The 129946-nt window shown below is 18.6% G+C and overlaps 10 protein-coding genes and 3 pseudogenes across 13 annotated transcripts; 9 read left to right on the top strand and 4 right to left on the bottom strand.

The window, feature by feature from the left end:
• Positions 1-21055: 21055 nt before the first annotated feature.
• MKS88_001052 (PIR protein) lies at positions 21056-22755 on the bottom strand (the record flags this gene model as incomplete). Its single annotated transcript, XM_067219705.1, has 3 exons — positions 21056-21220; positions 21343-22596; positions 22729-22755. 3 exons carry the CDS (start codon positions 22753-22755, stop codon positions 21056-21058), a joined length of 1446 nt encoding a protein of 481 aa, XP_067074984.1.
• Positions 22756-34229: 11474 nt separating this feature from the next.
• Positions 34230-36731, bottom strand: MKS88_001051 (STP1 protein; the record flags this gene model as incomplete). Its single annotated transcript, XM_067219704.1, has 3 exons — positions 34230-35336; positions 35617-36579; positions 36711-36731. 3 exons carry the CDS (start codon positions 36729-36731, stop codon positions 34230-34232), a joined length of 2091 nt encoding a protein of 696 aa, XP_067074983.1.
• A 2974-nt stretch (positions 36732-39705) lies between these two features.
• Positions 39706-40606, top strand: MKS88_001050 (fam-m protein; the record flags this gene model as incomplete). Its single annotated transcript, XM_067219703.1, has 2 exons — positions 39706-39792; positions 39920-40606. 2 exons carry the CDS (start codon positions 39706-39708, stop codon positions 40604-40606), a joined length of 774 nt encoding a protein of 257 aa, XP_067074982.1.
• A 17266-nt stretch (positions 40607-57872) lies between these two features.
• Positions 57873-59176, bottom strand: MKS88_001049 (annotated as a pseudogene). The gene is made up of 2 exons: positions 59083-59176; positions 57876-58099 (listed from the first exon to the last, which is right to left on the bottom strand). Coding segments are annotated over exons 1-2 (318 nt in total).
• A 1402-nt stretch (positions 59177-60578) lies between these two features.
• MKS88_001048 (fam-l protein) lies at positions 60579-61172 on the top strand (the record flags this gene model as incomplete). The annotated part of the gene is made up of 2 exons (XM_067219702.1): positions 60579-60834; positions 60952-61172. 2 exons carry the CDS (start codon positions 60579-60581, stop codon positions 61170-61172), a joined length of 477 nt encoding a protein of 158 aa, XP_067074981.1.
• A 3993-nt stretch (positions 61173-65165) lies between these two features.
• Positions 65166-66447, top strand: MKS88_001047 (annotated as a pseudogene). The gene is made up of 3 exons: positions 65166-65645; positions 65781-65950; positions 66369-66444. Coding segments are annotated over exons 1-3 (726 nt in total).
• Positions 66448-69318: 2871 nt separating this feature from the next.
• Positions 69319-70277, top strand: MKS88_001046 (fam-l protein; the record flags this gene model as incomplete). The annotated part of the gene is made up of 2 exons (XM_067219700.1): positions 69319-69405; positions 69528-70277. The coding sequence occupies 2 exons, from the start codon at positions 69319-69321 to the stop codon at positions 70275-70277; spliced, it is 837 nt and encodes a 278-aa protein (XP_067074980.1).
• Positions 70278-80365: 10088 nt separating this feature from the next.
• MKS88_001045 (uncharacterized protein) lies at positions 80366-81149 on the top strand (the record flags this gene model as incomplete). The annotated part of the gene is made up of 2 exons (XM_067219699.1): positions 80366-80452; positions 80589-81149. The coding sequence occupies 2 exons, from the start codon at positions 80366-80368 to the stop codon at positions 81147-81149; spliced, it is 648 nt and encodes a 215-aa protein (XP_067074979.1).
• A 6439-nt stretch (positions 81150-87588) lies between these two features.
• MKS88_001044 (fam-l protein) lies at positions 87589-88540 on the top strand (the record flags this gene model as incomplete). The annotated part of the gene is made up of 2 exons (XM_067219698.1): positions 87589-87675; positions 87803-88540. 2 exons carry the CDS (start codon positions 87589-87591, stop codon positions 88538-88540), a joined length of 825 nt encoding a protein of 274 aa, XP_067074978.1.
• A 2564-nt stretch (positions 88541-91104) lies between these two features.
• Positions 91105-91988, top strand: MKS88_001043 (fam-m protein; the record flags this gene model as incomplete). Its single annotated transcript, XM_067219697.1, has 2 exons — positions 91105-91191; positions 91311-91988. 2 exons carry the CDS (start codon positions 91105-91107, stop codon positions 91986-91988), a joined length of 765 nt encoding a protein of 254 aa, XP_067074977.1.
• A 7778-nt stretch (positions 91989-99766) lies between these two features.
• On the bottom strand, positions 99767-102324 carry MKS88_001042 (annotated as a pseudogene). Its single transcript has 5 exons — positions 102304-102324; positions 102164-102195; positions 101169-102007; positions 100405-100876; positions 99770-100295 (listed from the first exon to the last, which is right to left on the bottom strand). Coding segments are annotated over exons 1-5 (1890 nt in total).
• A 17548-nt stretch (positions 102325-119872) lies between these two features.
• MKS88_001041 (uncharacterized protein) lies at positions 119873-120781 on the top strand (the record flags this gene model as incomplete). Its single annotated transcript, XM_067219696.1, has 2 exons — positions 119873-119959; positions 120089-120781. 2 exons carry the CDS (start codon positions 119873-119875, stop codon positions 120779-120781), a joined length of 780 nt encoding a protein of 259 aa, XP_067074976.1.
• A 4367-nt stretch (positions 120782-125148) lies between these two features.
• Positions 125149-126135, top strand: MKS88_001040 (uncharacterized protein; the record flags this gene model as incomplete). Its single annotated transcript, XM_067219695.1, has 2 exons — positions 125149-125235; positions 125362-126135. The coding sequence occupies 2 exons, from the start codon at positions 125149-125151 to the stop codon at positions 126133-126135; spliced, it is 861 nt and encodes a 286-aa protein (XP_067074975.1).
• Positions 126136-129946: the final 3811 nt, after the last annotated feature.

The following is a 129946-nucleotide window of genomic DNA, read 5'->3' as shown; positions in this document are numbered from 1 at the left end:
AATATCAGGATAATATCTATATTAACTTAAATTGATGTATATAAAATGATGTTATCTTTTTTACAACTTTATTTTTTTGAATTTTTTAATATTTTCCTTAGAATAGTAATATTTAAAAAAAAAAAAAATGAATTTCATATTCGATGATTATATTAATTTAGTAATTACGTAATATTTTTGTAATTTATCATTATCTTTCTCTTATGATATATAAGAACATAAATATGTTAGAAGACTGCAATTTTTCTGTTAAAGATATTTTTATCAGAAATTTATGTTATGTTCAATAAGTTGCATTTATAAAACACGTTAATAATATAATAAATTTTTAATTGATGAAACAAGGAATAATATATTTGTTCAAAAATTACTAGCAGTAAAATTACGAAATTATATATTTTCCGATATTATTTTGTTATTCTTTCTTATGTACTACGTACACATGATACAACGTATATAATGTTCATATAATAAATATATTTCATTTGAAATATCTATAAAATGATGCTATTGTATGCAATATTTTTATAACAATTTCACTTTGAATATCCTTTTCTTTTTTTTCTGATTTTTTTTCTAATTTTATTAATATCTTTTCTAAAAGTATATAAGTTATTTAAAAAAATATATAAACAATATGGATTAATTTCAAAATTTGTCATATAGAAGTAATGCTATAAATAAAACTTAATTAAAAATTATAATTTTCAGTTGTTATAACATAAATATAAGAACTCAATGTTCTTTTATTTTTTTTTAAAAATTATATTTTTTAGTACGTTAAATAATATCCTATAATTCTGATTTTTTAAGTATATAATAAATCATAAAGAATAAGAGTTTTATAAATAGTATAAAACAAAATTTGTAAAAATGATTCTTTTTTAGTTTATTAGTACTATTATTAAATTGATAGGATAATTAACATTTTTTAACAATAACAATCATTTGCTCCGAAATATAATTTTTAGAATAATATTATTATTAATTAGAAAACAATAAAATTATCAATTATTTCCTTATTATAAGGAACATTATATTATCTATGTTCTGTATTTTATATAATTTATTAATATAAATTGTTTCAAATATTAGGAGATAATATATTTTTTTCTTTTATTGTGAAATGGATTAATATAATAATTATATAATTAATGTATCATATGAAATTATTTAATAATATATTTTAGATATTTATAAGTGAATTCAAATAATATTATTTTAATTAATGATTGGTTTTTATAAATATCATTAAGGATAAAAATTAATAAAAAATTTAAGAGTTCATTTATATTTTCAATGCTATAAAATACATTGTAGTTATATACATATTATTAATTTTTTATGAAGAAAGAGAAGAAAATATAGTATCCTTAATAAACGAATAATAAATAATTACTAATTCGTTCTCAACAGGTTATATTACACTATTAAAAATCTGTATTATGAAAAAGTAAATTAAGTTATTCTTTTTTATTAAAATTGCGGCGTTTATCCTTTTAGGATTGATATGTTATTTTAATAATGATGAGGTATGATAATAATAATTAAAAATACGAGAATTATTTATTTTTTATTATTTTTTTTTTTTATTAATGCTTATTGATAGCATTTATTTTTTTTTAAACTTAAATATGCGTTTTTTTAGGTTAACTTTTATAATAATTTGGATAAGAAGCACAGTGTTTATAGAATATTAGATACTACAATTTATCGATTTATAGCAGAATTTAGAAGAGTTAAGCGTTCAAATTTTGGAAAATACTAAATATAAGATATATCTAATAATATAATGGGATCAAAGGAAAAATTAAACGAACTTGTAAAAGTTCATTTGAAAATAGAGGACGCCATGCACAATGTAGAGACCCTAAGTCTCCTGCGTACTCCTGGGGAAAAACATATTTTGACAAAGTTATAATAACGAAAATAAATTATGAAAATATAGTTAGAGAAGCTGAAAATAGTGATTTAAAATTTATAAATAAATCTATATATATATAATTTGATTCATTTTTTGCTTCATTTATGTGGAATATATTACTTGGAATATTATATGCTTCGTTATTTGTTATTCTTTTTATTAGAGGGGGAGATTTTCTGCTAAGTATTGGTTTTTAATATTTTCACCATTATTTATATTATGGATCACAGTATTAGTAGAGATTTTTTTTTTTATCTCCAGAAAGACTGAAAAATATGAAAAGTTAATGCAAATAAAAAGCGATTTACATAATAGGGCATATCCTGCTTTACGTAAAGTAGTTTTTTATAAGGATTAAATTCTATAATTTTTTAATTGATATACGCAAATAATAAACATATATGGAGTTTCATAGATATAATATATAGATCTGTAGGTGATGAAGTTTTTTGATCTGCAACAGTAGAAAGTTACACTTTTAATTTTTTTGTAAATTAGAATCCTATAATGTTATTCATATTTTATTTTAAAATATATTTTCAGTTTAACACAATATCGTTATATATTTATATATATATATTTCTGTATAAAACAAGAATTTTTTGAAAAATATATGTAACTTGATACAAATATATTAAAGCACATTTTATATTTTATTTTTGATGTATGTGCCAATTTATATTTGTAATTGAGGGAAAAATAGTCTAGATAATTTTTTATTATATTTTAGTCTTAAATTACTATTCTCTGAAGTAATTAGAAAAAGTATTATTAGTTTTTTTAATTAAGAATAAAGGTGTCTTGTTTTCCGTATGAAGAATCAAAGTGAATTAATGTAATTACATAGTATATATGTATATATATATACGTATTTTTTTTTTTTTTTTTGTTATATAAATAAAAAATAATTTATGCTTTGTCTCAACCTTATCACAATACATTTTTTTTTTACTTAAGAGATATATTTATTCTGTAAGAGATAAGGATTAAATTAAAAATAAGAAAACCAGTGAAACTTAATGAATTACATTATATATGTAATTTCATATAATATATATGATAATTAATTTAATTTGGTTTTTTCATTTTTTTATTATTATAAAATAATTTTTTTAAAGATTAATAAATTTTTTTTGTAAGGTACTAAAAGTTATACATCTTTTATGATTTTTTAAATAGTAGAGGATTAATAATAAGCATCCGTTGTGTTCATTTTAATAATTTTATTCTGATATATTTTTCTGTTTAATTATAAATATTATTATATTTATGCATTATATTACTGTAAAATTTATGATTAATAGTAGGTTCTACTATAAATTGTAAAATATAATATTAGGCTTATTTTTTTTTAATTGTTTTTGAATGAGTCCTCTTACTAATATTTATATATAAGAAAAGTAATAAGAACTTAGTGAATAAAATTGGTTATTTTATTTATGTTTGTTCTTCAATTTTTTTTGTATATTCATTGAATTATGCGTTTTATATAAAACGGATTAATTAATTTAACTTATTTGTTTATTTTATTTTATTTTTATTATTCTTATATAAGTTAAATGTTTGTATGATTATATACTGTATAAATGCGTTAAGTGGTTTTTGAACATAGTTGATTAATAAAACAAAAATTAATATTAATGTAGTACTATCGTAAAATAAGAAAAATATTATTGTAAAAAAACATTAGATGAATAAAGAAATTTCACGCATTTTCGTGTTTAATTAATGCATATATATTTGTGGTGATATATTTTTATGATTCTATTGGTAGTATTAGAATAGTTGAAAAAAAGTAATTGAATTATAGTAAATACCAATGTAAAGCGGTTAATTAATGTAACAATAGGAAAATAAAATTGTGTGTGAAAATATATGTAATACTCTATCATTTATTTTAAAACAATATACTTGGAAAAAGAAATTATATAGGTTATAATTATATAACATTAATAACATTATTTATTGGAAGAAGCATGATAAATCATTATAGAACACATATTCAGGAAAAGTGAGTATAATACATGATATTATATCTAAAAGAAATTAAAAAATGTTAATATGTATATTTAATAATACTATAAATTTATGTTTTATACATTTAATCCAGAACAAATTAAATATTTCAATGTTTACGGTCCAAATTATTTCTATGAAATATTAAGTATTTATCTGTGTTATTTAATTTTTAATAGAAATTGTTAGTTCAGAATTATTGATTTTGGGTATTACTAGGTTATTTTAATGAATAACAGGATATGTATACTTATCATTTAGTTATTGTTCACATAATCTTGATTAAATAATATTTTATAAATATATATTTAAATATATATGATAAATTAAATTGACGACAAAAAGGGATTATTGTTTTTATTCTTGACATAATTAAACAAATAAATCATTAAATATTTTTATAAAAATAATAGAGAAAAAGGAAAAAATTTTAAGAAGATCCATATGACATAGAATTCTTGAGAAGGTAAAAAAATTAATTTATTAATTTCAGTGCATTGAATAGATTTTATATATTTTTGTAATTTATTTTTTAATATACATAATAGAAGTTTTTACTTTCACTAATTTTTATGTAAAAAATTTTGTTTAATTATTTAAAATATATGTGTTTCAAATCATAAAACAATATAAAAAATACTAAAATTATACCCTTAAAAATATTTTAATATCTACGTATTATATAATAGAATGAATTATAATTAAGACAGATTTTCAAATTGATTTAGTGTTTAAAGAAATATATTTATCTGTAAAAACTATTTTTGTTATTTCTTTTAAATATATTAATTTTTTTCTTTTAATTTTTTTTTTTTCAAATAAACTTAAGATAACTTTTTTTTGATCAGTAATAATATTTGTTTGAATAAAATAAGATATTTATTATTATAAATCCTATTGTAAAGATGTATAGAGTAAAATTTATAAGATATGTAATAATATTCTCATTATATAAAATATTTACGAATTTGAAAATATTAATTTTTTATATTTTCTCTTAAAAATATGACTTTAATAGTAAGTATTAAAAAAGAATTACACGAATTTTTTATAAATTATTTCATAATAAAAATTAGTAAATAATCTATATTCCTAAATATTTTTTATCATCCTTTTATATATCTTATATATATATATTCTTTTTGTTACTTTTATTTGTAAAAATATATTGCTATAAATATACTTGATATTGTTTAGCTGCAAAGAATACTTTTATGCTAAATATCTTTTTACTCCATTTTTTTTAATATGTTAATATTTTTCTCTATGCACATTTATATGCATTTTTAAAAAGAACTATTATAAAAATTAAGAATCCTTTAATGTCCTATTAAATAATAACAGTTAGTACTCTGATTTAGAAATAATTTATAACTTTGTAAAAACATTATACATATATATAAATCTCATCATTATAGTGCTTTAAAAAATATACGTAATTTCGCAGATTTCTATGTAACAATAAATTTTATTTTATTAGAACAGAATGGTTTATAAAAGAATATGTATGTTTTTTAGAGAAATACTAATGCTTACTTTATATAATCAAAAACATTTTTCATAATTTCATATACTTTTTCTATTATTTTTACTATCACATTAATTAATGTTATTTATCTGACGAAGGAAACTCTCCATGAAAATAAATAAAATTAGAATCATTTCTGAGGAATAATGTAAAAGTTCATAAGGTAGTTATAAATCGTTGTAACTAAGTAATATCTAAGTATATGTAATATTTTTCTTACTTTTAATATACCTTTAATTAAATTTTATAAAGTTTACATAAATGTATACTATAAAGAAAATTTATAAATACATATTGTATATTTCTATTTTTACTTTTTATTACTGAAACATGTGAGCACACTAATGATCTAAATTTGGCAAGCTACTAACGGTTACAATTACAACTATACTTTTTTTTTGTGATAATAATAATTTTATATTAATGTATTGTATATATGTAAAGGCGTAATTGAAAATAATGGAAACAAAAATAAATAAAAGTTTTTTTATAACTGAAAAAGCATAAATAATTATTTTTGACTGGTTATATAAGTTTCTCCATAAAGGTGCTAAAAATAATATTAATAAAGCATTAAAAGTATTCTGAATACCCAAAATATAAGATAAGAATTATAAATATATTTATAATAATAATAATTCCTTTTTTAGTATAGTAAAAATAAATAAATACGGATTAATGATAAATGTGTAATTTACAAAAATGAATTTTATTTTCGTTAATTGATTCGTTATGATAGGATTGAAAAAATGTATAATCGTATATCTATAAAGTATATAATTAAAAAAGTAATGAATAAAACATTTTTTTTTACAAGAAGTATATATATTAGTGCTTTTGATGATTATACTTAAATAGAAAATTTTCTTGTCTATAAATTTAAGAGCATGAGAAAATTATATTTATTATTTTTTCTAGTTATCGGAGATGTGTACAGTGAAAAATACCATTGCTTAATAATTAAGCTATATATATATATAAGGGCTTGTGAGACCCAAAAAGTGAAAATAATAAATGGAAAATTTGTATCATGTTAAAAAAAATTTATAAATAAAATATATAAATTATTTTTTTTTTAATTTTTAATTAATATTATATATTACATTATGATATTAAAATTGTTAATTTATGTATAAAACATATTTATATATGTACTTATATATGAGGTAATTATACATAAATTTTCTTATATTGCAAAGTGTTACAAATAAAAATTATTTTTGTAATAGAATCAATTATATTTAAATGGTACATTTTTAATCAGGAATTATATGTATGTTTTATTTTCTTATACATATTCTTTTAAGGACAAAATTTAATACCATAATAGATAAATCTTTTTAACATTTTTTTCTCTGTGAGTTTTACTTTATATATTTTGTTCATATACATATTGAAAATTATAAAATCTTATATATATATATATATATATATATATATAAATATATATTTATTTAACTTCATTTAACGAACACATTTTTATAAAATATTTTTAATTATATTTTTAAAAAATTTTTAAAAATTGCTCGTCTCTATTTATATTTGGTAAGAAAGTACATCATATTTTTCATTGAATTATAGATATTTTAGTAACTCATATATATATTAAAAAACAATAATATTTAAAAAGAGAAATTTACAGAGCAATTTAAATTATATTTTGTCACAATTGGCTAATATTATCCATCATATATTTGATGAACATTTTGTAAATAAAAGCCCTTATATATAGTCTACTTTTTCTTTTTTATTTATTTTGTGTATCCGAAACGGGTAGTGTGAGTATACATAATTTGCTAAGTTAATTAGAATATTTTTATATATCTCACTAATTAATTAAATAAGAAAATATTGCATATGATTATATTTGTTATATATATATAACTGCATTGTTCCATGCAATTTAAAACTATTTTTTTATTATATAAGAAAATCAATGAAATTAATATATATAATATCTTTATATTTTTATTGTTTACATTACATTATTATCATCTAAAAGTACTATATATTAATTTTGAAAATTCTTCAATTAAGAATAATATTTTATTCTTAAAAAAGTATAATATTTGAAAAGTTAAAAAAAAATAAATAATAAAATAAGATTATTAAGAATGGAACATATATAAAATGAAAATATTATTAACAAATTATAATTTATCTAGTAAATGAGTATTTAATAAATCTTTTAATAAGAAGGTAATGTCCTATTTTATATAGTATTAAGAACCAGCATTCATATAAATTATTATATTCTGTTCTCATATAAATAGGGAAAGCATAAATAAATTATTGTTTCCTATTTAACAAAAAAATTGGATAACATGAATTATAATAAAATAAGTAATTCTTTTCAAAGATTCTTTTAATATTATTATTATTTAGTTGCATTACAATACATGTATAATATTCGTAGAATTAAATATTATAAGTTAAAAATTTTCTATAGCAAACTATTGTTTCATGTCGTGCACCTTATTACTTCGTGTTAAGTAAAGTTTTTAAAAAATCAGCCTCTTCTATTATTATAATTTTTTACATTCATAATTTCATAGATAGTATTTTACTTAGTTTAATTTATTATATTATATCATATTATTTTATTTACCTATTTATTTTTTTTTCTTTTAGAAAGAACTTTTGTAGAATATTTGTTTAAAATTTAATGATATTAATAATATAAATGATGAACTGTGCTTTTCTGGGAAATTTTATCTTTTTACACAAACAGAGGTTGTGTTAGTATCCATAATTTTTGAAGTAAATTTCGGTCAAATTTTTTTGAAATATTTATAAGAGAAAATAATAATGTGCAAAATGAATATTATTGTATGTATTTAACATTATTTGTCAAAGGTCAAAATATATTTAGACAACTTATAGCATTTGACTTATTAAAGAAAAACTGATTACAATTAATAAGTATATAATGTAAATAATGATATATATATATATATAACGTCAAATTAATTTCATTCTTATTTAATATTCTATATTATGTGGAGTATTAAATAAAGAAGTGCATAGACCATAAGACTTTATAAGATAAATAAAATAAAAAATTACTACTGAAATAGCATGTCATAAGACGTACGAAAAATAACATAATATATTGATTCACGCTGATATGGATACTTAAAAAATGTAAATGAAATCAGTTTAGTGTTTGCGGTATAAAAGAAGTAATTATATTCTATATTCATATGTCCGACGATGAATATAATTCAAATGAAAAAATTAAAATTCCCAAATAAAAAAAATTTCTGTTAAGTAAAAATTATTACGAAATTAATTACTATATATAATTAAAAAAATTTTGTGTCAATTATGCTGATTGTATATACAAAATTATCATAATTAACATAAAAGATGCATGTTTACTGTTTCATTTAATGTATTCACACTAAGGAGAGAAGTATAGGTATTAATAATGTTATATCTTTAAAATTTTAAATATAAATTAAAACATATGTAATAAAATAAACAAATATACAATAAATTATAAACTCATTAAAACAAATAGTCTAAATATAAAACTTCGAAAAAATAAACAAAACAAAGATATATAAGAGATTTTATAATATATATATAAGAAAAAAAATTAATAAAAAAAAAAGAAAAATTTGAATATTTCTATTTTCTTATAATAGTTAAACAAAACTAATAATTTAAAAAAACACCATAGTTATAAATGATACATTAACATTAGTAGAAATTAGAATAAAGTTAAAACATTTTTTTAGGATAAAAATTGAATACAAATAATACATTACACAATAATGGGGTTTTGAGAATATATATATTATTAAATATACACAATTTTATGTATATTAAAATAAATGTATTCTATTTAACGTTTTCCAAGAATTTCTTTTAATTATGATCCTTATATATGTTTAGAAATTTTTTTTATACATATTTAACTAGTTATACTTATGGTTTATTAGTAGTTTTTACTATTTTAAATCCAAACTAAAGTACAGATAGTGGCACAAATGAAAATTCTATAAATAAACCTTTTTGTACAGTATTTTTTAAGATAAATATTAAAAAAATGGAAAATGATATTAATATTGTAGAATCAGTCATTAGAAAATTTTTAAAATATTTACCTAAAGACCTATCTTCGAATTGATCTGACGTTGGATATGCATTACCGAATACTTCATATACTGTATTTTCATATTTATCATCCGATTTCTTTAGCTGTTTACATATCAATGACAATATATATTTATCTTTTGAATTATGTTTTTTCCTTCAAATTAGTTCTTTTAATTCTCCTTTATATTATTCAAGATAATTAACAAATGCTGATGAATCAATAGAATTTTCAAAATTATGTTGAAAATTCTCTTTTAAATGAATGTTTGTTTGTTGAAAATATTTGTATGTTACAGCATCTAATAATGTGCTTACTACTATATATGATGTATGATTTAAGTTGATTTTCTTTTTGCATGATTTTCGAGTAGTTTAGCAAAAATTAGGTGAATCTATATATAATGTTTAAGAGAACATGATAACTTACATATAAATATAATATTAGTTTTAAGGTAAAAATATAATATTACAAAAAATATATAAATATTATGAATTACAGCAATTGTTCTGCCTCATAGGAACAATGGCATATTCATATTGATAGGGTAAAGAAAAAGAGTTTATTTGTTTCTATCACTATGTAGAATTTATTTATGGATTCTAAATCATTTATGGTAGTTTAATTTTTAGCAATATAATTTTTTCGATAATATTCAATGGAGAATTTGTTTTAATTTTTGTTTAATACTTTCTATCACTTCAAAATTTAAAACTTTTTTGCTTTCTTTAATATAAAATTAATTATAAAATATATTCAAAAATAAAAAGAAAAAAAATGCATTAAATAAAAATGGTATAGTAATTTTTTTAAGTAAAATTTGTATTAATTAAAATAATACATTTAAAAATAATTTTTGAATCATTACAATATATATAACATTATTACAACTAGTGAAACTGTGATTAATTTATTTAATAAAATTTATTAATACTTATATTTCTACTCATATCAGTAAACTTTCTTCTTAATTTGGATATAAAAATTGATAAAATATATTAAAATTACAGGAAAAGTGTCGTGAAATCGGGGAGTTAGAAAATATGTCACTCAGAATTTTTTTGTTAATTTCAAAATAAAGAAAAATATTTTAAAGTCATCTAATATATTATACAAAATTTTTAAAAATAATTTTACTTATATATAATAATTAAAATAACAAAAAAAAATATATATATATATATATACATATACATATGAAATAATAATGATAAAATTCAAATTTGATTAATATGAATGTAAAATATGGAACTTATATGTAATTATATATTTTAAGAATGAGTATTCAATAAATCACCTTAGAACAATACATAGTATTTTTTGTTAAGGTTACATTTATTGTTTTAAGATAAATTACTGTTATATTTTTTAAAAATAATTTAGAAGTATATAATTTACTAACGTGGTGTAGCATTGTCTAAATTTAATTTTAATTTAAAATTATCATTATTACAGTATATGGACATTAATCAAAAAGTTCAATGTTAAAAATATACGAAATTATAGTAAAAATGCATATTCAAACAAGCACAAAATATATTTTTTTAAATTCTTATAATTAAAATAGCAAATATACTTGAAAAAACAAATTTATATATAAATAATTAACATTCTTATGGTAATTTAACATGTAATTATTATTTATATATGTGTTATATGAAAAGATAGAAAAATCGATTCATTAAATATATTGGAAGAATTATATCAAGATTGTGAACTAAAAAATATTAATATCTATAAAAAGTAGTAAAGAAAAAATAAGTTAAATTTATTTACATTATTTTTACAATGTAATTTTAACAATGAATTTTTTATTGACGATTATTCCATATATTATTTTTTTACTATATTTCTTAATATAATATTATAAACTTATCTGCTAATTATAAAATACTTTTGATTTATGAACAGAAATAAATAAGTTAAATTCATTTATTTTATATTTATTAAATATATAATAAATTATTTATTAATGTTTATTCATGTATATTTCTACTTAAATGTATAAAAGAACAGTTTGTTAAAAAATTATATATATATATGTATAATTAATTATACATAAATTGATATTTAAAAAAGTAGTTTTCTATGTTAATTTATTATTTTATATTTATAAAATATATAATAAATTTATGTGTATAATAATTTTTTTTTATATATTTATAAATAAATTGGGACTACAGGCATCTACAAATTGAATGGTAATATACTTTACACGTAAAGCTCAATAATAATTTACTTAATAATTTTATTTAAAAAAATATAAATCTTTTCGAGATTCTCTATAAAATTATCCAGTATATACATGTATGAATAAATAATTTTTATTTTATGAAAACAACAATATCTGTTAGTTTGTAAAAATGTTTTTCATAATGTTTTTAAAAGATAGTATTCTTAATTATATTAAGTAAATTTATAGCTTTGTATAAGATGTAATAGAAGTTTAAGGTTCATTCCCAAAACATCAAAAAATGCGCCATAATATTAGTTTTATATTTTTGGTACTTTTAGATTAGGTCTTATATAGTATATTAGTACTATGAAGCCAAACTTAAGAAAATTATTTATTCGTATACTATATATATAGTATGTATTACTAAGTTAATTTACATAAAAAAAAATTATTTATCTTAATGTATATTTTGTCTTTTGTGATACATTTTGAACGCAACACTAAATAACAAATTAGTAAAAATTAAAACAAATGTGTGTATGGTAAAAATTTATATGCAATAGTTTTTTAATGTATATATATAATAGAATAATAATACTTTATATTTTAAATATTATTATTCCAATGTAGTGTTAAAGTGAATGTATGGACAAAGACTGTATTTTAAAATTTTTTTGTACATTCTAATAAGGCATTAAAAAATGACTATAAAAAGAAATATGGAACACTTATTATTTGGAAAGTATTGACCAATATTATTATTTTCATTTATGGTGACCTTTGTTATTATACATATTTAACATAAATAATCTTCAGAATATGAGAACGATATATGCCTATTAGATAAATATTGATAATGAAATGAAATTATATATAATTATAAATACAAGAAAGTTATAAATTGAGCATAGACAAAAAAGGAAGAATAACTGATAAAATAAATACAGCATAGAATTTAATCTAATAGTAACATAGAACTTATTTTTTCTATGTTTTATATGATATAGTATGAACCTATTTTAAAATTAGTTAAAAATTTTGAGATAATTTACTTTTGACTGTTGTCTAATTTTCTAAATAAACATTTTTAATTATAAAGGTTAATTTAACAATATATATATATATTTTTGCAATTATATAATATTATATAACACAAAAAGATATAAATAAAAATATAAGATAAAAAGATAATAGTATAATTTATAATTTTAAAATTAACCTATTTAAAAAATAATAATAAGTAATAGAATAAGAATATATAATGTAACTTCACTTCTTAATTCTTACAACTTTAACCATTATTACTTTATTACAGAATAATAATAAATTATTTGTTATATATTGATGAGTATTATGTTTTTCATACATTTATGAATAAATGAATTATAGAATATATATGTACACTTATAATTATTTAATTATGAATCATAAAGCTATTTTATTCCTTAGAATTATCCCCTATATTTAATTTAGAGACAATACTAATATTTCCTATATACCTTAAATATATTTGTCTTTTATATTAGGTTTCATATGTAATATTTAGGATACAATAAAGCTTAGATTAATAACAAAAAGGAAGTTATAGACCAGGTGACACATTTAAACCTTTTTTTCTTTTATTTTACAAATTCAGAGTTTCCAAATAAAAGAATAAAACATGTTTTTATTAATTGTATTTTATCTCTATAACGTAAAATTGTTTATTGAATATATAGCGTAACAGTGTATCTTATAGTTCAAAAAATAATTTATTTATTTGCATAATTACATATTAGGTTAATACAAAATTTATTATAATTTATATTGTGTTATATTGTATATATCAAAAAGTGCTATTAAACATAACATGTGACTTTATATATTAATATCAAAAAATTATATATTATCAAAAAAGGTGATACGTTTTTTGTCTGCGGTGTATTAAAAATTATATTATTATTATACATGCTATGAATAAATAATTCTTTAGGTAAAACCTAATATTCTATAGTTAGAAAGTATCAATAATAAATCATATAATGGATATTTAAACAAATTAATTATTTAGGGGGAACTGAAAAAAATTTGCTACATATATATGTATATATTTAAAACAATTTTTATGTAGTGTAATAATACTTTTTTTAATTACTATTGTGGGAACTTGATTATAAATATTTTATTTTAATCTGATCTATCTATACATATATATAGGAAAATAATGTACATGTTAAAATGATAAATTAAAAATTAATCATATCTTACAATTTTACTAAAAAAATTGTTTATTATTCAATCGAATAAAAAACACTGATTAAAATTTCGTAAATTCATATTATAATAATTAATTCAAAAAAATAAATTTTTTTTTTTTTATGTATACATTAAAATCAACTTATTTTTATTTAATAAAGGAATAATATAAATTTTTTATATCTATTCTTAAGTAAAAAAAAATTATATGTATTAGGAATATTTTTTTAAACACCTTCATACATTTCATTGAATTTCACGGGTGATTTTTCCTTTATATTGCTCATTACTTTATATCCTTTTTCTTATTTTTGTTCCATTATAATATCAGAATATTTAAGAAATATTTTTCATTGACAACAAATATTTTCCAGAAAATATCGTTAGAATATATTTTGGATGTATACCTACGAATTTATAAAACTTGTTTTTGTGATATTTTAGTTTATTTTTCTACTTCCGAATCATTAACTATGGAATTCACATATGTATGAATTTCTCTTATCCAATTATTTATCCCCTTTCTAAATCCTTTCAATATAAGCCAATATTGTCCTTATTTTCTCTATTTTTCAAAACATATGCGTTTATATCAGTTGTGTCTTGTGTAATTCCTGATGTCCACACTAATATTTGTTTTGTCTTCCATTCATTTATGGAATTATGAAAATGCATTTCCCTATATTCTATAAAATTCTCTTTTTATAATATTTCCAATATCACTATAAATAGGAGAATACATAGTTTAAATAGTAATTGTTTTTTTATATATTTATATAATTTTGCATAACTCTTTATTACAATTCTTTTAATTTTATTAGTGATATATCATTTTTAGCTTTTTCGGTTTCATATATTTCTGATATATTGTGTAATTCTTGTGTTAATTCGTTTATTCATTCCTATTCCAAGTATTTTTATATAATCATACACTTTTTTGATATCCACTGTGTCCGTAGGTCTTATTCCCTTTCTAAAAATGTAAATTTTTGAGTTTCGTTTGACGATTATCTTATTAACTCTTCAGATTTTATTACATACGGTTGTTTTCTTTTCCAATTCCTTTTCAAACTAGTAAACCAATGTACTTTTTTCATATGTTCAAAAAGATTTCAAAAAGATTTCAATGTCTTTCTCCGCATTTATTCAATATAATTTTTTGTTTCAATAATACTTTTACTATTAATGTTATCTATTATCTGTTCATCATTTCTTAAATTAGGAGTGAATGTACGTTCCTCTTTTGTGAACTCGTTTAGTCTTATTTCTACAAATTCTCCTTTGTTATATTGTAGTTCTTCATTTATGTATTTTTCTAGTACTTCTATAATAGTTTTTGTCCTATGCTTTTTTCGCTTTGAAAAATTTACATTGTTTTTCGTGTTATGTTTATGTTTATTTTAATTATTTATGATTTCTTTTTTATTGTATAATGATTGTTCCAGCTATTTATGTATATAAAATGTACTTTTACTGTCAGGAAATGAAGGTACTAGTAATCTAAGTAATTTTAGTTGTCTTCTTTTATTTTTTTTTAAAACTTTCCTAATAAACTGTTCTATAATATAAAAAAGAAACAGATTTATATTATGAATTATTACACTAATAAAATTCCTAACTTACTTCAAATATTTTTTTTTTATTTTACTCTAACAAAAAAGAAAAATGTAGTAGTAATTAGGAAAATTACTACAGTAGATGATATTTTTATGTTATGTGAATTTTCTTCTGGATCTTTAGTAGCTTTTTAATTAGGGATGTTATTTATTGTATTTATTCGACCAATAATAAAACAAGTATTATTAGTTAAACTTGGATTTTTAGAAGGTTAAGGAGGAGAGAGAGCTGATATAGCATTTGATTCTTCAGCAGGTAATAAAGTAGTTTCTAGATTAGAAAGTACTCTTGATTCTTCAGGAATTTGAGGCTGTAATGTGATATTATCTGGTGTATTCCTTTTGCAGATTTAGAACGTGGTGAGTTTCTGATGATTCATCTCGTGAAAATTTTATGTCTTCCCTTTGATTAATTCTAGTATCTTTGTTTTAATCTTATGTTTATAATTACTTTTTATGTTAAGATTCTGATTCTGTTTAAATATTCAATTTGACTACAGGTAGATCTTTAGTGTTAGTTAATACTTATTCTCAAATTGTATTTTTCTTTTTTTTGAGGTACAACCACTTTACATATAGACGAAACGAAAACTTAGCATTAAAGAATTTCATTGTTTCAAGTTTCATTATATTCCAATTTTTGAATGAAAATTGTAATAATGAATTCTTGTTGAAATTTTGAACAATGAAGCTTTTCTTACTCTGAATATATTCATTTTTTTCTATAAAGCAGTCCCTTTATTCCGTACGGTTTTTTACTCAATAAGAGTTACTCTTACAATTATATGTACTACAATTTTTTTTTGAATGCTTTTCGGTTATTCAAAAATTTATTTTTTATTTCACTAAAATCGTGTGCACCATATGATAATAATAATGGTTCTTTGTGACTTTTATTTAAAATAAAACTTCCTTCATATTTATTGAACCTTTTGTAGTATATTCTTATACAGCTTTATAGTGAAGTATAAGAATTAGCTTGATCATAATATACTGGTGCAGAATTATCCTTAATTAGATAATTAACCGTTTGTAGTCATACTTCGCTAATTTTTTTTTGTTTTTAACATTTTCTAAAGTATAATATGTAGTTGTAAAATTTATTTTAATTCCTTTAAATTCATCTCTGAAAACATAACTTTTTTTCGATAAATCTACTTCATTCAGTTACTAGATTTAAAGGAATAATTAGAAATTATTTATAATTAATTGTTACGTAGTTGTATTATCACTTATTTTATAATAAATAAATATTTTATGCATAATAAAAGTAAAAATTACGGAAGTAAAGCAAATTTTCCATCATGATTCTATATCAATACACTAGTTCACTGTAAATAAAGATATAAAAAAAAAATACAAATTTACTTCTTTTATTTGTAAATAGAATAATTTTTAATGAATATATATTAATATAAATAAATTAGAAAAATACTATGTACATAAGAATATATATATGTGTTATATAATAACAGAAAACTTTACTATTCATTTAATTTATATATATTTTATTATTTATTACCTTAAATAAATATATTACAAGTGCGGATATATTTTATTTATATTTCGGAGTTATATGACAATGAAGTATATATTTTTACATAAAATTAATATTCACATTACAATGAACAATCCAAATAACTTACAATAAAAAAATATATTTAGGTTACGTCAGCAAGAAAAATAAAATTTATTGTGTAAAATTATAATTAATGAAAGTATTGAATTTTTTTTCTTTTTAATGCATTCTATCACATATAAATATTATTATCTGTACTAATGCAAATAATATTTTTTAATTTATTTGTCTGAAAACAAATAATGTATAGACCAAATCATTATTAATGCTGATAGTAGGTTTCTTTTTTATTATGCTCTTTTTGTTATTTGTTTCCAATATAGGACATCATGGTATTGAAGATATCTTGTTAATAATTTTTTATATTTAGTATTTTATCTAAAGTTGTGAATTAATAATATATGAATTATAATAAATTATTTGTAGAGTTGTGGCAAGTACAATCCATGAAAATGTACTGAAGATAATATTATATTTATATCAATTGCATAAATGTTAATTATTTATGCGTATATTGTACTTTTGAATGATTTTAAAATAGTCATATTTATCACATATATATATATATTTACATAATTCTGTGTATGCTTATTTCAACATTTTTAAATGGATTTCTTTCTGACTAAATTTTAATTAATAAATGTATAATTATATATATTAATTAATATAATGAAGGATTTGATACTTATTCAAAATATTAAACATTATTAGGATTTACTTGTACAAAAATTAATTATTATATATCCTTAATAAAATATAATATATATTATAACACTACAATAGAAAATAATAACATTAGAATTTCATGTATATAGTATAAATCATATATTGTTTAATACAGAATACATTGAAATATAACAATTATTTTTCTGTAATTATTGATAGATATATTAGAACATATAAATTAAAATGATGTTATATATTATTATTTTTTTTATCAGTTTTTATCAACTATATGAAAAAATAATTTAACACTATATATAAATATTTATTTCCATATAAAATAAAAAATATAATGTATTATATTATAAAACTATTTAATACATTAAATGGTAAATAAAATTACAGAAAAATATAATGGTAATACGAAAACCATAGATTATTATATCATAATGTAAATAAAGTACTTCTAATTTTAATCTTTATTTTGAAGTACATAAGAGACAAAGGATGGTGAGTAAATTAAATGAATAAAAGTAAATATTCATGCATAATTAATATTTGTGAATAATTAGTTCGCATAAAAAATTAATTTGTACTATTTATGTTTAATCAGTCTGTTATATTGAAAAATTAATGGTTAAATTTTATTTTATTTTTTGAATATATTATTATACAAATTTTTTGTTGTATTCTTTCTCTTTATTTTAATCCCTTACATTTTAGTTCATTTCTATTAAATATATATCTTAAATAATAATATTCATGGAAATACATATAAGAATAATTTATAACTTTTTAAAATATGACATAGTGAAATAGTTGTACTTCAATATATTATATTTATGGTAATCATAATGTATAAAAAGTATATAGTCAAGGGGGAATTTATAGAAATATAAAAAAAAAAATGATTTTCTCTAATATATGAAAAAATATTGGAAGAAGTGCATAATTATTTTTTACAAATGTATATATTACGGCATTTATATATTTTTTTATTCTAATACATAGTATATAGATATATTTGTAGGCGATAAAGTTCTATTTATTATAGATAATTATGTAATTTTGATATTTAAAAGTGCACTATATTATTATTCTATGAATCTTTTCTTAGGAGATATATTTTAAATATTTTACAAATGTTGAGTTCATACTATAAAAATATTAATTTATATACATAATACTTATATATAATTTATGTATAAATACAATTCTTTAAAAATAAGCATTTTCAAAATAGCATAAGAATAGTTATCGCAAAAATATTATTATTTATAATTTTGCTATTTAACATTTTTGGTCTACTAATTTGTTAACACAAAATAAATATACGTCCTTCAATTTACTATTTAAAGAATATCATAATAGTATTTCATTTTATGATATATTAAGTCTGTTTTTATATTTTACGTTTTTTATTTTCATCAAAAATATTGAAAATACATAAAAAGAAAAAAGAATTACATGCATTATGTATTTTAGAAAGAAATTTTTTTTAAAAAGTTTAAATTTAATATTATGAAAAGGTAAAAAAAAAGCATATGAATAAATTTATATTTGAAACAATGTAAAAAAATATATATGCTCAATAAAATTAAATTTATCTGATATAAAAATATTAATGATATTATTTTTTTAGTTACAACTAATAAAATAATTAATTAACATTATTATATTTATCAATTAACATATATCTAAGTATATTTTTGTACTGTTATATTTCATAGTATTTACTCTAAATAATATTTACATTAAGTAGATGTATAAAATATGAAAGAAAGTGTGATTATTATATATTTTTAATTTTAAAAATTGTCAATAAAAAATACTAAGTTTTATATTATGTGCAATATTTTGTATACAACACAATGATGATATAATATTTTAAAAATCTAAATAACTTTAAATGCTATTAAATATTTTCAGTAATATATTTTCCAGTGAAATACTTCATAGGTTTTACGTGCATATTAGTATAAGTACAATTATATATTTTTCAATGTATTATAGGTAGTCAACATATGCATATATTATATAAATAATATGGATAATGCGTTTTATGCGTCATTATCTCTCATTCTATATTTTATTATGCTACGCTAGTGTGAGAGAATGACTTAGTGTTGTAAATTAATAATTTCATTTTTTCTATTATTTATAGTTAAAATTCAATTCTTTTTATATTTTGCTATTTTTAATTGTAATTGTACATGTGCTCCCAAAAAAAAAAATGTTACACATAATAGATAACACTTTAATTCAACTATATAAAATAATGAATTGTAATAATATTATTTTATAAATTGTCTTAATATAATACAAAAAATTTTATTATATTTTAGAAGAGTTAATATATCGATGTAAAAACTAACTTATAATTTCTATAGAATATAGACGATTTTAGTTATAACGCATAAATAAATGGAAAAAAAAAAGAAAAAATATAATAATAATAATAATAACATAATATAATATAATATAATAATATGTATTAATGTATTTTATTTATTGCATTGATAAAAGTGTAGGCACGCAAAAAATTTCATTAATATAGGAATAATTCTTAAAATTAGTTATGTATTTCCTGGAAAATATTCTTACGTAATCTTAGTAGCGGGATACTTACTTTCCTTTATATTTAAATATTTATATATATCGTTATCCTTCTTTCAAATTTATTGATTAGATATGTGCATATGCTTTTTTTTTAATTTTATACATTGTTATTTAAGGATTTAATTGTTCAGTTTCATATAGCATAATTACTGTTGTATTTTCTTCTATGTAAGCTAAAACATATTGGAACTTCTTATATAATTAATATTCATTTATTGTTTTATATATGTTGTTTAATATAAGATTTTTTTTGTTTCAATATATGGATACTTAGGATCTACTAAACTTTTGTTAATGATATATGTTTTTATATATTTTTAATATTATATGTAAAATTATAGAAAATTTCTGTGTTTAACTATTTTCTAATACGTAAGCTATACTATATAGTTATACATAACTACTATACATGGTTCATTTTACAATTATTCATAGCTTGCAATATATATTTATTATATGTAATAATTGCATTTCATTAACTTTCTTTTATTTATGCTCTTACTAAATATAAATGCTTTTATGACCTCTTGCCGAGAGATTTTTAATATGATTTTTCAAAATATTTTATAATTTTCTTTAAAATAATCATCTATGGTTTCACATGGAATAATAAGAAAATCTTAATCCCTTAGTTCCAACCTTTCTTTTAACCGATTTTGGAGCACGGATTATAAAATGCCGCATATACGGATCATCATAATAATCGTGAATTCCCTTTTTCTTTGACATCTTTTTACGAAAACATATTCCAAAGGGAGTAAACTAACATAAAAGTGAGTAATAAAAAACATACATAATTTATTTATTTTATAATTTTTAAATTTTTTTTATATTAGAAATAGTAAATTAATATATTTTTGATTTTACTGAGAATTTAAATTTACTTTATAATAAATAAAAATAATGGAAATTATTCCCACTATCAAAGTTAATATGATACCGGCACGGAAAAAATTGTTGAATGTATTAGAAGAAATAGAATTATTCTTGAATGATATATAAGCTCTTTTTTTGTTGGGATGATATTCATTTATCCTTAATTCAATAGTTGTTGTTTCACGCACATTTGGCTCCCTGCAATTTCCTGATGAATCTTTTACATATCCTGGTGTTGTACAAACATCTTTTTCTTTAGTTTCTGGAGACCCATTTAGACTTAATTGATCTGAAAAGGGTAAATGTTCCGGTTGTACTGAATTTTCAGTTGATCCTGGTCTCTCTCTTTGTGACAAGGTATCTACAGAAGTTCTTGGTTGTCCATCGATCGTAACAGTTACATGATAAGGTGGATGTTGAGTAAAGGATGAAGAAGGATTTTTCATAGATGCAGGGTAAGAAGGAAACACATTACATTTCTGTCTTTTATCTGTAATATCTGTACAGCTAATAAAATAAAATGAACTTATAATATCTGTTTGGGAACCCCCAGAATTCATTGGATAAACGGATTTTGAAGTTTTTTCTAATTTTTTTAAGTTATTACATCTACCATTTGTGTTAGAATTTAATACTTGTAAGAGATTATTAGGATCAAATTCATTTGGACATTTAAAATAATCTGGACAGCTATCCCAAAATGGATCATCACAGCATTGCTTATCCTTTTTGTGCTTCATGTATAATTTACTAATATTAGTAAGATATTCCTTGTAGTTTTGAAATGTAGCACGTTCGCACGCAGAGTAGGTTTTAATAATATCATAATTTTGAAAATAATCATGTAAATATTTCTCATCAACCTTTTCATTTAATTCATTCATATTGTTATCCTTAATGTCAGGTCGACACTTATGTAATTGATATTCCTTATAAATATTATTTTTCAATTCCAAATATTTAATTATATGTTTTGTTTTAACATCTTCCGAGCTTTGTTTTAAAATTTTTTTTAGTTCATAATATATCCAGTATGTGTAATGTAAACATTGATTATGATATCCTCTTTTATTTAACATTTTTGATAAATCATCCGCATTTCTTGCAATTTGCTTACATAGATCATAAATTCCGCTTGGAAAAACATTTCCATTTTTGTATTCATTTATTACATTACAAATTGTATCATATTGGCTTCCAGTGACATTTTCATTTAATTTATTATATATATTACTTGATTGTGATCCTTCTAAAAGTTTATTCTAAATATTAAGAAGAAATAATGAATTAGGTAGACATAACTTATACTTTTAATGAGGAAATTTTTATTTGAATTTGAATAATTTAAATTATTTAAATTATTAATAATTTTTTTATAAAATATAAAAGTGTACCAAAAATTCTTCATTTATATTTTCCATTTTATTTTGATATAAGTTAAATAATAAAAAATATTATTATTTTTAATGTTCAATTATCTAAATGTAAAAAATAAAAATAAAAATAAAAAATTTATTCTTATATTATTCAATATTCCATATGTATTTTGGAAATTATATAAGTATTTTTTTACTAATAAAATTTAGTTAACCATTTTCCAGGATTAAAAATTCGTAGTATAATTACTGCAAAAAACAATAAAAGTTTTTAATTTTTAAAAAATTAATAGTAAAATAACTATGATTTATTTCCAATAAATTGAAGAACTTATTCAGAAAATATTATACTTCAAAATAATAATTTATAAAGGTAATATACTATTTTATTAAGATATTACATAATAGAATAATTTGTTTTTATCATTTTTTTTAATGTATATAACGTACAATTTATGTGAACTATGTATTTACATATTTTATTCGTTTAATATATTACTTATATGTATGATTTTGGCATAATTACAATGCTCTTTTGAATAATTATTTGGATTTGATATTTAGAACTATATATATATAATGAACTTACAGAATTTGTTCTTCTAGTTATTGTATTATATATATTATATATATTTTTTTTTATTAAAATTAACTAAATATATACATTACAAATAATTTTATTAATATGTATAAGGCAGTAGTATAAATTAAGGGTATTGTTACTCTTGAAATATAAATTTTTGTAAATATGTTAAAAAATTAGTATGTGATAAATTATACCAATTATAACTGCACTATTTAAAAAATTATTTTCCTCTTTATTACGGAAATATTTTTCTACGAGTTTTTCTACATTTTAAAGGACATCGTTCTAAAATTTCTGATTTTTTTTTTTTTATAATTTTTCATTAAATTATTTATTATATTTTGAATAATATACTTTTTACAACATTTTTTTATTAATTTTTTCAAATTTAAATTGCCATCTCATAAAAGTAATTAAAAGCTATTAATAAAATTAATTCACAATAATAAATAATAATATTAGTAGTAATTAATTTTATTAATTAGAATAATTATAGTTAATAATATAAAGGACATATTGTACATTTTTAAGATCTTGAAAAAAAGTTATATGAAATAATAATATGAGCAATAAGTTTGATAAAACAATTATGAATAAGAGTGTGCACTTATTTATCCTTTTTTTATAAGTGCATTCTCATATATAATTATTATCTCATAATATATATTATGTATACTAACACAAAAATAATTCTCATTATATCAGAATTGATATTGTCCCCAAAATAATAAAATATTATAAAATTATTTTATAGCACAAATGATTCATTCGAAAAAGATTTTATCAGTATATATTAAATTTTTATTTTATTATATCCTGAAAATTGTTAAAAAAATTATTAAATAGATGATTAAATAAAATAATAAGAATAATATATATTAACACCATAATGTTTTTAAAACATTGATACTGGTACACAATGATTGAAGATATTCCACTACAAAACATATATAAAAAAAAATAAATAAATAATTATGTAGAAAAACGTTTTTGTTTTCCTATATATATTATTATATATTAATTGAATTATTGCTAATTAGAGTCTAAACAAATGAAATAATAATGGATATATATAAATTGTTTTATATAAAAGAAGAAATGATAATTATTATCTTTATATATATCTGATGAAAATATATATTTGTACTGAACATATGGCTTACAATTAAATTCATTTTAGTTTATATTAATTTTATAAGATTATTTTTTTGTGTTGAATATCAAGAAAAAAAATTTCTTTATTATTTCATAACATTTATAAAAATAAGAACTTTTGCATTCTTAAAATAATTATATCCCAATGAATATATAACACACTACAAAATTATCTATCTATATATATATATATGAAAATTTTTATTTTTCTAACCCAGTATATCACATTTGTGTTAATGTAACAATTAAAAAAATAAAATTAAAACTTTCTTGAAGAATAATATAAAGCACATATCATTTTTTTTTATAACATTATAAATGAGATTTTTTATTTTGTACATTTATAAAAAAAATTATATTTTATTTATCAAATATAATGTGTAAATAATTTATTATTTTCAATAATATGCAACATTTTTCATTTATTTCTTTTTTTAATTTTAAAATTTCAATACACCTTGACATGAAAATAATAAAATAAATTATGAATTAATAAAATTACTATAGAAAGAAATTATAATAATATTTATAATATATATTAGAAAATGAGACTCAAGTTATTCACAATAAAGTATATTTAATGATATACATATTTTTATATAAAAATTATTTTCAAAATGAAAATGGATGATTTTACAAACATATTAATATAGAATAAGATGTATAAATATGAAAATAATATACATTTTTTTTTTTTTATGTATCGCTAAATGTACTTTGAATTTTTATAAAATTAAAATTTAAAAGATAATAAATTTTAATATTAAATTTCATTTTATTACGGGTGCTAGATAACTAATATTTAATTTATTTTTCTCAACATTATGAATGTTAGTTTTTATGCTTTGGTGAAATAATTATTATAATATAATCCACATTTTATAATTAAAGAATAATTTATAATAACAATTACTTATACCATTTATATAAATATTATGAGCGACAAATAATATATCAAAATATTATGTGCTATTATTCAAAATAAATTCATATCTATATGCTCATAATAATGACATTTAATTTAATTGGTTTGTCTCAAAATAGAACGAACACCACGGGAATTTATGCTTTGATAAATTTTGTATATTTATTAAAATCATATTTAATAGCTTGTTTTAACATCTTTCATCACTTTAAGAATGGGAATTATTTAAAAAAAAAAATATGTGTTTAAATATATCAATTCTTCTTACTAATATTTAGGATAATATATTTTAAGTGCTACATGAATATAAAAATTACGATAAATTTAATAAAAGCTATGTTACAGTTACAGATAAAAATACGTAAAGGATGAATAATTTTAAAATAAACTGAACAGAAGTAGCAGAAATTTGTGAGAGCTTTGTAAATAAATTAAATAATTATTAAAATAAAAACAGTAATGTATGAGAAAATAACGATATTTGTTTTTATTCCTGTTCCTAGTCATATGAAAATATTATTTAAAAAATTTACCACTAATTGGATAATAACTTACAATACATGTGATAAATTTAGATTTAATGATAAAATTATTTGTGAATTTCAAGAATTTGTAGGTAAAAGCTTCATATTTTATTTTAATGGTTCTTTTGATCATTGGAAGAAATAAAAAAATTTGTATTATTTTTATAAATTCTAAAAACGCATTATGAATAAAAACAGTTATTCTATCAATAAATAACCTTAGTACTGTGAATATATTAAATATATTGAAACTATATATGAAATGTATATGATGAAATGCTGTAATTATGTTTTTCGTAAAGCAAATCATTTGAACGTGTGTCAAAAATACTTCTAATGTGAACAAATATATACTCCCCATTCTGTCCTATCTAAATTAAATTATACAGTTAATTTATCCAGTGTACACTGGAAAAAGATAAATGAGTAATTAACTATTGACTATGATATTATAAAGAAAAATAAAAATTCATTTAAACGAACAGTTAAAAGATCAGATGATCTTTTCTGCAAAGTTATAATATTTGGATTTTTAGTTGCAGAAGTGGTTTTCATTTTATTTTTATGTTTTATAGTAATTAAAATTTTCATTTAAAAATATAAATAGGTTGCATACATATATATAATCTATATAAATTTAAAGAATATTATTACGAAATAACAATTTTATGTTTCTTATACTTTTATTTATATACAAGATATCTCGTGTAAAAAATTAAAATAAGATTTTGGATCCAAATGGATACTTATGAAGATTTTATAATGGACAACCTTGAAACATTAATTGGGAATGTACGATAATTCATTTAACTTATTATATTGTGTTAATAAATTTGGTAAAATATTACATATGTAATAGAATGCTTTGGGGAGAATAATTAAAACACATATAAATCTTTCTCTGGAATTAATGGAATTAAGTAAAACAAAAAAACTAATAAACACAAGTTAGAGAAATTGTAATTATTAATTTGAATCTTATACACTTATTTATATTTATATATTATTATTTTTTTTTTTTGTTTAATACATATATTAAATAAATAAAATATTATTTTTTATAATGAGAAAATGCGCATTTATTTATATGAATCAATTCCTATTAAATATATCATTAAACACTAAAATACGATATTATATATATATATATATATTTTTATAAGTCCTACTAATTTAAAGATTTCTAATTAGTATTATGTACCTATAAATATATATGGTTGAAATTGTAGAAATTATAATAAATCATTATATATTTTTGCTATTTGGAACTGTATAAAATCTTTTGTAAATTTAAAAATTATGTATTGCAATATGGGATTATATGAATTACATATTGATCTCATAGAACATAATAATGAAAGGTGCATGAAGATCCATCACATACGAGAAAATTAAAAAAACGATATATTAATTATATATTAATAAAATATAATAAATATATATTTCTTTCTGAATTGGTAAAAATAAATATGTATTAATTGATTAGCTAGGAAAATGATAGAAATTTCTAATTTTCATTATATATCATGAAAGATAAGCTTATATGTTTAGTACATTTTACACAACAATTTAATTGAAGTACATTAAAATCTTTTAATGCACACTCTTCATTTAGAAGGATAAAATAAAAGTGAATGGATATCTAATATTTATTATTTCTGAGTATGTTGAAGATCCAATATTAAATAAACTAAACACTAAAAAATTGAGAAAAAATATTTTTTTAAATATAGAAAGCTAAATGCATTGAGAATTATATAATAACAACTGAAATAAATATTTATAAACTCCAAACGAGAAATAGCATTAATATTTAATTGACATATTTATGGAAAATAATTTGTAATTTAAAATTATTTTTTTTTGTATTTTTATTTATTATATAATGCATCTCTTCTATATATACATAATAAATAAAAGGAATTTATTTTATATAAGTTGAATAAATGATAATATTTTTGCAAAAAAAAAAAAAAAATAGTAGTAATAAACAAAGTAGTATTTCTTAATTAAGCGTGGAAAACGATCAAATTTATGTTTGATTTGCTTTGAACATATATGAAAAATAATACTATATATTAAAGTAATACTCTTTTTTTTTAGAATAGTACCTTAACATTTTTATGATATTCAGTATATTCCTTCTGAATTATTTATAGCTTTAATAATGATGATAATATGTTGAAATTATTTTTAAAAATAATACGTTCAGCTATTCATGGTATGACGCTCAATTTTGAATTTATTGCAATATTAATTGATTTATGTCTATATATTTATTAATGTCTAGTTTAATTTATTGTTTAATCATGGTATATATACATTATGTCAAATATATGTTTTAGACAATAAAGTAAAAGCTGAATTGAAATAACATAATTATATTATAAAACGTTATATATTTATTGTTTTATTATTATCTTACTAATATTATTCGTTAATATATTTTTTGTTCTGCTTACGATTTAAGTTAAAACGCAATTAACTGTTACTTATAAGATCTCGAAATAGGAAAATTACATTTTCAATATTACATATTTATTAATCTACCTGGATTGTTGTTTATATAAGCAGTATGTTGATATTTCATACAATGTTGGTCATATTTTAACTTTAATAATTTTTCTAATATGGTAAGAAGAGACATAATTTCTTCAAACTAATTCATTTTGAAAAATGAGCACGTAAATAATTACAATAAAAAAAAACGATCTGGAAAATATATGCAAAGGTACCTATTAATATTATTCTACAGTAATACTGAATATTTTTATGGAATATATAGAAAAGAAGAAATTTAAACATAAAAGAATAGCACAATAAATAAAATATAAAATTAATTCTCATATAGAATAATATAAAATGCAAAATTAAACAATAATTGTGTTTATATAAATATATATAGTTAGAAAATGAACACACTATAATGTATATGTTTATGCTATAAAAGAAGTAATTCTATTCTTTATAAATTTTTTTCCGAAAAAAAAGTAAATCATTTGAAAAAATAAGAATTTTCAAATGAATAATATTTCTATTATGCATAAATTGTTACGAAATTAATTTTTATGTTTAACTAAAAAACTTTAGCATTTATTATACTGCTTTTATTAGGTAAATTATCCTAATTAACATGTAAAAAATAAGTATACGCACTAAAGAAATAAATTAACATAAAGAACATAATTATAGAACCTAATATAATTATATCGTTAAAAATTTACAAATATATTGAAATAAGTGTGAAAGAAAAAAATATTTATAAAGCAAAAAACTCAACAAAACTGTTAGTTAAAATGAATCTTTAAGAAAATAAATAAAAGAAAGATATATAAGAGATTTTCCTAAATATGTAAATAAAAAAAATAAAATAAAAAATATATATTATCTTATAAAAGTTATGAAATAATAGTTATATAAATTGACATAAAAAATATACATCAACTATTTAAAATAGTTGGATATAGGAACAAGATTCAGCTTATTCTTTTTGATAAAAATTGAAAAGAATATAATTAATGATTACATATATAATAGAGGCTTTATATCCTTCTAAATATATAAAATTTCATGGAAATTATAATAACTGCATATAATTTAAATATTTACGTTAATCATTCTTTAGAATAAACCTAAAGATATATAGTATATATGCTAATGCTAATTTGACTTCTAATTCTCAAACTTATTTAAATAATCATTTTTTTTGGATACAAAAAAGTATAAAGGAAATAACGAAAGGGAAATCATTAAAAGAGGAAGAAATATTACTGGATACAATAATTGTGGGGTTAGTTTAGCTGCGACATATTTTTTTGCTAAAATGTATTAAGAGACTTGCAAATGTTTTTAATTATTCCGTTAAGTATACCGTCTAAATTACGGTTCATTTTAATTACAATGTCTTTTATTTTTCATATTTAATTTTCAAAATTTGTACTTATTTCCTCTGAGATATTACATTTTAATGATGATTAATTTTTTTCTCTTGACATTTTTTTTTTTTTTTTATATGGTTTTCCTAATTTCTCATTTTCTGTTCTATAAAAATTACCATCCTTGAATGAATTACATGTATTTTTAAATGTATTCGATACTTATTAATGAAGATGTTTCTGAATGCTACGGTTATGAGTGCGTTTTTGCATACAATTATTTTCATACTCTTTTATCTGATGTATTATTTAAGTTAATTTTCTTGATATATAATCTTTCTAAGGTATTTTTCTAAAAATTATAGTAGATATTTAAAAACATATAAATGTCTACACATATATAAAATATATATTTTTTTTTAAATAAATGATTATTATTACAATATTTGTATTAAATTTCTTTTATATGTTCATTATACAACCTCATAGGAATACTGGCATATCTACACTTAAAACGTAAATGAAAAAACTCTAATGAAGTAGTAAAATTTACTTTCTCTTGCCATAGTATTGAATTTATTTCGAGATATTAAATATTTTGTAATAATATAAATTTTAGAATTATAGTTTTTTGGTATTATTCAATGTAATATATGAAATAATTTTTTTTTATTGTATCCTATTACTTCAAAATTTATAACTACTTAGATCTCCCATGTTTAAGATAATTTTAATATGCATTAAGAGGTAAAAATAGAAAAAAGGCATTAAATAAAAATATCTCTGAAAATTTTATATATAATTATAATTATATAAAATAATATAAATATAATGGCATTTTAAAAAGCATTTAATTATTGTATTATAATTAGAAGAAAAACGACTGTAAATAATTTACTTTAAACAAATTTATTCATTAAGTACACTTGATAATAAAGAGTCAAAATTTATTTATTAGAAATAATAAAATGTAATAAAATTAAGTGACATAATGGGTATGGGTTAGTCTTTAGAAAAATATTATTTATCATTTCTCTTTAACGATTAAAATAATAAAAAATAAATTGGAATCTTCTAAACTCTGTTATAAATTTTTTTTTTTAATTAATTTGTAAAAAACATAATAATTTGAACAACAATATATACTAATGATAATAATTAATTAAATACATTTAATTAATACATTCGAATCACATAAGGTATTAACTTATGTATGTATTATAAGTAAAAATATATAATGGCGTGTTAATAATAAAATATATTTTTATTCTGGTTACTTTTAATGTTTTGTTATATAAGATAAACTAAAGTTCTATTTTTTTTAATTAAATAAAACATAATTTTACTCATGGTTCCCAGGTATTGTGCTGCTTTAATATTAATTAAAAAATTTTAATAATGAAATATATAAAATAATATTTAAAGTAATATTTTGAAGAATTTTATTTATTGAATTATTGTGATAAAAATAAGAACATATAATAAAAAAAAAAGTAATAAAAAGTAATAAATATATAAATGTTAAAAATATCATAGAATATTTTGTATATAATTAATTTAAACTTTAATGATTCTTTAGGATTAATTATTAGCTATTTTAAATTATTTAGCAATAAAATTAAGATTATTATTAAATAAAAAAAGTATTAACTTTACGTGTAATAAGGTATTGGTCGTTAAAATTATACTTTTTCTTTTACACCTTATTAATAATATGTTACTAATTTTTTTTCGTATTTCATTCATATACTAATATTTAATTAAATTTATTAAGAAAATATAAGCATATTTCTAGTTTATTGAATGTTTCTTCCGTATAATATATCTATAAAGAAAATGTTTATGTATGTTCTTTACATTTATTGTTTATAATAAATATTAAATTACTATTTTTATTTTCCTTCTTTTATGAATATATACATATGCGAATGAGAAAAAAATTTTTATTTTTTAAAAACAATAAAATTGTACAATATGGGGAAATATTTTTTGTAAAGTTCTATAAGGACAAATTGTTAACGAATTTAAGTATATTTATATTCTTTAATATAGCTCTGTCTAATATTTACTATATGATTTTACATGTCAATAATATGAAAAAAATAGAATTTTATTGTAATGTGATTTATGAGTTCTTAATCTAGGTATCATATTATAAATAGCTAATGATGGTAAAATTTAGCTTATGAATGTTACAGTAATCCTAAATTTTATATATATAAAAAATTAACATGTTGAATTATGTGGAAAATAAATTATTTAATTTAATGAACAATTATATCTATAATACATTAAGAACACCATAACTAAAAAATTAGTAAATATTAGAACAAACATGAATGGGATAAAAAATTATATATACTGAGATCCTTTAAAATAATATAAATATATATATACAAATTATTAATTATTTCAAGTTTTAATTTTATTACACATGGGATGTTGAGATGAATGTATACGTAAATATTTCATTTTTAAAAAAATTTAATCAACATAAAAATAAGTTATTAAAAAATTTCTACAATTAGAAATATGCAATGCCCTAATGTTTGTTACATTTTAGACTATATCCATATGTTCATTTATAATCAATTATATTCATCATCATATATAACTAATATAAGTAATCGTCATAATATATAAGAGGGCTAATTTTATCAGAAATATATTTTACACATAATGAAATTAATGATCATGATGAATTCAAGTATTTTGTAAAATATACACTGTGAAAATAACAATCGTGCAATTTACTACGTAGAAAAAACAATTATAACGCACAATTTGAAGGAGCAATAATATTGTGCTATATTTTTCTATTGTTAATGAGATATATAAATTTGTACAAAAAATTTTTTATTAAGAATTTCATAGAAGTTACATCTATGTTTTCTCTAAATTTTTATGTAGTAAAAATATTTAATTATAAAAAGTAATTTAATATTATTTATTCTTTCCTATACAGTTATATTCCATATAATAATTTATAGGAAAAGAAAAAAATTTAGTTACATAATATGAAATTTTTAAAAATTTTTGTCGGAAAAAAAATAAGAAATTTTAATATAACTGTATTTTACTACTTGATTCTTAAACATTTTATCAACCTTAATAGAAAATATATGAGTAAATATTATTTTTTCGTGTTATCATACTTTTCGAATAAAAAAAATATAATACATATATTTATAAATGTTTAATTATATATACTAAAACTATTTCCATTTTTATAATTGTTCCTTACAAATAATTTAAGAACAATAACTATATTTCCCAATACTTAGAAGTATTTTAATCATTCATTTTATGTGTTACATATAAATAATGTAAACAATATATCTTATGTATGCAGCATATAGATATGAATGGAAGATATATATACATATATTTTTACAAAAAAAATTTATATAAAATAAGGAATATAATATAATGTTATTAAGTGTATTATATCTTTAAAAAATAAAATAATTTATTATATATATATATATTATGCTTTACATCTTATTAATAATAGTATAATTATAATTATAATTATAATTAATTTTTAATTGCATATTATTCATTTAAAAATATATTCTTTAAAATTTCCTTTGGATTATACATGTTAAATATTCCCTTCAACATAATGTGACTTTGCAGTTTAATATGAAGAAAAAATAAATTATAGAGGAACGTAATATTTTTTTTTCTATTATACGTTATATATGCTATTATTATTAATCTTTCTAAAATTTTAATCCTATTAAGGTAAAGCATGATGATATATAGTTATTAAATTTCATTGATAAATTACATAAAGGAAGTTTAAACAAATTGATTATATAGGAAAAACAAAAAAAAAGTTAATAAATAATACATATATAATAGAAGTGTTCTTATTTATGGTACCAATGTTTCTTTTATATTACTATTGTGGAAACCTAGTTTTCAATATTATATATTAATCTAATCTATCTATATATATACATATAGTAAATTAATATACATTTTAAAATTATAAGTTATAAAATTAACATACCTTATAATTTTACTGAAGATATTGATTAATATGGATACAAACAAAAAATACTGCTTAGAAATTTTGAAAATTGGTATCATATTAATTAATACAAAAAAATTGATTTTTTTTTATATGGATTAAAATATTTCTATTATTATTAAATAAAGGATTAATAAAAATTTTTTGTAGATATTCCTACAGAAATAAAAAAATTCATATATGTTAAAAACATTTTTTAAAATTCTGAATTTCATTCATCATATATCAGGCAAGTTTTTTTCTTTTATATTAATCATTACATTCTTCTTCTTTATTCTCTTATGATATCAGAGTATTTAAGAAATATTTTTCATTGGTAACATGTTTTCTATTAAATATCATTAGATTATATTTTGGATGTATTGCTATGAACTTATAAAATGTGTTTTTCTGTTATTTAAGATGATTTGTCAACCTACTCATCATTAACTATGAAATTTATATATTTATCTTCTTCACTTATCCAATCAGCTATATCCTTTCTAAAGTTTTCTTCTATATGATCAGTATTTTCCTTATTTTCCGAAATGTACCCTTTATCATTAGTTATGCTTTTTATAATTTCTGATACTTTCGTTAAATTTGTTTCTCTCTTCCATTCTTTTAGGGAACTATCAAAATATGATTCACTACTTTCTATAAAGTGCTCTTTTTTACATTCTTCTAATACCATCATAAATACGAGTATACAAAGTTTTACTAGTACTTTTGTTTTTACGTATTTATAGAATTCTTGATAACATTTCTTGTTCTGCAGTTCTTCCATACTTATTAATGTTACATCATTTATAGCTTCTTCAATTTCAATCTTATATAACATATTCTGCAACTTCTCTTCCGATGATTTAAACCATTCCTTTTCCAAATAATGTTCTATAATAGTACCCTTTTTGAATATCCACTGTTTCCATATATCTTTTTCTCTTTCTAAAAATGAAAAGTTGTGGTTTTCATTAGAAGATTTCTTTTTTAATTCTTCCATTTTTTTTATGTAAGCTTTTTCTTTTTTCCATTCATTTTTCAAATTGCTAAACCAATCTTCTTTTTTCAATTTTTCTAAGAGGTTTCCATATCTTTCTACCCATTTATTCCACAGCAATTTTTGTAATTCAGCGTCATTCATTATTTTATTACTTTCCATTATCAGTTCTTCGTTTGTTAAATGAGGATAAATTTTATATTTTTCATTCGTAAACACTTCTATGCATATTTTTAAAAATTCTCCTTTATTGGATTCCCATTTTTCATTTCTGCATTCTTCAAGCACTTGCATATGTATTTCTATAATAGTTTTTGTTCTGTCCTTTTTTGTCTTTGATGTTTTTATGTTTTTGTTTATGTTATGTTCACGTAATATTACATTTTTTGTAATTTTTTCATCATTATATAAGGGATCTTCTATATGTGTATGCGTTAAACACTTACTTTTTCCATCAGAAAGTGAAGGTGTTACTATTTTCATTAACTTTAAGTGTCTTCTTTTTATCTTTTTCTTTTGTTTAAACATCATCCTTGAAGCGTACTGCAATAGAGTAAAGAGTGTTTTGTAAGTAATATTATTACAATAATCATATGTTAAATATATATTTAATACTTAAGGTTTATATTACTTTAATAAAAAGGAAAAATAGTATAACAATTGGAAAAATTATTAAAAAAAATGATACGTATGTAATAGATATATTTCCATGTAGTCCTGTAAATACATTTTAAATATGTATTTTGTTTAAAATAGTTATTTCATAAATAGGAAAACAAAGAGCATAAGTGACACATGTAACTATAGGGAATGCAAGGATAACCACCAAAATTGTAACAATAGTGGATTCGTTATGTTTTGACAAATCAGATTCATTAACTTTACTTAAAAATATGCCTTCAAGAAAAGGTTTAATTGTTCCTTGGGGAGTTTCCAATTGTTTAAGAACTTGCAATAATAAATTTTGTTTTAAGTACTTATCTTCAGGTTGAATTTTTGACATTTGTTCTTCAGAAGCGTCGGATTGTGGTACTAGATCTTCCTCAGATGTATCAGATGAGTGAGATTTATCTTCGTGAGCAGTTTTATATTCCTGTGTATGTGAATCTATTGTTGAATTTCGTTCTTCTACATTTTCTGTATTTATTTCATGTCCTTGATACGAATCTTGAATGTATACTGTTTTATCCAAGTCTTCACTTACGAGTTCATGAAAAGTTTTGTCCTTGAATACATCGCATATTTCGTCTCTCGGAATATCGATTTTTTGTGGTATTGCTTGGGATATATTAAAGATTCCGTTTCGAAAAAAAACTTCTCTTGTATTTATAATCCACGCATTATATTCTTTAAAGTTATTTATACATTTAGGATCATTGTTACATTTATATGAATTTTCATTTTCTGTTTTATAGGGTATTAGAAATTTTAGCCGATCAATTTTTTCTTTACAGAAATCTTGTGCCTTATATGATAATTTTAAAAGTTCTCTTTCTTGCTCCTTTAATATAAAAGGACATATTCCATGTATAGAAGGATTGTTAAAATATGTACTTAAATATTCTCTAAGTAGTGCTTCCCACCTTTTCTCTGACAAAATATTTGGACGTTCATTCTTTTGTTTAATTAGAAAATTCACTAGATGTAAGCATTCATTACTAAAATCTTCTTTCTTAATACCCCTTCTACTTAAGGAATTAGTTTTACTTATGATATAATTTATTTTAGCTACTATATTATGTGACTTAACCCAACTGCTCAATAATTCACGTTCTCCCCTTAAGAACTAGATTCAGAAAAAATAATTATGAAATATTTAGGCATTAATTTATATGTTAGTTGTATTATCGCTTTTTTTTATTATAAATAAATATATTAATAACAAATTAAGTTATATAAAAAAATAATTAATATTACTATAGATTGTGAACTTCCCATAATATCCCTACATTATTTCTATAGATAGTTGAATATAAACATCTGAATGAAAAATTAAAATTTTTATGTTTTTAATCATCAATAGTATAATTTATAACTAATGTCTATTAATTAACAGAAATTATAAAATTATAAACCACATAGGATTTTTAATGAGGAATATAAACTAATTGAATATATAAATATTTATTTTTTATGATTGTTATCTTTTTTTTATATTACATAAGTATATTATAACTGGATATATATCATAATCATTTTTATATTAAAAAACACTTAAGGATATACTTGTATGTAATATTAATGTGACCTTTATACAAAAAAATCCAAATAGCTATCAATACAAAATTATATATAAGTAACATTAATAGGAAATATATACATTATCATGTAAATATATCATTACATATGTATTGTGTATGTGTGTTTTTTTTTTTCTTTTCCTAACACAAGGACATATGTATATATAAAGATTATTACTTGTAATAATGAGAATAATTCCTTTATTCTTTTGATTATCCGAAATAATATAAACTATAAATCAAATAATTATCAGTAGTGATCGAATTTTTTTTTCTACTTTGTAATTTTCTTTATTTATTTATAATATAAACAGTTATACTATTATAATTATACTGTTAATACTTTTTTATATTTAATACACCGTATGAAGAAATGAACTCTAACATTATATAAATTATTATATATTGTATCTTGGGTTCTTGAAAGTACATACTATTAAATAACCTTATGACACTTAACATTGAATATATATATAAATTGGCTAAATATTAAATATTTATGGTATATATCTGTTAGTATTTTTAAAATAGTATAAATTATTATATGCATATATACTTCTGTATACGGATATTGCCACAATGAATTGGAATGTTTTCAGTTATTCTAAATTTTAATTAACAAAATATATATTTATATATATTAATTAATGAAAATAAGTTTTTTAACTTGTCACAAAATAAGAAAAATTATTTGGATATACTTATATTAAAATTAATTATACTTCTATATGTTTGAAAATGAAATGTAAATGGTAACTTTGTAATAAAATAAAATTATCATTTCATATAGATGGAATCATATACTACATTAAATAGTATAAAAATTAGTGAAATTTTATGGTTATATATCTGTAATTATTAGTATATATATTAGAATAAATAAATTAATAATATATTATATATTTTTTGGTTTTTACTGTACTTCATAACTATGAAAAAATCTATTTAAAGCCACTATTATATATTTACTCTGCATGCAAAATAAGAAAGTTACGTATTAATTTATATTACTTTTAAAAAATGAATACGTAAATAATAATAAAGAACAATTCTAATATATTTACAACAACATAGAGTATTCCGTGATACTGTAAATATTTTTAATCTTTTTCCAATTTCATTTATTTAATTGAAACAAGTGCTTAAGTGATATATTATTTAAAAAAAAAAAAATATATATATATATTAATTGATAATTTTTTAAAATATTTTAATTATGTTCTTCGCAGTATAATAATTTTTTAAGGGAACAAATATATAACGTTATATTTCATATAATTTCAACAATTTTTGAGGATATTGTACTTATATAATTATCACTGTTCCTTTTACAATGCACAAGGAACAGAAAGAATAAGAAATAACTAATTATAACTGTAAAAATGTTTTTAATATAGTATTATTTATTTATATGCTTATGTTTTTTCATTATGTTATGCCTTTAATATACGCTCTTGAACTACGTTTGTGCAAAAAAATAAATATAATATAATATAATATAAACCTTGTAAAAAAGGTCAGAAAAATTACAAAATTGTTTATCTTTTTAAATTACATTGTTGATCTTTTTTATTTGTTACATATATATTAAAATTTATATTTTTTTTTCTTATTTGTAAATTTATTTCATTTGAAATATTTCTGAATTACTTCAATTGCATGTAATATTTTTTACTAATTTTACTGTTAATACTTTATTTTGTATATATTAATATTTGTTCTAATTATATATATTTAAATGAAAAGAAAAAAACGAAATACGTCCATACATATGAAGAATTTTCGTTTATAAATAATGATACAAAATAAAATTAAATAAAAATTATAATTTTCAAGAATTATGATAAGGAACATAATTAAATAAAGATTATAATTTTCATGAATTTAATACAAAATTAAAAAAGTACCATTAGGATCTAATTAAAAATTACATATCTTTAATAACTATTAGTAGTACATTATAAATTCAATTATATATATATTTTATTTATAGTAAAACCTTGCAGGAGAATAAGTACTAATGAAATCACTTGTAATTAATACAAAGAAAAATTTTTGAACGAAATGCCTTTCTTTCTTTTATTATTACCATCATTATTATGAAATAATAATTAATATTTTTTAACGATAATTAACTGTTTTTATAAAATATAACTTTTATAAAATTGGAATTATTTACATGATAGCATACTTAAAGTTTGTAATTATTATCCTAATATGTAGAGGAGAGTATTAAATATATATATTCTGAAAGTTTTATGTTGTATATAAAGCTCATATATTCCAAATATTTAAGACATCGTATATATATTCTTTTATTTTATTTCATAATGAAAAGTACGAATAACAAAATTATTTGATTAGTGTATTATATTAATTGAGTATATTTTGCGTTTTGTATGATTATGAATGAAATAAAATTTTTATTTTAAAGAAATGTTTTTTTTAAAATAAAAATTAGGTTAATACTATGAAATTAAATTTTTAAAGTTATTTTTCTTTACGAACAACGTAAAATATATTATAGCTATATGAATTGTATTAAGTATTTATAAAACTATAATAAAAAAAACTTTTTAAAATAAATACAGTATCTTACATCATTAAAAGTATATTACATTTTTCTTAATAATTTTCTCAGTAGATATACTACTAAATTAAAGATACATATTATGGAAGAAAAAATTATGTCACTATTATTTATGAAAATTTATACTTTTATCCTTTTAAGATGGACATGTCTTTTTTGCAATGATATAGTATAATAAATTTTTTTAAGGATATTTGTATTATACGTATTCTTCTTGTTTTATTTTTTTTAATACAGTTTTTTGTCATTGCATAATATATTATTTTTAATATCAAAAATTTATTTAGTTTTTTCAGAGTACGTTTAACAAACACATTGATGAAAAACACAACTTTGACGGTAAATTAAATACAAGAATTTGTAGATTACTAGCAAAAAGTAAAATAAATAATAATTCGAGTATTATATGGTTAAAAACAATGGAAAACAATTGTGAAAACGAACAAAAAGATATATGTACTGATGCAAAAATGGCCAAAGGAAAAAACAAAAATTCTAGTATAAGTTCATTAAAAAAGGGACAATACTATAAACAAGTTATTGATTATAATAATGGATTTTTTGATGGAAAGCATTTCCAATTTGAAAGAAAATGGGTCAAAAAAATAGATCATGATGATTATATTGAAAAAAATAGGATGATTGCTACCATAGCTTCAAAAAAACTAAAATTTAGAAAATACCGTTATATTGTTTATATATTTCTACCTACTTTATTGGTGGGAATAGGAATGCCTATATTACAAAAATATAAATGTTTACCACAACCAGGAGATGCATTTTATAATGCACTGCAGTTAGAAAAATGGTGGGACAAAGCACTGGGTGCCATAATGGGTCAAGCTCGACATCATTTTTTTTACATGGTATATGGTGTAATTTTGATTGCAATAGTTATATTAATTGTTACAGTGACTTTTAAGATCCTTAAAAATAAAGAAATATATAATAATATTAAATTGAGGGCCCAGTTAAATGAATAATATATTAAGAGCTAATTTGATTAGGGAAGTTTTTAATGAGAAGTAATATCTGTAATATTTTTAGATATATATTTTTTTATACGTTACCGTAATTGCTTAAATTTTACAAATGCACTCACATATACCTAATCTTTCTGATACAAATAAATATAAAAAATATTTTTTTTGTTTTTTCATTTATGGAAAATTTTAATGCTTTAATGTTTTTGTATTTTTATTTTAATATATATTTTTATTTAATTAAATATTATATTTTAATATATATTCGTGTCTTTGAGTAAATTTTTAAGGAAAATAAAAATTTTCATGTTGAACATAACATTTAATGGCACATTTCGCATATTATAATTAAAGCATAGTAATTTGTAAATAAATTAAAAAGAGTATTTTTCTATTTTTTTTCGTGTTCTATTGTAAAGAGATTATTCAATCACATAATAAAAAAATGTGTTATTACTTATAAATTAAAAGTGTATGTGTCTTATTTCTATATAATATAATAAAATGAATATGCTTTTTTCCGTTAACATATATATATATTATAAAAACTTAATATTTATTCTGTAAAATATATTATGACATAGTAATTATAAAGCATATTTAATGTAAAAATCCTTTTAACACACATTTTTTCATATTGCATTGATCAAAAAGGAATATGTGAATGCTTAATAAAATAATATCTTTATTGAATACTTTTTATTTGTAATTATTTAATAACTTTAGATTTATAAAAATTCATGGCTATATGAAGAGTTAGTGGCATTTAATTTTTTTATTATTCCACCTAATTCGGGTGTTTATACAATTTTCCAAAAATATTTAAATATATATTGTATTGAATATTTACAAATAAATATACAATATGTTCTTTCTTATTTTTTACATGAACAAAAGATAAATTGAATGTATTAAATGAAAATAAATATTAATATATAAAATATATAAATTTTTTTTTTTTTCTTTTTCTTAATAATGAAATTTTATATATGCACATGTCTCTAAAAGTTCAAATTATCATTATAGGAATGAAAATAAATAAGTATATATATATATATGTCCTATTTCTTATGTCTACAAATAAATTAAGAGTTAATATCATTTTAAAAGAGTATAAAATATATATAGATTATAATAACAATCGCTAAATTATTTTTATTTATAATGCTCATATTTTAAATATAATATAATTGAAATAAATGTATTATTATTATATAGTTAATTCATAAATAAAAAAAAGCTTTTTTTTGGTTAGATAAGCGTTAATTATGTTAATGTAAAAAACTACTGTATTTTTTTTATAAGGTTTAATTAAATATATGTAATGTATATATTTCTCATTTAACTGTTTTGCTTGTATACTTTCGTGTTTAATTTTTATTTATTAAATATTCTTTTTCATAGATCCAAATTAAAATGATAATATAGTATTAATATATTTTTCCGTTATCTGACTTATATATACTTTAAAAAATAATGTTTGATCAATAAAATAATTCATGAATATTTTATTCTTTGTAAAAGAATGCATATGATATACTGAAGATGAGACTAAATATATAGAGAATATTGCATGAAAAAGGTGAACAAATTACTAACATATATTATAATAATAAGTATTTATATATTTTTTTGATAATATTATATATTACTATAATTAGTTAAAATTTTTATTTTTATGTAAGCATCATATTTATGTGTAGACATATAGAATAATTCTAGTGTGATAATATTTTTTTTTTTTTTTAATGCATTTTCAAATAAAAAAAAAATATATTATTATTTTTATCAGAACAAGTGTTATTTTATTCAGTACTTATTTAAACAGACATGGGGTAAATTTTATGATACCAATACATATTTATTATGGATCTGGACACTAATTCGCAATAATATATATTACAAATTTTTTTACTATAAATCATATTATAACCATGATTATAATATTTTCTTGTTGTCCTTAGAATGACGAAATATATTTTTGTAAATATATATATATATTTAATATTCTTTTAATCTATCCGTTCTTTTCACAATTTTTATAAATTTTTAGGTACTACTGAAAAAAATTTTGTATGAAGTGTATATTTTATGAAATAATAGGTTTAGCATTAAAATTAAGTTCTAGATATTGAAGGAATTTATATAAGTGGAACTAGATATATGATTTTAACAAAGGATAATACTAAGCAATTTTGAATTATTATGTGTTGTTATAAACAAATAAGTTTCATTTAATCTTAGAAAAAACTTATATAAATGAAAAGGTAAGCATGAAATTATTCTTAAGTTAACTAATTTATGCCAGCAACTGGAGATAAAATAAAATTCTGAAAATAGGACAATCACAATATTAAGAATTTTTTTTTCTTAAATGTTTTCAGAAATTTTTGTATTAAAATGTATCAACCATAATTAGTGAAAATTTTATTATTATTTAAACATATATAAGAACTTTATAGTTCTATCATTTTAGGGTAGTTACATTTTTGGCAGTGAATGCAGAAATAATTATTATAGTTTTCCTTATAAAATTATGTATTTATGCAGATACCTCTTCTACTTCGCTATAAGAAGCTCCATCCATATCATTCTTAATGTTGTAAACATTTCTTATATTTTCATGGTTAATTACACAATTATAATAGTTAAATATCTGTATATTACAAATAATGGCTCTTTAATTTAATTTTTGCTTTATAAGTACTATTGATGGACCTTTCAATATAAATATATTTAATAATAAAAATAATTCATTTTAAAATGGGCATCTCAATTAAGCACTCTATAAACTTATTTTGAGCATAAAATTAAACCATTATACTCTTGAATATAATGAGGAATAACTGAATTAAGAGCGATAAACATTTATACTGAAGTACATAATGAAGGAATCTTGATGCTACATTAGTATATCTGAATGCATGCCACATATAACTCTGAACAAAAAGAGATAATGATAATAGTATTTCAAGGGAAACATAATTTTTTCATCATTAAAGTTATTAATAAAGATCATTCGAATTATCATTGTTGCTAAATAAAAAATATATTTTATTTGATTTATTTTGTTATATTTTATATTTTGGTGGTAATTCATAAGAATCATTTATATGAATATTTTGGTACATATACACGTATAAAAAATATAAATAGGACTTAAATTATTGTTATTCTTTTAAAACGCATACTGCACCATCATAAGTGTTATATAATATGTCCAATTTAATTTCTTATTAAAGTATCAACATGTGGCGTATCCAAATGTTTTTAATTAGTAGATATAAAAATTTCTATTACATCATATAATTTATGTGATATATATTAATACAAGTAATATATTATTTTATTCCACGGAAAACAGAAATTTCTAATAAAATCAAATATTATATTTTATGTAGAAATATAACTAAAAAAATAAAGAATGCATTTGAAAATTAAAAACTAAAAACGTGTTAAAATTTTATACAGTTAAGATTCTTCCTTTGTATTTAAATACTCAAAAAATGGTTTAAAATAAACAAACATTGAAAATACTTCTTATATTTTAAATAGCTTAATTTTATATATATTAATATAATATATACATATCTATTAATCTCATTCATTCACTTTGTTGTTCAGTTAATTATGAACAATTTTATATTTATATAGAACTGTTATCCACATGTTAAAAAACAAATTAGGGGGATAGAAGGATATTTTATTGAAAAATATTAAAGTATTAACTGGGGACTTTAAAATAATTTAAATTACATATTTTGATCATTAATGGAAGATGGTTATAAAATGAATTCCTCCTATGTAAAAGGTATTTGTACAATAATACACAAAAGGAAGGCTGTGTACTGTGTAAAAATATGGAATGCAAATTTTATATATTTATTGAATATTTAAATATAAAAATAATAAAAAAGTTTATATAAGAAATTATACATCAGTTTTTATTTTATATCTTATAATATAACGATGTACAGAATGTTATATTTTTTATAAGATAAATTATTAAAAGGAATTCTATATGTATTTGAATCATACATGCTTATTTTAAAATTTTTTCGTTTATATATGAAGGGATCAGTTGTTACTATTATAATGAAAAATTCAACAAAATATTTTTATTAGTTAATTATATTTTAATATACTTAATAAATATTCTCATGCTTATTTCATTTACCAAGAACTTATTACATATAATGTAACTGTTTAGTGAGTATATAAATAATAAAAAATATAATATTATTATTTTTATATAAAAATAAAAAAGGGTACTTCAATAGTACAAGGATAACGTTATTGTGTTTACTTTTATTTTGTCTTCCATATATATCTTTGTATTATGTTCTTTCTTATGATAATAATAATAATATTTTATAACAAATTTTGCTGTTATGCTTATACGAATAAATGAGCACTTAATTGAAATTTTTTCTTTTTAATTTATAGTAATATTTAAGATAATATGAAGAAAAAAAAAAAAAAAGGTACGTGTGTCATATTGTTTATATGAAATATTTTATTTAATTATATTATTTTTCATATATTTCTTTTTTTTTTACATATAGTTTTTTTTTTTTTTATTTATTTACTATTTTATGTACACAAGTGTAAATTTTTTTTTTTTTTGTTTATATATATTTTATTATTTTGTTTTAATATATTATGTAAATCATTGCTTTATGCTGAAGTTTATACAATAAATTTACTTGTAAGTGATACAAAATTAATAATATTTCATACAAATTGTTGAAGTTTTATAGATAGTGTATTATTTATTAAAAAAATAACGTACAATATTAAAATTATTTTGTACAGTATGTAAATTATTAACATAGTATAAACTAATAGAAATGTTACAGGCTTAAATGTATCAAAGGAAAATAAAAGAAATATAATTAAAAATAATTTTATTTAAGAAAAAATAGTGGAGTAACTAATTATATTTTTTCTTTTTTATTTAATATGTATAAATTCCCAAAGTAGTTATTGTGGTGTATATTATTAGAAAAAGGTGCACATAAATTTAAATTTATTGTGCATATTATTTCATAATTGACTTCATAATTATATATTTATTATAGTAGAAAAATCTTCTTTAAAGAATAAAGTATCTTCAAAGTAAATTGGTAGATTTATTTTTGATGATAAAAATGTTTTATATTTGTTCTTTTAGTTACATAGATAAATATAGAGTCTTATAATACTATATAGAGAACTTGTTATATATTTTGTTGCTCGTAATATGAAATAAATTTTATTTATGAATTTTATTGTAATGCAGTGTGCCTGATAATATTTTTATGCTCACTTCATATCGTTTAATCCTATAGAATTACGTTTTTTCTTTTCATATATAATATGTTTAATATAATTCTCTGCAGTTCTAATATTGATTTTTTAAAATTTGATTGCACGTTTTATCGTATATATGTTATATTAATTATTATATTATAAAATTTATTATATTTGCTTTAATTCTACATTAATATATAACATATTTTAATTATTACTAGTTTTTAGAAAATAGGTTAAAATTTTTATTTTTTAATATGCATAGTGATAACGTTATACATATATATTTATTGAATTGTGCTTAAATATATTTATATTTATTATATGGATGATTTCTCATAATAAATATTATATGCCCTATGTTAAACTTGAGTTATAATATTAATATTTGTTATATATTTAATATGAATGCAATTTTATATTTACATTATATCTTATTCATAATGTATAAACTTCAATAAAATGATTATTCTTTAATTTCATATTGTATTTTTTTAGCTACCTAAATACGTTGACTAGTTTCTTTTTTAAAAACGTTTTATAGTACTGTTAGGATTATAGTCTTTTGTATATTATCTCTTTTGTCATTATATTAGTGAACATTTTTATTCTTACATTTATTTTGATTTGTATTTTTCTAAAATATCCTTTAATTTATTTGTTCATAGCTCTATTTCATATGAACAAATATATCTTTTAATAGCAATTTATAAATTATAATTTTGTAAAGTATGATACATTATACAACTTCGTTAGTTACTAGAATATGTCTGATTATTTGCAACACCATCTACAGATATTTCTTTATTTTTTTTATATATTTCAATGTATATACTTTTTTTCTAAATGAATGCAACAAAAAAACTAAAATGAAGTAAATCAACTTTTAGAAAGATTGAATATATTTAAATAAAATACTACTTCAAAATATTAATTTTATGTAGTACTAAGATAGAGAGATTGTAGATGTCCATTCACATTTTTAATTTGAATAATTTACAGTGTTAATAAAAGAAAAAATTAAAAAAATCCGGTAAGAAATGATAATTTAATTAATGGAAATTAATATATTCATAACAAGTAACATGATTATTCCTTGCTCTGTTGATTGATACTGATGAAAGTAGATTTTACAGGAACTTGGATTTATTTATATTGAGTATTCTAGTGCTAATCGTTAACAAATTTTTAAAATGGTACCCTATTGCGTTTGCATAAAAAAATTATTGCCATCTTGTCTTATACAATTATTTTTATGACTATTATATAATCAATTATATTTTTCATAGTGTTTTAGAAGACATGTAAAAATTGTATTACAGAAACTTCTTAGAAAAAGTAAAACATATATATTATATGTTAAATTATAAAAAAGGAAATAAAATCGAACACTTTTTTTTTTAAAGATTCAAGAACTTAGGTTGCTCTATGTATTAAATTGTTCTGATTATATAAGGGAAATATATTAGAACCTATAATAATTCTATATTTATATAAATATCATGTTTTCTTTTAGATTATATAATGGTATATATAGTGTAAATATGATCACAAAACAATATAAATTAAAATATAATATTATTTTATATTTATTTTGTTTTATTATTTTTCGGTGATATTAATGATATTATATATTAAATATAAAAAAGACCTAATTAGAAATGTATGTAAACGATATAAATATATATATATATATATATATATATAATAATAATAATACAATTCCCTAATTGTATATATACTTTTTGTAGAAAAAAATAAAATGTTTACTAAAAAATTAAGCTATTTGTATACTATATCTTAGTTTAGGGTAAAAATAAATAATTCAGTGGAATTTTGATTTATTTTTTAAAAGAAAGGTTTAAAAAAATGTTTAAAAACCATGCATGTTGACAAAACGAAAAATTTGTATTTATTATAAAATTTTTACGAAGATTTTTTTATATAGTAAGCATATTTTTTATAATTTATTTAACAATATATATATGTATATATTATGATAAAATATTAAATATATTGTTCTGTACTTTATAGAAATATTCTATGAGAGTAAAAAATGACATAAACAAAATGTCCAAAATATTAAAAGTAACTAAATAAGCCATATTACAAATGCTGGGTTGTAAATCAAATTAACATAAATAAAAGTAAATAAATAACATTATTTTTTGTACAATTTTTTTTTTTGCATTTAAAAAATAAATTTTTTCTTATATTATACATAATCTTATAAATATTATTTTTTAAATATACTGCAAATCATAAAAAATACAAATTTTATAATTAACAAAAAATTTTCAAGCATTTATTTGTTTTTCGCTTATTATTAGAATTAATATATTGTAATGGTACTTAGCACTGTTTAAAAATAATAATCATTAGTTACAAAATGTATTATTTCAGAAAAAATAATTATTAATGAGAAAACACTAAAAATTGCAATTATTTTATATCTTATACAGAATAATGTATTATTAATATTTTGTTAATTATATATTTTATTCAATCTGAATATTTTAAAATACTAAGAAATCATATATTTTGTTTTTTATTTTATTTAGTAAATGATTCATAAAATAATGAATTAATGTTCAATACAATCAAATAAATTATATATTTAAAATATTTATAAATGAATTCAAATTGTATTACTCTAATTAGAGTTTGTTCTTTTTATAAATTATATTATGATGGTCAAAATTTAATAATCAAATTTTAGAGTTCTTTTACATTTTCTAAGTTGTAAAATGCATTATACATATATTATTAATTTTTTTAGGAAAATGTTATAAAAAAAAAATAAAAAAAAATATAGTATCCTTTGTTATTAGAAGGATGTTATATTATTATTAATTTGTTTATAACAGGACATATTAGAATATAAAAAATCTATAGTATGATAGAGAAAATTAGGTTACTCTTTTTTATTAAATTTTTTGCGTTTTTCCTTTTAAATGAGGATGTCATTTTATGTAGTAAAAGGGTATGTCAATATTAATTAAAGACACTTTTGTTATTAATTTTTTTATTATTGTTTTATTTTTATTGATACGTCTTGTTATTATGATATTACTTGTTTTTGTAAATAATGAATATTTACATGGTTTTTTCAGGGTAACTTTTATAAAAATTCGGATAATAAGCACAGAGATAATAGAAAATCAGGAATTAGAATTTACGGATTAGTAGTAGTTCATAAAAACGAAAGGCGTTCATATATTGAAAGGATGAAAAGAGGAGTACCAAATAGTGTATTGTATAAAAAAAAAAGATATACGTAATAATAATAATGAGACCAAATAAAAAAATAAAAAACAATGTAAAAGTTCAATAAATAATAGAGGAGTATTTAAAGAATCTATGGAAATTAAATATCTTTCATACACTGAAGTAAAAATATATTTTGATAAAGGTATATTAAATAATAAAAATTATGTAAAGAAAGTTGTGGAAGTTGAAAGAGCTGATTTTAAGTTAACGAATTGTATATATAGAAAAGGAGGTATTTTTAATTTTATATATATCATACACTTAGTATTTCCAGTATCAATTATGATAGCATTATTTATTGAACGTTCTAATGAATACACAGCATATGTAAAGAAGATCATTCCATTAATTGCATTATTAATTATTATATTCTGGATTATATTTGTAGTAGGGCTTTTATATATCTGCAGAAAAACAGTAAAACTTGAAAAACTAAATACGTCACACAGCACAGACTTCCTTAACTGAAGTAATCTTTTACAACAATTAAAATATAAAATTTCCTAATTTGTATGCACAAAAAACAAGCAACTATATATTTTCATAGATTTCATAGATATACCTGTAGGAGACAAGTTTTTTTGATCGACAATAGTACAAATGTATTATCTTAATTTTTTGTTAATTTGAATTTTTTAGTGTTTTTCGCAGTTTATTTTAAAGTATTTTTTAAGTATAACACAACATTGTGTTTCATATATATATTTCTGTATATAACTGGAGTTTTTTGAATAATAAATCTAACTTGAAATAAATACATAAAGCACAATTTATATAGTTTTTTTTATATATATAAGAATTTATATTTGTAACTATAAAAAATAGTTTTTTTTATTTTTTGCTTTTATTCTTATTAAATTACTATTTTCCAACTTAATTAAAAAAAGTATAATTAGTTTTTTTTTAATTAGGTATAAAAAATTCCTATTTTTCACACGAAGACACAAAGTGAACGCATGTAAGTGCATTGTTATAAGTACGTACATATATTCATATATTGTATATAAAAAATAAGTGAATTACGAGATCAATCTATCTTATTACTATACATTTACTTTTTCTTACTTAAAAAATAAATTAATTTTATTAGTTAAGAATAAATTTAAAAAAAAAAGGAAAACCAGTGATACTTAATCAATTAGACCATATAAGTAATTTCAAACAATATATGTGACAATTAATTATTATTTATTTTGCTTCGTAGCCTTTTTATTATAATAAAATAATTTTTTTGTTTAATGGTAAAATTTTATTATAAGGCAGAAAAAGGTATAAAACATTTATAACATTTTAAATAGTACAAGACGAAAGATATACAATTGTTTTATTCGTTTTAATAATATTATTCTGATAGATTTTATTATTGAATTATAAATATTATTATATAAACGCATTATTATACATTAGAGCTTCTAGATAATATTAGTTTCCTTTGTACAGTATAACTTAGAATGTTACATTTATTTTTTATTTAATTATTTTTGAAGTAGTGCAATTAATAACATTTGGTTATACTGAAAAGATGTAATATTTAGTGAATAAATTTTTTATTCTATTTATGTTTGTTCTACATTTATCTGTGTATATATATTGAATTATACAGTTTATGATAGAACTGTTATTATTTAAACTTTCCTTCTTTTTTCCTTTTTAAATTTTTATTAGTTAATATATGTAAACGTGAAAGCTATATGACTGTGTTAAATACGTTTTAAATATTTCAGGTTAATTAAAATATATAAATCTCTATAAAGTACTAGACTAAAATGAAAAATAGGACATTTTAAAAAAATTTGTAAATGAAATTGAAGCATCACTCATTTTCGTTATTAACTGAAGTATGTAGATTTGAGTTGATATATATTTTTAGACCTATTAGTAGTAAGAGAATAGTTGAAAAGACGTAGAACATTTATAGTAAATGTCATTGAATTATTGTTAATTAACACAACAATGGGGGAAAAAAGTATTATACGAAAATATATATAGCATAATATCAACTATATTTAAACGAAATATCAAAAATAAATAAAGTATGTACTCCAGTATTATATAACATTAATAATATTACTGGTTAGAAAAAATATTTACTTTTATTATGAAGCTCATGCTAAAAAGAAATAATAATTAAAAAGGATTATGTATATAAGAAACCACATAATATTAGAGAGTTTTAATAAATAAATGTATGAATTCATATGTGTACGTATATACAATAAATATATAGAAATGTATTTATATAATAATACAATTTATATGTGATATATATATATAATGAAGATCAAATTATATATTATACAAAAAAATTAAAATTGTATATAGATTATATTTTGATTTGGCTTAATATGCTTAATTTAGAGCATTATAGATATTTTTGATAAATGTACCATTAAAAATATAATAAAAGGGAAAGTAAATACTAACAAATATGACCAAAAAAATTATTTAAGTTAGAATGTAGGAATATTATTTAAATAAAAGTATATACCTTTATATAATACATATAAATAAGAATTATGTTTAAGATATAGTACTAATTATTAAGGTGTGCTGTTATATGGTCTATATAAATAATAATTTGTAATATAAGAAAATGTAAGAGATATTCAAATAATAGATACAGTAGATGTACATGAACTAGTATATTTCCAAATATATTTATAATTGTACATATAATATTTATACAAGGATGAAATAAATAATATCACTTTTCTGAAAAGTTATAGAATAACATATGATACATGAGACAAAATATATAAATGTTTTTTTATTTACATATAGTTTATTATTTTTTAGAAAAGTAATTGTTTATAAAAATTAATAACATATTATTATATATACAATTAAAATAGTATATTTCATCATATATTTCTTTTATAATTATCAAAGTACTAACTGTAACAAAGAGTAAAAAATACAAATATTTTAACATGCATATTTATGCTTCTAAGTGTATGTATCCAAAAAAAAAACTAATTTATTTCATTTATTGTAGTTTTATAAAGTTCATAATTTAATCAATATATTTGAGTAGTTCTTATTTATAAGTTATTAAAATATAAAAATTCTGTTCTCTCATATATAAAGTGTTCGAGAAAAAAATTAATACTTCAAAATTTTTCCTAAATCTTTTTATATAATATTATATTTATAATACTTCCTCCTTTGGAAGAGATATTTTTTTATCTTTTAAGTTATATTATTTAAAAATCCTTTTTAAATTATTATAATTACTAAAGTTGTTTTTTAATTAAATTTACTTTACATTTATATTTATTTTACATTATTGATATAGTTATCAAAATTAAAAATTTTTATTATTTAAAAATGAAAAAAAAGAAAAGAAAAATTAAATGAATTCTTAAATATAAGCAATTCACATTTATTAATAATTAATAAAATATATTCATTTATATTATATAGTAACTATAAGGTCCTTTTTATAATAATTAGATAAAAAAATGTAAAACAGAAGTTTTGAATAAACTTTTTAGAATATATAAATTTTTTACGCAAATCAATTCTAGATTCTATCTTTTAAAAGATATTGTATAAGTATTCCACATATTGTAGGTATATTTTACATGTTAAGTTATGACTTATTTTATAAAAAATATTGATCATATTTTTATTTTTGCTTAATTTTATCATTTCTATTATATACCATATAACAGTTTTAATTTTTTAACTATAAAATAATATTTAAGAATATAATAAGTACAAAAATCTATGTTTATCGATAGAAAATAAAGAAACAAAAATTAATAGATATATTATTAATATATATTTTAATATGTTTATTCAGCGTACATTTATTTTTTTTTTACCTTAAATATAAAATGAAATCATTAAATAAAAAAAAAAAATAATTTTTTTTTATTTATAAAAGATATATATAAAAACATTATACAATTGTTCTGTCAGGGAATCAATATATATATTTATCATTTATTAATATAATCTTATATATCAAAATTTATTGTAATTAATGTTACTTATTTTATAAGTATTTTTATTGCTTTTATTCATTAAATCATTTTTAATATTATCTTTTCCTTTTTACAGTTTATATTTTTATTTTATTAATGAAATTTTATACTATTTTATGAAGAATAAAAAAAATTTATAAACAAATTGAATATGTCCTATTATTAGTAGCTTAAAGAAATGCAGTTAATTTTTATGGATATAAATATATTTTAATATTAAATAATTCCAACATGAATAAAAAATTAAATTTTTTACTTTAGTTAAACCCCTTAAATTTCTTCTTTTTATTTGGTTAAATTCTAATTTGTACGATGTGCTATGAAAACAGTATACAAGAAAATTTGTTTTATATCCATTGATGCTTCATATTATCTATAAACATATATAATAATAATAATATGTGAGGGCTTAAAAAATTAGATTACATTGTAAATAATTCAAATATTTTATTTTATTTGTAGTGTACGTTTGTTAAATCTTTAGATACTATGAACAATACACTGATATGTTTTGATTTAGGAACTGATAAATTGTTGTTAGTTCATGAGAATGAAACAAAAAATATAGGATGGTCAAATATATTTCCTTCAAAAATAGGTAATGATAAAATATATAAAGGAAAGAATTATGAATGAGAATACAATAGTAAATATGAAACTAACGATGTAGATAATTCAATAGATTCAAACAAAAAATTAATTAAAAAAAGGCGCACCTGTTATATGTAAACCATTTTCAACATTATATTATATGTGTGAAAAATGATTACACGAGGGATTTAGTTGTATATATGAATATAAGTAATGTACTAATCCTAATTAGAAAAAGGTTTTAAACTTTCAGCGTATATTAGTTCAACTTTGTTTTTTGATGTACCTATAATATTTTATTTAACAGTATTTCCATTATTTATTTTATGTTATTATATTAAGCTTATTTCATAAAGCTCTGAAGAATCATCAGAGGATTTATTAGAATTGATAATTAATAATGTATCGGAAGTTTCATTATGGCTAGTTGTTTTATGTTTTTCAATTTTTATTTATATACTGGTAAAAATTTTAAAATATTCAATTGATGTAAGAGGAAAAGAAAATTAAGCCTGTTTATAACAAATATATTTTCTTTAGATAAAATCGTTTCTTGTAATTAACAAAATATCAACTTTACTAATAATATTACGTTCTGAAAATAAATATTTCTTGTATAAATAAATATTTCGTTATACTTCATATATAGTATACATATATTCGTTGATATACAAAAGTAAAATATATGTATATTAAATATATATGACTGATCGAATTATTATATACTTATTTTATCATTACATTCTCCTTATTTGGGGTAATTAATTGTTCTCAGTTGTTATTCTTATATATATATATTATTTCATATAAATATTAAATAGTTACTGATCAGTATTTGCGAAAAAGTATGAATTATATATGAAAAAAATATGGATAAATAAATTTTTATCTAAAATTTTATAATGAAATATAAGTGCTCATTTAATATGATTTATAATACTGCAGTTAATGCAACATCTCTCATATAATGAGATAATGTACATCTTTAACATTCATTTTTTTTCTAGTTTTTTTTATAAATATAAGACATTATTTGAAGAACTATTTAAAAATATTAATTATATATTAGGTTTATTTTGAAAGAACATTTTTTTCTTTTTTTAATCAAGCTAAATCCATGTTTTTATTTTTTGTTAGTATGTTTTACACCAATGTAATCTTAACAAATATTCTTTGCAACATATTTTAATGAAGAGTATATTTTTTACAACATATATAACATAAAAATATTTTTAATATGTTTATATACATTTTTAGTAAAAAATGATGAAATAATCTGTATAAATTAATATTATTTTTCTATTAAGAATGAATTCTTAATTGAACATTATCAATTTTAGAATTAATTAAACTTTATAGCTAAATGAATGGCTCAAGATTCATGTATCGTTGCATAGCCTTTGTAGTAATTAGATATAAATCCGTTTTATGAAAATTAATTGAATATGTATTATAAAAAAAAAATTTCATAATAAAAAGATATTATATTTTTGTGTTTATCATAGTATTAATTAAAAATTTTTTTGAACCAATGTTAGTGTGAAATTAGATAGTAACCTTGAACATTTACTCATTTTATTCTGTCTTAAAAAATAAGTACTCTATAAAAGTGAATAATATACTTAGTATAAATTTTAATTAAGTATTAAACAATAAAAAATTTTAAGTTAAAAATATTTTTTCCATAGTATTATAAATAGGTAATCATTTATATATTTGTGGTACTTCGAATTTTTGCTCTACAGATTTGTTTATAACAGGAAAAGTATTATTTTAAATATATACAATAATATATGATGTTTTAATTAATAACTAGGAATTTTAATGAATTCTTTTAATAATATAATGTTATGCAAAGGAAATCCAAGTTACACATATATGCTACTTAATACGAATATAAGTATGAATACATTAATGTTATAAGCACCAATATATTTTAGTTAAAATATTAAGCTCTATTTTAACTAAAAGGATAAATTACATAAGGAAATACATACGATTTTTGTTTATATTTATATGCAAGCTTTTATCACAACTTCAATTTGTTCAATGGTACTATTATGTAAATTCAAATTCATCCCCTTAATTAAGGCAAATATTTTTTTAGGTAATATACGATATGTATATTTAAAAACGTATTGTTTATTATATGATGTATATTATGTATTTCCTTTTCTTTTGAAAATATATTTGTTTAAAGACCAATTGAGGTTAATTTTTATTTAAATATTAATAAAAATGTTAATCACCTTGCTGAAATTTTTTTTAAAAGATTACTTAATAATTTTTTTTTTTCTTTTGTTAGTATTAAACGTTATAATATTTAAGGTAAATATATTTTTTTATGTTCAAAATATATTTATGCCTTTAAAAGTGTTTTATCTTATAGTTAAATAAATTAGTAAAAAATTTCATATATGTTCATATAATTTTAATTTTTAATAATAATGTACATAGAATATTGTTAGTAGTGTGCAATATAATATAGAGAAATAAATTAAATGATACCTATGTTCCTAGTATTGGTAATGAAGTTATGCAATGTTTGATTCAATTTTATGTATATTATTTAAATATATATTATAAAATAAGTTGATAACGAAAAAGATATGTATTGTTATTCATGATAGTGCTAAACAAAAACATTAATGAATCAAGATTACTGTAATATTTACACATTTTATACATGTATTATACATTTTTTTTTTATGAAATTTATTCCTAATGTTTACGCTTATTAGAAAAAAAAAAAAAATTAACTTGTATGTTTAAGAACATGTGATTTACGAATAACGACATAAATTAAATATAACTAAAAATAATAATTTTCAAAAATAATTATACAAAATAAAAAATAAATTATTATTTTTACTTAAAATATAAATTTTTTCATAAATTCGATAATATATATTATTTTTTATTTTTTAAACTGATTGCAGACCACAAAGTAAAGCATGCGTTATAATTAGTAAAACATGAGAATTTTCACAAAATATATATATTTTAATTTTATTAATACTTTTGTTTCATTGTTGTAAATAATAATGTTTTTTTTTATCCATAATAAATACATTCTCAGAAATATATTATTTATAAAATAAAAATGATTATTAAGAAAAACTTAAAATATTAATTATACAAGATATACATAGAATAATAGCTTATATATATATATTTTATACATTCCATATTGTAAATAAATTCAAAATTTCCTAATAATTAGAAATCATAAAAAAAAAAATTTTTAATTATTCTAATATGTAATTAAGTTTTACGCTGTGTATATATGCAAATGAGTTCAAATTGATGCATTTTACATAAAGTTAATTTTTTAAAAATAAAATAATTTATAAAATTTTAATGAATCCTTTTTTAGGATTTTTTTTTTTTTACTAAGTATTAAAATATTCTACATATGTTGATTTTTTAAGAAAAAATATTATCCAAAATAAAAGAGGTATTTTTTTTTTTTAGTTGGAAGTGTATAACTTGATATTAACATTTACTTTATTTAATGTATTACATTATTAGATATGTATCACATGGAACAAAATATTAGGTTTATCTTTTTTTTCAAAATTTCTATGATTATCCTATTAAACTGGATATGTCATTTTTACAATGACATGTTATGTTAACACTTTTTGAGGTCATATATGTATTCATATGTTTAACATTTATTTCAATTAATTATTTTATTTATAATGGGAATATTTATCCATTTATTTAAGAAATATTTACATATCTTTTTTTTTAGGGCAGGTTTAACAAAATCTTGTATGAGAAGTATGGTTTCAGTAGAAAATTAGATGCACGAATTTATCGATTATTAGGAAAATGTAAAAAGGATGTTTTTGCGAATGTTGGAGATTTAGAATTAAAGATACCATATAATACAAAAAAAAAGAACGAAAAATTACTTACAGTTAATGATGAAAAATGGGACAAAGAAAAAAAAGAAAAATGATATAGAAGCTTATTATATAAGAAAAAATTAATTAAGAAACTTATGAAAAATAAAAATGTACCATGTTGCACAAATCATATAAGCATTATGAAAAAAAAATAATGAATGGACTTGATGGTATAGCTTTTTTTAAAAAAATAATCTTAATTAATAAGGATTATAAAAAATTAAAGTTTAAAAAATACGGATTAAGGCTGTTTTTACTTTCAGTATTGTTTGTAGTGGTATTAATGATACCTATATTAGATTCATCCATTGTTAATTTATTGATTGTATTTTCTACATTATTAGAAAATGGTACAATATCTGATTTGGGTGATGGGGAAGCAGGATTTTCAGGCCCGTCGAGCTCTTCGTGACTCTCATATTTTTTAGAAAATCCTTCTGTGCAATGCAAAGCCCAAGGTATTCTAATGTATTGTGTACCCAAATTAATATTGGCTAATGTGCTTATACTGGGAATTTTTTATTATTATAAAAATGTTATTAAACATAAAAAAATTAAGTCCTTGGAAACGTTCAATGAATATTAGGAAATATGTTTTTATTTCTGTAAAGAATACTTTAATGTTATATACTATCTGTAATATGTTTAATGACATACTGAATATAAGAATAATTGCGTATAATTTATACATGAATATATATATAAGTGGTCATATTTGTACGAAAATGTAAAAAATTATGTTTTTATCTATTTTGTAAATGTGAATGTTTCAATGTTTTTTAATTTGTAATTTAATATAATCTTTATTATGAATTAATTATTATAACTTAATATATATATTTCTGTTCTTATGCATGCTTCAATGAAGAATATATATTTGTACGTTGAAATTAATATATAACATTACAACAAATGCTATTTTATTGAATTCATTTGTTAATTTATATTTTAACTATAAATAATTTTGCTTTACATTTTTTATCATATTCTAGTATAAAATTATTATTTTTTAAGATTATTAAGAAAACAAACTATTATTTTTAACTTAAAAATTTAAGTGCCTTGTGTAGTATATAATAAAAGGAAGTAATTATATATATTGTATTGATAATTTTTTTTTTATTTTTTGAACATCAAATATAGTATTTTAAATTTATTTTTTTTTTCTTTACTCTTAATTTATTCGGTGGAAAAATAATATATTTTCAAAAAAAAGATAAAACAAAATTTGATTTAGGAATTTTACAGTAACTTTCTTCAAATATAGTAATTTTATATTTTTGATTATCTGGATTACACCTTATTTGTAGAGAAAATAATTGAACAGACATTCTTGTTGCTGCAAGTATTATTAAAAAAATGAACATTTATTTGTTTGTATTCATCGTTTAATCTTTGTCTGTAAATTAATTTTTCTAACAATGTATTTTTGTAAAAGACCAAATAAAAACTAACATATTAGCTATAAAATTGTCAGTAGAAAAATTACTAAATAAAATATTTTGGTAATTCATATTGTTACACTTTCTTATTTCTAATTTGCATTTAATAACATGTATATTAATTCCATAATTAAATTTACATTATTTGAAATATTTTAAAATTATGACAATTGTATGAAACACTTATATGTTAATATTACTATGCCCTTTTTTTTTATTTTTCTAATATATTAATATTGCTTCAAATATATGTAGGTAAAAAATGAAACTATTAAGGGGATTAATTTAAAAATCTTCTATTTAGTAATAATGGTGCAAATTAAATTTAATTAAGAATAAAATATTTTAAATATATGATACAGAAATAAATAATTTGTTTTTATTTACTTTTTAAATGTATATATTTTTTCATGGATTGAGCAGTATCTAATAAATTGAAATTTTTAAATATATTGTAATTGGTAATCTAAATTACTCTTTATATGACAACTAAATAATGGATTATATTTCACAAAAAAAAAAAAAATTATACAGGTTATTTACTACTTAATTGACTATTGAAATTATTGTATAGTTATAATAATTAATATTATATAAAATAAATAAAAACCTTATTTGGAAGTGTAATATCTTAGAAAATTCAATTAATATTAGGAAAACATAAATAAAATTAGAAATCATTCTCTCAATATATAATATATTACAATAAATCCATATTCTATACGTTTTATGCTGTAAATTAAATGGGCATTTGAAAATATTAATATATGATATAATTTATTTTACATTGAAGTTTTTCTATAAATAAACTTGTAATTACTCTATTATGTTATATAGTTAACTTATACTTTTTGGATATTTATAAATGAATTAAAATTATAGTATTTTATTTTAAGTTATATTTTTATTCATAACGTAAATATTAAAAATTTATAATATATATTTTAAGGTATTTTATTTTGATTAGAACTATAAGATGCATTTTATGTATATATATATTATTATTTTTCTGTGGAGAAATAATAAACAGAAACTGATAAAATATATATATTACTATTTGTTATTTAATGTATAATAGGATATTATAAATATAACTATTTCTGAATATATTAGAACACTAGAAAACTGTAAGTTGTTAAAGAAGATTATGTTGTTATTAATGAAAATTTCAGCATTTATACTTTTAACTTGGATGTGTGACTTTTACGATGACGTGGTATGATAATACTATTCAGAGGCATTTGTATTATATATATTGTATTCATTTATATTTACTAATTTTTTTTTTTAAGTTGAAAATATTTTTTTATTTAAATAAGAAATATTTACATTTTTCTTTTTTCTTTAGAGCTCGTTATATAAAGATTTGGATGGAAAATGCAATGTTTGTAGAAAACTTTATACAAGAAATGATCGATTATTAGCAAAATATAAACACGATAGGGATTAAAATAATGCAGAATTTAAAGAAGAAATGCCAAATAATGAAGCGAAAGAAAAGAAAAATATATATAATAATGAAAAAAAAACAAATGAGAAACACAAACATTCATGTAGAAGTTCATTATATATCGAGGAATATGGCAAAGATGTTAAGAAAAATAAATGCTATATGAATAAAACAAAAAAATATTTCGATTTTGAAAAAAAAATATTTGAAGAACTTGATTATAAAGATTATCTTAAAAATACCGAGACAATTGATGATAAGGAGTACAAAAATGTAGCACGTAAAAAACGAAAAATACGAATTGCTTTACTTTTGTTATTTATCATGGTATTGGTAGTACCAATATTATAACTTTCTTTGGTGAAACTTACAAATGGTGGATTATTGGATTTATTAGGATTGTTAAAAACCAATGATATATCTGCAGGTATATTGAATAAAGATGAAGTAGAGGGGATTTTTATTATATTGTTTTCCATGGAACATTGGTCTGAATCAAAAGCAATAAATGCATCAAATATTTTGTTTTATTGTGTACCTTTCCTTAACTTTGCTGTAATTTTTATATTAGGAATGGTTTATTACTATAAAAAAGTTATAAAATATGAAAATAGTTAATCCATAAAAAAATTAAATAAGATTTAATGTGTTTTTCTGTAAAGGGAAATTTAACATATATATCATATCTTTAGTGTTATACTTAACTACAATGACAATAACTATTTTTTTATATTATAAATATACCATTATATATTGGTGTTTTTATAGGGTAACAATAAAAAAGTGTGCTCTGAATTTTTTTGTTAATTTGAATTTTTAAATGTTTGAATAATTTTCAATCTGTGTTTTAACGCATGGCTTCAGATTAATTGTATATTTTGCATATATACAACATGTGAGTATTAAAATAGATTTCATAAATAAAATATATATATATTCTTTAAAATTAATATGTAATGGAGTAATTCATATAATTTATTGGAGTGGGGTAATATCTATTTGACTATAATTTTTTTCTTTCTGTTTTTTAATTGGATCTTGTCTAAAATGATTATTTGATTGGATAACTAAGAAAATATATTATTTTTGATAAATTAACAGTAAATACGTCTTTTTTTTGCTTTCAGTTATTGCATATGAATAATTTTCGTAACAGTAGAATGAATGTAAATTTTTATTTCACTAATGCAAAATTTTTATATTTATTCTACAAAGTATTTTTTGTGAGAATTGTTTTATAAAAGGTACTAAATGTAAAAATATTTTTAACAGAGTTAGTTATTTTCATAGTCTAAATGTGAAATTATAAATATATAATGAAATGATGCACTTTTCTATTTATGGATTACATATAGCTGCTTATAAACTTGGGAATTACAAATTATTAGAATTCAGTGAAGTTTTTAAAGCCAAATGTTATATTACTTTTGTATTTAATTAGATTGTTAACTTAGTTTTTTACATATTAAATGAATATATATTATATTGGAAATTTATATTTAAATAATTTATATATTTTATTTATATTTTATATCGTTAAAAGATTAATTTAATGGACAATAATTAATAAAAATTAATAGATAATTTGTTGGATTTCTTTCTAATTATTATTTATTTACTATTAAATAATGGAAAGGTTATATATTACTTCTCAATATTATCTGTGCTATTATTTTTGTACTTCTCTAATATAATATTAGATTTAATTAAATAACTTCATAGTATAGAAAATTCTAGGAGTACATTATGCTAAACTGTATTAAAGGCTACATAAACCAGTTAATATTAAAATCATAAAATATTATGTTTAACTTATACCTTCTACATTTAATATATTAAAATTTTTATTTATATCAAAAATAGAAAGAAAAAACACAAATATATATAACGAATATATGTAAATGACAGAAATATATAAGAATTAATTTTAAGGAGCAACGTTAAAAATTAATAATAATGAATGTTCGATATATATAGGAAAATACTTATATATCACGAATAAACTGTAATAATTGTCTGAATTCTAAATTAAATATGTAATAGTTATAAGAACAATAGTAATGTAATTAAAAAGAATATATACATTAATGTTCAAGTTATAATCAATTTCGTTTTAGAATATAATTAAATTCTCATATTTCATAATAATAGTACAAAATAAATAAAAATAAAACAATATACTGATTATATGTATTGTAATTTGATAATCTTAAAATGCATATATTAATGTAAAAGAACAATTTAATAAAAAAATATTTTAAAATATACACTAATTTATATATGGAGGAAATTTTATATTTAATTAAATTATATAAATTAGTGAACGTGCTTTATATATTAAATATTTTTATATTATACTATTAAATGAATTTTTTTAAATGGTATATTCTAATATTTTTAATATAGACATAATTGTAGAATAAATTTTATTTTTTTTTAAAATTATATATAATGAAAAATGTGTTCAAAAAAAAAAAAACAATTCTTTAAAAAGGAATAAATAATTTTATTTAATAAAGTTTTAATAGAATATTGCATGATTATGATTTAATAAAACTTTCCTTGTATATACATAATTATATTAGAATATAAATTTGCATGATTTGTACATTCATATCATTATTTTTACTTAAGCAGAATTATCATATTAGTAAGTTAAAAGGTAAATAATAATAAAAAACTTTGTATCTTCATCATATATAATTGAAAAAAAATATATATTTTTTTCTAATATTTGTAATTTCAATATAGAAAATATGAATTTTCCAAATTACATATTTTTAAGGTATATTTTATTTTTTTTAATTTAACTGTAAAAATCTAAGTTTTTTTCTTGAAGTTAAATCAATCATATTCATAAAGAAATTATTAAGTAAACACAAAAAAGGAAAAAAATGTACCTGAGTAGTATTCTAAATGAATATGCTTTAAAAATATAATTTGCAAAAATTACATTTTACAAATTAGCTTATTCTTTACTAAAATATATAGTCACCGTAATTTTATTATTTATAACATTTTCTGGTGTTCATTAAAGGTATGGAATTAAGTAAAAATATGAATAACACTATGTTACATATATATAATGCTTTATATAAGAAAATATTTCCAAGCTGAGGAATTTTATTTTTGATGAAAACATTTTATATATACAAGATAAGTGAGAAGTCAATCTGAACGCAAAGAAAACATCTGGAAGTAACACTAAATATATTACTTAACGATATATAGTATTATCTCAAATTTATCTTATATAGAAAAATGAAAGAAAATTACCTCTTATGCTTATGATACTTTTTCTTATACCTATATTTAAAGAAGTATACAATGAAATCGAGTAATGTTCAGAATTTTATTATTTTTAAGTACAAGTTTTAGATTTTCAATATTTATAAATTTTCATATATGCATACATATTATTATATTTAGGTTAATGTATTTTATGCTTAAATTATTATATAAATTGATAATCGTAATAATAATAGGAAGAAATTTTTTATTTCGTTCTGGTTTTTATGGAATAAAATGGATTTTACTCTTTCTCTATTTTTTGCAACATTGGTGTTATTATCATTATAAAATTATATAATTTATTCGAAGCAAAAATTTTTACTTGATACTTCTGAAATTTTTTTTTGGCAAAATCTTTATGTCTTATTAATATATAAATCCATGAGCAAAATTTATATGTACAAAATAATGTAAAAAAGTTTAAGTGGTAAAATGATCGGGTAAAATCTTTACATTTAAATATACGTGTTCTAGAAGAATAGAAAAGTTTGAACTCTTAATGTTTTTGAATTATACATAACGAAAGGTAAAAGAAATTACAGAATTACTTAATCATTATTTTATGTTATATTTATCTTAATATAACTTCGTTTATATAACATATATATAACTTATTTTTTTGCTTCTCATTTATGTCATAAAATATAATAAATTAAAGAACTTGGGTTAACTATTAGCATGTGTTTTTCGTTATCTATGAAATATTATAAATTAAAAAAATATATTACTTTTATAACTTTTAAATATTAATAATATTTAACAAATATCCTTTAAATAAGTTTATTAGAAAAAATAAAAATTTATAGTAGGTAATAATTTACTAAAATTTTTATATCAATAATAATTTATTGTTTAAGCTATATATTATAAGTATTTAATAGAAAAAATATATAAAGATCAGATTTTTTTATCATTTTTACAATAAAAATTGTTTTGACCAGCTTGAATTACTTAATAAAATATTATTAAATGTGTTATGTCCATTTATTTCATTGTTAATAATTAATAAAAATATTATATTTTAATTTCTTAAACATTTGAGCAAAAAATGCAATATTTATATATCTTTTACATTATATATAAACTAGTATATATGGGAATATTACAATTACTTATTATTAATTTAATCACATTTAAATGAATTTTTTAAAGATGCCCGTAAATATATTATAATACATTTAATTTACCTAATAATCTATAAGAATTAATTTGACTATTATAAGGCATATATCATTTCATATTAATTTAAAATTTTTTTTAATATATTAGTATTATCTTCTTTATGTCCTTTTTTTTTATTTTTTTTCCTTTACTCTGAAGATGTTAGATATAGGTAAGAAAGATGAAATATTGGGATATTTTGAACAAGATGTTGAACTTGCAGATTCATCAATGTCGTTTTCATTATTAAATCCTATAAAGGAAACACATAATTACTTATATAAAATTGGTTGTAAGCTTGATACTAATTATAAAAATAAAGACGTAATAAATACAATGATAGGTGGAATTTATATTGTTAGTGCTCCTGAGTACTGTGGTTTATTGAATGAATGGTTAGAAAAAAAAAAAATTACATATATAAATGAAGGCCCTAATTGTGAAAATAGCACAATATTATGGGAAGAAATAATTGAAAAATTGTGGGAACAATTAAAAAATCATGCATTTGATAGTTTTTCGTGTGACAGGAATAAAACTATCTATAATTGTCATGTTTCAACTGAACTGAAGTCTGCTTTATCTGTGGGTTTTACACTTATGGGAATTTTTCTAATTACTCTTTTTATTTTCTATAAGGTATTATAAAAATTATCGTTAAAAATTATGAAAAATCAGAAAAATATATGCACTAAATTTTTAATTAAAATATTATTATATATTTATATATATATATATATAACATTTTTCATCTTTTTTTGTTTTATATAATAGTTTAGTCCTCTTGGACCACGTATTCGGAATCGTATAAATAATAAACGAAGAACAACACAGAACATAGCTCCAGAAGTATCAGGTGAATTGTTAGAAATATCTTCTGAAAATGAGATTTCACATTGCGAAAACGGAAGATTTTGTATAGGTTACCATTCTGTAAAAAATTGGTAATTTACGTATAATACTGCACTGGTGGTTCTTTTTCATACTCATATGAAGAATGAAAAGTTTAATTTTTGGAATATTCTATTATACAGTATAAAAAAGAATAAAAATATAATGAGAATATAAGTAGCACATAGAAATAATGCAAAAATAATATTTTACGCTCATTTATATGAGCTATTAATGTTAATGCTATTTTGAACATAATCTATTAGAAAATTTTATATTATATTTTAGATTAGCAAAAAAGCATATAATGAGTATATCATATTATATTTAGTAAAATGTATATTAATTAACAAAATATTATTAGTTTTGATTCTGTTAATTATGTTATTTTCTATAATATGTAACAACAGTGTTTATGTGCTAATTCTATTCAGTGTAACATCTGGGAAACACTATATTTTGTATTACCAGATACTTTAATTCTTACAATGGTTTTTTTGAGTCGAGTATTACTTTATTAAATATCAAAAGAAAAAATCAAAAGATGTAATAATAAATATAAACAAACAAATTTATAAAAATCTTTCTAAACAATTTTAAATAAATAGATGAAAAACATAATGAAACAACATTTATATTTCCACAATAATAATAATATACATTCAAATGTAATTACAATATATATTTATATAATATGTCGAATATATATTGTTACGGAGATATATAAATATCATGTATTTTATACTATAAAGATAAAATAATTATTATAATAAATTATATTATGATTTTTTTCAATTATATCTTTCTATATTATTTTTATATTTCTTCTCCGTATAATAGCAATTATAATAGATAATCATATTTCTGTTAACTTAAGAAAATGACAACGAACAATTCTAATGTATATTTATAGATATATTGATGCAACATAAATTCTAATATTTATTTTCTCATTATAGCTTATACATACAACATAACAGCATTATTATACTTTAATTATCTTAATATTTTTTAAATATATAAATATATATTTTTATTTAATTTCAAAGTTATCTATTATTTTTATTAATACATGAATGTGGAAAGTAGTTTCGCTACTTTTTTATTTACACAAATAAAATTGATTTATGTATATGTTTTTTTTTTCTGTGTAATTATTAAAGATAATGGTATCTTTGAAATAGAATGTAGAAAATCGACAGGATATATATATATCGTGAAGAATTGTTATGTAGAATATTTTTTAATATAGTATTATTTTATATATATGGGAAGCTATTTTTATTTTATTACGTTATTTTTTGAGACTATAAAGATGTACGAAATTAATTGTTTTATGAATAATATTATTAATATATATATTTCATTTATTATAATTTAGTAGTTTCTAAATTATATCGGTTTATACTTTAATCTCACTATGAACACTTAGGAATGCTCAAAATATATTTTCATTTTGTTAAATAAATATCTATCCTATAATTAAATCATATCTTGCATTGTTATTATTGTATATGTTATATTAGTATAATTTATAAATATTTAGTAAGTAGCAATAAATCTATCCCCCAACTAAATATCTTTTTTGAAATTTAGTATTTATATAATATAAATCATTTAAAATTAGGAAACAGAAAAATAAACTAAAAGTTGGATGAATACTTTAATCTTTTGGAATATATTTTAAAAAATAAAGTACTACGTAAAAACATTTTCGTATACTTGAATAACATAAAGTTGATAGATATAACCGAGAATTTCCAAAGAGTACATGGTATGCAAAATATATATGATTCTGTATTGTGAAAAATTACGCTAGAATAATTTACTCATACTAGAATAAAATCTATCAGTTGATGTAAAAAAAAAAGTATATGAAATTAAATATATATCAGACAATTTATAAAATATTATAATGCACAGAAAAATATATTAACAACAAATTCTGTCTATGTATATACCTTTTTTACTAATGTATATTACATTTTAATATGATTTTTAAAATATTAAGTTACTTTTAACAGTAATGTTGTTAGAAAAAGCGAAAATATAAATGTTAAATATAATAGAACTGAGAATTAGTGTATACTTATATTATTAGAAGAGAATATAAATTTTATTACTGATGAATAATACCTTAACTAGAAAAAACTTAAGACTTTTCAATAAATATTATTTGAACTAAAAAATAAATAATAAAATGAATATCAAATAAGATTAAAAATCAATTATTCTAAAAATTTTTAATTATTAAATGGTATATTTAAATTAAAAAGAAAAAAAATATTATATACATTGTATATTTGTACAGATATGGTATATACTATAATAAGAATGTATTTATCATGAACGTAATAAAACGATATTTCAAAAAGTAATTAATTAAGGAGATGCATAATATAATTTATTTTATTTTATCATAAATAATTATAAAAACATCTTATGTACGCATTATATAATTTTTAATGTTTCAATATAGAAGTATATTTTATATAGAAGGAAAACAAACATAAAATTAAACTATAAGTATAAAATTTTATTTTTTTTCTTTATTATATAATTATTTATTCTAAATATATATTTTTATTTAAAGAAAAAATGTCGTATAAATCAAAAACATTTAATTTAGAACTTATTAAATATGCTTAATGAAAAATTGCAATATTACAAAATTATGATACAAATTTAAAGAATTATAATTTGTTAAGATTCAATATATATTTTAGATCATGCATTTGTTATTATCTTATAAATTTGCTATTTTATATACCTAACAGTTCATAAGAGATTGAAGATACTATAATTTACATAACATAAAATGTACTTCAGCTTATTTCTTTTTTTAGTGAACATTATAATAATCTATTATTATAATAATTTATGTTATTACAGAATACTCCATTTTTCCAAAATATAATACCTGTTGTATTATAAATGTTAATTTAAATATATCGTTAACTTTAGTTAATAATATCTGAATGTATAGAATAATGTGATATATATACTCTCTAATATCGATGTCCTGCATGAAATTAATAATTAGAAATATTAAGATATCTTATAATTCATGTTTATTTTATTTTTATAAATATTAAATAAGGAATTTTTTAATTAATCTAATATATTATATATTTAACATATATACTCATAATATTTATAAATGGACTATAGTTATAATATTTTAATAAAATACGTTTATATATAAGTTGTATTAAGTCAGAAATTATATGATAATTTTTAAAGTATATATTTTTTGCCTCTGCTGTAATATATATTATAGTTATATGCATTCATTTTTTTAAAAAAATATAATAAATAAATACTTCAAATAAAAATATAACATCTTTTAATATTATAATTATATTATTTTGTTGTTATTATTTTCTCTTATTAATATATTACAGTATTAAAAATCTATATTATGGAACAAAAACTAAAATCAGTACTACTTATTAAAATTACTACGTTAATTCCTTTATATTGGATATATCATTTCAGGAGTGATATGGTATAATAATGATATTTATGCGTATATGTATTATAAATAAATCAGTATTTTATGTTTGTTAATACTGTTTGAATTATTATTTTTTTCATAAATAATAATATATATTTACTTTTTTTTTTTAGGGTATCTTTAATAAATATCTGGATGAGGACTATAAGCATGGTAATGAGTTATATTCGAGAAATTATAGACTACTAGCAAAATATAAACAGGAAGAAGATTTAAATGTTATAGGTATAAAAGAATATATATCGAAAAATGGAAAGAATGAAAAAAAAAAAATGTTTTATAACGAAAAGGAGGCAACATGTGAAAAAAATCAATTAAATTATAATTTTTCAAAAAATGAGGGGCATTATAAACAAGCTATTAAAAATAAATCTAATATATTTGAAACAAAGAAATATTCCTATATAGAAAAAAAGATATTCAAAGAACTTGATTTTGAAGATTTTCTTAAAAAAAATAGGACAATTAGTAATAAGACTTACAAAAAACTAATACGTAAAAAATGCGGATTGCGACTTGCTCTTCCTTTAATATTTTTTTTGTCGTTATCTGTATTACCCATATTAGATTATTCAATGAGTGATGGACAAAATAGATGGTTAATGGATCTTTTAGGATTGAAGGAATTAACCAGTTTGAAGTCTATTATTAGTGTGTTGTATCCCTATTTAAAATGGGCAAAGGGTGCTGCAGATACTGTTAGTGAAAGTAATCATGGTACTTTTGTATTAATGAAATTATTTGACTTTCTATTATATATTGTGCCTTTTTTTATGTTAGGAGTCATATTCATATTAATTGTTGTTTACTACCATAAGAAAATTAAAAAATATGAAAAAATTAAGTACAGAAACGGTAAATAAGCATTTAGAAATACATGTCCTTATATAAATATGACTTCTATAGTAAGTTATACCAGTAGTATATTTATATAATTAATAAAGAAACATACAATTATTTATATAAATTCTAGCTATATATATGAGGCCTTTTTGATATACAACGCTAAATAAATATATTATTAATTTTTTGTAAATTTGAATGTTTTAATATTTTTTAGTTTCTACCTGAACGCACAATTTCGGGGTGAATAGATATTATGGTATAATATACGTCTTTTTGGATTTAAATCAAATTTCATAAAATATATATGTATCTGCGTTAAAACGAGTATATAATAGAAAAAATCATATAATTTAATTGACGAGTAAGCATTTATATTGAACTAAAATGTGGTAATTGCTTTTATAACTTATTAATCTAAAATTATAATTTTTTGATATTATTATGAAAAATTATTATTTTTAAGCAAACGATATATCTTTTTTGTTTTGTATTTTTAGAAAGGAAGTAAATGATTTTTGTTGCCTTGCTATCTATACACATATTTTTTATCTATGAAAAAGCATAATATTTATTCAATAAAATATGTTTTACGTGAAATACGTTATAAAAAATACTAAATGTAAAAATTATTTTAATAGATGTTTAGATATTTTTAGTATAAGTATGAAATAATACATATATAATAAAGTAATATGCTTTTTATTTATGGTTTACTTATCATTTTTTACTAACTTAAAGACTCAAAATATTTATAATTAAGTGAACAATTAAAAACAAGCATTATATTATTATTGCTCCTATTTGTAGTGTTAACTAAATATTGAAAAAATTAGATACACATCATACTGAAAATTAATATATAAATAAAGTTATATTTTGTTTTCTATTTTTATGCCATTCGAAGATTAAATTAATGAATTAAATTTAAATATAAACTATAGATATTATATAGAAATCATTCCCTTTACTTTTTGATTATAACGTATATATAACACTTTATTACGTATCTGTAAAAATATAAGTTGTCATTATTTTAAATTTAAATAAATATATATTTTTAAATTTAGTATATTTCTAAATATATTAAATGACTAATAGATATAATTTAAAATTTTTTACAAATAATATAGGTTATATTAAGAATTATTGATTTCTTTATATAAATAATTATAATATCTAAAATATAATAATAGTAAGAGAAGGGTAATATTTTTTTATATACATTAAATGTAGATGTATTGAATATTTAGTGTAATTTAGAGGCTATTATTTAGATCATGAGAAATATTCAGTATTTACTGTTTAGATTAATTTACAATAGAAATTTTAAGTAAAGAATTGTTAATTTTGAGTATTGCTATAATGTTGCAATAAATAGGAGGTTATTTGTATTATAGTTATTTCATTGTACATACGTAATTGTGATATAATTCTATTTTAGGATCATTAAGGATGTATGATAAAATGTATTGATAACAAAAAAATAAATGTGTTTTTATTATTGACAAAATTAAACAAATAAATCCATAAATATATCTATAAAATATATAGGAAAAAGAAAAATATTTTAGTAAGATTACGTGCTCCTAAACATACTTGAGAATGCGAATTAATTCACATATTGTTATTAAATAAATCCTTTATATTTCTGTAATTCATTTTATAATATATGTTATAAGATGTTTTTTTTACATTTTTTTATTCGTTAAAGTTTTTTTTCATAAATAATGTTTTTTAACTTATTTATATACGTGTTTATAAAAAATATAATTTCCAAATTGATATTATATATGTATCATTACGGATATTAAAAAATACGTACAGATAATGTAATGGAATAAAAATATAATTATGTTAATTTTTGTAACCTTTAGTAATACAAATAAAATATTCTAAATGTTATATTTTTTTTTTACAGTTGTAACTATAATTTTTTAGACATAATAAATTTATAATTACTTGTCATTGAATTTTAATATACGAAAAATAAAAATAACAAGATATAATTATGTTCTTAAAAATATTAATTATATTAAATAATTAATTATTTGTTTATTTTTCCTTTTAAAATATTAACTTAGTAGTATGTATTTATAAAAAGTAGTATATTATGAGTTCTTTCTATGTTTTACTATCAAAACAATTAGTATATCTTCAATATTATTAAATATGTTTTGTAATTTTTTTATATAGGTTATATTTTTAAAATTTATCATTTTTTTGTGATATGATATGTCCATAATTATTTTTAATATTATTGAATTGCACATAATCGTTTTATTCTAAATATATTTTTCTTTTATCAGATAAAATATTATTTTTCCAAATATAAATATATATACCTTTTTATATGGAAAAAGATACAGAATATATGAAATTTTAAATATTACATTAAATAATAATAAATTTTATTCCAATTTATATACAAATTATAATATTGTAGAATTTTTATAAAACAAAGTAACTCATTATATAGAACTTTCAATTATATACTTAAATTCATATATTTTTTAGAATCTGTATATTTAATTTTATTAATATATTAGAGTATGTAAGAGTACATGCATTACTCTGAGTTACATACTATGCTATATCTTATATATTAAATAATATTTTTAATAATAATGTATTTTTTTTTCTATTATATTTACTGTGATGATAATTAGTACTATAAAGCCAAAATATGAAAACCTACTAAAAACTTATATAAAAAATTTGAACTATTTTTTTAAAAGTCGGTAAAAGTTCTAGTTAGCTTCTAAATACATATTAGTATACATTTCCTACATGTTGTAGTTTCTTTTGAATGAGTACGAAACTTTTTACGCAGATTAAGTAATTTTTGATTTTAATTTATCTTATTTAGTTTTCTTATTTTTAGTATTATATTTATTTTTATTTGTATAAGACAAATAAAAAAACAAGTTACAACCCTTTAGCATTAAATAATTAATTTAAATTTTTTAAACAATTTTGATTTATTTTTATTTAAACTCTTCTCAAAATAATTTTTTTTTATATATAATATTTGTACATAGAAATTGTACTAATATTTAAAGTTTTTTTTGTTTATGTAAAAATTAATTAGTTGCATCTATATAAATTTAATATATTTTATCTAAGATAAAATAAAAATAAATGAATGAAAATTAATAATATAAAGAATTTTCTTTTTCATTTTCAGGATTTAAAATAAAGTTTACATTTATATTAGTGAATAAATAATAGTTTTAAAGAGATATTCAATGAAAGACATTTTGAAGTCTGTAATATTTATTAAAATTCTTGCATTCAGCCTTATTATTTGAATGTGTCATTATAAATATAACACGATATTATAATACTATTTGTTTTTTTTTCATTTTCACATTTTATTTTTAAGAATTACAATTTCGTTAAATTAGTAGCAAAAGGTACGTTTTTATCTAAAAAATAATACTTTGTTTTCATTTCTTTAAAGCTTTAGTCCAGAATCATTATTTTGTAACCTAATTAATAACAATTTATGATTTGTTTTAGTTTAATTGTATACATCTCTTTTTGTGTACAATGAAATAAAACAAGCATATTTTTTTTTGTTTTTGAAAAAAGAAAATTTAATTAATATGCATTATAAATGGCATTATAATTACTTTATAATTCGTATTTCATAGATGTTTAAATTTTTGAATAGTTCATTTGTGAATTTATAGATATATCAAAAAATTATATTATTATTACCATTGAATTAATTATAACTCATTATTAATTTTGAGGATTATAAATATTTTTACCTATATAAGAGAAGCCTATATTTAACATTTTAGTTACTTATATGTGATTTCAATTCATTTTTGTAGGAATTACTTAAATCTATCTTATAATGAAAGGTTATAAATATATATTGTACTATTATATTTACTTTTTTTTAATACAATAATATACTGTACAAATATACTAAAATTCATAGGTAATTATTGATCATAAAACAAAGAACCCTATTTTTATTTTATTGGAATCGTATTTTAAGAATAAATTATGTATATGTATATGTTCAATTATCAATAAATCAAAGTAGATAAATACATATGGCATAATCGCATAAAAAATTATTTTTATGTTTGTGTTATTAAGAAAATTTACTTGCATATGTGCTAATAATAGAAATAATTTTGTTTTAGAGACATTTTAAAATGTGCAAAATTGAAGTTAAGTACTACTAACATTTTGATACTAATGATTCCACTTTTTTTAATGAAATAAAAAGTAATAAATGTGAATGCACATAACTTTGCTTTATACAAAAACGTTTCAATTAGTTATTATTAAATTGATACTTTATAATAGAAATGAATAAATGAAAAATATATATATATATATATAAAAGGTTTAATTAAAAAAGAGATAAATATAACATTTTGCATGCAGTGTATATATGAGTGCTTTAGGTGATTAGATGTAATATAACAATGTAGCTCTTCTTTAAATTCAAATAGACGTAGAAGTTATATTTAGTATATTTTTGAGTTATTAGAGTTTTGTAAATTTATAATCTCATGTCCTGTGAATTATGTTTTATATATTTTTTAATTATTTATGTATGAATTTATGTTATAGAAAAAAGTTGAATTAACAATTGGATAATTGTGAATTGGAATATTTATATACATAATAATAAAATTTTAGATAAAATAAGATTATTTTATTTCCCCTTTAGTTAATATTAGACGCCAGAGTATGCTATTAAAATATTTAATTTTATGCATATAATGCATATATATTAATAATGTAAAATATAATATAAATTATTGTTTGCATCAAAAATAAGTATATTTAGCATAACGCATTTTTTCCAGGAATAATATTTGTGTTTATAGTTTTCATATGTATTTATTTTCAGCAATCCAAAATATATTTTATAAAAGATAATAAATTGTAATATTTTGTTATCTGTTCTATTCCAAATATTTTATATTTTTATATATTGAAATATATAAAATAAATACATATTTGCAAATAAAATTGTATTTTTTTAATTTATTTTAAAGTATTTATTTTTAAAAAATATTTTTATATATATTTTCTAGGAGCTTTAAAAATTCCGCATCCACTGTTTGTTTATATAGTAAGTAGACTTTCATTTTTAATTGTATATTATATATTTTAGTATTCTATCTATTTATATATTAACATGAATTTTTAAAGAATTAAAATTTAAACATCATTTTAAATTGTGTTATGGTAATTTAATATAATAATATTTATTGCTTCTGAGATGATAATAGTGGACATTTAATTTTGTGAATCCATTAACATATTTTTATATATCTTAGTAATAAATTAAGAAAAATAATATTATTTATGATAATAGTTATTGTGCATGCATCAGAATATAATACCATAAAAACTGATATACTTTTTTTATTATATTAAGAAATCAATAAAAATGATTAATATAAATAATGCACTTATTTTTTTATTGAATATGGTGCATTAAAAGAATGCATAACAATTGTATATTAATTTAGAGTGCTTTTCTATTTAGCATAATATTATATTTTTAAGAAAACGCAGTACTTGAAAAAAAAAAATAAAATATATTTAATTAAAATATACAATGAATTAATTATAAAAGTATATGAATTAGCGCAATAATAGTAAACTATCGTAATCCCATATAATATATCGATATAATTACATTAAAGTACGTTTGAGAAATGGACTACTGGATTGAAGTTTCTGTTCGAACTTGTAACTTATGGATTATTGTTTAGTAAAATATTTTATGAGGATGAAAATTACATGAACATAAAACGATAAAAAATTTAAATACGTCAAATTAAAAAAGGACAGGGCATAAACTATTGTAGTAGTACATATGGAAGTACTCGAAAATTTCAAAAATGACAAATTGGATTTTAAGTAAGGAAAATTATTAAAATTATACCTAGAAGTTACTGCAAAAGAGGAATTTTAAACGTATCATAATTTAAGAAATGGTGAGTTAATAACTGAAAATATTAAAAGCAGCAATTACAATAAAAAAACAAAAAATTGGATCGAATAAATGAGTGGAAGGACATAAAAATTTTTCTGAAATATAGAAAAAAAACATTGGTTATATAGTTTGAAAAATGTATGGAAAACAGAATATGCTTACATAAAAAACAATGAAAAATTAAAGGAGAATATCTTAAATTCAATTGGAAGTGTTCCATTACTATATAGGAAAAAAGCTTCGGGCATGCAATGGATATCAAATAAGGATATGATTGTGGAAAGATATTTGAAATAGGACTGATATAAGATATTGACAGAGGGATATCAAAATATGTTGGATAAAAATGAAAATGAAGAAAATAAAGATGATTAACCATTAAAAAATGTAAAAGTATTGTAGAATAAAGTAAGTAATGAAGAAATATATAAAAAAAATTTAGCATAACTGTTTATATTTGTACATTTGATAGCACTAGAAGAATATGAAAAATAATATTATATAGAAAATAGTGTATTGTACCTGCACAATTGCATGAATGAATCCTAGACAAAAGACAGCGTATATAAAGAATAACAGATAAAAAGAAATATTATTGGTTCTATTATTTACGTTTCGGAAAATAATAAAAACTAGGATATTCATAGTTATAAATATGAGATCTCTATTTATTAGGAAATAATAGATTCGATAGGATATTATACATATGTAAATTCTATATATATGGAAAATACCGTAGAGTAATCCTATAAAATATTAGAATAATACACAACAGTAATAGATAGGAAGTACATAAAATATATTAAAATGGTGTTAAAGTGAAATATGATTATACCCATAAGAAATATTTATTAAATAATCTTACATAGGAATGGAATAAAGAAAATTAATTACAAAATGAGTATTATAAAAGAAAAAAAAATGTATGAAATATGAATATTGAAATTCATTTATTTAATATATATTATAATTATAAATAATTTTCTTTTTGAATTAGAACATGTATAAGAAAGTTTTATTAATACTTGTTTCAAAAGAATATACAAACATGTTTATATATATATAAAATAACAAGTTTATATATATCAAATATTAAAATATTGCCATATGAAATATTAAGCAATATATTTTGTTTTACTCCTTAATAAATAATTTCTTTCAATGATTATAATACAATATAAATAACGTATTACTAGTATTTTTAAAATGTATTTTTATTTTATTTTTTTTGTTATACATATTTTAGATTATTCAATAACATATTATTGGGTACCGGATACCCACAATTATAAAGTTAAAATGTATATTAGGATTCTATATAAAAATTATTTTAATATATATATGTTATTTATTAATATTATATTCCTTTTTTTTTTATATATTTAATTTGTTTAAACATTATTTATTCAATTTAATATTTAAATATTTTAAATTCTAAATATTTATATAAAAAAAATAAGATAAAACAAAATTTCAAATGTATCATCCATGAGTACGTTCTTTATTCTTAGAAGATGATATATATTCTTTTTTATTTCTAAATATATATTACCTAAATTGTGCGATAAAAATATTTTTTGGGTAATAAGTATATATGATCATTATTTTAAATTATTTCTAAAAACATTTTTATGATATTATATCTCTTTAATTTGGATAATAATATATTTCTAAATCTATATATACAACTTTTTTATAGTTAGTACAACAGTCTATGTAAGAATTATAGAATATTAACTTATGATATATCGTTATTTTTCTGTAGTATATTATTATAGGTGTTAAAATATTTAAGTAATAAGATGTAAATCATATTTATACTGAAATTATTTATCTTATTTTTATTATTATAATAAAATATTTTTGAAGCAAAAAAATGTACTATTAAATTTCTCTCCTCTTTTTTTATATTATATTATTATATGTATTATGTTATATAGCTACTCGAGAAAAAAGGAAGAATATATTGAAATTATTTTTTATAAATAGATGTTATAATTGTATAAAATAATAAAAAATTTCAATGTAATTTTTCTCAAATTTTTTGTTATTTAACTTTATGACAGAGCCATATGACATCTTATTTTTGACAGGATAAAAATAACAGTATTATTATTAATGTTTTTTAAAATAATATTGTACATATAAAATACATATATAAGAGAATTTTTTTAAGTTGTGTATCATCCGCATTACCGATTTATTTTAAAAAACGAAGTCTAGAAATTCCTTAATCTCAAATAAAGTTAAATTTTATTGTTTTGCATTAAACGATCTGACAGGAAAAAGCTAATAAATATTATGTACAGTCATAAATATACATGTATTTTATATATTTAACAATTTTTCATAAAAACGTCACATTAAAATGTTTTTTAAATACTAAAAAATTTTAATGTTTTTAAAAAGAAATTTTTTTTAATAATACATAGCACACTTATTTTCATAAAGAAATTTGCAGAAATTCATAATATTTAAAATAAATATATAATAAGTGTATTTATTATAGAGTTTTACATATAAAAGTTATTTTCATTAAATTTTTATACATTCATCATCAGATTTAATCATAGAATATTTTATAGAATAAATATATGCCTATATTTTTATGATATTTATTATATAATTAATATATATATATATATATTAAAAATGAAATGATGAAATATTTTATATATTGAGTGATATATATTTAAGCATCAAAATATAAAAAAGTTATTATTACAAAGCATATATATATATATATATGAAAAAAGTTATAAAATATTACTATATTTGATATATTACTAACTTAATAAATATATAAGTAAAGAATTTACTTTCTAACTATCAATTTTTTATGTAGAAAAATTACATAATAAACAAGAGGATATATTCATAACGCTTCAAGAAACATAAGTAAATAATAGCATATGAATAAAAATTGCACAAAATATAAAACTGTTTTAATACTATATTTAAAAATAATGTATATAATTTTAGTATTAATTCCTTTATTACATATAATGGGACATGTATTTATTCATTCTTATATTTCGATTAATCGTTTAAACATATCTATATGAAGTCATTTTCTCAACTTAATATATGTATGATATTATAAGGTAAAATGGCTAACAATTGCATCTTAAGTATTATTAAAGTGTCAGTTAATTAATTATTTATAAATATTGATTAAACTAGCATGTAATAATTTTTTAATATTCGTTGATTTTTTTTTTTTATTAATTATATTTTATTTTTTAATAGAACGATTATTAGAAAAGAACATTTGTCTGTTCATGTATTCAGTTTTAATATTAATTTGTAAACTGTTGTATTATTAAATATATTCAATTAATATTAAAAGCCATGAAAAAAGTCAGAGAGCAAGAAAATTATGTCATATATATTATTAAAAAATTAAAATTTAATTTATCTTATATGACAATAAAAGTAACCTCGTTTAAATGTCGTATAATTCATATCTATCAGACTTTTAATTGTTTTTTCACAAAATATACAAAAAGCTGACATTGTTGATACTTCCGATTAATTAAATTCCATTAAATAATTGTTACGGTATATCTATATTTTTGTTCTAATTATTCTGCTTATAGCAAATTATTTTAAAAATAATTTTTATAAGACATTAGTTAACTTAAAAAGATTTTTTATTATTTTAATCGTAACCAAGATATTAAAAATAATATTTTTTAAAAGACGAATTTATGTATTTTATATTATATAGTTTTATTAAATTTTATCCAATTACCTAACTGAATTAACCAAACGATTTAAATAATATGCAAATAAAATATATGTAAATTTTTTCCAAGTAAATTATCTTTACAGCAAGTCTAATTGCATTAATTATGTACCATTCAATGTTCTTTTAGAAACTATTCCATTTATATCATTTTAATATATTTACATAGAAAATTTACTAATTACATTTAAATTTTTTTTTCTCTTTATACATTTAATTATATGTTATAATTATATAATATATACAATTTATAAAATATATATGTGGCAGAAACAATAAAAAAGAATTATAATCTATCTTCTACTGAATAAAAGCTTTATAAATATATAAATAATAATTTTATTATAGAATAAGTTTTAGCGGCGGTAAATAATTTTGACATGATGATACAAGCTAATAAATTCTTTTTCTTCATTAAATTCTGCGCATTTTCCCTTTTAATACGAACATATCAGAATTCATACAAGGTAGGATAATTGCTATATTTAACAATTTCTATACATTTTTTTGTAATAATACATTTTAATTTTAAAAATTAATATTTTATTCATGCAAAAATAGTTATATTTTTATTTAATATCAAATATTTGCTCATATTTTTAGACAAATACATATGGAATATCATATATTAAGAAAATTGATCTAAGTAATCCATTATATGCAAGAATAGACAGATTATTAAATGAAGAAGGAGGTTTACATTGCCCCAATGGAAGCATACCTTTAAAAAAAATGTCTAAAAAAAACTTTAAAGTGTCATCTGATACATCAAATAATAATAACTATAAAGGACGGCATAGAAAATTAGAAGGAAAATCGTCAAAAAAGGAAAAAAACGTATCACCATCCATTATTAAACCTAAAAAAGGATTAGATGATACATATAATGTTAAAATGGTAAAAGCACTTGATAATGAATACAAAGAAGTAAATAACGTTAAGTGTGAATTTGCACAAAAATTTCTAAGGCGTATTCTTGTTATTACTCCAGTTATATTGTCCAGTATTGCTACATTGGTGGTATTAATGCTAACAAAGGATAATATTTTAGAAGGCCTTTCTGCCACATTATCCCTTACAATATTTGTTTCAATATTTATTTTAACAGTATTAGTTACTTACTGTAAATTATTGAAAAATATGTACAAGGGTAATAATAAGTAAAATTACGTAAGAGCATTTCTAAATACATATAAAGAATAAAAAATAGGGTAATTCTTGGATATATATATATTGAATGCTTATATATTAGGATACAGTAATTTTATCTTTTTGATAATATATATATGTAAAAACTCTTAATACGTAATATGAGAATTATATTTTTTTTAATTTTAATCTAAATAAAATCTTTTAAAATTATTTATATTTTCCTTAATATGGATAGTTTTTTATTTTTTTTATTGTTCGTCTTTATAATTTATTCTGTATAAGTACTGTAAAAATATATACATTTATAATTTATTTATTTTTTTATTTGTATGTGTATATAAATTACCAATAAACTATGTTTAAGTTATTATATTATATTTATATTATTATTACTTGTTTTACTGGGTTAGTAATTTAATATATTATTTTTTATTAGTTCATCTGTACCTCAATATGTATGTACATTATTTAGGTTATAACATTTTAGGTTTCATAATTTTTTTATATATGTGTATATATTTAGTGAACATTTATTGTTGTTTGTCATATATTAATTAGAACGGCTATTTAGAGAAATATAACATGAAATTGCACAATATTCATAATTTCTTTAAATTCTAGTGAAAAGTGGGTACTTTAAATACTTGTAAATTTTCATAAGTTAAATGTATATAATATTATTATATTTATCTTGATGAATTTTATGTTTAATATATTATAAAAATTTATTACTACAATAAAGCGAAGAAGAAAATGTTTATTTCTTTGTGTTTTTTTAAGGAATTTAATATATTTTATTAATTCACCTATTTTTTAAAATATTACAATTCTAAAATTATATAATTAAAACAAAACAAATTGTGTACTAGTGTTTTTGCAATATTTTTTCTAACAAAACATTTATGTTATGTTAAGCTATAAATTAATAAATTCCATATACAAATAAAAATGTAAAATAATTTGAATGGTAAACTAATTGGGTAATATCATTTACAGTTTAAATATATGTATACTTGAGGGATAGAAAAATATGGATGAATAAAATTTTAAAATAATACATGATAGTAGGAGAAAAAAACAATAGAATAATTCATTTCTTATTTTATATAATATTTTTATTATTATAAGTACATTTATATAATATATTTATAATTGCTTCGTTCTTTTCCATTTATGTTATAATAAATGTTAAATTAAAACAATCTGATTAACTATTAGTATATGTTTTTGGTTATCCAGAAATTATTACTAAAAAGAAAAATATATATGCTTTATTATTATTATTATATGGTATCTAAGAAATATACTTCAAGTAAATTTATTAGAAAAAATAACATTTCACTGTAGGTGATATTCTAGTTCAATATTTATATAAAAAATTATTTATTCTTTAAGTTATATATTATAAGTTGTTATAACAAAAACTATAAAAATATTAGATTTCCTAAAATTTTTATAACAAAAACTGTTTTGACTTGTTCCAATTATTAAATGAAGTATTATTAAAAATGTTATGTCTATTTATTTCATTGTTAATATTTAATAAAAATTTATGTATTAATAAAAACGTTATATATTAATTTTTTGAACTTTATAATAAAATATGTAAATGTAGATATGTTTTTAACATATAATTTAAATAAATATATAGGGGAATACTAAAATATCTTATTGTCGATATATTATCATTTAGTGGAATTTTTTAAAGATTGTTATAAAATGCATTTATGTACTTAATTTACCTAATAATTTATACAAACTAATTTGAAAGCTATAATGAATATGTAATTTCTTTAAATTTTTAATATATTTTTATTGTCTTATTTTCATATTATTTTATTTTTTTACTTTTCAGAATTTAGGAGCAACTAAGAAAAAAAAAATAATTTGTATATTTGAACAAGATTATAAACTTGATGGTACTACATGATAATTTGATTTATTAAACCATTTAAAGGAAACACATATTAATATATATAATATTGAATATAAGCTTAATAATATTTGTAAACAGAGAAATATGATGCCTACATTAATTAGTTATAGTTTTAGTGATCATGAGTACCTTATTGTATTAAATGCATGGTTAAAAGAAAAAATAAAAGGTTATATATATGCAGGATCTAAATGTGAATATAAAATAAAATTATATGAGCTACACATTCAGAAATTATAAGAAAATTAGAAACGAATATAGATAGTGAGGAAAAGTGTACAAGAAGTGAATCTACTTAAAACTGTTATATTTCAAATGAATTAACAACTGCTTTTTCTGTTGGTTTTACTATATGGGGAATTTTTGTTATTACTTTTTTATTTTTTGTATAAGTTTATATAAGAATTATCGTTAATAAATATGAAAATTAAGAACAAAATTGCACTTTATTTTCATTAAAATATTATTGTTGTTATATATATATAAACATATTTCATTGCTTTTCATTTTATATTATAATTCAGTCCCATGGGACACTGAATTCATAGTCACCTAAATAAAAAAAAAAAAAAATAATAAAGGACATAATTACCGAAGAATCACGTGAATTATTAATAATATTTGCTGAAAATGGGATTTCACATTCAGAAGACGGAAGAATTAGGATAGGTTATCATTCATTAGCAATTTAGTAATTTACTTGTAATGCTGAATTGGTAATTTATTTTTAAACTGATTTGAGAAAGGAAAAGATTAATTCTTGGAATATTTCATTAAGCTGTAAAAGGAAAAATAAATAATATAATGAGAATATAAATAACACATAAATAATGAAAAAAGAATTTTTACACTTATTAATATAAGACATTAATATTAATGATACATTGAACATATTATATTAGTAAATTTTATATTATATTATATTATAGATTAAAAAAAAATATATGGTGAATATATCGTATTTTATTTTATAAATTTCATATTTCCCTAAGAAAGTATTATAAGATATAATTCTATTAATTATGTTATTCTCTATAATATATAACTAATAATTTTATATGCTAATTCTACTGAATTTAATTATAAGAAGCACTATAATTTAAACTATCAGATGCTTTATTTGTTATTATAATTTTTTGATTCTAGCATTATTTCATTAAATATCAAAAGAAAAAATCATTTGTTGTAATAATTAATATGAATTGAAAATTCTATAATAATGTTTCTAAAATAATTTTAAATATATAGGAAAAAATATATTAGAAATCTTTATATTTCAGGATATATAATAATATAGTTACAAATTTAATTACAACATATATATATAATATACAGCATACAGCATATATATTATATTACAAATATATGTACATAACATGTAATTTATTCTTTGTAAATACAATAATTATTATAATAAATTATGTTGTATTTTTCAATTCTCTCTATATTTTTCATATATTTCTTTCCTATATAGTATTAATAAAAATAAGTAATAATATTTATATAAAGAAAGTATAAAAATGATAATGAATAATTCTATTGCTTTCTTATAAATATTTTAAATGAACAAAATTTATTATCATTGTTGAAGTTATAAATTATATATACAGCATAATGTTATTGCGATTCCTTAATCATCTTAATATCTTTTAAATGTATAATTATATATATTTTTATTTAGTCTTAATGGGAGCTAATATTTTTACTAAAATATTCGTAGAGAATATTTTTTTCATTACGTTTTTACTTCTACTCATGCATCATATTTATATATATATACTTTTTTTTTTTTACGGAAATATTTCAGTGAATGATATATATTAAACAAGATAATGAAAATAGAAAGGAAATATATATACAAAGAAAATTTATTATGTTATCCATTTGTTATAATATACTTTTATTAATTATTTTTGAGGCATTAGTTTTAATTTTGTGCATTTCTTCTATATAATGAAACTCTACATATATAGGAAATAAATTATGATGTTAGTGTTAACATTTCATTACTAATAAATCAGTTGTTAGTTATATTACTTTAATTTTTATTTGTAGTATGTACTCATAGGAAAACACAAAACATATAATAATTATAATTATATAAATTTTATTGTAATAACAAAAAATTTTATCCAAAATTATAGATGAATATTGTGTATTTATATACCTTATATTAATTAATTAAGTTTATTAAGTAAAAATAAATATATCCAAAAATTAGTTCATTTTTTTTATATATAATATTTCAGAAGAGATAAATTGTTAAGTATGAACAATAAACAAAAAAAAAGAAAATAAATTAAATAATAAATTAAAACATTCCATAATTGTTAAATATATTATGTATATTTAATGAAATAATGAACTGTATACAGATAGAAAAATAGGTAAACTTAAACAACTAGGAATTCTTAGAATAGTCCGAGAATTTTGGACACGTTTATAATATGAAAAATAAATCTTGTTACATATCTGTAAATAAAAATTACATTAGAAAAGATTAAGTATAAAAATGGATAATAATGAAATTGATATAAAAAAGGAATGCTGAAATTATAAATATGTCATATAATTTATAGATAATTAGAACACATGTAAGAATGAATAAAGAACTAATAGCAATTACCTATCTGCCTTATTTCCTAATATACATTATTATTTTTTATGGATTTAAAAATATTAAATCAATTTTAGTTTTTTTTATTTTAAAAAAAGTGAAAAAATATATATATATTATATTCTTAAGCGTAATTACCCTAAAGTTATAATGTTAACAGGATATATAAATTTCTATGTTGATACACAATTTTTTAACTTGAGAACATTTAATAAATTTTAATATATTACATTAAAAATAAAAAATAACTTGGGTAATGAATGTTAAGTAATCTAAAAAATTATTAATTCTAAAAATTCAGAATAATATAATCATATTATTAAACATAAAGAAAAAAAAATTCTATATATTGTACAGAATATGCCCAACTATCTTAAGTATTATACTTAGAATATATATAGCGTGTTTATTTTAAAAATATATTTAAAAAGATATTATTTTAATGAAATAAATAATATAATTTAATTAATATTATCATAAATCACTATAAATTTATATTGTATATATATTAAATTTTTTTTTACTTCAATATAGGAGGTAAAATCTGCATATAACCCCTCATACATAAGTTATTGTTAGAAGCAAATATAAACCTTTTTCTTTTCTTTATTCCTTTTTTTTTTTTAACATTAAATACTATAATACTTTATTATAATCTATCCTTTCTGCAAAAATGATTCATATGTATATAAAAGTTTTATGCTTTAGGGTGTGGAATATTGCTATGAAATAATAAAAATATTCTAGTGCCATATCATCTTCTAGAAGGAATTCTATGTAAAATATTAATATTATTATTTTTTTTTAATTATTTATTAATAAGAGAAAGAATATATATATATACTGTTCTATTATTCTTCTTTAGTCGTTTTTAAATAAATTCATTTTATAAAAATTTGTATTCTATCTACGATACAATAAAACAAGAATAAATTATATGCCTTTTCATTATTGATTGAATAGAGATATAAATTATTGAACTAATGTTATTCCAATAATAATCTATTTAATACTAGAATTCTTGTTTCTTTCTTTCTTTTCTTTTTTTTATTATATTATATTAAAAAATTTTCTGATTACATATTTTTAATTAAAAAAAAAACGAAAACTGAGCTCTAGTTGTTTATAAACATTTCTTTTGCTAACAATATGAGTAAAGTTTAGATATTATAATTTTCAAAAATTATACAGAAAAAAAAATATATTAGTTTATTTACTTTTAAAATTTATATGTTTTTATAGATTTGATAGCATGATATATATTATAATTTTTATATACATTATAGAAAATAAGAGAACAAAAGTAATATAATAAATGCATCAGAGAATAGTATTCAAAGTATCCTTTTCTTCATTTATCTTTTAACTTATTATATAATTATTACAATTAATATTTTTTAACAATAATAACAAGTTTTTCTAAAGCATTTTTAAAAAGTTAAAATTAGATATTATCCCTTTGATATAGAGAATAATAAATTACCGATATTCTATATATTCTCTATAAACTGAATATATATATAAATTAATGAATATTGTATTTTATTTTTATTATTTTTTTCTTTAAAATAATTAATATAGAAATCATTTAATTATTATATTCAATAGTTAATTTGTGTATTTTGAATATTTATGAATAAATTCAAATTATTTTATTTTAATAAAAGTTTTTTAAAAATTATATTAAGTTAAAAATTCCATAACAGATTTTTATAGTTAATTTTCTTTTTGAACTTAGTAGAAAGCACTATAATTATTTATGTTTTACCAAGTTATTATGAAAAAAGAAATAATAATAATTTATAAATTAAATATATTAGCGTTTATCATTAGCTGCATATTATATTATTGTTAAAACTTTTCCTACTATATATGTTACAATATTGAATGTATATATAATGGAACAAAATATTAAGTTACTGTTTTTTACTACACTTTCTTCCTTTATAATTTTAAGTTGGATACGTCATTTTTACAATGATATGGTGTGATCATATTGATTATTGATACTTGTATTATTTATATTTTTCATATTTAACTTTTGTTAATGCTGTTTCTTAGAATAATATTTTTTATTTATATACATGATTTATATTTACTTTGTGTTTTTAGAGTACTTTTAATAAATATTTAAATGAAAATTATAATCCCTACGAAAAAAAAGATATAAAAACATATCGATTACTAGGAAAATGTAAACAGGATCATATATCGAGTATTGTAGGATTAAAAAGTGTTATACCAAATAACGAACTTAAAGACAAAAAGAATATAAGTAATAGCCAAAAAGAGGATAAATATAAATATGTACAATTAGATGAAAGTTCGATGAATAGTATGGGACACCAGAAACAAGCTAAGAAAAACAAATCATATATATTTGAAACAAAAGACTATTCTTATCTTGAAAAAAAAATATTCAAAGAACTAGATTTTTTTGATTTTCTTAAAAACAACAGAACGATTAGTGACAATCTGTACAAAAAAGTGGTACTAAAAAAACGCCAATTACGCATTTTTACACCTGCAATATTGTTAATTCTGTTATCAATATCACTTATATTAGATTTTTGCTGTGGTTATGGCTTAAGAAGGGGATTGTTTAAATTATTGAAATTTTCATTAGGTGATGGACCATTGGGTAAGTTATACACATTTTTGGAGAAATATTTCGTTTCATTTTTCAAGATTGATATAGGGGGTGGCAAAAGTTTACGTATAACACCCTTTTTTGATTTTCTAATATACTTCTCATCGTTCGTTATATTGGGTATTACGTTAATATTAGGTGTTCTTTACTACCATAAAAAAGTTAAAAAATATGAAAAAATTAAATATAAAAAAAAATAGAATGAATTTTAGGAAATATATTATTTTATATAATGGAGTAATTAATAAAAGATACGTCTGTATTACCTTTAGTTATACATGTATTAAGCATACTCTTAATTGCTTTTATTGCACACCTGCACATGTATATGTGGTATTTTTGATATATAGCAGCATAAATAAATTTTCTGATATTTTTTTTGAATTTGAATGTTTTAATGTTAGTAATTTTTATTCTAATATATTGTTTTGTCTTGGATAATTAACTTAGTTTTGTATATATATTTCGGTATTCAGAACGATATCCAAGAGAAATATTTGTCTATGTATGTTAAAATAAATATATAATAACACATTTCATATAGTACTATTGAATTGTTATAATTTACATTTTATATAAAATATTTATTTTATTTTTTTATATTTTTCTAATCTAAAATGATCATTTTTTTTTGTTATTATAAAATATATTATTGGTTTTAAATTAGAAATAAATATGTCTTCTTTAGAATATAATGATTGGAGGGCAATATATTTTCTTGTAAGGATATATATATTTATTTGCTTAAATATAATATTTATTCTTTAATATAATTTTTTTTAGAAATGTATTTTGTAACATAATTTTAGGATAAAAATTTCTAATATATAATTGTTTTTTTTTTTTCAAGATATACATTTTAGGTTATTAATATATAATAAAGAAATATATATAATAAATTACTATTATTTTTAATTCTTTAAGAATTTATATGTTCTATAACTTTAACATTAAATTAATAGTTAAATTCATTTAGGTAGTTTAATTTAAATATATATTATAATGAAAATTTGTAAGTAAATTAACTGTTTATTTTTTTTAATTTACGCATACATAAAAGATTAATATAATGAGTTAAAGTAAATCATATATTAAGAGATATTACATATTTCTTTTTTTCTTTATTTTTTTTATAATAATAACATTTTAAATATTTGATTATATCTATGAAAAGGTAAATTATCAATAAAGCAAATGAAAAAATAATTATTTTTTGTACATTAAAATAATAATGGGTAGATATTTCTTTTGAATATATTTCCTATTTTGTGCGTCCATATTTATATTAAGAGTTAATAGATTTTCAAAGGTGTACAGGTATATAAAGTTTTTATTGACAGTTAATAGTTCATTTACATTTATAAGGTCATTGTTAACACAAAATGGAAGTAAAAAAAAAGAACATGTTCGTTTCAAGAAATATATAAATAAATGATATTATATTTTTTATCAAATAAGTTTTAATAAGGCTTGTTTTATATGTTACATTATTTTACGTAGATTAATTAAGTAAATAAATGTAATGTATAAGTATTAGTGTACAAATTTTTTTCCTGTATTTTTATTTATTATATTTTATTTTTTATGTAAGTTAAAGTTTTAGTTAAATATTAATATATGCTTAATTATCACAACTACATATACTTAATAAAGTATTGCTTATTCAGTAACATTATCCAGAAATATTAATTTTAATTTTTTTTTTTGGTAAAATATGCAAAAGATTTACAGAAAATGAGACTAACATATATAGAAAAAACTTCACGAAAAGATGAAAACATGAGTAATAAATTTTTTAATAAAAGAGTTATGTATTTTTTGTATTTAATTTATTATTTTTTATTTAATACAATGTATTATTATAATTTCTTAAAATATGTTATTGCATGAAAAAAATACATATACGCTTGCATATATATATAAAATAATTCTTTCATCATTATACGATTTTCTTTTTTTCTGATTGAATTTCTATATTCAGAATATATATTTTTAAAACAAAACATAAAAGGATGGATGAACATAACAGTATTTTATTTATAAATAATACAATAACATAAATATAAAAATTATAATTTTCAAAAATAATTTCACAATAATAAAAAAACTAGTACTTCGCTTTCTTTAAATATATATTTTTTCGTAAATAAGATATTACATTGTATATTATATTTTTTTAATTATATTTAGAAAAAAAAAATTGTTTATAAATAAAAGGAAACTAAATATGAATTATAATTAACACAACACAAAATATTTTCTTTATTTTTTATTTTACGCTTTAATGATTAATATTTATTAAGAATAAAATTTAGTTGTTCTAAAAAATGATGCTTGTAAAATTAGTATTACAAACAGGATAAATTCCTTAGTATCCTTAATAAGCGTTTTAATATATAGAGGAGCGTATTATATATATATATTCTATACATTCTCTATTGCTTATAAAATGAATATTTCCATATAATAAAAAATATTTAATACTACATTAAATAAAAAGTTAAATTATATATATTGTATATTTATGAATGAATTCAAATTCTTTTATTTTAATGATACAATTTGTTTTTATATAACATTTAGGTAAAAAATATATAATACATTATTATATATCTTTTTATATGTAGTTGTTTAATTGTACATTATAGTTGTATATATTTTATTAATATCTTACTAAAAAGCAAAAAGTATTAATAAAAAAAAATATTATGTTATTATTAATTTATTCATTAGTTTGTATTTTATAATATTATAGATATATAATATGGAAATAAAAATTAATCCAATCTTATTTATTGTAATAACTACTTTTACTTTTTTAATAAGGATTTTCTCTTTTAACCATGATGGGGTATGATAATATTAGTTATGTTATTGTATTGTACATAATTTCCGTGTTTTTTTATTTTATTAATACAGTTTTTTACAATTAAAATATTTGTTCATTTGAATAATAATCTTTTTTTTTAGTTAACTTTTAACAAATTTGTAGGTGAGAATTTTATGCAGTGTAGAATATTAGACAAAAGAAATTATCGATTACTAGCAAAATGTAAAGAGGATGAAGATTCAAATAACATATATTTGAACGAATTTTTTCAAAATAATGATAAAAAAGAAAATAGATTTATAACTAATAATAAGAAATGGAATAAAGAAAAAAACACGAAATCCAACAAAAGTTTATTAAATAAAGCTCAGTACTATACAGAAGTTATAGATTACAATAATGGAATATTTGATGGAAAACATTTTCATTTTGAAAAAAAATTAATAAGAAAAAAAGATTATGATGCTTTTCTAGAAAAAAAGAGGAGAATTAGAGATATATCTTTAAAAAAAATCAAATTTAAAAATTACAGATTTGGAAGTGCCATATTTTTACTTTTTTTCTTTCTGGGAATAGGTTTACCCATATTACAAGGATTAGAGCTATTAAAAAAAGCAGGAGATGAGATTAAAAATTTAGGGAATATGAGTGTTGTGTGGAGTGCTATAGAACAATGTTTAGGTAAGGCAAAAGAATATTTTTTTTTAATAGCATTTAGCACAATTATCTTAATATTAGTTGTTATACTTGTAATAGTAATTCCTAAGATTTTAAGAAATAATGAAAAATATAACAGAATTAAGGCGATGTATGAGTAAAGTGCATAACAAGAAACATGTTTTTTTATATAACTTATTTATATGAAACGTTATATGTAATATCTTTAGTTTATATACTTAATAAACATACACATTGTTTCTATAATTTTATTAATGTTCATGGATTTAGAACGTAATACTTATAATTAATACTTATAAATTATGTTCTTTGTCTGTTGGTAAATTTGAATGTATTAATGATTGTCATTTTTTCTTATAAATTATTTTTGAATCAAAATAAAATAATATCATGTAATATATGCATCTCTGTATATAATTATATTCTTATAAGAAACATATATATGTGAGTTAAAATTAATATATAATATTAATGAAGTAATGTTAGAATTTCCGTTTTAAACGAAAAGTACTTGTATTATATTTTTTATCTATTTGAAGAATAATATGATTAACTGTAGACGTACTTAAGAAATTATATGATGAACATTACATTAAAAATGAACATTTTTTTTTTGTATTTAATGTAATGTATATATTATGTTACAATGATTTATATATTTTTTACTCCAATATAAACATAATATTTGCAATATAAATAATTTTTATTAGAAATATGGCATAACATATAAATTGTTATTAATAATTGTTGTAAGAAGTTTGATTTTGTTTAACGGTGTACTTAGGGAATTAGAAATGTATAATAAAATAATATTCTTATAAAATAATATTTCTTTGGTAATTAGGATTAATATTTTAATTTTGTCCAAGTTACTATTTTATTTTAATTAATAAGATTATGTATTCTATAAATATATAATTAATTTATAAATAGAAAAAAATAAACTTCATTATTTTAAGAAAATAAAATATATTTATATTCATATATTAAAAAAGAATATATGTTATAAGAAAAAAAATTTTAATCTTCGACAAAATTTTTATTTTTTTAAATCCTATATTTTATTATTTAAATGAAAGCAATTCTTTTGTTATTGAAATTATATTTTTATAGAAAATAAATTATTAAAAGAATGTTGAATTTGTAAGTGAGGTGAGTAAATAGTTCATATAGATTATGTTAAATACATTGGAAGATGACATTACATAAATTAATTAAGAACAAAATGTTACAATAATATTTTTATAATTTTATTAATTATGTACATAATGATGTACAAAATGTATATATATATATATGTAGCAAAAATAAAATCTATGATTAAATAAATATTATAAACTATGTAGTATTTTTATATTTATTATAATCTGGAAGCGTATGCTGAACTCTTTTTTCCGAATTAAATTTATGATTACTATAAAACTATTATTATAAAACATAAAATTAATTATCTCCTTATTTCAAATATATTTTCGTTTATCCTTTTAATACGAACATGCTAATGTTTAAAATAACATAAAATAGTTTCAACGAAAAATATTTTTGTTTTATTATTTTGAATGTGATACTATGAATAATCTGATCATTTCCATATCTAAATTAGTAACAAAATTGCAGATATATGGTATAATAAAAGATATCATATAGTTATGCAGAATAATTAATATTAATTCCTATTCTGAAATTTATAATTTGGCTAATAGAAATGTGTCTGAAGTTTTTACATAAAGCAAAAAAAGAGTCTGATTTTTTAAAATGTAATATGTATAATAATGTATATATAATGGGTTCCATGGAGTTCAAAATAGTGGAATTCTGTCAGAAACCCAAATAGAAAAAGAATTTTCATTCAACTATTCTAATTATTTAGGTATTATAATGTTACTTGTTATTACTTTTATGGAAATAATTGTTGTATTTTTTTCTTGGTATATAGCAAATAAAAATGCAATATAGAAATGTATATACGATTTGTTACTTTTATAATATACATTAGATAAAACTTTATAATTATGTAATAAGTTTATATATTTTTTTTATTTATCATAAGAAGATTTTCTTACTACTTCGGATGTTATATGTATAAAACTATTAGAGGAGAAAAAGACAAATAATTAAAGTGCATTAGAAGAACATATATATGAATTATAAACTAAATATTAAAAATTTTACTATATAAATTCGCACTGAGCGGAATATATGCCACTTAACTACATATATAAATAACCTTTTTACAGTGTTACATATAATATATACCATACAAAAACAACAATACTAAACTTTTCGCATATTATTTTAAATTTTTAATTCTGTTTATCGGCAAGCACATAAATGATAATAAACCTTTAAAGTTATAAATAATATATATATATTCTTTTGAATTTTTGAATAATGTTTTTATTTTATGAATTTTATTTTTTAATTTGGATAATAATATTAATGGTGTTTTTTTTAAAGCTTCTGTTTCATGTCTTCTTATTTTAATACAAATTTAATAAACAGTTCTATATATTAATGTGTAATAAAATCATTATTTATTTTACAATCTTGTGCTATATATTTATGTTTTAAAATTATGTGTTTTTCATTCTAAAGAAAAATTCATATATAAGTGGACTTTTTTCTACTGACTCAAACAGTAGTACTGTATTTATGTTAACCCTTTGTTTGAATAATTGTTGTGTAGTTTTTTTTTTTAATTTTAATGCGCATGTATACATTTCTAATTTTTTTTATCTTATTTATTAAGAAATATCCTCATATATGTAACACTTGCGCCGCTGAGTAAATAATATAAATTGTAATTTTTGTATCAAGGTTCTCATTGTGGTTGATACCCTATACTATGAAAACTTCCTTTAAATTTTCCATATACTTATTTATATATATTTTGTAAGGATTCTCTTTTTTCTTTAAGTTCAACTATTTTTTTCGTAAATAAGCTATTACATAAGCATGATATCAATAAAGTAAACTATATGAAACAAAACATGTATCTATACCTAAATATATTAATGTTTTGTGCTTGTAAATTTTTGTAAAAATTGGAATACTCGTTGTGTTAGAATATTCACGTTATTGACTATAATTTTTTTTTAACTATATATAAAAAAAAATAAAGAGAATGATGCTAGTAATACGACCGCTCTGGATAAACTGACAGCAAATATATATTATAATTGCGTAGATGATAAATATGTGGTAAACCAGTACAAGGAGTTACCATGTGAATTTTATTATCAAATGCTTCTTTACAATTGATTAACTTCTCGCAAAAATCATTTTAACTACTTTTTTGATGTTTTTCACAATTATTCCTGTAAAGGTTATAACATTTCTTAATATTACCACAAATTATATCACCAGAATCCTGTTTTTTTCCATTAAATTTGCTAAAATTATCATAATAACCGTATATTTATTCAAGCTTTGTTAAAGATTCAGTATCAATTTCTTTATTTCTTGTATAAATATATTATCTAATTTAGACGAAACATCTCTAAAGGGGTTAAACAAAATGTAACTATTATTCTTTTTATTTTTTTATTCTGAATTTATCAGGTAATTCAAGTATTTACGACGTTTGAGATTATCAAAATAATATTTATCCTTAGTTTCAATTAAATATCTACCAATCTGTTGACATAATGTAATAAAATTAGTATTAGGAATATTTAAAGAATTATATTTAGTATTAGAACAATATTATACAGGACTTATACTATCACTCTTAACATTTTAAATAACCCCCCTTTATTCCGTTTTATAATGAAGATGTAATTACACGAATTATTTTAAAAAAATAATAAAATAAAATAAAAAATTCTACTAATAATAATAATAACATATATTCGTAAAATTATATTTTAATGAATAAAAATATATATTTCATTTATGTGACAACAAATTAATGAAATATTATGATAAATATAAAAACTATAACAAAAAAATAAATCTTACACTTCCCCATAAAATGTTCGTCCATTGTATATAATTATACGTGAATGAAACGGCAAAAGTTAAATTAATATTATATTGATATTTATCTAAGTGAAAAAATTTTACACATTAAGTAAATACGTGACACATTCCGTTTTTTCATATATAGAATTTAAAAAAACAATTCTTAATAAAATCACAACTTTAATTTTTGGTTAAAATTAATATAAGATTATATAGTTTGTACAGTACAATACAAAAGCTTTTAATTGTAAACATGATAATTTGAAAAAAATAATTTCTTTATCGTATCTAGAATACAATTATAGTAATGAATATTCTTCCCTTTTATTTTTATTCGTGTGAAAATTATATAAATGTACTTACATGCTATAGAAAAAAATAAATTAACTTTAATGCATTCTCATATACATATTGAGAATTATATTCGACTATCTATATAAAAATCTTTTTTTACCTTTTAAAATAATATAAATAGATAAATATTATTTATTTTATAGGTATAGAATTTCCCCTTTTATTTTTTTTTTTAGTGTTAGAATGGCACCTTTCAAATTATTTCATTTAATATTTAAAATATGTTATAATAATATATGGGTCCTTTAGGAATCTCAATTTCGTGATTTTTAGTGAAATTATAATTTTTCATAAATGAATAATAAATTCAAGTTAAATAGGTTTATAATACATGAAAATAAATACTATTTCGTTTAATTAAAAATATCTCGCTTAAAAATAATATTTTAAGTATAAACATATTATTCTAGAGATAGACATTATCGTATAATTTAAAACAATCTCTTATTTTTTTTCATCCTATTACACAAGAAGCTAAAGTTGCAGTTTAATCTTTATAACTTTTGATTTAGTATGATATATATGATTATATTTTAAATATAACAATTATATAAACAAAAATTACATATTATTACAAGGTAGATTAATTAAAATTATAAATTAAATAAAAAAAAAAAAAAATTTTATGCCTAAAGCTTTTAGTAAAATATATTAGTGAATTTTATTTATACATGTGACTAATAAAAAATATAAATTAATATATTAACTAAAATTTATATTTACCGACAAAATATAACAAGCCCAATTAAAAAATAAATTTATGGCTTTTGTTCTACTTTCCCAATATTGTAAAATAATTGATAAAAAAAATATCATAAAATTTTTCAATTTTGCTTATTTCACTGCTATTTTATTTATCTCTATTATGTGTCTTATGTGTTGTAGTATATATAAACGTATATTTCAAAGATCTCAGAGAATAATAATAAATTGGTTTTTTTTTTTTTTTTTTATATATCATATTATTGTAAAATATCTTAAGATTATATATTTCGTAAAATATATAACTTGTATATTATTATATTTTAATTGTACTAATATATTTATGATATAATTAAATATATTTAAAAAAAAATATAAAATTACATAAAAACAAAAATTGTTTTTATTATTAGTACATACGTAGAATGATTTCTGTTTTACTTTATGAACAAAGTAGTAATTAATATAGAAAAGTTATTATTATAACGGTTAAAATAAATATTTTTTTTTATATTTGTTTTATGTAAGATATCCTCTGTTATTTTATTTTTATATTTATACCAATAATATATCTTTTTTCAATTCTCATATATGCGTTTCATTTAATAAAGTACTGTTGTCAAAATTCCCAATAGATTCCAAAGAATTACAGTTGTGCTGTTATGAGATTAATATTAATTAATAACTACATTTGTAGGTTTATGTGTGCCAATATTCTATTATTATTATTATTAATATTCAATATATTTCTAGTATAATCACTATAGATTTAATAGACTAAAGTTATATTAAAAAATTTATTAAGTACAATATCATATATAAAAAATAAAATATAAAAGAAAACATAAATATTTATTTTCTGGTAATGTATAATTTGTATGAATAAATTATGCATGTAATATTAATATTTTATGATAAAGTATAAAAATATCTAATGGAATGAATCTTATATAAATTAAAAGAATATACTTTAAAAGAACTATATATTTACTTCTTGTAAAACAAAAAGAAAAAATATAAATTCTATTGAATTTATTCAAAAGTGTTGGAACAAAGACAATGCTAATATAACTAGCTAAAAATAATTATTTTCTTAATAATATGTTATTAATATGTAATAATATATTTGCTTAATGTATTATAAGGATATTACATTAGAGAGACGAATATATCTATTTCATATAGCATTGTACTAACCTATGGTAATAATTATAATTAATTCAGATTAATATATTTTTTGCCATTTTATTTATTATATTATTTATGAATTAATGATATTGTAAAATTCATAAATTAAGTAATATTATTATGGGATTTACATAATATAAAACAGTAAATAATAATTTGTAATCTGCCTATTTTTTTGGTATATGATAGCAGTTAAAAATTGTTACATATATAAAATGGATTTTATATTTTCATAGATAAATCTAGTAGTAGTTATTTTTATAAATATTAATATATAGAGAGATGATTTAAAAAATAATAACCATTAATCTTATTAGCTAAGTAGAAAAAAGAAAAATATAATTAAGTAATTACAAAAAATCAAAAAAAAACATAAAGATAAAAGTCAAAATTAAGAAATTATTTTAAAAATGTAAAAATATATCATATTTTTTAAATTTACTATAAAATATTTATATTTTCTTTAATATCCTTCTGGTTTTAGAAAAGCGCTGAAATTCATATAGTACTGTTTAATTTATACATTTTTTTATATTTAACTTTTATATCTTTTATTTTATAAAAATATTAATAAATAATAATGTAGATATTAAAGTAAAAAAAAATATAAGAATATTTTTTATTTAATTGTTTACATTTTTTTTAAATGCGCATATAAATTACAAGTTAATATAAAAAACTAAGTATTCAGAATAATTTCATTATTATCATGTTTTAGGCATTTTAATTAGTTCAATTATTTTTTTAATTTATAATTATAAAAGTTATACAATCCCAAAAGATACTTGAATATCATAAATATCTATAAATATGTATAAAGTTTTTTCATTTAACTTACACTATTTGTTGTATAAAAAAATTGAATTCTTTATGAAGGGACAGTACATTTAAATATGATTTTTTTTTAGTGAGAAGATATATATTATTAAAAAAAAATATATTGATATATAACAAATAAAGGGTTACAAACTTACTATAAATGAAAACGTTTATTATGAGATTATCTATTAAATCATAATGACCTAGAAGTATTTCATTATGTATATAACATATGGTTTTTTTATAATATATTAAATTATATGAATTATATATATGTTTTCACTACGCTTTCATGTGTTTTAACGTATATCTGTTTTTTTTATTAAATTTTTTTTTATATTAATTAAATCCTTAAACGATTAATTGATAGGAATTTTTTGAAGGATACAAATAAGCATCATTCTAAATATGGAAATAACCATATAAATAGAAATAATGAAATAACATAGAATTATAAAAATATAAGTAATTATGATGTATAAATTAAAAAAAAGTATTTCAAAATTAATGTTTTTGCTTTTTTTTTTTCCTACAAGTTTAATATTTTTGGAATACATTAATATAATTTTAATTTTTACATATATATATATATATACCTTGTTACTTGTATTTAATCAAATACTAATATAATATTCATATTGATAATCTTAAATAAAAAATAGTATATATAATTGAAATATATTTTATGCATCTTTATTTCAATCTTCATATTTCATGTTCGCTTTTCTTTCTTTTATTAAGTATTTTTTTAAATTATTTTTTTCATTGTTCCCTTAGTGAATAATAAAATTTATGAAATAAGTATCATATAAATTACATGCTTACGCAAAAATATTATCCTTATATATTCAGAATGTATATTATAAATTTTAAAAATGTATTTTTTTATAATTCAGTAGTATTTGTCTGCAGTATTCTCCTTTCTCATAGAATTTGCATTTGTATTATCTTCTATTATCCAATTTTCTAACTTTTTCCTAAAGCTATCGTCTGTTGTATAATCAGTATTTTCCATATTTCCCAAAAATTTTCGGTTAAAGTCACTTAAGTTTTTTATAAATTCTTTTTTACTATCTGAATTTTCTTTTTCCTTAAATTCAATTATGTAATTATCCAAATGTGATTCATTTTTTTCAATGTCCTGCTCTTTTTTGCATTCTTCTAATACTGACATAAGAACGAAAATACATAGTTTTGTTAATAATTTTTTTTTTATATATTTATATAATTCTTGGCAGTCTTCTTTGTTCGATAATTCACCTATATTAATTAATGGCAAAGAATCTTTAATTTTTTCATTATCATAATCATCTGGTATTATCTGGAGTTCATTAGTCAAATAGTTAAATAAGTCCTGTTCAATATATTGCTTAATAATTATACATTTCTCCGATATCCACTGTCTCCATATATCTTTTTCTCTTTGTGAAAATGGAATATTTTGAATTTCATCAGGATCATTTTTTAATTTTTTCTCTTTTTTTTAAGTTAGCTAGTTCTCTTTTCCAATCATTTTTTAAATTATTAAACCAATGTTTTTTTTTCAATTTGTCAGCAAGATTTTGATGTTTTTCTATCCATTTATTCCATAATATTTTTTGTTTTTCTTTTTGATTAATACTTTTTGTATTTCCCATTATGAGTTCGTCATTAGTCAAATAAGGGTATGTATTGTGTTCCCCTTTTGTTAACAATTCTAAGCATATTTCTAAAAATTCTCCTTTTACGTATTCCCATTCTTCATTTCTGTATTCTTCGAGTATTTGCATATGTACTTCTATGATAGTTTTGTATGTATATTTTTTCTGCTTCGATGCGTTTATATTATTATTCTTGTTATGTTCAAGTATTCTTATTTGTTTTGTGATCTCATCATCATCATATAATGGATATTCAATATTATCATGTTTTACAAATTCGTTTTTTGTGAGAGAATTAGGTGTTAGTATTTTTAGAAATTTCACTTGTCTTCTTTTTATCTTTTTTTTTTTTTTAAATATCCCTATTAAATAGTACTGCAATATAAAAAAAAGAAAATTTATAAAACAAATAATTAAAATAAAAAAATAATTATCATATTTTTATAAGAAAAGTTTTATTTTACTTTAATAAAAAAAGAAAATACAATAACTATGAAGGTTATTAAAATAGATGAGTATGCTTTAAATGAATGAACTGTTGAACCTGTGTAATTATATATATATATATATTTAATTAGTTTTTTTATATCAAAAATATGTAAGTAGAATTCGTGATTCCTGGAATTTTAAGAATTTCAGTAGAATTGGCAGAACCTGGACTAGGAATTAATGATTGAAAACTTAGAGTATTAGTTTCAATAGTATGGAATACTTCTGATCCTTCAGAATTTGAATTTGCTAAAGTATCGGATCGTGGTGATACTGTATTTTCAATAATATCCTGTGTAGATCCTTCTAATTTTACATCTTGTTTAGTTTGAATAGCTGCAATACTTGTACTTTTATCTTGAGAACTTGATGTTTCAGTTAATGACTGATCATCAAGTTGACTTTTCACTTCCTTTGGAAATTGATCTTCAGTTTCATCTTTCTGTACCTCTAGAATTTCCATATGTGGTGGAGTTCGAGAGCTTATTTCCACTGAAACATCAGATTTTGGATGAATTAAATCTGTTTCTTGAACCGATTCTTGTGAATTAACAGTTTTTTTTTCAAGTAAAGTTCTACAAGACGGAATTTTATTGATGGGTAGGCAATGAGTTCTTGTAAAAGTTTCCTTTTGGAACACGTCGCAAAATATTTCTTGACTTTGTCTTCTTTTTCCTTTATTTGATTTTTTTATGTAGCAATATTGAAAGGGATTTGTCTTTGTATCAAAATAAATCTTCATCGCATCAATCCAATCGTTGTATTCATTACATATCTTTAAATACTCATCATCACATGTTTTTGAGATTCCTCTTTCTAATCGTTTTATTTTATTCATATATGTACTTCTTTTATTACAAAAATCTTCTTCTTTATATTTTAATTCTAAAAGTTCCATATCACTTTCATCCATAACAACAGGACATTTCCCATGTATATCAACATTTTCATAGTGAAATATTACCCAATTTTTTATTGCCCCTTCCCATGTATCTTTAGAAGACCTATAATATGATGGGGGAGACTTCTTTTCAATTAGATATTTACTCAAGTCTCTACATACTTCTCTAAATGCTTATTTGTCTCTCTTATTAGATAAGTTAGCAGTTTTAGTGGTTATATATTGTTTAATTTTTATAAAATTTCTATCGAAAGCGTACATCAGATATCCAGAACTTCGAACATTCAATTTCTAGATTTAAAAGAATTATTTAAGAATTATTTTTTACCTAATTTATTTTATCAGTTGTTCTAGAATAAATAAATAATTCATACACATCAAAAAATAAACAATTATTACCGAAGAAAAACAATTATCCATGGTGGGTTTACATTAATATTCTAGTTTATTGTAAATAACCGTCTGAAGGAAAAATATGAATTTATATATTTAATTATCAATATTGTAATTTTACGTTTATACATGGTAATAAAAATAAATACAAAATCATCATTTACATAAGAATTTATATATATTCTATAATATAATTTAATAGATCAGTATTTATTTTATGTGCTGCTTATCTGGTTTTACGTTAAGTAAATATACAACAACTGGAGATATGTCCTAATCATTTTTTAATATTAATTCACAATTATGTATATATTATTATATAAAAATAATTTTTGCTATATAAAGAAAAAATTAAAATATTATCCGAAAAACAATACATATAAGTCATATCAACATGTAATATAAAATTTATTCGGTAAAAATAACTTTAATTTATCTATTGGCATTTTCTATTTTTTCTTAGTAGAAACACATGTATATATAGATGTTATTACCTATAATAATATATATAATTCCTTTTATTCTTACGTTTTTCATAGAATAAATTATCTATAAGCCAAAACATTATTAGTAATGATAATTTGTTTTTATTTTTGTTTTTTTTGTATTATCTTTTTTATTTATTATTGATATAGGTTGTTCTAGTGTTATAAATTTTTTTAAATATCTTTCATATTTACTATATTGTATAAAAGAACGAGAACTAATATTATATAAATTATACTAAAGTGTTGCTATACTTGTGGAATGTTCTTATTAAAATGTACGTGTGACAGTTAACATTTTATTTATATCTATTACTTAACATTCCTTGTTTACAGTATATATTATTTCATTGAATAATTTTAATATAGTATAATTTATTTTACATATATTTTCTCTTGTATATACCTGTTACTACTTTTATATATGAATCCTATGATTTGAAAAAACAATATATTAAAAGTATATTTAGTTTTAATAATGAAATAAATTTTGGATACATATTAAAAATATATAAAAAAATATTAAGAAATAATTATACTAAAATTATTTATGCAATATAGTTGAATAAAATATAAAATAAATTATAATACTCAAATAAGGAATCATAAAATAATAACTTGACGCAAAAGAAATAATATATTACGTTGAACAAAACAAAATATATTTAACTTTTGTAATTTTTTTTATTCATTAATTGATAGTTATATTCTTATAAGTAAATTAAAAATATATTATATATTTTTTTGTTCGTTTATACTTTTAATTAAAGAAAATAACATTTTTATAATAATAAATATTTATTTAGCCTACATAAAAAAAAAGATTATGTATAGTTTATAATAATTTTTAAATTGTGAATAATTAATTGAAAACGCAGAACAATTTAAATTCACAAACAAGAGAATAGGTTATTATAGTATAAATTATATAAATTATTTATTATATTAATATTACATTTGAAACATGTACATATGAAATATTGAATAGTGAGCAAATTAAAAAAGAATGTAATAACAAATGCTTGTAATTAATTATTTCACGTATAAAATTACGTTATTATTGTTAAGCAAAACAAATATGGTTTTCTAAAAAGTTTTATCTTAATTTTCTTTTATGCTTTAATTTATTTATATTAAATTTATTTGTTCGTTTTTATGTTCCTTTTATTTTAAGCTCTTACATTTTATTTAATTTTTTTTTTTTAAATATATTAATAACAATAAATATAGGATTATAAATAAAAATAAATTATCATATTTTAAAGTATTATTTATATATATTACTGTACTTGAATATATTATATAAATTTATGTAAATATAATATATATAGTGAACATATTATTGTGGATTAATATGTGGCAGCAAATAACAATATGCTACGATATTATCAAACATTTGAAAGAATAGTAAAAAAGCTACGTAAATTTATATTTAAAATATTTATAAAAAAAAATATATTTTTTTTTTCTTTTTTATTATATTTTTTAATATATGATAAGAGGTTGTGTACAATACTGAAATTTATGTATTAGGTTTATTTAAAAATAATACAAAATTAATAAAAATTCATATAAAATAATGAAATTTCATTAATATTATTGAGAATATGTTATAAATCATTTTTCTTAAAAAATAATATTTAATACAAAAATAAATATATTTTTATGTAAAACATTAACATAATATAAGTTAAAACAAATGCTATATGCATAAAAAGTATTACAGTGTAAAACCGGAAAAATATGTAGAAGCAAATGAATTTAAGATAGTGTAGTTATTTAAATAATAAATTATAATTTTTACTCATTTATTACGTACAAAAATGTAATATAAAAACAGTGGTATATAAAATTATAGTGAGATACTTACGTAATAAAAATTCTAGTTCATGTTATTCAAACTAGAGTTCATAATTATTAGCATAATATTATAGTCTTAACAATTTTGAGTAATAATAATCATAAAAAGCAAAATAAAAAAAATTACTTTGATAATAAGTTTGTCCTAATTTTACTTATATACCTTTGGTTATACAGATGAATATGTAGTCATATCAAATTATATAAGGAACATACATTAAAATTTTTTTTTGAGAATAAATTAATAAATTATATTTATGCAGAATATCGTAATATAAAATAAGCGATATTATTTTAATGCTTTAATTAGCGTCATTTCATATTAATGGATTAAATAAGATCATTCGATGTATAATTTATTCATTATAAAATTCTGCTGTTCTGATAAATGGATCTTTCAAAAAATGAGATCCATAATATATTACATTTCTGATAATTTATTTATCATAGTATAGAAATTATTATTTATGCATTAATCCAAAAATTATATATGCCATATCCTTAGAATTACTAATTTTTAGTTAATTTAATTATTATTCTGTTTTTCCAGTACAGGTGGAACGATTGTTAAATTATTCAATTATTAATTTGTACTTTTTGCTACATATAATTTAATATGTATTATATGATTATTTGCATTTAATACATTTCATGTATGCTATGTTCATGTTGAACAATAATATGGATGTTAGTTAGCTAGTTAAAATTATTTCTTTTTCATAATTCTGTGTTTTTATTACTTATAAATTTGCATAAAATATTTGTGCTTCACTTTCATATATTTTTTTTTTTACCTTGATAAAATTTTTACAGTGTTATTTGTATATGAGTTATATACAGTCTTATAAGCATTGTATTCATATGTTATTACATTTGTATTGTTATTTTTGAAAAAATTTTCCTGAACTTTTTTTTTTTTCTATTATATATTCCCTTTTAATTGTTCAAGTTTTTTATATTATATGTTGATAGACATATATTATGGAACATTTATAAATTTCAATTTTGTAAAATATATGGTGCATAATAACTTCTGTGTGCCGAATATGTTTTATAATTTTTAGAAACATTTATCTGTATTGCAGGATTTTTCTTATACATATATTTATATTTTTTTCTTATTGAATATCGAATAAAGTATACGCGATATTAATAAGTATTAAATAAATTGCATATTCGTGTAAGAAACATTATTAAAACAGTAATTCTTTGTAGTAACAATTTACAGATATGGTGTAGAACGTTCACATATTTGAATAAATTCATTTATAGTTCTAGACAAAATGAAAAAGCAAATACTTCTGTAAATGATAATGTAATTATTTTAAATAAAATGATAAATTCATACAATGTAGTTTCAGACGTTATTTCTTCTGGTATCAGTAAATCTACAAATGAACATTTTACTGGAACTATATATCGTTAATTTTCATTACTTTCATGCAGTACATTAATATACTTTAAAAGATGTACCCTTATTCTCATAATCATATGATTTTTACGAGTGTTATATTCATTTTAAAATTTTTCCAAATGTGAAAAAACTTATTTAATTTAGTGTAACATATCTACCTATATGTCTACTATATGATCAATTATATTTTGTAGTTTATCTGTGAAGTCTACATATATAATTGAATTAAGTAACATTTTAGAAATAGTGAAACAAATAATTTATGTGTTAAATTATAAAAATATGTAAAAAATAAAACATACACTTATTATAAAAAAATAATATTTGTTTCCTTGGTAGATAATACATGAAACCATATAAAGAATATGTTATTTTCGGTACAAATCAATTATATAAATAAATAATTTATTTGTTGTAGATATAGTATTACGTATTATAAATATGAAGATTATATTTTGAAAATTAAAATTTAACATTGCTCTTCTTTTAACTTGTTTAATCATTATGTATTTATAATATAATTCATTAAATATATAAAAGATATTTGAAATGCAGGTGAAGATTATTGAGATATATGTATATAAAAAAAAATAAACTTATGCTTTATATACGTAATAATGAAAAAATAAAATAATTTACTAAGAAATTAAACTTTTTATATATAACCTCTGAAATTAGGAAAAATATAAATAATTTATGCAAATATGTGTTTACTTTTTAAAAAAAGGCTTAAAAAATATTTATAAAAAACCAATGTTATTAAACTTAAAAAATTTTATTATAAATAAATATCTTGCAGAATTTTGCTATACAAAGTGTTCAATTTGACAATGTGATTTATAAGTTATTTGTATATTATTATGCATATTAAAAATGTTTTTGGGTATATTTTATATAAAAACATAAAATGTACATAAAAATGGGAAATTAATAAGTTCTGAAAAATCTTAAAAGAAACTAAATAATAATCTCCATATATGACGTGGCTATAATAATATACATATTCATTAAAACAAAAAAATATATTAGTGTTAATTTAAATCTTTTTTTGTTTTTGGAAATTTAAGAATAGTTTTTCAAATTTAGCTATTTTTTTAATTCTTTTAATTGTTTTATTTAAAGAAAAATTTTCATTGAGCTAAACATAAATATAAAGTTTTATTATAGGATTATTACAGTATATAATTTTGTATATGATATATTCATAATTGTCATAGCTAAGGATACTATGCATAAAGAATAAAAATATTAAAAAATAATATATTTTTTTGCTAAAGTTATTTTTAACAGTATATTATTTTTTTGTGTTCATCTTAGTATATGTATCCTTAGAATTTGTCCTGAATTTTTTGTTTTGCAAAAGAAAAAATAAAATAATAATATATTATTTCTAAAATTTTCTGAAATATATTACTAAAAAACGTATTTTATTAAAATATACTTATTCTTATTTATTGTTCATAATACAGCTCGTAAATTATACATATTTTTAAATATATTTCACTTGATATACCTTTGAATTGAGGAAATTATATTTTATATTTTTAAGGAAATTTTGCATCTCGTTTCTATTTCTTCTTATTTTCCATTATATTTATATTTTATCTAAACATATATTTTCATTTAAAAAACAGAAAAAAGTAATTAATTCCATGAATTTACAAGGTTTCATTTACAAATAATGATATATATTAAGAGTATTTAAATTTTATTTTTTTAAAAATTATGCTACAAGTATGAATAATTTGTTTTTTTTTTTTTTGGTTACCTTAGAAATATATACATATTTTATATATTGTTGGACATCTTATTAATATGATTTTTTAAATATATGAAATATCATAAGGAATTCAATTTTTATCATTAATATAATGCATAATTTTTTCAAAATGTTTCTTTTTTTAATTAATATTCCTACTATGATATTGTTATGGTAATAAATATTTTTCAACAATAACAATCATTTGTTCTAAAATGTAACATTTACAAAAATAGAATAATTAATAAGAAAGATTCATTAAAATTACAAAATATTCTCTTAATATATAGAATAATACATAATCAGTATTCTATACATTTTACATTTAAAATATATTTATTATTTTGAAATATTAAAAGATCACATATATATATATATATATATTGAAAAGTATTACATAAAAATTATTTAATTACTGTATAATATTAAATTATGTATTTTGAATATTTTTGAATGAATATATGTTATATTATTATTATTATTAAAATTAATTTCTTATAAATAATATGAAAATAAAAATTATTTAATGCACTTTTAGTGATTTTATTCTTTATATTAATTGTTAGAAACATTTTAATTTTATATATGTTATTAGGTTTTTATATATAAATAAAAAACTCACAAAATACGTAGAGTATCCGTTATAGTTAAAAAAGCATTATACGATTGTTTGTTGTTTTATTATTGAATATAGTAGTATTTTAAAAATATATATAATGAAACAAAAAATTAAGTCAATATTTTTTATTAAAATTTGGATGTTTATTTTTTTAACTTGGATATTTCATTTTTACAATGAACTGGCTTAATAATATTATTTAGAGAAAGTTATATATTGTATTTTTGTATATATTAGTCTTATTTATTTGAATTTGAAAACGAAATTATTTATCTTTTTCAATAATAAATATTTAATTTTTTTTTATTAGTGTGCTTTAAATATATTGATAAAGAAGCAAAAGTATGATATAAAATTAGATTTAAGAAATTTTATATTACTAAGAGAATTTGAAGAAAACAATGATTCAAATATTGTAAAGTCAGAACAAAAGATATCCAATGATAAGGAAAATGGTGAAAAGGTTATATCCAACATTCGAAATAGGAACAAAAAAACAAACATACAATTAAGGAGAAGTTCATTATATGAAGAATTCAATAAACTATATAAGGTACAAACAAAATTAATATATTGAGAAAACAAATTGTCTCATTTTGAAAGAAATTATTTCAAGCAACTTGATTACATAGATTTTATTAGAAAAAATCCGTCAGTAATAGAGAATACCAAAAATTAGTATTTAAAAAGTTTGGATTATCAATGTATTTACCAACTCTAGTACTTTCGCGGGTGATATTAGAACCATTGATAGTTTTAGTTTGAGGTTATTTAAGTCCAGAAGGAAGTCCAAATTTAACAAAAAACTTTGTTTTAGGAACTAATGATAATATAATATAATATTTTTTGTATTACTGTGTATATTAATTGTCATATTGATAATATGGTCTACTTTTACTTATATGAAATTTAAAAAGAGAAGAATTAAGAGGAATAGAATTTAATAGGGAGAAATCAGATAAGATAGCAAAGAAAATGAATCCTCTTTTATTTATTAGAGTAGATATATTTTTTTAAAAAAAAAATATTTAATATATTAATTTGCATGGATAAAATTATGAGTAACTTGAGCATATAACAAAAAAAGTAAATGTACAAGGTTATTTGGAAAAATAATTTTAGTAACTTCTCCCTTTTCTTTAGTTTTGTTTATAGGAGTAGTTTTATTCACATTATCTACTTTAACATATAAAATTACTATTAATCCAAAAAAATATTTAATACCTTTCCATTACTTTCCAGCTGTTCCTGTATATATCATATATTACTTATATGTCCATCTATACTAATAGTATTAGGTATTATACATATTTTGATGAAATTAGAAATATATGAAAAAATAAAGTTAAAAAATTATAGAAATTGTTATAAAGGTGATAATGTTCTATGTAGGAAAAACATTTAATATCGTGAAATTAGATATATGATGCCCTAAAAAATGTCAAGTATAAATACTGCACGTACATAGAATTACTTAATTTTTATAATAATATATATATGGAAATACCTCCTGTTATATAATATATAAAAATGTGTAATCTTAATAATAAGCGAATATGATTGTTTTATTTCTTATACTTGTATTTTAAAGAACTCTTTGAACTTAATTTAATACTTCAGTATAACGTGAATATGAGAATTTAAGTGTATTTGAATTTAAAACGTATGTATTCTCTATTTAATTCATATAAAAACGAGTTCAACTAGTATTATTTCCTTAAACTATCAGGAAAATTATTGTTATTACTCTTAAATGTTGTACTCATTTTGTTTTTATATCTTTTATGTTTATATAATGCAAAATGTTTGTTTCGCAATATAATAACAGAAATATGTGGTTTGTTTTAAATTAATTGTAAATGTCTTTTTTTTATAAAATAAATTGAAAAAAATTTATGTTATTGTTTTGGTAATAAGAAAATATATTTAATATTCAATATAAATGGTATCATGATAAAAGAATCGTAGTGCGTATTTACTAAAAAATTCTTATCAATATATGTTTAAACTTTTGAAAGTTTTAAAAATTAAATTGTATATAGATAAAGGTACAACTAACAATAAACGAAGCAAAAATAAATAATTGTTTTTTGCATAACCATGTAAATATGTGTAAATTATTTTTATATTTATGATATGCATATATTTAAAAGAATTAAAATTTCAAAAATAAAGAATTAAAATAAAAGTTTATAGTTAAATGTATATTACATTTTTGTGCAGTTAGATTTTTTTCTTTATATTTAAAAGCTTAAAAATATATATAATATAAAAAAATATGAATAATTCTACTTTTATATTAAATATCATAATTTATATATTAATACAAAATAATCATTTCTATTAATCTCATGTATGAACTTTTTTCGTGTTACAATGTTAATAATGAATAAGTTTATTTGCATAAAACTGATGTTCGCACGCTACGTAATAAAAGAAAATATGGCATGGTGGAAAATTTTATTGTTATAAAATAGAAAATTATTAACACAGAAATTCTAAAGAAATTGAAAATATATGTGTTATTCTTTAGTGAACGATATTTAGGAATTGTATTAGCCTTATGTATAATGTATTTATATAATAATACATGAAATTATGGCTGATTACTGTGAAATTACAAAATTAATATTTTATATATTTATTGAGCATTTAAATATAAATATACAATAAAATAATAAAGTTATTTCAAAAAAAAAAAATATGCTTTAATTTTTATTTTATTTACCATAATTTAATGATTTAAGTAAATTGTAATATTCTTATAATATAAATTTGTGTAATAAATTTTACATTTAAATTATCCTTTCTGTTGTTGAAAAGTTTTGTTTTATATTTTATGATTGGATGTGATTATTATAATAAAAGATATAAAAAAAACTTTTTCATTAGTCCATTATACTTAATACATATTGTCATGTTTATTTCCTTTACAATGTTCATATAAAAATATAGATTACAATTGAAGGATTTATTCAATTAACAGAAAATATAGTATTAATTTTTATTTTTATATTCAAGTAAAAAATGTTACTTTAATAAACTAAGTATATATACCATATTTATATTCATTTTGCTTTCTATATATTAATATAATATGTTCTTTATTATAATAATAAAAATAATATAAATAATTGTTCCGGTATGAATATACCAACAGATGTGCAATAATACTAACTTTTTTTTTTTTTAATTTATTTTTTTTTTAGTGTATGGTTGTACTAATGACATAATGAAAAGTAAAAAAAAATTTCACGACTGTGCAAACAAATTGAGTTTAATAATACTAATATAACTTTAAATCTTTTGAATTACTATATTAAAATAAATCTTTTTAATTTTTATCATAAATAATGAAGGATGATGTACAGACACTAATATTTTTAAAGATGTTCAAAGATATAAAAAAAAATAAAAATTGACAATATGCTAGTACTATTGTAATAAAGTTACAATTTAAAATAAAAGCAATTTATACACTATATTATATTTTTTTTTTTTTTTTAAATATATTTCTTCTTTGCATATGTTGAATTAAATCATTTGAATACGAGAAACTAAATATATTATTATATTAGAAGGATTAAGGATTATATATACAGTTATCTAGGAGGATTATAAAAAATAGGATACTATTTTGATTAAGCATTGTATGCAAAGATATTATTGATAATAGAAACATTATTTTGCGTTATATAAAATTTTTAAAAAGTTATAGACATAAAAAATTATCAAACTACATATTATCTATGCATTCACATGGTCGATATTAGACACAATAATACCTTAATAAAATAGGAAAAAATAGGAAAATGATAATTTTTTATTAAATTTAATGAAGAATATAAAGTGATATATAAATTATGTTTATGAAAGAAGACTTTATATAGGCTACTTTTTGAATGAGAATCAGAATTTTAACAATATTAGGGCATTAAGTAAATAATTAAAATTTCATATTTGAAGTTAGGACAAGGGAATCATTTATTCATTGCTATAACTTTTGACGTTATAAATGGAATAATTGTCATAAGAATTCTGAAATCAATTATTTTTGCTTCCAATACAATTATAAATGGAAGAATTTATAAATAATAAGCTTTATTTAAAATTTTGTTAAATATACAGAAAAAAAGAAATTTAACAGTATGCAATTAAGAATTCCATAATTATATAAAAATGTGAGGAAATAGATAATATAATAAATATATAAATGAAAAATTATTAAAAATTAATTCTTTTTAACGAAGTAATGATATGAGGAAATTGTAAGATATATATTTACATATTAATAAATTATGTAAATTGTAGTTAATGCGAATAAATACATAAGAAAAGAGAATCTTTGATAAGGCTTGTTTATATAGTAAATAAAAAATATTTATTCAAAACAAGAAACAAGATAAAAAATATACTACATTTTACGGTATAAATAAAACTAGTTGACGAATAATTACATTTTATTTTCTAAATTTTTTAATAAATATTAATTAATTATAGAAACATGTTTTTGGAAATTAAAAGGAATGAGAACTACGTGTATATTCATTGAAAAATATCATTTAATGTAATTTAATTGTATCTTCTGATATTTATATAATTGTAATATAAATGGTTTTTATGCAAATACTGTTAAATAAATATATATATATAACTCTAAAAGTTATATTTTTAGATAAAATATGAAACTTCAATAATCTGAACCAACAATTAAAATATTAATAATTTCCTCCTATTAAGGGATACATATAATTATGTTAAGTCTTTTTTTTAAGATTAAACATGAAAAAATAAAGAATTCAAATATTATATAATTGTATTAGGTCGTATACTTTTTTACTATTAAACATATAAAATTGTATGTACCTTTAAAATACTGTCATAAATTTTAAAATTTATGAGATTAATTTTTTACAGCAAATATTTTTTTCATATTTATCCTAGTTTTAGATTTATTTATTAAATAATTTTATATATGTTAATTTAAAGAATTTATTTCCTAATAAAACTTATCTGTGGATAAGCAAATTTTGCACATTACTTAGTATTTTCCTATAGAAGAAGAGATATATAAAATTAGTAAAAAAAGTAATTATTGTAAACAATATATATAATAATTTAAACAATTTATTGTGTGACTTAATATAAGAATACGATTGACGTCTTTTTCTTAAATATAAGGGATTTTTACTTATATATTGATGTTTAAATGAATGATTATTATTACTTTGTTTGCTTTGGAATAAATCTGATTAATTCTTTGAGTCTCCCTTTTTTAATGATGTATGTGAGTTTTTATGTTTTTCAGAATTATCATAATGTTTTAAGTTATATATTTTTTTTAAATTACATTCCATGTTGAATGAATCATGTTGTTTTGGAAATATTGTATATTGCATTAAATCAATAAATCTTTTTCGTAAAATGTTTTTATCCTCTAACGAATATATTCTTTCTACTAAGAAATCTTCACTTTGATATAATGAATCATTTATTCTATTTTTTGATATTTTAGTTTTTTGTTTTTTGCTACTTATGTTTCACTACTTAGTAACCTTGTGAACCTTACATTGAATGTATTATTTTTTTAGTATCCATTGTACCATGATTTGCGATGGATGATTAACTAAAAATAAAGATGAATATTCAACATTCAAAAATGGTATTTTATAAATTATTTGAATAAAAATATATTCTCATATAAAAAAGCATAAAAAAAAATGAGAAAAATAATAATTTATATATAGCAATTATGGTACCTCATCCAGGTATTTCCAATTACATGTTAAAATGGGAAAAATAATAGCTTTATTAAAGAAATTAAGCATATTTGTATTATGTTGTATAATGAATATTTTTAATGTTGATAAAACTTTTGAAATAATTAAGGTATTAGACATATATAGTACTTTTGATAATATTTAGTAAATGTTTGATTTATAATTTATTTATTTTTGTTTTTTATTATAACAATATAAATAACATTATATATTTGTTTAAGTATAATTTTAGTTTATACTGGGAACGAAAAAATATATGTAATTAAAAAAAAAAAAATTAATAATAATTTTGTTTAAAATTGTCATTAAGTAGTATTATTGATATAAAATTAATAAAATATTATTTATTAAATTTAATGAATATAAAATTTCATAAAAATTATAATTCAGGAACGTACAACTTATTTCTAAAAAAGCAAAAATTATATATATTGTAAATATATAAAATATTTCATTAGGAATATAATAGAGGATAAAATAATAGTAGTACGATTTCCATTATTAAACATGCAAAAAATTCTTTTAGAACAATTTTGTTTAAATCTGTTATTATATATAAAGTAAAAGCTCTTTAGAAATTGTATACTAATTATTTTGTAATACTTTTTAAAAATACTCTTGGAAAATATTATTATTGGACGAAGACGACTATATATAAGCGTAACAAAATTATAATATATTACATAGGTTTATATATAAATATATATGTACTATTGATTTTTAATATAATTATATATTTATTAATAAAAACAATGTTTGCGAAATATAATTATATAATACATACATAGTTTTACTTTATGTAGTAAACAATATAAGAGATTTTTGACATGAATGAGAATTTAACAATATACTTCAATTAAACCTTGAAAGGGAAATACATACATATATATAGTTAGAAATTCTAATAATATTGTTCTAGGAAGTATATTAAAATAATAAAATATGTACTCTTAATATACTTCGTTTTATGAATATTCCATTAATACAATTATAATAGGATAAAGTAGAAAAACAAAACAGATAAATAAAACAATATCCTTTTATAACATATTTTCTTCCAATATTTAACTCATATTATTTTTGTACATTATTTTATTTTTTTTCATAGTTTAAACAGTTGATTTGATTTTTGTTAAACACTTTTGTATTTATTAATTCTGTAAGTAGATTCTAGGAAAACAATATTTATTAAATCATGAGATATATTTTATAAAACTATTTAATGAAATTTTCGTGGAATGAACTATATTTGATAAAATAAAAAACATATAAAAAAAAAAAAAAAAGGAAAGAGTTTTACGTTTTGTTTATATGAAATATTTTATTTATTTTTTTACTTATTTTATTTTTTTTTATTTCTTAACAATTTTATATATGTGTGAAATGTTTTTTTTTGTTTCTGTACTTCCAATTTTTGTTTTTGCATATATTATGAAAATTATATCTTGATACTGCATTTTACGAATTACATTTATTTAAAAGTGATATTTAATTATTAATGATTTATATGATTTATTGGAGCCTTTTTAATAGTATAATAAATATATTATTTATTTATTTATTAAAAATGCAATATATATTACTATAAATGATATACACAATATGTAAATTATTAGCATAATATAATATAGTCGAAATTCTATTAAGTAAAACAGAACAAAGCAAGAAATATAATTAAAAGTAATTATATTTAAGAAAAAATAGTTTAAATAACGAATTATATTTTCTATTTTTTTTTATTTAATATGTACAAATGCGCAAAGTAAGAACTATGGAATATTTTATTAAAATAAGTTACTTACATATTTAAATCTATAGTTGATATTATTTCATACTATTCTTTATAATTTAATATATATTAAAACAGGGAATACGCCCATAAATAATAATACATCTTCAATATAATATAAAAAAACTTATTTTGATGATAAATATATTTTTATTTTATGTACATACTTTTAGTTATTCGGATAAATATAGAGCCCAATCATAATGAAAAAAAAACTTTTTTTATATTTGATTGGACTAAGTACGAAATAAACTATATTTATACATATTACAATAATGTAAAATACGTGATATTACTGTTATATTTATTTAATATCGTTTAACCCTATTGAATTGCAACATTTCGTATTATATATAATATGTTTAATATATAATTCTACAATCATAGGACACATATTTCAAATTTTGATTGAATATTTTATTACATATCTGTCTATTTAAATTCTGTGATATTAAAATTATTATGTTTTTATTAATTTTACTTTAATTTATAACATATTACTATTATTACAAATTATTAGACAATAAAAAAAAAAATTATTTTTCTCCTTATCTAGTGACAGTGTGATGCATATTTATTTATCGTTTTGACATTATATAAATTCTATAGATGAATTTTTCACAATAAATATCGTACATAGTAAATATTTTAATCTTGAATAATAATATTAATATTATTAACTAATATTAACATATTTTTATACAATAACTCTTTTTTCATAGTGATATAATATATGCCCACAGAAGAATTACTATTTAATTTCACGTTGTTTTTTTTACCGAATTAAAATAGCTAACATGTTTCTTAATATAAGAACTTTTTATAATTGTCATAGAATCGTACTTAGCTGCATCCTATTATTTTGCAATATTATTATTATAAAAATTTATTCCATTAATTTTACTTTTTTTTATTTTTTTAAAACACATTTCACTTAACATGTTCAATTATATATTTTAGATTTCCAATGATTACTTTAGTTGAGAAGTTACTAATTAGAATTGAAGTACTATGTACTAAATAGTACGTTTTGTAACTTAAATATATATGATAATTTTCAGAACAATGATTAGTTAAATGATAAATTTGTTCATCTAGATATTTCAAAATATTTATATTGTTTTCTATTTAAAACAACATCATTGTTCAAATGAAGTAAAATAGTATAAAAGATAGACCTTCGTATGAATACTGCCTTATTATAGAAATAATTCATTGTTATAATTAATTAAATGGATGATATAAGAGCATTATTATTTTTAACTGAAATAATATATATTTTGAAAAAAACAAAATATACTTAAAATAATACAATAAATATCAATATAATTATTGGAATTTATTATATAAATTCCTATTAAGTATCATCCGAATGTGCCTCTCGTGTTAATAGCTGTGCGAGTAAAAGTTTTATATAAAATGAGATTCATTGAAATTCGAGGAGATCATGTACCTAGTTGACAATTTATATGAGCAGTCAACTTTTGTAGTTGCATAATTTTTACCAGTAACATACATAATTTTGAAGTTCTGATAATTCGTACAAAAAATATCACCCTTTTGCATAATATGTCTTTATATAGATTATTATATAATCGTTCATGTTTTACACCATTTATGCAAAGATTATGTGTACTGATTAAAAAATGAGAACATTTTAGTAATGGTAAATTAAATAATTTTTATTTAAAATATACAAAAGGGAAAATTTTTAATTAGTTTTTCCCATTTTTTAAAGCAAAAAATATAAATATACATCATTAAATTATGATTGTAACAATATAATCTATATGTTACATTATATAAAAGTTGAGCATTTAAATGTATATGGTAATTTTTGATGGTATTTTACCATATAGCTAGTATAAATATGAAAATAATATTTAGAAATTTAATATCATTTTAAATTTAACTAATATTATAGTTTTGCATTAAATATTAATAATATAATTTATTTAATATAAAAAAGGAAAATATAATAAACGTGTTAATTTCATATATATAATGACACTGTTCATTTATTGTAAACATATATAATAGGGATGTAATTAAATATTATAAAGTAAAATGGAGCTAATGTATAAGATTTCCTATTTTCAGGAAAAAATAAATAATTTAGGTGAATACAAATATATATTTTAGAAAAAAGTCTTGAAAAATTATTTAGAGAAAATAAACGTTGCTAAAATTGAAAAGATTTATAAGTTAATTTTTAGAAGGAATTCATTATATAATGGACCTATATTACATAATTTATTTTATAAGTTATATATACATTTTATGGATATTTAAATGTTTTAATGTATATTTCATATAGAAACATTAGCTATATGTAAAAATTTAGACGAAACTGTTGTGAGAAAACCTAAAAGAAACTATATAAGTATCTTTACGTACATTATCTCTGATTTTTTATGTTTATTATAACAATGAAAATGTAATAGCATTATGTTTTTTAAATATATTACTTTGATACTTATTTAAAAAATTATACTTTATTCAGTAATTTTTACTAATTTTAAAATTACTCACATTCAAGCTATAAAAATTTAATAATAATAATAATAATATAAAGAAATATCACAAATGATTACAATAATTTTATGTGTATTGCTTTTATAATGTTTATATTATTATATATAAAATATAACAATGGAAATATTGAGGGTAATATATTTTTGTTGTTAAACGTATTCTTAATAAAATATTCTTTATTTACATATTTATGTAGGTTTATTAATCTACACCTATGAAACTCATTACCACAATAATATTTTTAAAAGAATAAATAAAAAAAAATATATTTATTTTAAAATTATAAATAGAAAAATTAATAAATCACGTATTTTAGTATAGTATATTGTTATACTTTGTAATTTAATATGTACATATTATATACTGCATATTATTTGTGAATTTATTTAATTTGATATATTTATAAATTAATGAAATTTCATAAAATATTTCTATATAAGTATTACATTTAATCTTTTTTCCTCTTTTTATTTATACATTATTATTAATTCTAAATATATATAATTAATTAAAAAAAAAAATAAAAAATTACGTAGTTAAATGTATCTATTTATAATTTAGAAAAAGAATAAGTTTAACTTAATTTAAATATGAAATTTTTAAGAATTATAAAGCTTTGATAAAAAATATCTCTTTATTCACATTTGGAATACATATACCTTTATATATTAAATAGCTCCATGTAAATATTCCTTTTATAAAAAAGTATACTCGATAAAATATTTTATGTACTTAAATATGAATTAGTATATTTGTTATAATTAATATAGCATAATATGTTTTTTTATTATTATAATTATTATATTATAATAATTAATATTTTATTTAAAATAACTTTTTCTTCAAGAGTACAAAGTTCATAAAATTAGAATTATTAATTTGATAACAATCTTAATATTTAGAGAAATATATAATGTATATACTCTCTACATTCTATATAGTAGATAAGCTCAACATTTATATATAATAGAAAATGATAATTTTAATATATAGTTCACAATAAAAATGAATAATAAAAAATTATTTAATTAATGTACTACATTATATATATATATTTTATACTTTAAGTATTCATGAAATGATTAAAATTATTTTATTTTAAAGGGTCATTTTTTTTATTTAGATTAAAACAAAAATTATATAATATATTTTTAAAGTTATTTTACTTTGTATATGCTGTAAAATATGTATTATATATATGCATATAACAAGCATTTAAGAAGAAATAATAAAAATAAATACTCAAAAAAATATAGAATAAATTATTAGTAGAAGTATATTGTTGTTAATTTTTTATTCTGTTAATAAAATAAAAAATATAAAAAATTTATGCGATGAAGGAAAAAAAAAGTTTTCCTATTATTATTGATGTTGCTGTATATCTCCTATTAACATGGATATGCCTTTTTAGCTATGAACTTGTATACCCGCATAACTTAATGATAATTGCTTTAATTATATTTATAGTGTATTATATTTTTATTAGTACTGTTTTTTTGAATTATATTCTTTATTATTTTTAATACTGAATATCAATTTTTTTCTTTTAGAGTGGATTTAGTGAATACACGAATGAAAATTGCTATCTTGATAAAATATCAGACACAAGAAATTACCGATTACTAGTAAAATATAATCTAGATAATTCAAATAAAGTATGCTTAAAAGAAAAGTTTCGAAATAATGGAGTGAACGAAAAAAAGGATATATACAATAACAAAAAGGGGACCAAAAAAAAAAACAAGTATTCAAGTAGAAATTTATTAAATAAGGAAAAGTTCTATACAGAGGTTATTGATTATAATAACGGAATGTTTGATGGAAAGCATTTCCATTTTGAAAAAAAATGGATTAAGAAAAGAAATTATGATGATTTTGTTGAAAAAAAAAGAAGAATTTGTGATATATCTTTGAAAAAAATAAAATTTAGAAGTTACGGATTTGGTATTGTGTTATTTTTTTTTTTTTTCTTGTTTGGAATAGGAATACCCCTATCGCCTAGTTTTTTATCGCTTTTGTATGCTACAGCGCAAGAGTTTAAAAGCAGTGCATTGGGGCAATTTTGTATGAATGTTTTAAAAAAATTGTCAATAAATATAAAAGATCTACCCTATCTTTTTATAGTATTATTTGTTGTCTTTATGGTTATGTTATCTGTTATGCTTATAATATCGGTTTATAAGATTTTAAGAAATAATGAAAAATATAATAAAATTAATTTAATGAAGGAGTATAATGAATAGAAAAAAATATATATCCTTATGCAACTAAGTCCTTATTATGAAGTAATAACAGTAATATTTTTAGTAACATAATTATTAAAAATACAAAAGTTCTTGAAATTTTATAAAATCACTTACATGTATCTCATGAATTTGATAAGGAATAGTAATAATATTTGTTCTTTTATTTATGGATTATAATGTTTTAACATTTTTGAATTTATAATTTAATGTAATATTCAAGCTTAATTAAATATACTACTCATAATATATATATTTGTGTATTATGGTTGACTTCTATGAAGTATATATGTTTATACATTATAATTAATATACATTAGTACAATTCATATAATTTTTTAGAATTATGATAATTTGTATTTGTAACAAATATGTTTTCTTTCTATTTTATATCTTTTTCTAGTCTAATGTTATTATATGCTCAGGTTTTTAAGAATATGTATTATTTAAAGTTAAAACTAGATTGATCTTATTTTGTATTTTTCGAAGAGTTTAAATGTATTTTTGTATATTCATATATATATATATATATGTTATTAAAAATGAATACTTAATAATATTATATAAAATATATTCTACAGGAATGTACAACAAACATATTTATTGAAAAAATTATTTTAAGGGGCTTTTAGTTCTTTATTAATACCATAAGTGTTAAGTTATATATATATAATAAAACAATATACCTTTTTAATTATGGATTATTAATAACTACTTACTAATATGGGAATTATAAGTAGATACAATTAAATGATAAGGTAATACAATTTATCATTTTATTATTGTGTCTAATATTACAATTAATTCAATTTTGTAGAATTTACTTAAGTATATATTATACTAAAAATTTCTGTATAAATAAGCTAATTATTTTTGTATATCATTAAAAGTTTAAATTAATTAGATTTAATTATATATTAGTTGATAACATGTTAATACTCCTTTTTTTTTTTTTTTCTTTTTTATATGTTATATGTGCACTTATCTGTCATTTAACATCTCTTTTTTATATCATAATTTCTTCTTATTTTATTAATTGATACAAATTTCAAATTATTCATGAATTTTATTCAATATTTCTCACAAACAATTTTATAATAAATGAATCAGAATATTTTCTCTAAATAAAAAATTATAGGTATTTGTTTGTAGTATAAGACAGAGCTTTTATTTTTAACAAAAAACGATATATTTAGTATGCTATCTTTTGAATTCCAAAGAATAAGTAATTTTATAACTATTATATGTTTCTTTTTGATTATCAGGAAATATTAAGAATAACTCGCGAGTATTATCAAATGGAAATTATGAAGATTTTTAATAAATAAATTTTCTTTTTTTATTTACCTTAATGAACTCTCCCCCTTTTTAAAAATGAGTGTTGTGTTATTTTGTATAAAACACTAATATTTTTTTTCTACACTATAAATAAGTATAGTTGATTTGTTTTTTAATAATTATTTTAATGTTAATAAAAGTTCAATTTTTCTTTGATTTTATTTATGTATACTTTATTTTGAATATTTCCTGTAATTGTTATCTTATTATTTTTGGAATTTTGTATAAGTTAGAAAATTTATTCTGAAACATTGTTATCTTAGTTTTATGCTTTTTTCAGGATATAATTGTACAAGAGTCATAATATCTTACATATTTTCATTCCAATAAGTGCAAATATAATAATATTCATAAAAATATATTTATGATATTTTATTAATAATATATTTTTATTCTCTATCTGCAATATAGATACTTTTACATTCATGCATTTTAAAATAAGAAAATTCATATGTTCGAGAATCATTTTTTTGAATATAGATAAAACAAATTAAAATAACATTAAATATACATTTATTTATGTTATGATAATTCTTCTAAATAATGTGAAGTATGGTTCTTTTTACATAATTAACTACATTAATTCTAGTTATTATATGAAAAACAAAATAAAATCTATGAATTTTTTTTGGAGTGTCATGTATATCCTTTTTAATATGTAAAGAAAAGATATTAAAATATGTGTTTATTAACGCACTATCAACAATATTTATACGAGAGTATAATAATTAAGCTACAGTATGCTAGCTTTTACATAGTGTTATCCTTTATTCAATATATTATATTATGTGCCTTTGTAATCATAAACCTAATAATAATATGCTAATCATATTAATTATATTTATAATTATTTAAGTACTTAATAAAATCTTTTTTTTTTATATTATTGTAGTAGTACATATTTCACAATAAAAACTTTTAGTGAGACATACCATGAAATATGTATACATGTAAAATTCATAGTTATAGGAATAAATAAAAAGTTTCAATTAATATATATTTATTTTTTACAAATGATTGTTGTTTATGTATTATAATGTCCTGAATTTTTTTTTTTAATAATAACCAGAAAAATATTACAAAATTTTCTTAGTTAAATTATTAAATGTAAATTATGCATAAACTAAAATATATTAATTTTTATGTAAATAAGCAATGTTTAGCAATCGTTTGTGTTTTTTTCTATCGTTGCATATTTTATAAGAATAATGTTTTGTATATTTAGAAGTTTATAAAAAAGGAATTTTAAAAATAAATGAATTTTGTGTTCTCATAATTCTCCTAATAATACCTGAAGATTATAATTTTGAATAATTCTATGTGGATACAAAAGGGTATGGTATAGCTCAGGAAAAAGTGGATAAAGAGGAAATAGAGAGAGAATTACACATATATAGATATAGAAATATAAGTAGAGAAAAAAAAAAATAAAACAGATAATAAAGAATGTGAATAATTAGGTTTAAATGCTGGTATTTATTTAGGAAAATTGTTGTAAATTTATACTAAAAAAATATTCATAATAATATATAGCCCTAAGAATTATTTGTTTTATTTATTGTGAATAATTAGTTCTTAGTTATTTTTTGGGTACATTCCTTCATAGTTATATAATAACATTTTAAATACATTTTATTCTTTTTTTTTTTTTTTGAGATATTTACGATTTTATTATTTTGATATTTAATAATTTATTTTATCAACATTTTAAAATAAGATATTGCTTTTAAAAATTGTCCAAATAAAATATGTACTATTTATAAATATTAATTAACATATAATAATTTGTAAAAATTATCGTTTTATATTAGTGGTAAGGGATCAGTTTAGTTACAAAAAATAGTCTATTCTCATTAATGTAAATTAAATTTCTATACAAAATGCTTGTTTCAAATTATTATTATTGTGTAGTATAATGCTCTACTATAAAATGAATGAATGCGAATATTTATTATCAGAATTAGTTATTTGTTCATTCAATTACTATTTATAAAAATGACTTGAGTATCCATGATATAATAAATTTATAATAAAAAATAATGGAATTATATCTTAAAATATATAGGTAAATAAATATTGAACTGTGCTTGTACTGATAACGAAATATTTAATACTAGAATTACTTTTTTTGTTTTTTCTTTTTTACTACTTTACATTAACCAGTGTTCTAAATATATATATTTAATTAAAAAAATTAATTAATTTATTAAAAATTTTTATAAACGTTACATTTAAAAGTAATTACATGATTTAACATTAATGAACAATTATCACTTTTTAATATTTTTATAAAAAAATTAAAAATTAATGTTTATTTTTATAATGTGAATTATTTTAATGATTTGGAAGTATGATATAAATAAGATTGCTAAAATATATAATATACCATAGAAACTGAAAGTATTTTTATTAATATATAATGAGAACTTGTATAAAATATTTCCTTCTTAATTTATTATTACTATTATTATATTGTTGTGATTTATATTATTTAAAAATAATAACATGCTTTTTTAAAATGTATTATTTTTTAAAATTATAAATGATAATAGAAAAACAAAATTAAACTTGTTTATTATTTGCTTAATATAGAAAACAGGAAATTATCTTTATTCTATATATTCTATACATTCCATATTCTACATAGTGTTCTTTGAAATATTAAGAAATCTTATATTTTTTTTTATTTTTTTATTATAGTGTTTTAATAATGAAAACAATTTAATTATGCTACTACGTTAAAATATACCTATTTAATATTTAGAATAAATATAGAGTTTTCATTTTAATAATAGTTAGTTTTTAATAATAAGCATAATATAAATACCCTTTAATATAATTTTAATCTTATATTATTTTGTCTATATTAAACAAAATATTATAGTTTCATATATTTTATTTTTTACAGAAAAAAAAAAATTAAAGAAAAATTAAATAAACAAATATTTATACTTCCTTTTATCGTTAAAAAAATATTATATTATTTTCAATTTTTATTTTAATATATTACTGTAGTGAATATTCATATAATGGAGGAAAGAATGAAACTATTGTTTTTAATTAAAATTGCAACTTTTATTCTTTTATCTTGTAAAAGCAACTTTACAAGTGATCTGGTATTATAATATCATTTAAGAATATTTGTATTATTCAGATTTTTCTTATTTTATTTTTATTAATAACGTTTTTTTGGCAAGAAATTATTTATTCCTTAAATGACTAATATTTTCTTTGTTTTTTAGAGTAAGTTTAAAAAATATATAGATGAAAACTGTAACGTAATTAGAAAATTAGATGTAAGAACTTATAGATTACTGACAAATTATAAGCAGGATAAGAATTCGTGTAACAAGGTATTAAAAGAAACGACACTATATAATGTAGAAAACGAGAAAAAATATATATACAACAATGAGAAAGGAGACAAAGGAAAAAATAGAAAATCGTATGGATGTTCACTCAGTAATGAGGGAAATCATAAACTAGATATGAAAAATAAATTTTGTATTTTTGAAACAAAAAAGTATTCCTATTTAGAAAAAAAAATATTCAAAGAACTTGATTATGAGAATTTTCTTAAAAACAACCATATAATTAGTGATAAGTTGTACAAAAGAATAATACTTAAAAAATATGGTTTACAAATTGCCATTCCTTTATTATTGTTTTTGATATTATCAATATCACTGATATTAGATTTATTTGTGGGTTATGGCCTTGTAAATATGTTGAAGAATATATTAAAAAATCTTGTTGGTGTAGATTATTACAATACAATAGCACAAAATTTTTATAATGCTGTAGGCCCTTTGGCGAATTTTTTCAAGGCTTTTTTTGTAATATATATAGCAGATGAGAGCAGAACTGTAAAAAAATTACATACAGCGAGTGGTTTATTTGGTATTCTAATATATTTCTTACCTTTCGTTATATTAGGTGTCACAATTATATCAGGAATTATTTATTATCACAAAAAAGTTAAAAAATTTGAAAAAATTAAATTCAGGAAGAGATAAAGTGAATGGTAAAAAAAATGTTTGTTTTTATAATAAAAATGTTCATATAAGATAGGTTGTGTTATAACTTTCGATATAAACTTATTAAGCATCCTCATTATTGATTAAATATTATAGACACATTTACATATTTGTGTACTACTTTACACGCAAGACTAAAAGTTCTTATTTTTTAGTAAATTTGAACATCTTAATACTTTTTAATACCTATTATAAAGTATTTTACGGACTAAATACTTTTGTTATAATATATATTTGTATAATTTAAATAAATTTTTATAAAAAAATATATCGGAGCTTCAAAATTAATATAAGAAAGCACAAATAATATAATGTTATTGAATTCTTGTGATAAATTATATTTTAAATAAAAAATGTTTCTTTTTATTTTATATATTTGCTCTAGGATAAAATGATTATTATTTCAGTTTATTAAGAAAATAATATTATTGGTTCTAAATTTGTAATAAATGTGTATTTATTGTTATTTAACGAAAGAGAGTGAATATATATTGTTGTGTTTATATGTATACATATATTTGTTTTAATAAATAAATATCCTAATATACGTTCTATAAAATATATTTTATTTGAATTATATAAGAAGTCAAGATTAAAGTAAAAATAATTTTAATTCACTATTTTTATTCTTTGGACAATATAAATTTGAATTTATATATATGTAATAGTGAAGTATCATTAGTAAACATAGAATAAATATATTTGTTTACCAAACTATAGATTCTGTATCTTTACAATTAAAATGAAGATTTAGTATAATTTATTTTTACAGTTAATTTGCTGTTAATTATATTTTGATAGACCATTTAAATATGTATTATAATGAAAATATGTAAAAAAATATAGTATATACTTAATGTTATTTTGTACATTATTAAAATTTTAAATAGATTATTTAAATGTAAGCATACATTAATAGATAGAATATAAGACAACTTTTTTTCATTTTTCGTAAATAGTAAATTTTAAAATATATGAATACCATTGGGAACAGTTGAATTATCATTATTTATAATAAAAAAAAATATTTTTTTTTACAATAATATAATAATGTATAGGTAAATTTTTATATATATTTACTATTTCACATATATATAAAATGTGGAGTAAGGCATAAATAAAATTTTAAGGATTTATATTGATATGAATATACTATATTGACAGTTAATAATATATTTACATTTCTAACGCTCGTATATTAAATAAAATGAAATTAAAAAAATATATATATTATGTATTTTTTGATAATTCATAGGTATTCAACTTTTGCTTTTGTTACATAAGTTTTAATCAGTGGAATTTAAAATTTACAATATTTTTTTTATAAGATTTAATTAAATAAGTGTAATGTATACCATTTTATAAAAGAAGAGTTAACCATTAATTCCTATGATCTAAATTCATTAAGTAAACAGCCTCTTTTATGGATTTAATTGAATATTATTATATAGAATTAATATATACTTTAGTTATTACATTTACATATGAAAAAAAAGTATTGTTTATTGAATGAAATAGCGCATACATACTTTTTCCTTTACAAAAATATAATAAAGAGATAGTGAGTATGAGAATTATATAAACGAATTATTCTTCGTAGTGAAAGTGAAGTGATTTTTTATAAGAATTCCAATATTATGTATTTATATGTATTTTTGTTTTATAATATTAGGTATTAATGTATTTTATTAAAATATTTTCTTATACGTATAAATATATATGTGTGTAAGATATGTACATTACAATAAAATATAATGTTTTTTTTTTATCTGGTTTTGAATTTTTCTGATATATTTACGTTTACATATGTTTAACAAATTTATATTTCTGATTTAAATGTACACGAAAAACATTCTTTACTTTTTTACTTCCCGCTTTCAACTTGCTTTTTGACTTAATTTTTTTTTGTAATTAATATTTGAACAATTACAATTATAGAATGAAAAATAATTAAATTTTAACGAAATTTCCTTGTGTAATAATATTTAAAAATATGGCATACAGTTTTCATTTTACCATTCTGACATAAATATTCAATTGCTAATATAACACTAAAATTTCATTGTAATTGTTTTGAAATATATAACTGTAAAACTTATTTTATTTTCTGAAATTTGTGTATCAATTCCATTGTATCCATAAGTATTAAAGGTAAGTGCACGGTAAAATTTTAATAAATATAAAAAATGAGAATTGTGTGAATTAACATTATGCATATGTGAGCATTAAATATAGGTGTGTCATGGAAAATAAGATTTATTTATTTAAGTTAAATGTATCTCTATCAAGAACACTTATTAAACTAGAATGGAAGATACTCTGAAAAAGGAGAGAATAGAGAAAAGGTAATACTATATCTGACAAGGCCATGCAAAAGTGACTCCAAGAAAATCAAAATAAGAAAAATAATAAAAATTAAAATAACATGAAATACAATTAATAATTGTATAAAATATATAAGTATAATTGAAAATTTTTAAAACACTTCTTTTTTTTCCTTGTCTTTCTATGTTAAGACAGTACGTACAACAATAGTTTTCTAAAAACTTAGATAGATATATATATAACTGTTTAATACAAAAAAAAAAAAACAGAAAAATAAAGGAAGTGTAGCTGCTTACAAGAATTTAATATATATATTTTTTTTTTGTTTAGTTTGTAAGAAAGACTACATATCACCAAAATAAGCCTCTAAATATGTAATTTCTTGGGAATTATGTTCGTAAGAAATGATAAAATTTCAAAGAATTTTTATGTGTCGTGCATGCTTCTATACCATGTATATACATGTATGGATATGTGTGTATATAAGCACATGTTTGTATGCTAATGTATATACATACATTTCTTAGGATGATGTATACATATACATATTTCCAGACATGTGCTTTTCTATACTTCTTAAAATTCATATTTATTTTTATGACTATTACAGTACTTTGACATATAAGACAATGTTATCAATAGTTTTAATGTGAGAATCTTCTCCTGCACAAAATGAATAAGAGAAAATTAAAACAAGCAAACGTAATAAAATGAATTTTACATGACATGTTTTATCTATTTTCTCTTATGACATTTTTTTGGGAATTTCTTATAATGATCAAGATTCTTATATATATACTTAAATTTTTTTTAAGTTGTTGCCTCCGCTAGAAGAATATTTTTTTAAAGACGCTAATGTGTACTTAAAGGATTAAAAACAAAATGTATCTAATAAAACATTTATTTTCGAAAGGTGATTATATGCATATAAATATTTGAAATAGTTTGAGTACACAATTGCGTGCATGATTGTATGTGTACATAATATAGCATTATTCATGAGTGAATGCTTATTTATACATAGAACATATATGTATTTTTTTTTTTTTTTTTCTACTAGCTTTAATTGGATATTATAGCTTGTTTACATGAAAAAGCTGTAAACAGACGCACATACATATGTATATGCATATAAACTTTTGCATACCGGCAATTAATTTACTTGCCATTTTTCACATTTCCACCTTATGTTTCCATATTGTATATGTGTCCATGTAGATGTTTATGTACATAGGATAGAATGAGATAACTGACAAAACTCTAATATATAGTAAGGGAATATATCACTAATATATGAAGTTTATGGAAAAAGATATTTCTCTTAAGGATGTTATAAAAAGGAAGAAAAAAAAATATACAGGATAAGGAGCCTAATCGTGGCACTGAATAAAATAATTAGTTGCGCAAGTAATTCATTGCAAAACATATGTATTTTATATTACATCAAAATTGTAAATTTACATTT

The sequence above is a fragment of the Plasmodium brasilianum genome, chromosome 4 (assembly GCF_023973825.1).
Source record: "Plasmodium brasilianum strain Bolivian I chromosome 4, whole genome shotgun sequence".
Classification (NCBI taxonomy): domain Eukaryota; phylum Apicomplexa; class Aconoidasida; order Haemosporida; family Plasmodiidae; genus Plasmodium; species Plasmodium brasilianum.
Note: the sequence above shows the minus strand (reverse complement) of the source record. Positions and strands in the feature narration are given on the sequence as shown.